Source organism: Pipistrellus kuhlii, unplaced genomic scaffold (genome assembly GCF_014108245.1).
Source record: "Pipistrellus kuhlii isolate mPipKuh1 unplaced genomic scaffold, mPipKuh1.p scaffold_m20_p_7, whole genome shotgun sequence".
In the NCBI taxonomy this organism is placed as follows: Eukaryota; Metazoa; Chordata; class Mammalia; order Chiroptera; family Vespertilionidae; genus Pipistrellus; species Pipistrellus kuhlii.
This window is the reverse complement of record NW_023425573.1, coordinates 7626564-7770742: the sequence shown is the minus strand read 5'-3', so window position 1 is coordinate 7770742 and position 144179 is coordinate 7626564. Positions and strand designations below refer to the sequence as shown.

The 144179-nt window shown below is 41.4% G+C and overlaps 3 protein-coding genes, 1 long non-coding RNA gene, 2 other non-coding genes and 1 pseudogene across 8 annotated transcripts; 5 read left to right on the top strand and 2 right to left on the bottom strand.

The window, feature by feature from the left end:
- Positions 1 to 33511: 33511 nt before the first annotated feature.
- Positions 33512 to 88262, bottom strand: INO80D (INO80 complex subunit D). Of its 3 annotated transcripts, none has more exons than XM_036420836.2 (11): positions 88178 to 88262; positions 73786 to 73878; positions 73423 to 73669; positions 68268 to 69013; positions 60348 to 60456; positions 54348 to 54572; positions 52083 to 52192; positions 50275 to 50408; positions 47034 to 47251; positions 46180 to 46337; positions 33512 to 44527 (listed from the first exon to the last, which is right to left on the bottom strand). In XM_036420836.2, the coding sequence occupies exons 3-11, from the start codon at positions 73638 to 73640 to the stop codon at positions 43362 to 43364; spliced, it is 3084 nt and encodes a 1027-aa protein (XP_036276729.1). In that variant the 5' UTR covers positions 73641 to 73669; positions 73786 to 73878; positions 88178 to 88262; the 3' UTR covers positions 33512 to 43361. The 3 variants fall into 3 exon arrangements, with proteins under 3 accessions (XP_036276729.1, XP_036276728.1, XP_036276730.1); XM_036420835.2 differs by lacking the exon at positions 88178 to 88262 and adding an exon at positions 75183 to 75398; XM_036420837.2 differs by lacking the exon at positions 88178 to 88262 and adding an exon at positions 75183 to 75398 and having other exon boundaries at positions 73423 to 73578.
- LOC118709063 lies at positions 64431 to 64885 on the top strand (annotated as a pseudogene).
- Positions 88263 to 88899: 637 nt separating the features above from the next.
- On the top strand, positions 88900 to 97759 carry LOC123651670. The gene is made up of 4 exons (XR_006740546.1): positions 88900 to 89032; positions 89348 to 89558; positions 89642 to 89791; positions 97710 to 97759. It is a non-coding gene; the product is annotated as an uncharacterized LOC123651670 (long non-coding RNA).
- Positions 97760 to 113864: 16105 nt separating this feature from the next.
- On the bottom strand, positions 113865 to 138424 carry NDUFS1 (NADH:ubiquinone oxidoreductase core subunit S1). The gene is made up of 19 exons (XM_036420890.2): positions 138242 to 138424; positions 134692 to 134756; positions 134098 to 134189; positions 131853 to 131960; positions 131068 to 131144; positions 130596 to 130677; positions 130374 to 130504; positions 129517 to 129702; positions 127699 to 127833; positions 126998 to 127112; positions 126105 to 126250; positions 125650 to 125778; positions 123689 to 123818; positions 121475 to 121635; positions 119195 to 119349; positions 117269 to 117444; positions 116098 to 116232; positions 115925 to 115997; positions 113865 to 114247 (listed from the first exon to the last, which is right to left on the bottom strand). Exons 2-19 carry the CDS (start codon positions 134750 to 134752, stop codon positions 114156 to 114158), a joined length of 2184 nt encoding a protein of 727 aa, XP_036276783.1. The 5' UTR covers positions 134753 to 134756; positions 138242 to 138424; the 3' UTR covers positions 113865 to 114155.
- A 335-nt stretch (positions 138425 to 138759) lies between these two features.
- Positions 138760 to 142271, top strand: EEF1B2 (eukaryotic translation elongation factor 1 beta 2). The gene is made up of 6 exons (XM_036420892.2): positions 138760 to 139001; positions 139443 to 139565; positions 140797 to 140926; positions 141184 to 141250; positions 141843 to 141968; positions 142072 to 142271. Exons 1-6 carry the CDS (start codon positions 138922 to 138924, stop codon positions 142224 to 142226), a joined length of 681 nt encoding a protein of 226 aa, XP_036276785.1. The 5' UTR covers positions 138760 to 138921; the 3' UTR covers positions 142227 to 142271.
- LOC118710028 lies at positions 141024 to 141108 on the top strand. Its single transcript, XR_004985255.1, has one exon. It is a non-coding gene; the product is annotated as a small nucleolar RNA SNORD51 (small nucleolar RNA).
- On the top strand, positions 141376 to 141508 carry LOC118710033. The gene has a single exon (XR_004985260.1). It is a non-coding gene; the product is annotated as a small nucleolar RNA SNORA41 (small nucleolar RNA).
- Positions 142272 to 144179: the final 1908 nt, after the last annotated feature.

Genomic DNA, 144179 nt, shown 5'->3' with positions numbered 1-144179 from the left:
CTAAAAAGAAAGAAATTGCAACCAAAATTTATAGAAGATGCAAGAAAGACAAGCACACCAACTGATGATCAAAGAAAATTGCTCATGCATCAAACGATTGAAGAACAAATTTATACTTACTATATTTCATCAATCTAAGGTACCATTGACTTTAGGATGTGCATTATGTTATGCATACCACTTAGAAAGAAAAAAATACAGCCAAAACTATAATCAGAGCTTTTTTACAACATAGAATTTTTATTTTATTCCTCTTGAACAAATTATGTTAGACATGGAAGGTTTTGATTGTTGCCTACCAGTCTTGTGCATGCATTAAGTATACCTGTATATGCAAAATGCATTGGTTAGCCCTAACTGGTTTGGCTCAGTAGATAGAGCGTCGGCCTGCGGACTGAAAGGTCCCAGGTTCGATTCTGGTTGAGGGCACATACTTTGGTTGCAGTAACATCCCCAGTAGGGGGTGTGCCAGAGGCAGCTGGTCGATGTTTCTCTCTCATTGATGTTTCTAATTCTCTATCTCTTCCCCTTCCTCTCTGTAAAAAATCAATAAAATATATTTTAAAAAATACATTGGTTAACATATTCTTAAAACTTCTGGATATTCAGAGTCCAACTCACATCACTTGCCTTGTAGAGTCATGGAAGTCTGTATCTTTCAGCTCAATATCTTTTCCCATGCCATGGGAGTGACGGTGATGCGATTTTCTTAAAAGAATGTTCCACCGTGTTTCCAGAAATTCTCCCCAGCTCCTGACACACACTCAGCAAGTTTCAATGCCCTCACTTTTTTTTTCTTTTTTTTCTTTTTTATCTTACTAGAAGATGTCAGAGGAATATTTGTCAATGATAGCCAAGACCTGCTTTTTTTCCTCAAAGTCTGTTTTGTGGCTTACCACACTGGGGACTGTGGCTGTCCAGCCATGCCACCAGGAAAGCAAACACACATGGTCCTGCTGGCCATGGCAACTACGTCTCGAATTCTGCCAGGAGGACAGTGTGATTATAAAGCAGTCTCGATGTCAGAAGTGTTCAGATGGGCGGGGGGGAGGTGCATTTTAGCACCCCTGAAGGAGGGTACATGTTTTCCATTACAACACATGCTTATGGCATGTATGTAACTTTTTTGGGATTCCCCCACTTCAACAGCTTTTTGATCAATGACCAGTCATTATTATCTGAAAAGTAACAAGAGCGCCCCCGCTGCCCAGGCCCACGGGAACTGGACAAGATCCGTCTCCACAGGAGGCGGGATTTGCGGTGTAAGGGCCTGTCTTCACATGAATTGGGCACTCTCAGTTAGACTGTCTCGCTGGCCCTACCTTTGGCAATTAGAAAAAAGGAAGTGGTTGTTTTTTCCGCCCCCCAAACTCCTCCCAACAGACTTGAACAATTCTTACCCCCTCACCCCCTTAGCTTGAAAAGACTCAGCCATGGTGGCAGAGTGAGCAGTAAGGCTCTTAGGCCAAATGCTTCCAGATTATACCTCAACTAGTGAGGTCTTGCAGGACCCACCGGGTACGAAAGGGAAGAGCCAAGTTTCACAGAACGGCCCCTGACCCTGAGAGCAGGCACGTCCTGCTGGACTCAGCCTGCGAGGGAAGCACTCAGGGGCAGCTCCGCCCCTCAGGCGAGTTCAGCTATTGGTTACAGAGGCAATGCCGCTTCCATCAGAGCTAGAAGGGGCCTCAGAGTGCCAAACCCCTGGAAAGACTGCAGGAAGGTGGAGAGAAGTGGATATGCCTGTGGGACGAGAGAGAGAGAGAGAGAGATAGAGAGAGAGAGAGAGAGAGAGAGAGAGAGAGAGAGAGAGAGAGAGAGAGAGAGATCAGTTACCTCCATCACAGGCCCCCACCCTGGATCCAACCACCACCCTTCTTTGGTGTATGGCACGACGCTCCAACCACTGAGCCCCCTGCCCGGGCCAGCGTGCCCAGATTCTTTATCCTCCATCTCTCCCCACACCTGAGGACCGTGGTAGCAATATCCTAAATCCTTCAGACAGATGCTGCCCCATAAGACAACTCTTGTAGTTATTAAAATAAAATGCCACCCACCTCAAACTCTAGAATGGGAAATCATCTTTAATTCCTTTTGAAATGGGAGTGAGCTTGGTGCTGCCAAAAATTTGGTAAAAACCTCTTCTTTTTAAGCTGAAAATGGAATTCTTTTTTTTTTTTAAGCATAAAAAAAAAAAAAAAAGCTACTGTTTGATTTTCTTTGTCTCTAATATCAGCTGCTGCGGTTTTGGAAGGAACAGCGGCCTAGGTGGGGAATGAGACCAGGATGAAGCAACAGAGCTTCGGCTCCTAGCCCTCGGCTCCTGATGACACCGAGCAGTTAACGGTGAGCCCCGCTCCCTTCGGCAGGCGCCTATGGAATCCTGGGCTGAGGGCTGTGGGGAGCCCTGAGACTTGCTTGTAGGTGTAAGGGGCGGGGGGGGGAGGGGCAGAGGGAAGAGGAAAGCAGAGGGGGGAGGTTGCTCTGTCTTACTTCAGCTGTAAATTTTCCAGGCTCTACGACCGTGAGAATTGATTTACTTTTCATTTAATACAGATTTATTCTGTGAAGCTTTGAACACTCACTGACTCAGAATGGCGGGCTTCCCGTTTAGCAAAGCCAACGCTCAATAACTGTGATTGGATATGAAATTTGTTAATCCGCACTTCCCGTGTTTGGAGATAATCATATTTTCTGCTGCCCCATTTGACAGATCTCCAACCTCTAGCATTTCACTGTTCATCTGAAATGATAAGTGATCAAGGCTCATAACCTATTTTCTTTCCAGACAAGATGACATTTTTTTAAAAATCACATTCTTAATATCACCCAAAGAATCCTAAATCACATTCTTAATATCGCCCTAAGAATCCTGAGGGATCTAATCGGATCTCTTATGCTAACTGGGGAGACTCTCCTGCCCCCAAGCCCTCCAGAAAAGATCTTAAGGAAGCGGAAATCAAATTGCCACGTCTAATGGATTCCCTGCGTGACTAAACCATTGTATTATTTCTCCTGTTGGAGGAGATACACCAATTTCACGGGCAGGGCACTCCGGCCAAACACTCCTGCTTTAACAGCTGTTGCCTCGCCCCCCGGGTCTAAGGTCAGGTTCCCCAATGGTGGAACCCAGCAGTTCTTAATCTAGTGGGCTGAATGCATAAAGGTTTTTCTGTTGACATTCCTCTGATGCTTCCAGGAGGGTCTCCCCGCCCTGTCCCAGGGAACTCTGCCTCCTTTCCCGGATGGGAGGTGGGGGCCATTAAAAGGGGGCAGATGAAAAGGGTTTCACCTGAGAGTCTGAAGAGCACAAGAGGGTCCGGGTCAGCCAGCTGCACCAGACAGACCTGCCCCTCATGGCTCCCAACCTTCACTTTTTTTTTTTTTTTTTTTTTTTTTTTTTTTTTTTTTTAGCATTTTATTGATTTTTTACAGAGAGGAAGGGAGAGGGACAGAGAGCTAGAAACATCAATGAGAGAGAAACATCAACCAGCTGCCTCCTGCACACCCCACACCAAGGCACATGCCCTTGACCGGAATCGAACCTGGGACCCTTCAGTCCACAGGCCAACGCTCTATCCACTGAGCCAAACTGGTTTAGGCCAGTCCTCACCTTTATTCTCAACTATTCGCTGCTCTTTGTCCCCTTTTCTTATGTAAACTCCACGGAGAAAACTAAATTAACCATCTTCAATCTTTTTTGGGAAAGAGTGGCATAACCACATTCAACAAAGAATAATAATAAACTTCAGACCATCCCTTTTTCTTTGTGGTTTTCTCACCTTGATCATCTGAAACCTTGTGAGCAAAATCTAAACTAGCCCTCAAGTCTGTGGCACATGCATAGTTCTTTATCTTCATTTCCACTTACCACACTTTATATGGTTTAAATTGCATGTATATAAAATTTACATTAGATATATAATTATATCTACTGAAAATTAACATATTATAATTTAATATGTAATATGTTAAAATATATAGTTTATATCGTATATATTAAATGTATGTTTCTAAACAATAATGTATACATCTTCTTGTTTAGAACTTATCATTTAAAATCTATACTGATAAAAGGGTAATATGCTCACTAGACTGGATGTCTTCCGGACATCCTTCCGGACAAAGCCAGGGTGGTAGGGACCAAGGCAGAGGTGGTTAGGAGCAATCAGGCCAGCAGGGAGAGCAGTTAGGGGCATCAGGTGGGCAGGTGAGTGGTTAAGAGCAATCAGGCAGGCAGGCAGGCAGAGGGGTTAGGGGTGATTAGGCAGGTAGGCAAGTGAGCAGTTAGGAGCCAGTGGTCCAGATTCCAAGAGGGATGTCCACCTGCCAATTTAGGTGCAGGGATTGGACCTAAACCAGCAGTCAGACATCCTCTGAAGGATCCCACATTGGAGAGGGTGCAGGCCGGGCTGAGGGACCTCCCCTCCCCTGTGCACAAATTTCATGCACTGGGCCTCTAGCATAATGCATGAAACAAATAAAATTATTGTACAATTCCATAATAGTACACATTCATATACCTAATCTGAATAGTACAATGTGGAAATTTATTTTTTAATCTGGATTATAAATAGGATTCATATATTTTTTAGTTCTATAGTGAACCTCTTTACCTGAACTCAGACTGGGACCTTATCTTTCTATGAATCCTATACTTAGTGAACACTGAAAACAATATGAAGCCTGGAGTTTAAAGTTAGCTTTCCAGGAAGTCCTTTGCTCCAATATTAATTTTTACTTTTGTTTAAATAGAAGCTTCAGCCCTAACGGGTTTGGCTCAGTGAATAGAGCATCTGCCTGCAAACTCAAAGAGTCCCAGGTTTGATTCCAATCAAGGGCATGTACCTTGATTGCAAGCACATCCCCAATAGGGAGTGTGCAGGAGGCAACTGATCAATGTTTCTCTCTCATCTCATCGATGTTTCTAACTCTCTATCCTTCTCCCTTCCTCTCTGTAAAAATCAATAAAATATTTTAAAAATTAAAAATAAATAAATAGAAGCTTCACCGCCCCCGCCCCCCAAAAAACAAAAACAAAAACACGTGTATCTATTTATTGGATAAAGAAACCAGAAAACACGGAGACTATGTCTCCCTCACCCTTTTTCTATCAGGTTGCCATTTGATATGGGGAAAAGAAAAGAAAAGGATAAGATAGTTCAGAGTTGCAGCAGCTTAGGAGGCTCAATCCACTTGGCAGTGAGTGGGATCGTGGGAAGGCAGGAGCCCATCCTCGGAGCAGGGGCCCTGGCCCACATGCACCCTCGGCCCCTCGCCCACGCACAAGGAGAAGCAGCTGGAAGAAGGGAAGCGAGAATGTCCAAACCTCCTTAAACGCACCAATAAAAAGGAGTGGAGTTGGCGCAGCAGGAAATTCGGAAAGAGCTCTGGACTCAGTGAAATTGCCTTGAACCTAAATGCCACTGTCCCATGGCACGGGTATCCTACTGCTTCCTGTCCTCATCGGCCCGGGGTGCTGTAACAAAATACCTCTAGGTAATGTAGACAGGAGACTTGTATTTTCTCCCGTTCTGGAGGCTGGGAGTCCAGGATCAGGGTGCCAGTGTGATTGGAGACCTCTCTTTCTAGGTTGTAGGTGGCTGAATTCTCCGTGTCCTCATGTGGCCTCTCCATGGTGTGTGAAAGGGGAGGGAGAACAGGAAAGAGGGAGAGGGAAGAGGGAGAGAAGGGCTTTGGGGCTTTTTCTTATAAGGACAGGAATGCCAGTAGAGCAGGGCCCCACCCTGATGACCTCATCTAACCTTAATTACCTCCCAAATGCTCAGTCTCCATCCTTCATCACATTAGGGATTAGGGCCTCAGCGTATGAGTTTGACACCAACGTCCAGTTCCTTACACGACTGTGCACCGTAAGACAGACAACCACACAGCCTCAGCACCACTCAACGACTAGTGTTTCTTTCTCAGGCATCTGTGAGATTCGCTGGACTTCCTTATGTATCTGGGGTCCTGCTGGGATTGACTGGTCTAGACTGGATCTCTGATCACACTCTGTGGCCCACGTCTCTCTTCCAGCAGCTGGCCTGGCCATGTGCTCGTGGTGGCTGCTGAGGAGCAAGAGAGAGAACAAGCCTTTTCCATCACCTTGTTGTGTCACACATTTGCCAAAGCCAGATGGCATGGCTGAGCCCAGAGGCAGCTTGGAAAGCACTGTTATGTTACACTCCTTGTGGGGTGAAAAGAGGAAGGAAGACCTGGGGCCACCTTTCAATCCCCCACAGCCCATCGATAGATGTTCAGATTCTCTTACTTCTACTTTTTAACTGAATTTATTAGGGTAACACTGGTTGATAAAATTATATAGGTTCCCGGTATACAATTCTAGGATCCATCATCTGTATAGTACAGCAGAGGCCTAGTGCTCTAAATTTGTGCATGGAGGGAGTCTTTCAGCCCGACCTGTACCCTCTCCAATCAGAGACCCCTCAGGGGTTGTCCTAAACTGGCAATCAGATATCCCTCTTGAAATCTGAGATCACTGGCTCCTAACCACTTGCCTGCCCCCTAACTGCCCCCCTGCCCACCTGGTTGCCCCCTAACTGTCTGGAAGGAAGTCAGATGTCCGGAAAATGTCCGGTTACCTGGTCTAATTAGCATGTTACCCTTTTATTAGTATAAATTGTATTGTGTGTTCACCACCCCAAGTACCTTACTTCTCTGCAGGGGTTTCCATTTCCCCTTCTGAGGGGACCAGAACATGTATGTAGGACCCTTTTTTGTTTTATTATTCCATGATGTTTGTCCCAATGTAATATTTCAGGTGTAATTTCATCCTACTGAAAATGAGAGTGTGAAACAGTAGCTTAAGCAATATTTTGACATATCGTGTGGTGAGGGGATGATGAGTTTAGGTTCACAGTGCTCAAATCAAAACTCATTGAAAGAGTTGGCCAGAAAGCTCTACTTCATGGGCGGTGTCTGTCTCCTTGGCCACCCCTTGTAGAGCCTTGTTCCCCCAGGAGAACTTGGACGGGGGGGGGGGGGGGGGGGGGGGGGGGGGGCACTGCCTTAGGCAAAGGCAGTATCCAGTGGGCCTCCTGAGAAGTTACAAGGTGCAGGGAAAGAAAAAGACAAAAGAGCTATTGTACAGACATCCCTACGAATTAAAAAAAAATTTTTAAATTTTTTTAAAAAATTAGATGGAGGCTGAACCAGAAAATCCTAGGCCTGTGAGCTTGCTTGCGACTGTCAGGATAATTGAGAACAGGCAATTTCCTAAGTGATAATGAACTAATGTCACAGCAATGTCTCTTTTCAGCTCTGGAAACAGGTTGTACCAAAACACCCAATTTAGGGAGGTCCCAGAGAGAGGGTTCGCCCTGTGTGTTCTGGGAGTGAGAACTGCACAGACTGCAGACTGCGGAGCGAGCACACGAAGGCATCCCGTGTCTGCAGTCCCCGCCCTGAGGGAGGCGGGAGCCTACAGCCTGTCCATCCCCCCCTCTGTGGGGGAGGCTGGAGTCAGCCCAGAAGGGACCGCGGGGCCTAGAGAAGGCCAGCCCTCATCCAGGAGCCGCTGAAGGTGTCAGTGCTGCACCTCCCTGCTCCTTGCCGGGTCTCATGAGGTGTGGCTCCCTGAGGCCGCCATCAGAGGACCTATGACCTCATCGCTCCATCTGCAAACAGAGCCATTCAGGCAGCCCAGCTGTTTGGACCAGACACCCTGGTCAGGTGCTGTGAGCAGCCGCTCCCCCAACTCAGACCAACCTTCAACCCTCACAGGGCAGAGGCCCAGCCAAAGGGAAGGGGGTGGAGGGTAAGAAGCATGGAATGTGACCAGTGGGCAGAGTTTGGGGCCGAGTCCTGGTCCCCCAGGCAAGGTGGAGCGATCCTTGCCCGTTCTCGCCAGCTGTCAGGAGGGGCACAGGACCCTGCGTGGACGGGGCACTCTGCCCTCAGCCCAGGGAGTGATGGAGACGCCCTGAGCAGAGCTGTCACCCGTCACTAACACTGAGTGACCGGCGAGCTCCGCCGGCCTCGTACCCGTGGCCGTGACCGCGGTGCACAGGGCTTGGAAGGAGCCAGTGAGAGACTCCAGGAGGTGCAGGGCTAGGAGGAAAGCGGCCGCTGGGAAACCCTTTCCCACTGGCCCAGGACCCGAAAGGAAGCTTCAAGTAACTGGTCAGCGGACACGCAGTTGGCCCCACACCTGGGTTTCTGAGTACAACGATGAGGAAGTGGGGGTTTCGTCCAAATAGGAGGAAAAAAAGCTGCTTGATGTTTTGTCCAATCTGTGCCATTTTTCAGCATCCATTTGCAAACACAGGAGATTTTTTGGTCATCTATTAGTAAACACATTTTTTTTAAGGTGGAATTTACGGGGGGAACAAAAAAGGAATTTTAAGACCAACCTTCAACCGAATCATAAAATCGCCCTAGCCTATGGAAAAACACAAACACAGAAAGGAAACAAAACAGGACGTGCAGCCCTGGTTCAGTTGGTTAGCACACCTCATCCAAGGTTGCGGGTTCCATCTTCAGTCAGGGCACATACAAGAAGCAACCAATGGCCTTAACAGGTTTGGCTCAGTGGATAGAGCATTGGCCTGCAGACTGAAGGGTCCCAGGTTCGATTCTGGTCAAGGGCATGTACCTTGGTTGCGGGCACATTTCCAGTAGGAGGTGTGCAGGATTGATGTTTCTAATTCTCTATTCCTCTTTGTAAAAAAAAAAAAAAAAAATCAATAAAATATATATCGTTTTTAAAAAAAGAAGCAACCAATGAATATATAAATAAGTGGAACAACAAATCAATGCCCCCCCCCTCTCTCTCTCTCAATCAATCAATATTTTTTAAGATAGAACATGAGAGATGCAGGGGCAGCCCTAGCCCAGAATGTCATGTCCGCCCCTCCTCCCATTCTGTGTCTTCTCCCCCTTCTGCCTCTGCCTCTCGGCTCTCACCCAAGGTTTTCTATCTGTAGACGGACATTGAACAGAATGCTACCAAATAGGCTACTTTTCTACTAAAAGGAATTCAATAGAAGTGAGATACATAAAAGCCAGCGCTTATAGATTTTTATTATGATTCTTTCCAGCCAGGCTTTAAGAAATTCTCTGAAGCTGGGAGAAGTCTAACCAATGTTTTCTGCAGGAGGAGACACGATGTCAAAAGCAGAGCCAGCGTGCCTGTCTACACACGTCCTAGCCGAAAACAACACCCTGCCTGCCACAGGTGCCAAGTTCACGGTCATCCCCCTTCATCCCTTTGGGACAACATCTTTTGCGCTGATCTTCTTGGTGATCTCAGGTACCAAGGAGGTGGCCTTCACAAATTGCATTTTTCTATGAATCTTTCATGAAAGCAGCTCCCCTCCCCCACCCCCACCCTCATCACAGCGGTGAGATGATGTCCTAGAGATGGGTGAGTGCCCTGGGTCTGACAGATGGCAATTACGACAATAAATAATTGTAATGCTTTTCCCCTCCCTTGACCTCAACAATCCCAGGGTCTCAAAACACAGCAGGCACGTAGAGTTATTGAGAAGGAAGAAGCCTTGGAGAAGGGTGTCTCATTCATTCTTCCGTCCTCAGCCCGGAGCTCAGACTAGCAGGACTCTGTCCTCGGCCAGGGCGCCCCTGACCGCAGTGGGTGCTGCTGGGGCAGCAAGCGCAGCCCGGCGTTAGGGGAACCGAGGCCTCCAGGCTCAAGGGCAGCAATCACAGAAGGCCCAGGCCCTCCCACGTGAGACGGAGCCGCTGAAGAGCAGCTGGCAGCCAACGGCTGGGCAGGTGGCACCGTAGGCAGCCATGGGCCCTCAAAGGAGCGGATGCCAGGGACTTGGCCACGACACACACCTACGGCCACAGACCTGCCATGCGATGGACAGCCTGGCCTCCCTGGCAGTTCCTGATACACACACATTCACAATGACACGCTCCTTGGAACCCAGGCCAGGGCTGCCCCCGTGTGGGTCCCTCTCCACAGGCTGTTGATCAAGTGCTAAGAAGAGACAGGACATGGGAGGGCAGGTGCCACCCACCTCGCCTTGCCCTCCAGCTGCCAGAACAGAGCACGCAAGGACGGGCTGCAGCTGCTATTTGCATCTGCAGGCGGAGACACTCTCATTCCCAATCTCTTTGACGGGCCCAGGACTGAGCAGGCGAAGATGATGAAGTTTGCTCTCAGTTGCTCTCATCCTTTCATCCCCACCCCCAAGACCAGTCCGAGAGGAAAGCCTGGCACACCGGTTGGGAACATGCTAATGTTCCATGTTTCCGCACTGCCCAGGGTTCAAGGCCACCTTCCTCGCCGTGGGTTCTGTGATCTAAGCCGCCCAGCCCCACTGCTCAGAGGTCCCCCCTGTTTCTGTCCTGGGATCTCTCCCTTCCCTCCGAGGCCGCATCCCTCCTGAATCTTAGGTGTATCTTAATCCTCATTCCCTTTGAAAAAGACAACATTGTCTTTGCCTAGAAAAGCAGAAATACTCTGCACCCACGAAATCTAGAATAATGTCCTTGTGCCTGAGATCCAGATTACAATGTCCGTGGCTGTTTACAATGTCCAACATGAGCCGCCTGGAGGGAAGGCCTTTTAAAATTGGACAAATATACTCATTTACTTTCCCCTAACCTTACAAACTGTGGTGGTTGGGCTATCAGAAACTTGTCCTTGACACAGCAAATGCCCACAAGTAAACAGTGACAGCTGACATCATTAAGAAAACATGAAGCACTTTTTATGAGGGTCCTGTTTATGGCTCAGTTATCTGGTCCTAAGTATCAACATCATCAGCAATAAACCCGAGCATCGTTAAGACGGGATGGAGTCTGATGCCCAAAGGAATCCGACAAGACCAGTCCTCACAGGCACAGTCCACAGGCACCCATCCGCAGCCACTCGCAGCGGCATAAACCATCCTCGGAGAACATCAAGGCTCATAGCACAAGAGCGCTCTGCCATCTGGTGGCCAAAAGGGAAATGACGCCGAGTGTCCTACCAAAGACAGAAAATAGTTGTCTCCCACTTTACAGTCATCGGAGAGCAAAGCGGTTTTTCTCAAGTCCACCACCAAAAAACAGCGAAAGTTGGGATCCTAAAAAAATAATAGTACTGCCCTAACCGGTTTGGCTCAGTGGATAGAGCATCGGCCTGCGGACTGAAGGGTCCCAGGTTCGATTCCAGTCAAGGGCATGTACCTTGGTTTGCGGGCACATCCCCAGTGGGGGGTGTGCAGGAGGCAGCTGATCAATGTTTCTCTCTCGTGGGCGTTTCTAGTTCTGTATCCCTCTCCCTTCCTCTCTGTAAAAGAAATAAAATAAAATAAAATAAAATAAAATAAAATGTATTTTTAAAAATAATAATAATAGTACTGTTATTCAAAGAGTCTCTTTCTGGGAGCCTCACAAGTATGAAGGCAAGCCTCTTAAGTTGCTTGCTTAGATGCGCCTGGTTACAAAAACCCATGTCTGGAAAAGCAGCCATTATTAAGTCAGCAACCCCCTTTGGCCGTATGTATCCACTGGCCATCCACCTGGCCAGGAACGTCTATCAGTGGTCCGGTGAAAACACGCAGCTCATTTTGGTGATACAATGACAGAAGGGCAAGTGGGCCTGGGACACGCTGAGCCTCTGTGACTGTATTTAGATGGTTTGGGTCGGCATCATCACTTCCCACAGGCTGGCCTGTGGAACACCAGTCCCAGAAGCAACTAGAAAACCAGTCACAGACCTGGGAGGACTGACACCACCCTCCCCTCCCTTTCTCCAGCACCTTCATCGCTCCTCCTTGGAGAGCCAGAAGGTCTTACAGCGTATAGATGCTCAGAGCTGACCTGCAGCCAAGTCCTTAAGCACTGGTTAACTCAGAAGCTCCTAAGCTTTTTTGACTTCTGAATAGGGGTTTGTTTTTTAGTTAGGGTTTGGTCCTTGGGTCTTTTTTATAAATTCACTAGAGGTCCGGTGCACGAATTCCTGTATGGGTGGGGTCCCTCGGCCTGGTGGGCGATCTGGGCCAATAGGGCCAAGGGAGGTTGGCTGTGAGAACACACTGACCACCAGAGGTCAGCTCCTGCATTGAGCGTCTGCCCCCTGGTGGTCAGTGCACATCCTAGTGACTGGACATAATGGTCACTTAGCCTTTTATATACAGTATATAGGTGTTATCTTCACTATGACCCAGAGAATTTGAGGAACACAAGTCTAAATGCAGGCTCAGCTCTGCCGCTAACAGCCATGACATGGAAAGTCACCTGTGCTCTGTGTCCCTTGTTTTCCTCAGATGGGGGAGAGAAAAAATACATTATTTCAGCCATCGCTTAGCGCTGCCATGTTTTCCCACATGCAATCAACTTTCAACAGTCTACAGTATGGATTATCCAAGGCCAGGCATCCGTGACACCCTCAAAATATCCAGCTGACAACACACATTCATTTCCTTCCCCTCACCACACCCAAGTAAGCTGGGAAGAAATAGTAAAGGTGTATTCATGTATAAGAAAAAAGAATAAAAGAGGGAATGGCCAGAGATTCACAATTTCAAAAAATGAGAAAATCGTTGGGGAATAGCAACTGGCTTAACAAAATGAACAATGTCATAACATGCAGTAGGTTGTACTTTCCAAAGATGGCCACTACCTCCCATCCTATATGGGTTTTTTTTTAATTTTATTTCATTAAATTTATTGGGGCAACATTGGTTAATAAAATTATATAGGTTTCAGGTGAACAATTCTATAATATATCATCTATATATTGCATTGTGTGTTCACCACCCAAAGTCAAGTCTCCTTCTGTCACTATATATGGTAACCACAATTTCTACAAGTGGAATCACTGGTTTTAGTTTTTGAGGAAACTCCGTACTGTTCTCTAGTCCAGCGTTTTTCAACCGCTGTTCCGCGGCACACATGTTGCCTGGTGTGCCGTAGGTGCAGACAAGACAAGAATTTTATAATTTTTCACTATTTTGTTTACTTAATATTTCATAATAAAGTAATTATAAAATACTTTCTTTGTGTTTATTTGATTCCTATTCAAGAGAATTACTTTATATATAGTCAATATAGGCACAGAGTTAAATTTTTTAACATTTTCTAATGGTGGTATGCCTCGTGATTTTTTTCATGAAACAAGTGTGCCTTTGCCCAAAAAAGGTTGAAAAACACTGCTCTAGTCTGTATTCCCAAGAGCAGTGCACGAGAGTTCCGTTTTCTTCACATCCTGGCCAGTACTTGTCATTTGTTGATTTGTTGAGTCACTAATATGCTCAGTCACTAATCATCCGAGAGATGCAAATCAAAACGACAATGAGGTATTGTCATCTCACACCTGTCAGAATGGCTATCATCAACAAATCAACAAATGACAAGTGCTGGCCATACTGCTGTCTGTTATCTATGAGTTTTTGTTTGTCTGTTTCTCATTTGTTGCTTTCAGTTTATATCCCACATGTGAGTGAAATCTTATGGTTCTTATTCTTCTTACCACCCTTCTATCAAGAGTTCCCCTTCTCTTTAATTTGGGCTGGCCTTGATAACTTCCCTGAAATAAATACCAGTCTTGAAGCTCTGCCTTGGTCTCTTTGAAAGCTCATTCTCAGTACATTCCTGCTTGGTCCGCAGCCGCCATGCTGTGAGGGAGCCCAAGCCACAGGAGGTGTTTGTGTGCAGGAACTCTGCTCCACCAGCCCAGCTGAGCCCAGCCTTTGAGGCAGGCCAGCCTAGGGAGCAGACAGGGGGGGAAAGAAGTCTTAAACAGAGAAGGTTTCCATGGCAAGTCTATCTAAACCGACACTTTCATCCTGCTTTGTTTTATTCATTGCCATACGTAATTCATTTGTCTATTCTAATCTTCATAAGGTCAGGGGACTTTATCTTATTAATGACTATATCCCCAAGATGTAGAACAATACCTGGCATACAAAAGGCACTCAATAAATATTTCATGAATAAGTAAATTAATAGGACAGTCAGGAAAAAAGAAAAGAGGAAAAATGCAATCAATGCAATTAACAGAATAAAACTTCAAGGAAGTAAAATTAATATTTGCAGAGAGGTGTATAGCATCCACATAAAAAGAACTGGAAACAGCTTCTGCACAGATAAAGAAACCGTCAGCAAAACAACAAGAAAGTGCCGGGGTTCTTTTTCCCAGACTTACAAAGGGTTCAGCATTCTGGAGAAAGGGCTGCAAGTAGATGATTAAGGAGTCCATGGATGAAGGACATTTTTGAAAGGCACTGGGGGTCGGAGGAGCTTCCAGCTGAAGGAGCTAGAAGACTCTCCTCCTGGACCAAGCACCCGTGCTTTTATTAAACACGATTTGTCCCGAGGCAAGGTGAAAATATACACTTTCAAGGGTAAGGTATCCAAGGGTTTACAGAAACATTGTCAGTTTGGGGAAGAGCCTCCAGCTGTTAAGGTGTTTGCCCAGCAGGAGGCAATAAAATGCCCTGAGCTGTCTGGCAGCTAACAATCATCCTATTCAGGTTTGAGGGAAGTGCCCTTTAGCCGTTTCCAACAGGTAAACTACCCGTGACTCTACCCTGTTGAGCTCCCCAAGCTACACCAACCTTTTGGTAAAACTCTTGTAATTATTACATGCTGGAATTGGTTCTCAGCAAGAAAGTCCACTGCATGGGAGAACATATTTACCAATTAAACAAGGGTTTAATCTTCAAAATTTACAAGGAACTCATACAACTTAACAAAAGGAAGATAAACAACCCAATCAAAAAATGGATAATGGATCTAAATAGATACTTTTCTAAAGAAGACATACAGAAGGCCAAAAGACATAGGAGAATATGCTCAGTCACTAATCATCCGAGAGATGTAAATCAAAACGACAATGAGGTATCATCTCACACCTGTCAGAATGGCTATCATCAACAAATCAACAAATGACAAGTGCTGGCCAGGATGTGAAGAAAACGGAACCCTCATGCACTGCTCTTGGGAATACAGACTAGAGCAGCCACTGTGGAGAACAGTACGGAGTTTCCTCAAAAACTAAAAATGGAACTCCCATTTGATCCAGTGATTCCACTTGTAGAAATATATCCCAAAAAACTAGAAACAGCAGCACAATGTGCAATAGTTAAGATTTGGGAACAGCCTAAATGCCCATCAGCAAATGAATGAATTAAAAAGCTGTGGTACATCTACATAATGAATACTACACTGCTGTAAAAAGGAAGGAACTCCCTCCATTTGCAACAGCATGGATGGAACTAGAGAGCACTACGCTAAGTGAAATAAGTCAGTCAGAGAAAGATAAATATCCCATGATCTCACTCATTTGTGGGATATAATGATCAACATAAACTGATGAACAAAAACAAATCCAAAGACAGAGAAGCACCAATCAGACCTTCAAACCTCAGAGGGAAGGTAGGGGAGGGTGGAGGTTAGGGGTAGAAATCAACCAAAGGACTTATTTGCATGCATATAAGCATAACCGATGCACACAGACACCAGGGGCTGAGGACATGAGTGGGGAGTGTGAGGGAGGACAAGGGGGGCATAAGGACACATATGTAATACCTTAATCAATAAAGTAAAAGAAAGAATTAGAAGCTATTGGGGGGGGGGGGCGGGGAGACAGAAAATAATAGAGAGAAAAAGAGAGAGCTTTCACAAAGTAAAAATATGGTAGTCGAAATAAAAAATTCAATAGAAGGCTTATTTGATAAAGCTAACAAGCTTTCCAGAAAGCTGAACCAAAATAAAATGAGATGAAAATTGAAATTGGGGGAAGGGGGGGATGAGGGGCACAGCCGAGGATGAATCACATCTAATACACGTTCCAGAAAATAAGAACAGAGAAAATGGAACATGGCTGAGCAGCAAAGGGAAAGCACAGGAAGCCGTGCATGCGCAAAGCAAAACAGACCAGCCCCCCAACTGGAGCCCGTCACAGAGGGTGGGGACTCCCGTGTCACATGGGACTGATGGGTTGTGGGATTTGTTTGAGCATTTGGAAAAACCTTCTTAAAGATTGGTGGAAAATTTTTGTTGGGAAGGTCTGCTGTATTTAGGGGGGAGGGGGGAGGGGCCGAGGGAACCACATATTTTGTATAGTGGTAGATTCATAGAAAACTACAAAAATAAAAAATTAGGATATTAGCTCCAGAAAAAGCAAAATGGGGTAGGACTTCACCTGGCAGTAAAGAGACATGACCATTGCCAAACCGGTTTGGCTCAGTGGATAGAGCATCGGTCTGCGGACTGAAAGGTCCCAGGTTCAATTCCAGTCAAGGGCATGTACCTTGGTTGCGGGCACATCCCCAGTGGGGAGTGTGCAAGAGGCAGCTGATTGATGATTCTCTCTCATCAATGTTTCTAACTCTCTGTCCCTCTCTCTTCCTCTGTAAAAAATCAATAAAATATATATATTTTTTAAATCAATAAAATATATTAGAGAAAGAGAGAGAGAGAGAGAGAGAGAGAGAGAGAGAGAGAGAGAGAGAAAGAGAGAGAGAGAGAGAGAGAGAGAGAGAGAGAGAGAGAGAGAGAGAGAGAGAGAGAGAGATATGACCATTATTTAAAGCCCATTGGTGATATCACTGTGGTGGGACGATGGGGAAGAGAAAGGCAGGTGGGAGCTGAGTAAGGGAACGAAATGTGCAACAACAGAATGCCAAGCGATCCTGTCCAAATTGATCATGAATAGCTAACGACATAAGCGGACTTCTTACAAATGAGGAGCAGATGCAGAAGACAACAATCGTAGAATTCTAAATGGGGCCTCCAGGAAGCAGAGCGGAGAGCAGAGGGAAGCAGGGTAGGAAGGTAATGTTTGCCTGTAGAAGCTCTTTGCCATTCATTGTTTTTTCCATGAGGGACACACATATCTTGGGTTTTTAAAAATAATAATAAATTTAAGAAGAAAAGGAAATGGGCCTGAATGAGAAGGTGTGGTGGCAGTCTTCGATGGTGAGATCCTGGGCAAAGTTTTGCCTTCCTTCTCCTTTTTCATATTTTCCAAATTTTCTGGAATAAGAATGTGACATGTTTGTCATGGAAAAGCTTCAAGAAACCTTTTTGTAAAAAAACATACTTACATAAGGTGACCAGACATCCCACTTTTGGCGGGACAGTCCTGATTTTTAACAATTTGTCCTGCATCCCGTGATGTTTTAAAAAATCCCAATTTTTGGAAAGAATGCACAACAAGCTAGGGAACGGCGGGAAAACAGAAAGGGAATACATGGTTTTCGGCAGCCATGTGGCTATTTAGCCAGGATATGAGTTTTACATTATTTTTGTTAATTTTATGTTAAACTTTAATAATAACAAATAATTGTCGAGAACTGATTATCAAAAACTGCTTATCAAAGTTCGCATTGTTGATCAGTTGTTAGAATTCGACCACCATTGTTTGGACTTAATGAACAATGGCATTTTTTGGGATTGGCAACAACGAAACATTTTGGAACTGTCTCTCAGAAGACACACATCATACTGCATGCTACTAAGCTAGCTAAACAAGTGATGTCATTACAAATCAGCTGTTCAGATAATTTAGGTAAGTAATTTATTTATTTATTTCATAAAAAAAAATTTTTGTTGCTCCATATAGACCAAATTTTTAATCAAGAACTACCCCCCTCCTTCCCCCCTCCCCCCCCCCCCCTTCGCCCCAGTCAATGGTATCCCGCTTTACCAATGTTAAAATCTGGTCACCTTATACTTACAACTATTTATGTCAAAGTGATGGTCTCAAGTTGTTGAAATGAATAAAAATGACTCCAGGGTGCCCTGGCCAGTGTTGCTCAACGTTAGAGTGGTGGCCTGGATGCCGGAGTGTCACGGATTCTATTCCTGGTCAAGGGCCCGTACTTGGGCGGTGGGTTTCTCTCTCTCCCTCCAGGGGGAAGGCCAAAGAGGGCTTCCCATGGCCCGAAATGGCTGGGCCTTCAGATTCTTCCTAACGCTACAGGGGTGGTTGCCTATAGCAACTTTGTCCTCCTCCACACCCACCTTCACTTTGTCCTCCTCCACACCCACCTACACCCACCGCCACTCATCCCACCCCCAGCGGCATTTAACAATGTTTAGAGACATTTCTGTTTGTTAGAGCTGGGCACTAGGGAGTGTTATGCCCCTGGCACCTAGTGGGTAGAAACCAGGGATGATGCTAAAAATCCTACAACACACAGGACAGCTTTGCCCCCATACACACACCCCCAAAAAAAGTATTACCTCACCCAAAATGTTAAAGGCGCCCACACCTACAAACTACACTCCAGAACCTGTGATCCAATCACTGGCTGAGATCAGATTAGCTGTCCTCTTCTTTTCCCACAATGAGGTGCTATTATCTCTAAATGCTCAGCTTGATTGAACGTGTTCCAGGCCTTTGGGACCGGCCATTTATAGACGGGTGCATCAGCAAGAACACCAGTCACCCCTTCCCCAATAAGATCACAACACACGCTGTTGCCACCTCTCTTTAGCAGGCACAGATGTCATGTCATAAAAGATGCTTTGCATGATATGCTTTTTTAAAAAAGTCTTTCCCTTAGGGAAGCTGGAGATGGTAAAAATAAATAAATAAATAAATAAATAAATAAATAAATAATAAATAAAACCTGGATACAAAGCTAGTAAGGAAAACAATTTAATGAGCGATGCCCAATGCTAAAAATAAAGGAAGGGGTGCTAGTTTCCTGGTGGGGAAGAGAGTATAAGATGCTGTGTGAGGCTAGTTCAAAGTATCAGCCTGGCATTATTGGAATGAATAATGGATGTTGTGTACAATGGTGATGTCACACCAGAAAGGAAAGATCCGGCGATGTGCTGGGGAAGGTGTCCTGTTAGGTTTTATTCCTGGGCAGGGATGGTTGAGGCCAACAGATGAGGAGACGACAGCCATTGGGAAGAGAGTTTGTTACTCACTGTTCTCAGGAGGAAGGGGTACGCCATGCCACACTGGCCACATGGGGAAGTGCCAGGGTCACCTAGGATGCAGAAGGGGGCGTGGGCAAGGGCCATTATTTCATTTTTCATGGGCAGGAATGTGAGGCAAGGTAAGTGGGCTAAGCAGGTGTGGAATCGGCTAGCTTGCCGAGTTTGGGCAGACTCTGGAGATAGGGGGTGTCCCTCGTTGGCCGTGCCTGGCCCCAGGGGTGGTTAGGGCAAGTGGATAGTGGTCCAGAGTGTGAGAGCCCAACATAGGAGGTGGTGTGGTTGGGGATCTGGATTGGCTGGTTTGCATTTGAAAAACACTCTATCTATCTATCTATCTATCTATCTATCTATCTATCTATCTATCTATCTATCTATATAAAAGGCTTATATACTAAGTGTCCCTTCAGGAGTTCAATTGGGAGACCAGGAGTTCAATAGCTCGCTATGATGTGTGCTGACCACCAGGGGGCGGCAGGGAACATGGAGGGTGACCAGCAGCAGCAGTGGCTGGGCGCTGAGGGAGAGAGGGAAGGAGAAGGCGGGGAGGCAGGGAATCTAATCGGCCCTGATCACTGGCCAGGCCTAGGGACCCTACTGGTGCGCGAATGTTGTACACGGGGCCTCTAGTTAATTAATAAAAAGGAATGAAGGGCTGCTCCAGGCTACACCACGGAGGCACCTTTTAAAACAGCACATTACATGAAAGAGGCCAGACACAAAGGTCACATAGCTGCACCATTCCATTAACAGAAAATGTCTAGAATAGGCAAATCTATAGAGACAGGAAGTAAATTGGTAGTTGCCAGGGCTGAAGGGAAGGGGAAAGGGGGCGTGAGGGCTGATGGGTACAAAGTTTCTTTGGGGAGCAATGAAATGTTCTACAACTAGGTAGTGGTGGCGGTTGGACAAGTCTATAGAATGTACCAAAAAAAATTGAGTTACATACTATATATATATAAAATTATTATTATTATTATTGAAAGAAAGCAGAGGAACCTCCTCCTTTGATCCCTGCCAGAGAAAGACATTCTCCTTGTAGACTCAGTGGGGCAGCATGAATTCAGAGAGCCAGGCTGGAGACTGAGGCATAAACAGCACCACCACCTCCTCTTTTGTGAGCAGCCGTTTTCTGACAGGTCTGGAGAAACAGCTGCTCGAAGGGGAGAAGGAAGGCCGTCCAGAGAAGCTGCCGTTAGGAGAAACAGGAAAGCCCTCCTGCATCCGCAGCTCTGGGCCTTGAGCGAGCCCAGAATCCCCTGTGGCAGACCGCTGGGCCCCTTCCCCAGTGCCTCTGCTTCAGTGAGTCTGGAGTGGAGGCTAAGCTTCGGCATTTCTAACAGGTCCCCAGAGACACTGACGCAGGTGCTGCCAAGCCCACAGCCAGATGTTTTAAGAGCCACCGTCCTAGATAAACCATCTCACCTGTTTTCCCAGCTCACCTGAGCTGACGGCTGATATGAAGATACACCCAGCTGGCTGGGGACAAGCCTGGGCAGGGATTCCATTGAAAAACACAACTAGTAGAATAATAGCAGCAGCTGACGTTGGTTTATTGTGCACTCGCTATGCGCTGCGCATACTCCAAGTGCTTTATGATTATCTCACCTAAACCGCACAACAACCCTTTCGAGGTGTTCCTATTTGTACCCCCCATGTGCATGGAAGATAAGTAACCAGCTAATGCCAAGGTTCAAATCCAGCTCAAGTGCCCACACCCTTAAGCGCTGTGCCCGCTGCTGGCAAAGGAAGCCAAAGCAGCTGCAGAAACAGAATCTTCTTTCCCTCCTGGATCTTCCTGCCAGACCTTCAGGAGAGCATCTCAACTTCGCAAGCTAGTCTTCTAAGGAGAGAAGGAGAGAAGAAGGAAATTCTATTCCTTTGCTGGGGCTACCAACACAAAGCACCGCAAACGGGGTGGCTTACACAACAGGAACGTATTGTTTCCGAGTTCTGGAGGCGACAAGTCCAAGGTCAGGGTGTTGGCAGGGCTTGTTTCTTCCGTTGGCCTTTAGAAAGACCGTTCCACGCAGCTAGCCTGGCTTCTGCTGGTGGATGGCATGTCACCGACCGCTGCCTTCTTGTCCACATGATGTTCTTGTGGTGTGTGTGTGTGTGTGTGTCTGTCTAGACACTTCCCCTTTGTACAAGGAAACGGTCATAATGGATTAGGGGTCTCATCTCAACTAATTCTATCTGCTGTGACCCTCATTCCTCCTAGTTACAGAGGGTTAGGACTTCAACTTTTGAATTTGATGGGGGACCCGATTCAACCCAGAAGAGGACACAAAAATCTTCCAGGAAATAAACCCAAGTTCCTAGAACCTAAAGACATCAAAATAGCCCTAACCGGTTTGGCTCAGTGGATAGAGCATCTGCCTGTGGACTCAAGGGTCCCAGGTTCGATTCTGGTCAAGGGCATGTACCTTGGTTGCGGGCACATCCCCCGTAGGAAGTGTGCAGGAGGCAGCTGATCGATGTTTCTCTCTCATCGATGTTTCTAACTCTCTATCCTTTTCCCTTCCTCTCTGTAAAAATCAATAAAATATATATATATTTTAAATGCTTCCCTTGGCTGGCCAACCTGCCAGACTGTATGCACAAAATAAAAAGCTCCACTTTTCTTTCTCTCTCTTGTTTTTATTGATTTTTAGAGAGAGAGGAGGGGAAAGGGAAAGAGAAATATGGATGTGAGAGAGAAGCACTGATCGGTTGCCTCCTATAAGTGCCCGTACTGGGGATCAAACCCACAATCTGGGAATGTACCCTCACCAGCATTTGAACGGGTGACCTTTCGTTGCTCACCCAACTGAGCCACACCGGCTGAAACAGGAAGCTTCACTTTTATCCAGGACTTTAAAAAGTGGCACCAATGATGAAAAAAGTAGGAGTATGTTAAGAGAATGTTATAATGAGAATTCATTTTTTCCTAACACTTCAACTTCAGTGTTTCTCTTTCAGACGCATCTACCATCCAAGTATAAGGTAGAAATGCAGCCAGTCGGGTGAAAATGATCTTTTGGCACTTGCCAGTGTGTGAGCCTCTTTGCTTTGAAGAGCATTTGAACAAAAGCTGCACTCATTTTTGGACAGCAAGGTAGAATTAGAGATGGGTGTGAAGATTTCTCTGAACAAAGGTCTAAGAAGTAAAGCAAAGAGAGCTGATGTTCTGTATCAAACTGCCTGGGAAAGACATAGTAATCTACTGATTTCATTATTAGAGACTAGAGGCCCAGGGCACAAAATTTGTGCATGGGGTCTCCTCAGCCCAGCCTGCACCCTCTCACAATCCAGGACTGCTGACTCTTAACTGCTCGCCTGCCTGCCTGCCTGCCTACCTGATCGCCCCTAACTCCTCTGCCTGCCTGCCTGATCATCCTTAACCACTCGCCTGCCTGCTCATCCTTAACAGCTTGCCTGCCTGCTTGATTACCCCTAACTGCCTCCACCTGCCTCCCTGATCACCCCTAACTGCCTCCACCTGCCTCCCTTATTGCCCCTAACCACTCTGTCTGCCTGCCTGATTACCACTAACCACCTCTGCCTCAGCCCCTGCAACCATGGCTTCATCCAGAAGGACGTCCAGATGATATCTGGAAGGTTGTTTGGCTGTCCAGTCTAATTAGCATATTATGCTTTTATTATTATAGATTTTTCTACTTCCTTCCACCACTCAGTGTGCACAGCCTCAAACCTAGAAAAACACGGTATCTGGATCCTATGAGAAGGTCCCATGACCAGGGGTGGGAAGGACAGCCTTGCGTTGGGTATGGAATGCAACGTCTCAGCGAACTGCAGAAAACAGCAAGGACGTTCTTGAGAATGCCACTTCACATCCAACACAGAATGCAATTTGGTTTACTGACCGTCATCCTCGTTTAAAGAAGGGAAGAGAAAAGGACTTGGGTTCCAGCCTTTACTATGGACACCTCATCTATTCTTTCCCCTATTCTCCATTTATTGGACCCCTATGGTGTGCCTGGCATTGTGAAAGCAATGAGTTAGAAAGTCACCTTTCACCAGCACCTCCTCTCCTGGAGCTCAGCGATCTTCAACAAGCACTTTTCTTCGTGCATAGTGTCTCGGGTAGTAAGATAAAAATAGAAAATCGAATTTCCTAAGGAATTCAATTCAACAAACCTCTACCCAGACCTTTGTGTGCTGCCAGACAGTGTGGTCAGGGACAGAGGTCTAGAGCCCGAGAAGGGGGAGGGGCCTACGATGAGCTAGATGGGACCCCTGCCTTGGAGGAATGGAAATGAGCCGGGAATGCCCCAGCCCAGCACTCCACAGAGGCACGGACAGCAAGCGAAGAAGGGACGTGGTCTGAGTGCTGAGGGAGAGCAGGAAACGTCCTCAAGAACATGACAGGCACCCTGTATGCTGGGCCTGGCCGGAAGGATGCCTTCTCTGGTAAAGAGCTGAGGAAGGCCCTGGTCAGTGTTGCTAAGTGGTTAGAGCGCCGGCCCAGGCACCGAAGGGTCAAGGGCAGGTACCTGGGTTGTAGGTTCGATCCTAGGCAGGAGGCAACCAATTGTTGTGTCTCTCTCACATTGATGTTTTCCTCTCTCTCCTCCCCCCCTTCCTTCCACTCTCCCTAAAAATCAATGGGGGAAAAAATATATCCTTGAGTGAGAATTAACAAAATAAATAAAAATGCATTTAAAACAATAAAAAGAAATGAGGAAGGACATCCTTACCCACAGCTGGTGAGGAAGGCCCACACGAAGGCAGTGCTCCCCAGTAACACGGCTCCGGGCTCCTGGCTTCCCGTCCTGGGCCAGGAACACGGAAACACAGTTCAGAAGGGAGTCCGAAACAGCTGGCTCTACTAGCCAGCGGAGAAATTCAGGTAAGTCCATACTTACGTGGAAATTAAAATATTGACACGGGACAGGGGAGGTGACAAAGAACATGCCGTCTACAGGGACAGCCTCTGTCCCGCTCAGCCCAACTGTGGCCCCTCAGGAAAGCTGGGGTGGCTGGATTTGGGGATTTTTCAGAGAAGCTACACATACACATATTAGAGGGGTGCTGGACAGGCCGCCCCAAAAAGTGCCCCTCCGGCATGGGAATTATTTTGAGCTGAATGCAGTCAAGACCCAGCAGACTCAAGGAAAACTTTTACCGCTCCCTTACTTGCCTAAAAGAACTTTGAAGGAAGTAACTTTTTATCTGAAAAACGTGCGTGCCTGGCAGGGCAAACATCTCATTTCCCAACCTCTGCTCTCCCATGCTCGCCCTGTCCTTGAATTACTCCGCCCGCCTTGAGGGCCAGGCCCCTGTCCCATTCCTTAGCCCAGGATGGCATCCACACCTCAATTGTCTGACTGCCCTTGGTATCATAGCTCTGGGGCTCCCATATGTAAGACATCAAATTTGTTTTTCTTTTTTTCTTTTTAAAATATATTTTATTGACTTTTTACAGAGAGGAAGAGAATTAGAAACATGGATGAAAGAGAAACATCGACAGCAGCTGCCTCCTGCACACCCCCAACTGGGGATGTGCCCGCAACCAAGGTACATGCCCTTGACCAGAATCAAACCTGGGACCCTTGAGTCTGCAGGCTGACACTCTATCCACTGAACCAAACCAGTTTTGGCCAAATTTGTTTTTCTTCTGTTAATCTAGCCTATATCAAATTTAATTATTAGACCAGCCAAGAAGAGAACATTTTCTACCTCTATAAATATATATATACATACATTAGATAGATAGATAGATAGATATAAAATAATGTGAGAGAGACACATTGATTATGTATTTTTCCTTAATGTTAAATATCTTTAACACATTATGTAGGATGAATAAAACGCATCTGTGTCTGCAGGCCAAAGGCCACCTTGGGATACGTCCTGGGGAAGCTGAGATTCTGAGAGGATGTGCACCTTGCAGAGGCCACAGCTAGTAAGTGCAGAGACTGGGGTTCAAATCGTGGGCTGCTGGACCCCAGAGTGGAGCTTCTGGAAGGGTGGGGTGAGGAAGGGGAAGTCACCGCAGGTGTGGAGCTGGGCGTTATGGAGGGAAGAGGAAAGAAGCTGTGAAGGCACCACAAGGAAAGGAGTTGGTAATCTTGGGGCCTGACAGTCTAGCAGAGGAATATTCTATTTAGATGGCTATTTTTTCAGATGCACTCACATGGGAAGGGTGCCCAGAGGAAGTGGCAAGGTTGAAAGCACTACATCTTCGCTATCGGAAGAGACCAGTGACAGGGAAAAGGAATACTTGGAATCATCACTGTGGGTACTAAACTGCAGGGGGTCAGGATTCAAGAGTGGCTTCACATACTGAAATGAAAATGTCCTACCAAGGAAAGAAAAACACCAATCTGACCAAAATAAACCTAAAAAAAAACCACCAAAAAACTGAATCCTGGACCTCCACTCTCAGCCCTTCCTTCAAGCCACAGTTTCTTTCCATTAATAATTAAAACAACATCCCCCGAGCATGTTAATGGACCCAGAAGTCCAGCTCTGCCCTGCGGGGTTCCACAGTGAACATCTGCACGTGTCAGAGTCACAGCATGTCCCTCGGCCTCTCTTCTCCAGAGAGAGCCCGGGCCTTGCAAAGGTGAGACCACAAACACCTGCACACCTTCCACTGGTGTGTGTGTGTGTGTGTGTGTGTGTGAACTGTTGGGTTTACAATGCTGGCTGTGAAGCAAGGTTGGGGAGGAGAGAAAAGTATTGAGAAGAAAATAAAACAGATACTTAGACCTAACGTTCTCTTCCAATGACTTTCCTTTTGCTAAAGCCATTGCCATTCGAGGGCACAATGAAGAGCTGGGCGTGCTCTCCCTGGCTCACTGCCCTAGCTGGGAGACCTGGGTGTGAAAGGCCCAATCCATCCCCAGGGTTTTCAGCTTTCCAAGGTGGGAAGATAATTGAACCAAGGCCACAGAAGTTTGCAGAAAATGAGCCAGAAACTAAAGTCCACCGTCTCCAGGCTTCTTTCCCCGTGGAAAGTTAACCATTAGCCGGAGGCCAAACAAGGACTTTGTTTTTTTTCTCTGATGCTTCCCTCTTCTACTGAGACACAGCAGCTCCTCCCACCCCACGGCCTAGCCCACCCCGCTAACAATCAGACAACAGCCCCACCCCACCCCACACCTTCCCCCCCCTCGCCCCCCACCCTGCCCCATGGCCATCCACGCAATCCAAACAGACCCCACTGGGATAAAAACTGTAAACCAGCACTGAGAGCCTTCTACTCCCGGCCACCACGGCAGCAGGCAGCGGCCTGCAGGATGATTCCTGGAAGCAGATGGCCCACCAAGCCCGCTGGAAACCCCCTAGACCAGGCTTCTCAGACTTGAACTCTCACCCAAATCCTTGGGAGTTTGACAGAATGCAGATTCGGATCTTTCGGTCTGGGTGGACTAGGGCAGGAACCACGCTGGAAGCAGCAAGGTTTTAGAGCGGAACTCGCTGTTCCATAGATAGGGAAGGCGAGGCAGAAAGGAGAGAGAGATACACACACTTGTAAGTTTGCTGGTGGCTACATTAAAAAAGTCAAAAGGAACTTTCATAAAGAATGCGAATAATGCATTCTTATTTAACCCACTAGTTCAAACTATCATTTGTGCTCTGGCCAGTGTGGCCCAGTGAGTTGGAGCACCATCCTGTACACCAGAAGGTTGCTGGTTCCATTCCAGGTCAGGGCACACACCCAGATTGCAGGCTCGATCCCTGGTCATGGCATGTATGGGAGGCAACTGATTGATGTTTCTCTCTCTCTCTCTCTCTCATCAATAAAAACATGTCCTAGGGCATGCCACACCCATCACCCCTGACGCCTGAATACATGCATCCCCTAGCCAGTGCTGCGAGGGTCCCTGCCCCACATCCTTAGCCACAGTCAAACCCACCACTGCTATGGCTTGAATTTAGAATAAAAAACGAAGTTAAAGATGGAAAGAAATAAATTAAAGAAAAAAAAAAGAAGAAAGTAAGACAAGTGGGACATAAGAACAACCCCAAAAGAGAAAACTCTTAAATACTTAACCTGTTTCCTTCCTCACTTCCTCACTCTGAGTTCCCAGACTACACAAGCGAAGATACATTCTGGAGACAGTTTTTCCGACTGTGCTGAAGTCAGGAGGAGACTGGGCGCCACAGCGCGAAGCTGGCATGACTGGGTCACTCCTGGCTCTCCCACACGGAGGCCAGAGAACTTAGGGCTGTGACTTCAAACGCCCTTCAAGGCGGGACTCCTTTCAGAAACAAAGACAGCGGATCTTTCCTTGAAATCTTCCAGAGCGTTCGCTACTTCAGTAAGACACCCTTTTCCCTGCATCACAAAGCTGAACGGATCTCTGTGAAGCTGAAGTTTACCTCCGTTTAGAGTCCATCCACTCATCCAAGCCCCCTTCTCCAGAAGGACATGAAATACAGGCCATCCCCAGTCTTCACATAATTGAAGAGAGTTGCCAGGCATGTCTGTCCCAGAACTCTTCCCGTTTAAATCTGCCAACACCCCTACATCCATTAGAGACTAACATAGAGGGTATTATAATTGTCCAGAAAGAGAAGTGCTTACATGAATTATAGCACATCCATGCAATAGATTATCATGCAGCCATTGAAAAAAATGATGGAGATGGAGATTTATTGACATTGGAAGATTTTTACCATATGTTAAATGAATAAAATGCAGACAAGAAAAAACACACACATATATGTATAGAATGGGATCCCATTTTTCAAAAATATGTAAATATATATAATGAAAAAAGTCTCCAATGTACACTAAAATGTCACAGAGGTCATTTATGGATGAAAGCATTAATAATATTTTAGTCTTTTTGCTTAATTGCATTTTCTAATGCTTTTGTAAGGACATGTTGTTAGAAACATCGATGAGAGAGAAACATCGATCAGCTGCCTCCTGCACACTCCCACCAGGGATGTGCCTTTGCCAAAATCAGTGATTCTGTTTCCTAATCAGTAATTCAGCTTCCTGATGAGAGCCTTTCTGGCTGTTTTTACTCATTTCTGCATGTCATTCCTCTCTCTCTTTCATAATCTTTCCCAAGAGGCTCTTGACGCCCACCATATGTAAGGGAATGGCTCTATCTTGGCGCCCTGGCAATCTGGGCACGCCTCTGCTTGGGCCCTGTGATCGTCCCCGAACATGAGATGCCATTGCCTACTCACCATCGCACCCCAGCACCTAGGACAGGGCTTGGCATATAACAGGCACTCACTCACTCATTGGATGAATGATCCGTTGGACTTTATCTGCTATGAAAACTGACCCATAATGGCCAGGATTCCTAAGCATTTCTTTAAAGCACAGGACTGCTTCTAGTAAACTACTATTTTAAACCGCTACACATTTTGGTTTACAAAAAATAAAAAATAAAAATAAAAATAAAAAATCTCACTACTAAGAAATTGTTCAAAGCAAAACTGAGACTTTCAGAATTCTGAAAATTATGCTTTTAAAAATCACTTATTTTTTTCTCCCTACTGGATTAGTTCCATGGCATCAAAAGAATAGTTTACATTCTTAGTAATTTAAGCATTATTTTATCAGAACTTTAAGAATATGTGATTTTAATGTTCACTGCATTTTCTGGTAAGGTTTTTATTTAGTCTTAGGTCCTAAATATTTCCCAAAGGAGAGCATCTCCAACTTAATAATGTATGTCAACAAGAAAATATGGCTAATTAATATAAATCAGATTTACTGTCAACTTTTCATGAATACATTTATTTTGTCAAGTAGCCTGTTAATTACACAGGACTATGATAAGAGAAACAGATGATAATAATACAAATAAATTAGATTCCCCAAGTTTCTCATTATTTTCAGAGAGTAATGTTGTAACCACGAACAGAAAAACACGTTATGCTTTCAATACCAAAATTCAAATACAATTTTGGCACTGCTATTCCATCAGTACGTAGGATGTAATTAAAATTTAAAAAAAAAAGGCACTGGATACACATTCTTAATAATTACTATTCTGCACATATGTTGAGTGAGACAAGACATGGATAAATGAAATGCTGACAAGCCAGCATATGCTGTGACAAATGAGTGTTGTTGACAAGATTACCAATTTTGGATATCAAGATATAGTTGAAGGTTCCTTGTCTTCCCCCTACCCCAAAAACCAGATGTATTATTTGGCTTCTCCTGGCATCATAAGGGGCAATAACTTATTAAGATTCTGCTATATGCATTGGGCCATCCTCTCAAGCAAGGATTTTAAAAAGACAGATCCTTATTCCAAATGTGGCTTGGTCTTCTTGAGGAGGTACAGGACACAGGAAGATAAATCAAAGTCAGGGAAGAATATTCTGCGTCCAAGTAGTGTTACAGGCAATGAGTGCTGCCAAGGACAAGTGACTAAGGATTTCTCGGGAGAAGGAGTCTTCTTGAGGGTAGGCTGGCTGGATGGAAGGCTTGAAAGAAGATATGGTGACAGATTTGACCTTGAGTGTTGGGCACGCAATGCAATAGACCGATCTTGTAACATAGAAACCCATACCTGAAATGTGTATGCTCATGTTGACTAATGTCACACCAATAAATTTAACAAGTAAATAAATGTAAAGAGAAAAGAAAGAAAAGAAAAGAAAAGAAAAGAAAAGAAAAGAAAAGAAAGAAAGAAAGAAAGAAAGAAAGAAAGAAGAAAGGGAGGGAGGGAGGGAGGGAGGGAGGGAGGGAGGAAGGAAGGAAGGAAGGAAGGAAGGAAGGAAGGAAGGAAGGAAGGAAGGAAGGAAGGAAGGAAGAAAGTTAGTTCTTGGATAAGCAAAAGGTCTTCACAGTATGCACCATCACAGGTCCCGACAGGACTATGCGTGTCTGCACAGAAGCATGTACAGGGCAGGAAAATTTGGCTGGAAGAGAAGGACTATGAAGGAAAGAACATGTGCTGTTGATCATGATCAGACAATGATATTTAGTTCAAAAAGGTTGTAGGAGACACTATAAGGAATCTTGAAAACCAAACTGTGTTGGGACCTTCCAACGGGGGAATGGAAGAAAATTAGAGATTCAGATTCAAAATCGTAAATGACTCTTGGCCAGTTTGGGAATATTTTGGGAAGATTTGTGGAGCATGAGAGAAAGTACAGAATTGATCTGAGGGAGGAGAGATTAGAAGCAGGGACACTTGTCATGAAAAGCTGGGAGACCGGGAGAAGTCAAGATGACTGAAGATTCCAGTGGGTGAGTGAACGTGTGAACAAATAAACAAGGATAGCCCTAACCAGTTTGGCTCAGTGGATAGAGCATTGGCCTGTCGACTCAAGGGTCCCAGGTTCGATTCTGGTCAGGGGCATGTACCTTGGTTGCAGGCACATCCCCAGTAGGGAGTGTGCAGGAAGCAGATGATCGATGTTTCTCTCTCATCGATGTTTTTAACTCTATCCCTCTCCCTTCCTCTCGGTAAAAAAATCAATAAAATATATTTTAAAATAAATAAAAAAATAAACAAGGACAAAAATTCCAAGAATTGGTTTAAAATGAAGATGAGAAGTATGGGCTTCGGTAAACTGAATGTACAGTCTCGGTTAAAGATGACAGGAGCGGAAGCAGCAGCCATGGAGACCCAGGTCTGAGAGCTATCAGAGCTGCAGACATAAGCATGGAGTTTCCCTCCTGGGAGGCCCGTGGTTGAGCCCTGGCAGTGTAAGGGAGCTTCTATACAGAGTAAGAATAACAGAGGAAGCTGAAGAATTAGCCTGAGACAGGTTCAAATTCAGAGAAGAAAGTCGAGTTGGAACAAAGAATGAGGAAAAGGCATGACCAAAGAATTAAGTGGAGAAAGAGGATGATGCAATGTCTTCAATGCTGACGGACTCAGATGTTAAAGAGAATGGGCAGCAAAGGTCACCACTGGCCCTGGGAAGAATAGCTTCAGGAAAATAACAAGGTGAGAGCTAAATTGCAATGGCTTAAACAGGAAGAGTGGAAAGAGCAAGTACAATGGTTAGCAGTAAAAAACAACAACAAACAAACAAACAAACAAAAGACAACCCAGCAATTGAGAGGAATCATCTCTGGTACAGATGGTAAGTACTATGGGACCCCATATTTGGCCTCTATGGACTGTGGAGATAATACATGGTCTGGGCAAGGATGCGGAGGATGGGCTGAGGCCTGCCCCTGTGCCCAGTGCAGCCTCACAGTCTACAACAGCGTTTTTCAACCGCTGTTCCGCGGCACACTTGTGTGCCGCGAGATGTTGCCTGGTGTGCCGTAGGTGCAGACAAGAATTTTATAATTTTTCACTATTTTGTTTACTTAATATTTCATAATAAAGTAATTATAAAATACTTTCTTTGTGTTTATTTGATTCCTATTCAAGAGAATTACTTTATATAGTCAATATAGGCACAGAGTTAAATTTTTTAACATTTTCTAATGGTGGTGTGCCTCGTGATTTTTTTCATGAAACAAGTGTGCCTTTGCCCAAAAAAGGTTGAAAAACACTGGTCTACAATTCCTTTCAAGGTGCACAAATTTGTGCTCTGGGCCCCTAGTTCTATTTAATAAAGAGCTAATATGCAAATGGTCATCATGCCCTCATGCTGTGGCTCAGATACTTAATACTGGGGAGAGAGGAATGGGACCAGCCAGCTTGTGGCCTGGGACAGGGACAAGCCGCCCACCCCACGGTCCTGGGCGCCAGCAGCTGCACCTGTGGCCCAAGAGAGGAATAAGACGCCTGCCCTGCAGTCCCAGTGGCTGGGGTGTGGCCTGGAAAAGGGCCTAGCCACCTGCCCCACAGTCCTGCTTGCCTATAGCTGTGGCCCTGGCAAAGCTGCCCAGGTCCTCCTTGCCTGCCGCCGGCTAGAGGGAGGGAAGCCTGGGTTCCAGGTGCAGGGGTGGTTAGGAGCAGTCAGGCCAGCTGGGGAGCAGTTAGTGGCGATCAGGCAGGCATGCAGAGGTGGTTAGGGGCAATCAAGCAGGCAAGCAGCCGAGTGGTTAGGAGCCAGCGGTTCCAGATTGCAGAAGGCAGATGGACATCCCCCAAGGGGTGCCGGATTGGAGAGGGTGCAGGCGAGGCTAAGGGATCCCTCTCGTGTACGAATTTCATGCACTGGGCCTCTAGTCTTTTAATAAAAGACCCTCACACCGTGGCTGTTGGTTAGAGCATCATCCCACACACCCAAGGGTCCTAGGTTCAATTCCCTGTGTGGTGTATGCAGGAGCAGAAACTAATTGATGTTTCTCTTTCTCTCCCTCGCAAATCAATAAATAAAGTACAATAAAAGTAAGCATGCCTGGATTAAAGACCAAGGAAAACAAATCCAAATGCCCCATAAGAATAAAAGGAGTGAATCTTTACAAATGTATTGTGTGATTAGATTACCAATTTTCTTTGCAAATTGTATCCTAGCCTTACCACTACATCACTCAGCAAAATTGCACAGGAAATGAGAAGTTTAATCTACATATATTTTTTAAAATAACAATTCAATTCTAAGGAGACACAAGGCGGTTACTTGGCACTGCCTTTAAGCAGGGGTGGGGAACTTTCTCTCTGCCAAGGGCCATTTGGATATTTATAACATGATTTGGGGGACATCCAAAATTATCAACTTGAAATCAGCCTGCTATATTTGGTCAAACATTTAACTAATTCACCCCTAACGCCTTGGCAGGGCCAGACCAAATGATTGCGCCAGGCAGATGTTCCCTGCCTCTGCCTTAAAGGGAAAGGGTTCTGTTGTTGTTGTTTTTGAGTTTGGTTCTACAGCATGAGATTATTCTTAGATACTTGTGAAGCTATGAAAACGGAGAGAGGGTTTCTCATTAAATGAAATAGTAATTGCTTTGTAAAACCTCCATTGTAACATTTAACCATTTCAAATGCAACTTCTGGTTGGATTTCAAGGTTGGATGCATATCAAAGTCACCTTAGATAGCGTTTAATTGATCCACAGATGTTACATATATTAATCATTGTCAGTCTAACCATAGAGAACCATAAATATATGTCTCTAGAGTTCTTGATAAAAATATAAGATATAAAAAAAAAATTTATCCTAAATAACAAAGTGGGAGGAAATACCGACCCTGGATTAGAACATTCCATCAATATTCAGGCAAAGGAAATTAAACCAAATACAAGGATACTTCACAGCAAGATTTATTAATACATCCAAAAGAAAGAAAGAAAAATCATTTTGTCACACTATATACAGATAATACATACAATGTTTTATACACATATTACATCAGTTTTTACACAAGAAAAATATACATAAAAATGTAAACTTTTGTATACAAAAACCCTTAAACAAATTAAACAAGGACCAGATAACAAAAGGAGACCAATTCATTATTATTTCATCAAATTTTTAAAACAGTAATACAGTACATTCATTGAGAGATATATGGAAAATGTGAGCCGTCTCTTCGTATTTAAAGGGAAATTACAAACCAGAAGCCTGTCCCCTCCCAGAGTGTGGTCTCCCCCAGAAACACCACACCCGATGCTTCTCCTTCAGAATCGGAGGGCTTGCACCAAGCCTGCCAATCTCGTCTCCCTCCAGTCTGTGCAGAACCCCGTGGCTCCTAGCGTTTGTGCATATAACCGAGCTTCCAGCCACCAGTCACAAACGCAGAGAAGACTCTTAGTTTGTAAGTTCCCTTTAAGCAACTTTCCTCCTGGTAAATATTTTTAATGTATGGACATTAGACATACTTGTGTGCCAAGGTGGATGAGAACACTGAGAGAGATGGGCTTTGAGGATCGCTAGTCCTTGCTACCGTGCAGTTACTTGAAGAGATTTGAAAACTGTGCAACCTGACTGTCATTTTAGCGGTTCCAAACAAGCCACCTCACCTTTGATTTCCCACTGCAACTTGGTTTCAACTTACACTTCAGCACTCTGGTTAGTGCCGTGCGATTGCCAAGAGGCTTTTTGTTAAAGGCTGCTTCTGATATCAGGTTCCAGCTGAGCTGCTCTGCAGTCACTCGCCCCAACCTCTCTATTTTAGTTCTCAGGGGTACTCTTACTCCACTGTTTTTCCTCACATCTTACATTTAGATTGTCCACCTACTTTCCTCTAGAACACCTTCAAACCTAATCAGCTGCCAACTAATCACAAAATAAAATATTTAAGAGTTCTTTCTTAATATCATTTCATTAGGTGTGTCAAATTGATATGCTAGTGAAAAATGCTTGAAGCTGTGGGGAATAAGAATTAAATCTATGTCAAGTGCATGCAGACTTGTTCTTCTTTTTTTAAAGGGAAGACCTTTAACTAAATAAATGCAAAACATGCTAAGACAGCTTCATGGGAGTGCTGCCTTCCCTCAGATTGGCTTCCGAACAAGGCAGAAGCACGATTAGGTGACATAGGTCCCTGCAGCAAGAGTAGTTAGCTTCCCCCAGGCAGAATGATCTGGACGACCATTATTCATTAATGAAAGAAAGAGGCAAATTGGTGAGTTAAGTTGATCTAGGAGCTGGTGGATGACATGCACTAATGGAAATATTAGGACTGCTTTATAACTGAAATAAATAGTCTGGCTTGTGGTGCATCAGAGAGAGGAACACCACTAGGTCCCTCGGTGAATTTCCAGCTCTCCGTCTCCCATAAGACAGATGGCATTTTAAAAATGACAGCCTCCCTTTCAATAAAAAAAAAAAAAAAGGAAGATAAATAAATAATGTGTGGATATCTTTAGATGAGAATTTTAAATGTTCTTTAAATAATTTTTGATAATGTATTTTAAATCATTACAAACAACTGCCATTGCAGTGACAATATTCCAGTAGGGGCAGCATTTTGCTAAATGTAAAAGATTGCCATTTAAAACTCATACATATACATGTGTATATACAGCATATCAACACTATTTATATACATATATATCTAGAGAGCAACATTTCATTGCCTTGGAATATCTATATATCCACTCCCACAATATACACTAAAGACATACTGTGTGAGCATTTAGGAAAGTATATGTACACATGCTCCCACATGTATAAATATACTTTTGTCTGTGTGTGCATAAGAGCTTGAAAGGCACAATATATAGGGATGCGAGTTTCCTAGAGAGCTGCAGCGAAGTCAGAACAATGCCACCGATGTGAGAAAGTCAAAAGGAAATAGAGCAAGAATTCATCAAAGCAGTTTCATCAGGAGTAAAATGAGTTGATAGAATTCAAGAGGCTAACATGTGAGTCTGTGCTCTTTCCATTAAAATGAAAATAGTAAGTTTTTTACCAAAATCAAATAAAATTTAAAATGACAATAAAGGAGGAAATGAACCTTGCACTAATATCAATCATAAAATCAAATTCTTTTTCAATTTAAGTAAAATGTTCCAAAATTATCTAGGTAAAATTTTTCAGATCAGTTTTGTTCGAATGCTGATTTTTGTGTGTTTCTGAAACAAAGATGAAAACCTGATTCTAAAAATTACTATAGAAAATATTACCAAAACTTGTACCTTCTGGGAAATTTCAGAGATAAAAATCTTTAAAAGGAACTATCTTTAAGTTAATGAAATACACTTAGACAATGCTTCTGAAAGGACACAAGAGGAAAAACACGATGAGGTGTGGTAAATGTTGAAAGATGGACTTAGAAGGTCGAGAAGATGAAGAACAGTGGAAGTGGTAAGAATGGTTCTACCAGAAGTTCAGTTATAATCACCGAAAACAAGACTATAACCCAAAGGGCTTCTTCCGTCTTAGCTGCTCTGATGGTGGACTGACTATCACCTCCTCCTGCTTACAGCAGAATCCAGAATTCTCCATAGATGTATAATCTTGCTTAACAAAGGCTGTTTCTCTATTATACACACACATTTTTAGGGAAACATGTATATAGCTTTATCTATACACACACATATACATACGTGTATATATAGATTTATACAAATGTATAAATAAACATAATACTTCTCAATCTTTCCATTGACAAGGCAAGTTCACATTCAGCAAAGTGCCGCCACATTCCATATACACATCTCTATACAGATATACACAGAGGGTCGATTTTCACCCTTCAATTAGGGGGACTTTAGTCAAGCGAATCCCATGAATCAGTAACTGAAGGAAGAAATGGCACCAATACAAACCCCCTTCTTTCATTTGCATGCATATGTACAAGAAATATGCAGGTTTCTTTAAATCCATAAAGCAAGAGTGAATGGAACTGGGAGATGCTGCAAAAATACCACTGTAAAAAGAACATATAAAGCTTTCGGTCTTGACTATATATAAGATGAGTGAGGCTGCAAAGAGAACTACAAACTCAGGGTGTACTATCAGAAGCTGTTCTGACATATGTCCAAATACATGATTTTTTAATAATAAAAATAAATATGACTGGAGCATTTAATAACAACTCTAGTTTGGACTACTTTAGACCACCAGATAATCCAGTAATGAATGTAAAACAGCAAAATGGCAAACCTCAAAAATATAGGAATGTTTAATTCCATATGAATCAAGCCAAGGGTAGTATTATTTTTTTCTATAGCCAAAATATAGGGGGAGGAAGGCAGGCTAACTTCATAAATAATAGCACAAGTAAGTAATTTTTTTCTTCATTTTTGAAAATAACTGAAATCATCTGTTTTGAATTATGCACAGTGAAATGACCCCACCAATTCATTAATCAAAGCAGTCCCTTCAAAAATTGGCATTTTTTAATCAAAGGCCTAATAATTTTCTTAACTTCACCAAGAAAAGATGATCAACAATATTTTCCAACTCAGAATATGAAGAAAACATTAAAAAAAAAAAAAGAAAAAAAAAAAGAAAAAAAAAAAGAAGGCTCAACTGATCTCTGGTCCCAGCACCCCAACAGATAAACACAGCCCTGCCTCTCTCTTATCTTTATGCTCAAAAGCCAGAGGCTGGTCTTAGAACCTGCTGTTTCTCATGTCACTTTAAAAACGTGGCATAATATAAGTTAAAACATTAGAATAAAAAGCACATGATATCAGAGTTAGCCTTTTAACATGATGAACAATTTGGTGTATTTATACAACAGAGACACTGAGAAAGTAATTCCAATACCCTCAACTAAGTGAATCATATTTCTATAATACATTATTACCTTCCTCTATTTTTACTGAAGTTTACACTCATCTCTCTCACGTGCCCTGATATTTTTGCATGTGTGTAAAAACAGACATATACATGCACACAAGTAATTTTAATTCTATTTTTAAGTCACAGTGGGAATTCCTTAGTGAGGAGGGATAAAAAGGTTCCTGAATAAGACACTGAGAACTTCTAGATTTATTTTCTCTATTTTACTTCCCAACTTACAAAATCAACTGTAAATTAAAGAATAAATCCATAGGAGATAGAGGAGGTCTTAAAAAACTTAGTTTACAAATTCCAGCTACAGTAGTTGGGAATTCTGCTTGATCTATGTATTTCTATTTACCCTGTAACGAAGCTTCTAGCCATCTTCAGTGTGAACCGCGGATGACTGGGTACAGAAACGAGATTCTCACAGCTCTGTGAGCGCAGTTAACAGTCTAAAGGTGTTCTACATTGTGAGGCCCCAGGGTATCCTTTTACTTTTTATATCTGCAAGGTAGCAAAGGACAGCTATACACCTTGACACAACGGAGATCCAGTGTAAAAAGGTGCTTCACTAGTTTGTTTTGTTAAAAAAAAAAAAAAAAAAAAAAAAAAAAAAAAAGCTCTTATATAATTTTTAGCTATTAAACACATAGGCAACATAACTCATTACACTCAATACAGCTTTAGTATAAAACTTATAATTTATGAGGTGATGTTAATAGCATAAATTAATATACCTTTTTTCTCTTAAAATCTACAATAAGTATTCTGAAAGCTCATTGGGGAAGGAGATTTTTAAATAAAAGTTTTAAAGCTGTGCATGATGGGAAAGGATCTGTATGCTGAAGCTGAGATGAGAGGCTGAAGGAGAAAGGAAAAGTCCTATGCAAGACACTGTGGGCTACGAAACCAAATGTTTTCTCTTTCTTGCACTCTCTTCAATGATGAGTCACCTTTAGGTTTTGTTGTTGTTTTTTTTTAAAACTATTTTGTATTTTAAAATCTGCCCTAATTTCCACAAGGAATCCCTGAGACATACTCAACACTATACAGTGAAAAAGAACGATCACTGTGGGGAGAGGAGCTGATTCAACCCTTGCGTGCAGTGAAGACAACGCCTATCATGTCCACACTCATCTGGGGAGCCCGCAGGACATTAGCGAGGTGAAGCCATTTCAGGGGCGATCAGTCATCCCCAGCTAAAAGCAATGGTGTGGCACTCCGCTGCGCTGGAGCCTTCTGCACTGCATGTTGAAGAATTTTCCAAGGGGAACTTTGGGTGCATATAGAGCTTACGTCAGTGGTCCCCAGCTTAAAAAAACAAATGAACAGAAACAAAACAAGTGAAAGAAGAGGGTCCTGTTACTCTTAGGCCAGGATCAGGATCAGTACAGACTCTGTGTGTGTGTGTGTGTGTGTGTGTGTGTGTGTGTGTGTGTGTGTACACACACTTCAGGGCTGGGATGAACTGAGCAAGCAGGCAGAAGGGGAAAGGAAGGAAGGCTGTGCTGTGCTGCCCTACAGAGCTTACTAAGGGATAGATAGACAGGTTTTCTCCTACAAGACTGTTTAGCAAACTAAACGCCAGATAACCAAAAACTCTGCCAGTGAAAGGAACCAAACATCCCCAGATCCAGGGATGTACCAGTAGGTAAGAAAGTCAGAGCGAAGAGGTGCCCCGCTCTGAGGCCACACTTCCTTTGATCAGCTCTGTGCCCCGGTGCAGAGAGGAAAGCTAACAAACAGTAAGACTGGAGGGAAGAGAGAACTTTTGCTTTTTGAGAATAAGGCTCTCTAAATCTGACCCACAACCTTAGCTTTGATGATACTGGTTATTAGGAGAGATGTAGTCATTCTTTGATATTTTATGTTTTCTTTCCCAACTTGCTAGTCAGGGGAAAATGAGAATGTCCTTCACTGGTATTTTATTTTGAATGATAGTGTTTAAAGTGTCAATCTACTAAATGTGGATTCAGGATCCCTCTAGAATATATGGGAAAGCTTATAAAGTTCAAGATATTCGGAAGTCATAAGTTGCTTTACCTTTCTGTAGAATGCCAGTGAAGAGTCAATTATTTTCAATGTATTGGGGGGGGGGAATATCTATGTTCTATCATACATATGTTCCCACCCCCACCCTCAAGAAATACATTTTTCTTGTCAGGAAAAAAATCCTTGGCACGATGTAGGCGTTAGTGATGAAAGGGATACAAGTGAAGACTGTTTGGAGGACTTACATTTTCTTTCTGAAATCCTCAATAAACTAGAGAGTTCTATTGACCATTTAGAAGACCACTAAACATTAAATTACTCTATATATACCAGGCTAAAAATAGAATTTAATTGAATGTTAAAAGAAGTTTAAAAAGAAAGAGGATGAAGAAAATGCAAACTAGACACCTAAAATTTTTTGAATGAATTTCAAACTTATTAAATAGTGTAGTGTTATCAATAGCATCATCTTTTTACAATACTAATCCACAACCTTTTGAACTAGCCTGGAGAAAGAGTGACGCCTCACACAGATGTTGCTATTAACCATCACCATCCAAGATGCACCGCACAGGAGGGCGAACTGACAGCATGGGACCCCCTGCATGTGCGTAAGTTCTAGTGCCAACTGGTGAAAACTGACAGGAACAGGTCAACAGAAATATAAATTCTTTACAAATATAAATGGGTAAAGAGAATTATACCAATAGGGTATCAGTGTGTACCACAGATAACCTTGCTTTCCAAATCCAAGAACTACCTTTGCTTCTCTGGGTTGTGATCACGGAGTGAGAACGCTAAGAAAACACTTTAGTGTTAGTCGCATAAAAACAGGATTTCTAACTTGCTGTTGAGAGATTGGGCTTATTTAAGAAATGATTCTTAGAAATAATTATGTGGCAAAGATCAAACATTAGCTTTCTTTAGCCTGAAGCCACTCAAGGTGGAGCTGCAATTTGAAGGGGGGACTTCCAGCTTTACTTCCACACTTCCTCTGCTTCTCATTACATCACAGTCTTTTCGTGGAAGGACACGGGACTCACCACCTCCCACCAGCACATTGCTCAGGAAGTCACTTGCAAAAAGAGCCATCTCTCTCATGGCAGGTTACCAGAGAACATAATCTTCCACAGTATAAGCTATGTGACGAGAATTAGAAAATTTTTTCATTGCATAGTCCGTCACTTGGTGGATCAAGTGTAATTGCTATTAACTATTAGGAATTGTTTACTACAATAGTTATGTAACCTACCCAGCTGTGCAAATTGCTAAGTATTTTTAATAGAGAAAAAAGCAACGTCTTAAGCACTTTAATTAAAATAATATTAACAATTTTGTAGAGAGAGTAAAGGAGAGAAAACACATCTTTTCTCTGGACACTAGATCACAGCCAATGAGTATCACACATTAGAGTGGAATCCTGGTTTTCAGAACACAGAATGTATCCATTAACCGCAGCAACTCTGTAAGTAAGATCACATGAACACAATCTAACTGGCCTTTGCAAATGGTCCCAAAGAGCTGCAGAAGCAGAGTGAACTGAACCTTCTTTACCACTCCTTGAGTGTACCACCAGAATAAAAGCTAGCTTCCACCGAAGAAGGACCTTATATAAAATCTGTTTTTGATTCCAGTATTGCCTTATTGTATATAGCATGAGTGCTATTTTAAAACTCATTTTCATATTTCTGGAATAAAAGACACTTCATTCCTTTTTTTACATATTAATAGCAAGCCTACTACTAATAGACCAGAATTGCTCCATTAGCTACAAGAAACACAGAACGGATATCTCTGGGGTCACAGATGTTCTTCTCTCTTCCAAAACGGGACTCAAGAAACAGCAAGAGCAAAGCAAACCACAAGCTCGGGTATTGGTTCTGAAGTAGGTGAAATGAGAGAAAACATTTTGTTCTGTTTTGCTTTTTTACTAATTCCTCACGCCTACACTGGGTACTTTCTACGTGCCCTCTCTTCAGCTATCACCGTGGGCATCTACACAAAAATGAATTTTCTCCAAGTTTTTGGTGTGAAGCTGTAACTGGCAACATTCCTGATCATTTCCCGCCTCCTTACTAGAAAGCAGAAAAGGGCTTTTAAATGCACATAAAACAGAAAATTGCAAACAATAAAATGTGCAACTTACTGCAAACTCAGTTTTGATAACTGAAGAATTTTAAGCAGCTCCCACGAGGGACAAATAGCCAGAAAAGTTCCCATCGACTCCCCTCCCCGTGACTTTGCCGCTGCTGTCAGAGAAGGGCTGCTAAAAACCCAAGCTGCTCCCACAACCTTTCATTAGCAACAGTGCAGACTGCGCCCAATCCTGGGAAGTACAGTTCCTGTAATGGGGTGTGACAAAAGTTCAGCAAACTACGTGACACTTCTGAGCAGAGGTAACTACTCAATCATTTCAGTATAGTACATTAAAATAAAAAAGCTTACTCACATAGGCCCACAGGCGAGACATAGTCAAAGGATCTGTTCTCACCATTCAGAATAGAAATTTATGGTGGTACTGAATATCACTTTGCTTTGTGACATAATTTATAATTTAGAAATTTCTCAACCTGCAAAAAAGGCAAAGCTATTAAAAATAAATCTTCCAATCAATTATCATGATTTTAAAAAGAAACTAAATATATTACAAATGTATTTTTGGCCCATAAAAAGAAACTTCAATAAATACAAAATAGGGCATATAATGATTTCTTACAGTCATGTGACTTCCCCTCCGTAATCTCAGTCACATGGCACCTGCATAATGCCTGCTGATCACCATCATTCCTTTAAAAGGCAGAGAAAGAAAAGCTTTCAAAAGAAGGGACTGGTTACAAGTAGCATGGCATAAAGAGAATACATATTGGAAGTAGGAAAATACATCCCAATCTTTACCTATGGAAAAGAACTCAAGATCAAATATTCCCTGACAAACGAAGCATTATATCACATCATTAATAGATATGCTCTCTCTACTCATCTTTTAAAATATATATATGTTAAATTAGACTAGACTCATGTATAAATAGCCAATGGTACCTCGGGGGACAATAAAACGTCTCAGCAAAAGCAGAGGACAGACGCCTTTAAAACCTAGTTCCACCCTTCTGAGGGAGGGGCGAGGGCAGGGGAGAAGGCAGGTGAAAAGAGAACTCACATATTCATTTCATAGTCACCAATTTACTAACCTACCCAAGATGATTTTTAAGTCTAAAATCCTGGTACTTCCAGACAATTTCTCAAAACTTAAACCCAAGCCCTTAAATCATTTTAAAAGTACCAAAGAGTGGGTAAAATTGATGTCTCATTTCCATAATCTGCTTTGAAAGAAACTTTAAAATGTGTATCCTTCAGATATTACATATCACTTCACAACTGGCACACTGATTCTACAAGAGTCTTCAACATTTTACAAACCTTACCAAAGAGTCACTACTGTAAACATGAAAAATTCAAAAGCAAAAGACGGACCAAGAAGTTCACAGATGCCATCCACCCCAATCTACCTGACCTACCCGGCTTTCCACATGGAAATGTGTCCTTTTATTACACCGTGCGATGCGCCGGGACAGGGGGACCCAGGGACCAGCAGACAGGCTCTCGGCAGCCCTGCGGCACTGGGAGCCACTCCCCACTTCCCGCAGCTCTGCCGGGAATCCAGCTTTGGGACTCGGGCTGACCTGGCAGAAAAGGGCTGTGCCATTCGCGTGACCAGACCACCACCCTCTCTATTTAGGAAGCTTCCCTCACTCAGTGAGAGAGAATGACCAACATGATTAGGGGTGTGAGGTGTGGGAAAGAAGGGAGAGTCTTATATGCTCATTAGGAAAAAAAAGAGGACGATGACAGGACAGCCGCTCCCGGCCCTGCACAAAAACACACGTGTGGGCGCACAAATACACACGGGCAGTCCGAAGACTACTCTTTTCCTTTTTAACTAGACATGATTACGGTTAGGAATGGAATCCTGGCCTCCCTGGTCTCTGGCAGTTGCTGCCAAGTCAGAGCCTTGATCGGCCTCCACACACCACTTGCTCCGTCTTACACACGGGGACTCGATGAATGGGACCGTTCTATCCAGAACCGCCTATGTAAAGGCCTGGTAACAGAATGGAGAGCATGGATCTGAATACTAGGAAATAGTAAAGGGCACTGGTAATCTGAGGTATCTTCCGCTTCTGGGACTTGCTGCTGAGTCAGCTCTATCCAGTCACTGTGCTGAGCCGCTAAGGGGACCACGGGGGAGTGGACCTGCCGGGAGGGGATGAGCACCAGTGCGAAGGAGCACGCGTGAACACTGCAGCACGGTCCACCGCAGGGGGACTTGTCTGACCGGAAAAGGGAGTTCCCCCAGCCCCCGTCTGTTATTTTTAAAATCTTCTTTAGGAAAAGGGGACGGGGCGGTCAAAGAGGAAACAAAGATAGAAAACACCAGGCTCCCCACCTGCCTGCGGACACAGACGCGCTCAGTTAGGGGAGGTAAAAGGAGAAGATGCATTATTGGTACTTGTAGCTGTGGCACCTGTTACTGTGAAGCCTGTAGGAGGCGCTATAGAGCTGTGGCTGGGCTGCAGGTCCTTGGGAATGCCACTGTGAGAACTCAGCTGGTGGCCGAAGGCTGCGCTGAACTGAGGGAGCTGCTGCTTGGGGGAGGTGGGGGCCAGGAGCTCGGCGGAGGGCCCCATGCCACTGAAGCTGGTCTGCGGCAACCCCGGGAGCACGCTGGAGCTGCTGGGGGTCGCGGTGGCGAAGGCAGGCTGTGTGGTCTCTGAGTTCGAAGTGGTGGGCGGCGTGGACAGGGACGTGGAAAGAAGATGTCCATCTGCGTCGAGGAGGTTGCTAAATGGAGAGTGATCCCCAAGGTTGGCGGGGAGATTGCCCCAGTGAGTTCTGGGGTTCACGACGCCTCCGAGTGGCACCTCGAGTTGGGTTGGGATCAAGTGCTGGGCCATGATGGGCATCTCTGCTGAGAAGGTAGCTGCCATGTTGTCACCGGAGAAAGATGCTGCGTGGGGAGAGGTGATGTGGTCACTGTAGGGGGACGGCACGTGCTCACTGTCGTAATGGCTTCCGTGGGGCGAGGAGTGCGAATGGTCACTGCTGTATTGCTGTCGTGAGGTGATTAGGTCGTCTGCCTTGCTCAGCAGCTGGGCAGGGAGTGGCCTCTGGGAGGCATGGCTGCCGTCGTGAAGTCCGTGGAACTGTCCTGGGAAGGCTCTCTCCCCGAGGGCACTCTGGCTGATCAGAGTGGCAGAAGTAAGGCCGACGCTGGCGGGGGCAGAGAACTGCCCCTGGATCTGCCCTGCCAGGGGTGTGGGTGGGTCGGACAAGGTAGCAGAGCGGAGCAGGTTCTCGTCCAGCTCCAGGCTAGAGAAATTATCGGGGACGATGCGCCCGTTCAACAGCTCCCCCAGGTCCGTGTTCACCTCGCGGCTCAGGGATGGAATTCCCGGCTCTCCGGCACCTGCAGCGAACACTCCCATTCCTCTCTCCGACAGCTCCTGGCCTGGCACGCCGTCTGACTGGGTGAGCACCCCGATGGTGCTCAGGCACTCGAGAGAAGTCACAGCCTGCAAGGCCCGCTCAAGCTCCTCGGCCTCTTCGGTCGTTGGGAGGAGGTCTCCGTTCTTTCCTAAGAAAGAGAAGTCAGGGCGCATGAGCAGAGCTTTCGCAGGTCCCACCTACCATACCACCCACCTGAGCATCCCTGCCAGCGGCTGCCCAAGAGGCCCTGCTGAGGAGAGAGGTTTGCCAGGACTGGGCTAGCAGGAAAAGGAAACATTGACCTGCAGGACAGGTCTGCAATGACACACTGTCCAACTTCAGATTATTTATAAATAAACCCTCTTAGCTAAGTGTCAGGAAGGAGCTCTACTGTAGACCTCCCTGCCGGAGGGGCAGCTGGGGAAGACAGGACACAGGAGACCCTGCGTGGCTGAGCACGGCACTGGGCCCTCGGCACGCCTCACCAGCTCACCTTCATGAGGCTTCTGCGCTGCTTCCCAATACTTCCCCCTCATTCTTCCTTCTCTCCATTTCTAACTAATGTTTGCAATGTGGAAGCTGATGGGCCTACATGATTTTATTATCAATATACTTTTAAAAAATCTATGGTTAGAAGCTTGATTAATTCACCACCAAAATATCCAGCTTTTAATAGTTGAAGAAACAGTCTAAGAGTTAAAAGATTTCCCATGGAAGCACCAGGTAATTGGTGGGATTAAGCAAACTGCTTTGGAAAAGTACATCTCAACTAAAGTACAGGGTAGAGTATTAATTACAATCAGCACAAGTTCTAAATGCTTCAATAAACTCAAGTTTGAAACGTCTTTGCTCAAAAATAAACTCAAGCCTGGTCAGTGTGGCTCAGTGGTTGAATGTTGACCCATTAACCAGATCACAGTTCGATTCCCGGCCAGGGCACATACTCAGGTTGCGGGTCGATCCCCAGTGGGGGAAGGCGGCAAGTGGCATCCGATCAATGATTTTCTCTCATCATTGATGTTTCTATCTCTCCCTCTCCCTGCAGTCAAAAAAAACATATTTAAAAATAAATAAATGCAAGTAAAATTACTCATTTTAAAGGAGTGAAGTTATTTTTTCTATAGATTTTTAAAAAATATATATTTTATTGATTTTTTTTTACAAAGAGGAAGGGAGAGGGATAGAGTTATTAACATCAAAGAGAGAGAAGCATCGATCAGCTGCCTCCTGTACACCACCTACTGGGGACGTGCCCGCAACCAAGGTACATGCAGTTGACCAAAATCGAACGTAGGACCTTTCAGTCGGCAGGCCGATGCTCTATCCACTGAGCCAAACCAGTTTTGGCAGGAGTGAAGTCTTAAGATGGCTACTGAACTATCCACCTACTAAGGCTATATGGGGTTGAACAAATCACACAGTCCTTACTTGCTGAAAAGGAGAAACTAGCTATGCAGCTTTGTATTCTCTATGGGAGACATTGTGTGTGAGAAGGAATATTTCAAACACATCTCAAAAAACTATTTCCCCTTGTAAGAATTCATTTTAAAACTCACTTTTCTTTCTTTTTTAAAATACATTTTTATTGATTTTAGAGAAGGGAGAGGGGGAGATAGAAACATCAATGAAGAGAGAGAATCATTGATCGGCTGCCTCCTACACATCCCTTTGTGGGGATCGAGCCTGCAACCCAGGCATGTGGTCATGGGACCCTTCAGTCTGCAGGCTGACCCTCTATCCACTGAGCCAAACCAGCGAGGGCTAAAACTCACTTTTCTTGACGAACAATATTGACCATACCTTCAAAAAAATCAAAATCCTGTAAGTCATCAGGCAGCCGTGGAAGGACGTCTGAAAAGTCCTCGTGGTTCAATTCCAAGTCGTGCGGAATGTCGGTGATCTCATTGGCAATGTCGTCCGGCAACTCATCAGCACTCAGCTCTGGCGTGGACGGGCTCCTGGAGAAGAGGACACGGTTGCCCCACCACTCCCCTTTACCTTCACACAGGCCCCCAAGCAAGAAACCGGGAAATCCTAGCTCAAAATGTCTCCTTCCCAGTTTAAGAGAAGGAAATTTGAAAGCAAACAGACCTTACCATACATACTAGTCGTCACATACTTCTACACCCTTTACATGTATTCAGACAACCATTTCAAAATAATATTTTTTACTTCAAATTAGTAGAATTAATTTCAGTTTGGTATATCAAGTGTGTCAATACTTTTTTATAGGATTTCAAATCTGGTCAACATAATATTAAAAAAAAAAATGAAATAAACAGGTAAAACTCAAATGCTTAGCTGAAATAGAAGCTTCATTCATCTGGTCAAATGCTTACTCCTGCCAAAACTAATAATGCATCAAATTTTTGATGGGATACTTCTGCTGGGACATATATGGAATTCCTATAGAATAGAAGAGTCTAGAGTAGACAATTAAATCCTCAATTTCAACATCTGCTCTCTTTGCTTTAAACAAAAGCTTTATTTCAGATACAACCCCATCAGATATTTGGTCAAAATTGTGCTGAAAACTAAAAAGTTGAGGCTGACGCCCCAAACGGTGTGTTTGCATTCTAGCTGCAGCACTGGCGAAGTAAGAACTGAGGCGTCCTGCGAGCCATGGGAACCGCGACCTCGGGCCCGCCACTGACCGGATCTGCGAGGCCTCCACTGGCAGTGAGACGCTGGTGGGCATGCTGAGGTTCCCTTGGGGGACCGCTGGGGGAATGGGCTTCTGGGGTCGACGAGGTCCACGCCTTCGCTTCTTCTTGTGTTTTTTGGTAAGTGCAGGAGGCTTGGTTTTTTTCCTGGGTTTCCTCTGCTGCTGGTGCTGAACTTTCCGGGAGCTATCTCCTCTCAAGAAATTATCCTTGAAAATGAATAAAGGGGTATTTTTTAAACAGATTATTTGGGGAAAAATCTAACAGCTACCTAAAAAAACACTTACTTACATCTTTTAATATTTTATATAATGCCCAAAATACACTCTAAACCTAAGATTATGTATAAAACACAGATGAATTAAAAACCTCATTTTTAATATAATGCAAATCAATTCAACATGTACATATCATTCTTCCAAATTTAAAGACATTGTGATGGGTGCTGTAGCATAATATTTTAAAACCTAATTTGCAGTTTTAAAGGACTTTCTCTGCCATGATAAAAACACGCATACATAAATACAGTAGAGAAAATTGGGCAATAGTGACATAAACACCTTCTCTGGGAAAATGAAAGAAAAATCAATTACTTTCAGTTTTGTGGGAATAAAAGACAAAAATTTTAAGTCCTTGGGGTTGAGGGGAAGACCTTCTGAGAGTAAAGAAAACAGCAGAAACCAATCACAAAAGAACAGTAAATAATTGTGTTTGGCTGGTACGTGGGGCATAATGGAGGATGAAGCACAGAATAAGCTATAAAGAATTTTGGTACCAGATTGTGTATGACTTTGAATAACCTACTAAAGATTTCAAACTTGTTTCATAGGCAAAGCGGAGTGATTTTTGATGAGAGAAGTAGCCTGACTTGACAAATGGTTTAAAAGAATTAATACCCTGGTAGCAGTGTGAGGGGACAGCAGAGTTCCAATCAGGGGGCTATCTCACCAGTCAACACAGCACAGATGGCTACGGGCAGAGTGAGAGGGATGGAACAGCCAGGGCCCCAGCGATAGACGTCTCATGATTTGACAGCTCCTTAGATGTGGTGAGGATGGAGGGATTATAAAACTCTAAAATGCCTCTAGGGTTTCCAGTCTGGATAATGATATCATCAGCTGGGACAGAGAACACAGCAGAATAAACAGATTCGGAAGAAAAGTTAAGGAATTCCGTTTGGTGCGTGCATGGTTTGAGGAATGAGATGTGCAGGAGGTGGCATTACTGTAAAAAAATCAAAATCCTGTAAGGAGGTGGGAGAAGGAGAAAGCTGTCTCTGGGGCACAGAAATAAAGAGATGGCTACGTAGACCTGGAAATCGTGACAGTAAAAGTCCTTCAGGTAGCCGCCATGGGCCTGGAGACCAGGTAAGAGGGGAAATGGGGACACAGCTTTATAAAACTGCAGCGCCTGGGTGAGTAGGCAAAGGAAGAAGAACTGAAACTGATGACATACTAGCTGCTCTCAGCTGGCACCCTTAAATGTGAATACCTTAGTTCATCCACTTCAAGATGTACATTTTAATGTCTCTGTAATTGGGGAGCATTTTACAGTAATGCCATCTTATAACTGCTGTCAGCCAGGTGACGGCCATCACAGTCGGCATTGCCTACAACCTGTGCAAAGTTGGTCACAGCTCTTTGTACCGCCATTGTCTGAATTAACGTAAATGCATTGCTGGTTTCACATGTAGAGGAAAAACTATTGTGTTTACAGAAAAACACAAAAGAGCAGCAGGGTATAAAATTGTTATTACTAATAGTAAAGCAAAAACATTCAGTATTGAAGAACTGACCACAATTCCTTTTTCTTTTTTTTTTGCAAAGCAAAATCCCAATGAGAAAGGAAAATAACCACAAAGGAAGGAAGCTGGGTTATAGTTGATGTAAGTAGAGAGCACTTCCTTTCACAGGCCGAATAATTCAGCTGAAAGCAAGAATGGTATACAACATATGTCTAACAAACCTGTAAGTGATAAAAAATGCACTGTGTAGCATTTTTTCTTCCTTGATGGTACACACAAAAAGTGGTTTTTACAACCAATGTCACCTTTGATTTGATGAGTTCAGCAATAACACAACTAAATAAACAAAGAGTACACAATAGTATCTAAATAATAGTAACTGTCTTGGCCAGTGTGGCTCAGTTGGTCGAGCATCATTGGTTGAGCACCAAAAGATCACTGGCTCTATTCTCAATCAGGGCACCCTGAAAACTGCAGCATGCTTACAGAGGGCAAAACTGTTTCCTCAGCATTGCAGCACCTATGCTTTACACAATACCGTGCAAATAGCAGAAGAACTCAAAAAGTGTCTGATGGGTGAGAACAATAAAAATGCATTTATTTGAAAATGATTGCATAATCAGGTAGTCCACTAATTCAGACTCGTCTTTCCTCTAAACTATTCTGAATTAAGACTTATAACACTAACATTAACAAAAATAATGACTGTTCAATACAAACATAGCAAGGTTTGGCTTTTGGTCAAAATTTTATCAAATATCCAAAACATTCAGAGAACTGTATCTAAAACAACAAAAACCTAGAGAAATAGGGCAAAAAGGAACTTGGGAAATCTGCTAGGTATAAGAAAATATAACTCAGGAAGACAGGTATACAATAAGGATAGTGAACAAAATACCCATATTTCAGAAACTACTAAAACAGTGTCGTTGTTTATAAAGGAGGGCATGAAATTAACTCAATGAGTCATGACCAGCAATGTTTTTTTAAGTAAAATAGAATAGATTAGCAAATATCAGGTACTGGAAGTATTGTTTCATAAAACTCATTTCAGTGAATCATATACATAGTTTGTACTAAGTCACAAAATACTTCCTTTTTAAAAAATTTGTTTAAAAAATATATTTTATTTGGGGGGATGAGGACAAATATGTGATACCTTAATCAATAAAGAAATTAAAAATATTTTTATTAAACTACTTTAAATATTTTTTATTGATTTTTTTACAGAGAGAAAGGGAGAAGGATAGTGAGTTAGAAACATCGATGAGAGAGAAACATGGATCAGTTGCCTCCTGCACACCTACTGGGGATGTGCCCGCAACCAAGGTACATGCCCTCAATTGGAATCGAACCTGGGACTTTTCAGTCCGCAGGCCGATGCTCTATCCACTGAGTCAAACCAGTTAGGGCACAAAATACTTCCTTTTATGGAAAACTATCAAAAGTTTGCAAGCCTCTGCTGCAGAAGATAAGATCTGGACTTACCATTTTTTTGGCATGTTCTTCACACAGAGGTGTCTGGTGTGTGATGTCAAAAACAGGCACAGAGCACTGCTGTCCATCTGCAAACTTGGCCGTGCAACTTGAGAAGAGCTGCTGAGAGCGGTTCAAGAGGATGTCTGGGGTTTTCTAAGTTAGGAATCAAACACTGCAACTCTACTTAACTTTTCCATTTTTATGTAAAACTTTCTTCTCTCCTTTACTTGTGCAAAGTATAAATTTTATTATTTATAAAAGGTAAAGAACCAACCCAACTACTGAGATGGAAAAACAATGATAGTTTTCTCATTCCTTATCAGGAGATATATCTGAATGAGGCTATTTTGCTTTGGGCACCTGACTACTAGTCTCCTTTATAGTCATTGTGATTTCTGCTATTGGAGAAGCAGGGTCATTTTCTTCTTAGCACACTAACTCCTGAAAGTTCCACTCTGATGGTTAAAAATAAAAATACTTCCTTATAAGGAAAACTTCCTCATATAGGATACACACCACCAGAATAAAAACACCTGAAACTAACACAAAATATTTAATATAACTGTTGTTGAAAAAAATAAAGAATATAACATAATTAGTGTCTATAGATATAATTCTAAAAAACCTCATCTACCCAAACTTGGATTTTTCATTTCACATTTTCAACACTAAACTCAAACTTACAACTTAAGAAAAGTTCCTTTTAAATCTTCACTGCACTACCAAAACTGGAACATCAGCTCTACAAAACCAACATTTTTAAGCATCCATACTTTTAGCCTCTAACTACATTTCCCCGAAATTTATATCTATTGCATCTTATTTCTCTTATGCTTTTATAGTTAAGACTCTTCATAAGACTTTATTGCACAGAAACTGCTGCTAAAAAAAGTTGTGAAAATACAAACCCAAAAATAAAAAAAAGGGCAAAAGTCAGACAGTACATTAAGTAACTGTTACCATATAAATTTTTTAAATGCTTCTCAATTTTAAATGTTTAATAAAAGTGAGAGCAGTAAGATTTCATAACCAGCCCGAAGCCCTTACTATAAGTTTTCCTCAAGTATTTTCTGTCTGAAGATATTTTCTTTCTTAGGGATGTTTATATTTTATTCATTTCAAATCAGCGCTGTAGTCAATACAAGTAGCAAATTAAAACCACAGCAAAAGGCTCACTGTAAAACTGTGTAAATTTCTTAAGAGATTAAAAAGTTTTTTTAATAATACGATTTGATTTTTCCATCAATCAGTGTTACAGCTACTTGTTACAAATTATTCTGTTATCAAAATTTAATCAAGTGACAGCCACTGGAAGAACCCGCTAGTTGCTGTCAATTTTGCTTATTGCAATGTGATTCTAGAATAAACAACTGCAATTATATAAGCAGAAAAAATTACCCAGAAGGCATCATGAAAATTAGAAGTTATATAAAAATTACTTTAAATATTAAATAGTGATGATTGCAAGAGTCGTTCACTTGAATTAAGAATGAAACACTAAGCACTAGCCGGTTTGGCTCAGTGCATAGAGTGTCAGCCTGCGGACTGAAGGTTCCCAGGTTTGATTCTAGTCAAGGGCACACGCCTGGATTGTGGGCTCAGTCCCCAGTAGGGGCTGTGTAGGAGGAGCTGATCAATTCCTTCTCGTCATTGATGTTTTTCTTTCTCTCTTTCCCTCTCCCTTCCTCTCTGAAATCAATAATATATATATATATATATATATATATATATATATATATATATATAAAAAAGAATGAAACGCTCAGCCCCGAATGAGTCAAGACTTGAATGCACACTCAATTCCGTTAGAAGGATACGTTGGAAACAATGTCTGGTGAATGGAAGGGCTTTGTTGGTGCACTGTTCACCCTTTACCATGCCACTGCATGCTGCTGGTTCCACCTCCCTCAACTTGGTCCGGCTTATGCTAAGAAAGAAAAAGAAATTAATTTTTAAGGAATGCAGGACAATTTGTCAACACTATGTTACTATAAAGTAATACCAACATTTTACCTGTCTACATTCACTAAATAAGTGTAATTATGGGTTACAATGACTAGTTCCACGGTTTCCCTAATCTACTAACAAAAGAAAAAAAAATCAGTTTTTACTTGGCCTGTTTTCTTCTTATTAAAGCAATATTTTGATTCTTTTTACTTCACAAAGAAGACAATAAAGAAAAGTGATGAAGAACATGAGACTAGCTGAGTCAGACCTGGTACTGAAAATCAGCTCTCCCTCTAAGAGCTGTGTGACCCTGGCAAGTTACTTAGCCTTACTAAGTCTCCCCTGTGAAGTAGAGATAAGAAAAGATAACACATCTAAAACATCATCAAATACAGTATGATACATAATAAATAGTCAACCCCACTATCTGGAGACAACTGCTAATATTTAAATATAAATTCTTAAAATGTTATATACTATATATTTTCAAGAATATCTGAAAATATAATAACTAAAAGTGTGAAAAAATAAACTCAATACAGAACTAAGCCTTCCAAATGTGAAAATTTTTTCACTAGTTAAATAAGATGTTTTCATCAATAAAGTATTATGTAAACATTAGAAATCATATTTTCAAAACAATCTAAGAACATTGGGGATATATTTTTAAGGGGGAAAATGGAGACATACTCTTAATACATATCTAATTTTGCTTAATTACAAACATAAAAATGAAAAAAATGTAAAGACTGATATTCATATTATAAAATCATTAAAAGTTATGCTTTAAAGTAAAAAGAAGGTCACAATTTAGTGTGAAGTGGGAAAAAAGAAAAAAAAATACATACAGCATGATCTCAATTTTGCTTTTTAATACAAATACATGGCTCCCTGGAGATTCACACACACAGAGAAAGAAAGAGAGAGAAAGACTAGAAGGAAATAGAATAAAAATGTTTATAGTGCTCGTTCTGAATAATATTATTATTTATGGAGATTCCCCTCCTTTAAAAAAATATTTATTTATTTATTTAAAAATATTTTTATTGAATTCAGAGAGTAAGGGAGAGGGAGAGAGAGAGAGAAACATCAATGAGGAGAGAGAATCATTGATTGGTTGCCTCCAGTATGGCCCTTGCTGGAGATTGAGCTCACAACCCAAATATGTGCCAGGACGTGGCATCTAACCGGTGACCCCTTGGTTCATGGGTCAACATTCAACCAACCGAGTCACACTGGCCAGCTGCCCTTTTTATGTTTTTTCATTTTTCACAATAAGACAAGTATCTGCACTATAAGCAGTGGCATTCCCCCCAAAGACATTCAGTGTAATAAAATATTTAAACATATAATGTAGATATTAACAGAAATACATTTCAAATAAAAAATTTAAATAAACAAAAAATGTAAAATGCCACTTTTATAGTAAAAACTATGAATAATACTTTAAAAAAAATATATACTTAATTGATTTTTTACAGAGAGGAAGGGAGAGGGAGAGAGAGTTAGAAACATCAATGATAGAGAAACATCAATCAGCTGCCTCCTGCACATCCTCTACGAGGGATGTGTCCGCAACCAAGGCACATGCCCTTGACAGGAATCGAACCGAGGACCTTTCATTACGTAGACTGACACTCTATCCACTGAGCCAAACTGGTTTCGGCTGAATAATACAAAATTTCAAGGCATTGTATTTTTTTTTAAGATAGGTAACATTCTCTTATCCTTTACTGAATAAATTCTAATCAAACTCTAGAAAAATACAGTAATGCTTTAATTTTTTTATTTTATTTTTTTAAATTCTCACAGGAGAGCATGCTTAGAGAAAGGAGGGGGAGACAGAGGGAGAGACAGAAAGAGACAGATAGGCATCAAAGTGAGAGAGAAACAACAATCAGCTACCTTCTGGTCTGTGCCCTGACAGGGGATTGAACCCAGAACCCCCAGCTGGGCAGTAATGCTTTAATTTTAATGTCAGCTCATGCAGTATTATTTGAGCAACAAAACAAAAATACAACTCGTAAATATTTCAGACTTAAGTGCCCATTGGCCATCGTGTCTCAGCTATCCTCTAAAAGAACAGAAGAGAGAGGACGGCTTCCTTGGGAGTGGACGGCGGGCCCGGCTCTGACCTGGTCCGGTGGCAAGCAGCTCTCCGCAGCTCCTGGATTAGCTGACCAGTGCACTCTGGCTCTCGACTGGCCGCCTGCAGCAAGGCTTTCCTAAACGTGTGCCGGCACTTCTTTTGCCGGGATTCTGCCCGCTCCAGGCGGCAGAGGTGCTTGTATTTCTGCTGAAAGTAAGTGCAAAGTTGGGTCACCCTGGAGCTCCTGCTCTCCGTGTCATCGTCATCTGACCTGGAAGGTGCAAGGAGAGAAGTGAAGACCTGGTTACCTGTTAGGCTCCTTTTAGGGAGGGGGAACGCAGGGGAGGAAAGGGGTTAAAATCTGTGCCATGTGAGCATATACTGAACACAATTAGTGGGAGAGAATTCCAGCAGAGCTGAAAATAAGCACAGTATTTCAACAATAAGGCAGGCAAGGGATAACCCACTGCTTTAAGCTAACTGTCTCAGCATATCAGAAGTAGGCAATGCTCCGTCTTCTAAATTCTTGGGAAGAATATGTGTGTATATATTATTTACCTTTACTTACTAAAAGGTCTCAGAAAGTGACATGGCAGCTATGAGGAAATAGCATAATTTCATAAAAGATAGGATTCTAACAGCACATTATCAAAGAGCTGGCCCTTTAGACACACTGGTTTTTCTTGGTAAATACACAATATTCTTGGGATTGCTGGAAAACAGATCCCTGTCTCACTAATAGGAAGAAGTGGAAGGCTGGTCAACCTTTAAACTCTGAAAGGTCAGAGCCAACCACTCCCTATCTATTTAAGACAATGGTAACTGAGGCAACTTCCCCACCAAATAATCATGTCAATCTTTACTGAAAAAGATAATCTGCCTGCTACTGGAATTACCGAAGGCCAATGGATGTATCCCAAACCTGAATAAAAAGGATGGCAAGGCCATCGCAAGGCGGTGGTCCTCTCCTGGGCTCCTGCCTGGCCCCCAATATTCCCAAATTAATACTTTTCTAGGCTCTTTCATTTGTGTGCGGCCTTCTCCAGAACCGAGCCGCGAACTGGAACCCTGAACCACACGGGACGTGAAAGGGGCTCCACAGGGGATTACAATCATTCCACAGATTTTTTTTTTTAACTACAGGAGATAGCCTACACAACATTCCATATACCAGGTTTTCCTGTCTTCATGCTAATGGCACTGATTGGGAACACAAGGGCTCATCCCCCAGTGGCTGCCAGTCTGCAGTCCCACTAACAGTGTTCGAGGACTCCCTTTTCCCACATCCTTGGCGGTACTTGTTATTTGTTGATTTATTAAATATTGAGATAATCATTAAAAAAAAAAAAAAAAGAGTTGAACCTTTTATTGCAAGGCCATGAGAAAAAGTGGTCAGTCAGCAACGTCCACTACCTGCCAGCTTAGAAAGGGCACCTTTCTCTGTTCACTAGAAGGATTGCTGGATGAAAGGAAAGCTTTGCACAGGAGAGGACAACAGAACCGAAGCTTAAAGAAAAGGAAGAATTTGAAGACAAGACACAAAAGGTACCTCACAAGGATAAAACAATATAAGCCAAGATACAGAGATGGACAGGATGGAGAGCAGCAAGTAGCTTGGTTGGGCTAAAGTGTGGGCCATGTAGGGGAGTGATGGTAGGTAAGGTAAACTTTCTAAACCTGATCGCCGGATTAAAGAGTTAACCCCCACCCCCTTGTTTTTTTATTCCTTTAGCAACCAACCTCTCTTGTTTTCCCTCTCCTCCAGTCCCTAGTGATGGCAACCACTATTCTACTCTGTTTCTATGAATTTATTTATTTATTTATTTTTAGTTTTTACATACCATGAAGTATTTGCCTTCACTGTCTTATTTATTTCACTTGCCATGGTGCCCTCCAGTTTCATCCATGTTGTTGCAAAGGGCAGAATTTCTTTCTTTCTTTTTCTTTAAGGCTACACAATATTTTATTGTATGTGTACTTACATATTTATGTTTATATATACTGTATATATACATATATGTGTGTCATATCTTCATCCATTCATCTGCCAGTGGACATCTGGGTTGCTTCTGTACCTTTGGCTATTACTAGTAATACTGCAGTGAACACAGAGATGCATGGATCTTTTCAGATTGGTGTTTTGTTTTCTTTGAATAATAACCAGAGGTGGAATTGCTGAATCATATGGCAGCTCTATTTTTAATTTTTTGAGGGATCTCCATGCTCTTTCCCCAGTGGCTGTACCAGTCTGCAGTCCCACTAACAGTGTTCGAGGACTCCCTTTTCCCATATCCGTGGCAGCACTTGTTATTTGTTGATGTATTAAATACTGAGATAATCATAAAAAAAGAGTTGAACCTTTTATTGCAAAGCAATGAAGAACCATTTAGATTTTTAAGAAAAAAAGGTAACAATAATAAGAGCTGTGTATGAGAAAGATTATACTATCAGCAGATGTGAATGGAGGAATAGACAGAAGAAAAGAGTGAGGAAATTGTTATAAAATTCCAGGTAAGAGATAATATGGATCCACACCATCGTGGCAACACCAGAATGGAGAGGATGAAGGTAACCTGCATGTCTAGAAGACAGACTTCTTTGCTGATTGGGCAAGGGAAATGGAAGGGACAATAATCTCTCAGCAGTTCCCCAGCAAAGACCAGGGCAGGAGCAAGAGCAGATTTGGGGCAAAAAATAAATAAACTCCATTTTAGACCTAGCAAATTTCATGAGGAGATGAGGTATAAGAGGAAGCGGTGGCAAAACCGTTGGAAATGATAAACGGGAGCACACTTAGGGACGAGATACAGATTTCAGAGTCAACAACTAACAACCGAAAGACACGGGAGTGACTAAAGTAAAAAGCCCGCGAGATAACAGAAAGAAAGAGACATATAAGGGCCATTATCATAAAAGAATTAACTCAACTTGGTAACTGGATGTGAAGGATAAGAAAGTCACTAAGGACTCAGTGACTTTGAATCTGTATAACGAGGAGGATGAACGTGCCATTAATAGAAAGAGAAAAGAGAGGAGAACCAGCAAGTCGTAGAGAAAGTAAAGCAGGTGGGTAAGCACTTGCCCAAACTGTTCTTTGAAAAGGCTGTTCCTACATCAGTGGTTCTCAAGGCGATGACTGAAAGATGCCCCTGGCTGCCACCTCTTTACAGAAGTGTTCAGAGCTTACTCATAATTTCCACACTGCCCTCACTGTGGACCAGTAACAAGCTTGCAGACCGGAGCAGGTCCACAGACCAACCCTGGCATGGCCCAAAACTAGAAAATCTCCAACATGCTTCCCACTTCTAAGATGCTGTGACATACGTGGGTTTGCTACCGAATAATAGCTAACTGGGAAGAGAAGGGCCAGTTCCCATCATCTGCCAGCAGTGGAAAGGCCTGGCACCTACTGCATTCTCAAGGTGTGCTACTTTCCTTCCTTCAAGGTAATGAGATCTATAGCTGCCAGGCCTGCCTATCCCTGAGGTTAAGAGAATGAAAAGAAATGACATATTTAAGATCACAATGTAAGGACATGCATTACAATTATTTAAATGCTAATAATTCTAAATACAGAGCAGTAAATTCCAAACCTGATTTCCTAAGACTTCAGACTTGTCTGTAATCTCAAGGCATGACATGAAATTCCCCAAATAAAATTCTTTTTAACTTTACTTTTTAAAAACAACAGAAGAGCAAAAAGAGAACATCTGATAAGAATAGGGGAGTCAGCCAAAGCCGGTTTGGCTCAGTGGTAGAGAGTCGGTCTGCAGACTGAAGGGTCCCAGGTTCGATTCCGGTCAAGGGCATGTACATTGGTTGCGGGCACATCCCCAGTAAGGGGTGTGCAAGAGGCAGCTGGTCGATCTTTCTCTCTCATTGACGTTTCTAGCTCTCTATCTCTCTCCCTTCCTCTCTGTAAAAAAAAATCAATAAAATATATTTAAAAAAAAATAGGAGAGTCAGAAAAAAACACATATATTGAGGAAAATAATGAGTTTAATTTTAGAAATACTGAATTTAGGGTATGGCAGAATATTTAATAAGAAATATATGAGCAGCAGTTCTAACTCAAAATAAAAAAGACCTGAGAGTTGTTCACATACAGGTAACAGTTGAAACAAAAAAGAGTAAAAGACTTAAGGCAATACTAGAGACGCAGGGCATAAAATTTGTGCACGGGTAGGGTCTGTAGGCCTGGCCACTGTGATCAGGGCTGATCAGACTCCCCACCTCCCTGCCTCCTCTTTCCCTCACTGCCCACATGCTGCCAGCGTATGGTTACCCCCTGGCTCCTCCTTCCCCCTTGCCACCCACATCCCACCACTGCCGCTGGTCACCAGCCATGTTCTGCGCCACTCTCTTGTGGTCAGCACATGTCATAGCGAGCAGTTGAACTCCCATTCTCCCAGTCGAACTCCCAAGGGGACACTTTGCATATTAGCCTTTTATATATATATATATATAGATGGCAACTGAGATATTTCAAGGGACCCAATGCAACAACATACAGGATAAGATAGGCTTATGGATGCATTTTTGGTCTCAAAGGAAATAGAGGAAATCTCTTTCTGAACTGCTTGGTCAAAAAAACAAACCTGAAGACAGCAATAGAAACTTTCTAAAATGAAACAGAGAGAGGAAAAATACTGGGGAGAACGAATAGGACATCAGTTAAGTTAAGGGATAATTTCCAGGAGCCTAAAATCTTTGTAACTAAAGTTTCTCAAATAGAAGGGGGAAGAAAAATAATTGAAGAAAACTTGGCCAACATTTTCCCAAATCTGATAGGACTTCTAAACCTATGAATCCAAAAGCTCAATTGTACTTCTGTCTGAAAGAAATAGTATGTTAATGGTAAGGAAACAATTTTGAAGACATCTAAAATGGATCTTCAAGAGAGGGAGAAAAAAATATAGCATTCTCCAATAGTGTGTGGGAGACAGGGAAGGCAAGGACAAATAAATGGGAAATAAACCCCAGAACTGCAAAGGGATGCATCTAAGGACACAGGCCATCAGAAAATCTAACTAACTCTCTTTGCTCTAATTCAATGCACAAGTAAGCTTCAGATTGTATTTTGCTTCTCATGTTGTTCTGCTTAGAAAACATTTTTACTAAAGATTACATGTCTCACTGTACACTGCTTATTTTGGCTTAGACATCAGTGTCTAGTGAATCACTTCCCTAAGCTTCATCACCTCTGAATGTACTAACAAATCACATTTTTAAGACTATATGTATGTCCACTCAATGATACTCAAAGTTCTGCCAGTTGGCCTGAGGCACATAAAACAACACTGGCTTCCTCACTGTCACTGGAGGAGCTGTGCACTAATCTGCAGCCTTCCACCAAGAACCTTTCACGAGATTATCATGAAAAACGTGTTGGCACATTAGAAATATTCAGTGCATTAAAATATTAAAGAATAGATAAATCTTGCAGAAGACGGAGGTGAAGTCAAAAACACTATTTCCAGCAGTGCCAGTGATGCTCAGTAGTTTAGCATCGACTCAGAACCAAGAAATTACTGGTTAGATCCCCAGTAAAGGCGCATGCCTGGGTTGCAGGCTTGATTCCCTAGAAAGGGGTTTCTCTCTCAATGTTTCTATCTCTCCCTCAAAAAACCCCCCAAAAAACCCTTTTTTTTTTTTTAATGTACTATTTCCAGCTACTATGTGGATAAGGTCAACAAAGATAAGAAGTCGTCAAAGAATGGGACTTAAGTTCCTCAACCTAGTTGGGCCCTGATTTCCTCTTCTGTAAAATGAGGAAACGGGCTCGGAAATAACTAAGGTCCCTTTCTACTGTAATTCTATTACAATTATGTCCCTCGGTGATGCCTGGGAAAGGTACAGAAACAAATTAAGAACACTTAAGAGTAACTTTACTTAAACAATCTGGTACATTTCTTCCCGAGTAGAATCTATTTTCTCTCTCTTACAATAAAACTAGAGTCAATAAATTTTTTGAAAATTGCCACCCAGGGAAGAGTTGATCAGCTACAGTGGTTACTGAAGAATAAAAACAAAAAGGAAGACTCACGTGTGTCTTTCGTATCTGAGGGTTTCTCGGATGGACCATGCGACCTGGTATGGCGAGGCCTGCTCCGAGTCCTCCAGCTCCTCTCCGCTCTCTTCAGACCAGTCCAACCCTGGACAGGAAAGGTTATTGCAAGTGAGAAAAAAATGTGCTTTTATTTAAAATGTAGATAAAAAAAACAACCCTGAGATACATGACCTAACACCAATAGCAAGTGCTACCACAGTATGAATAAATGCCTCCTGATGGGTGTCACCGCTGTCTAACAAAGGCATTAACAATGAACGTATGACATACACTCAACATTTTTCGTTGTGTTTTTTTTTCCCCCAATTTGTTTACATTCAATATTATTTTGTATTAGTTTCAGGTGTATAGCATAGTGGTTAGATAATCAAATACTTTACAAAGTGTTTCCCTTGATATTTCCTGTACCCACCTGGCACCATACATAGTTATGAATTACATTATTGGCTGTATTCCCTATACTGTAGTAAGTGTACTTATATTCCTGTGACTATTCTGTAACTACCAATTTGTATTTTTTAATCCCTTCACCCAGTCCCCCAATCACCCTCCCCTCTGCCTACCATCAGTCTCTGGTCTGTGTTTATATGAGTTTGTTTCAATTTTGTTCTTTAGATTCCACCTGTAAGTGAAAGCATATGGTATTTGTCTTTCTCTGGCTGACTTACTTCACTTACCAGAATAATCTCTAGGTTTACCCATACTGTCAGATTTCATTATTTTTTATGGAAGAATGAACTTCTTTTATCAGACATTTCACAAATGGAGTAGAAACAACTCAAGCAAAGAAAGTTCAAGTTAAAAAAAAAGGTAGACTTTCATAAGTATCAAAACATTATACACCTAAAATGTCAGAAAAACAAAACATATTCAAAACAGTGAGAAAGAAGTTCAGGCAAGACGAAAGTCAAAAGGTGCCAGTAAAGTCACTGTAACTTCAACAGAGGAGGACCCTGAAAGAAGACATCCCGTCCCCTTCCCAGCACGTGTGTGTGTGTGTGTGTGTGTGTGTGTGTGTGTGCGCGCGCGCCTTCCACAGGAAGAGGAAAAAGCAGGGTGGCCTGGGTACCTTTTAATTCTTTAAACAATAGCTAACCCAGTTAGTGTTCTATTCTGAAAAACAAATTTATAGGGAAAAGTATAGAAATATAGTAGGAACAATGCTCACTTATTTTGTTAAATGCTATTGCTTTTAATGATTAAATAATTATTAGCTTTCAACAGAAAGGTTTTGATTGTTTAAAAATTGTGTATATTGAAGAGATCTGGATAAATACAATAATGAGCCTAAAACATGACAGCATGTGAGACTATATTACTTTAATATACTAATTCTGCTATTAAACTTTAATTAGATTGCTAGTATTCTACATCTTCCTTCTTGAGACCATAAAAAAACATCTACACTAGTAAAAGAGAAATATGCAAATTGACCATACCTCCACTCCAATCAGGAGTATGCAAATTATACCAACAAAGATGGCGGGTTAATTTGCATGCACAGGCATGGAGCGAAGACTGAAGGTCCCAGCCTGAGCAAAGACTGAAGACTGAAGAGGCTTGGCTTCTCTACTGCAGTCAGAGTGAAGGCCTGGGTACCGGAGGAAAACCGGTGCTGGCAGCCAGGGGAAGGAAGGCCTATTGCACAAATCTTCATGCAACAGGCCTCTAACCCTATCTAATAAAGAGGCAATATGCAAATTGACCACCACGCCATCACAGAAGACAGTGCCCACAGCGGAGGCGGGGGATTTCTGTAACACAAGATGGCTTCACCCACATAGGAGGCCAAATTCCCATAAAGAGTCTTAACAAGCAATTAGCAGGGACCTGAGGCTGTGCCCCCCTCCTGGTGGGGCTTAACAGGGGACCTCAGGTTGCACCCCAACCCCAGCACCAGGCCGGGAGATCTCAAGGCATGCCCACTCACCAGGCACTGGGCCAGGAGACCTGAGGCTACATCCCCCAACCGGCTGGGCTTGACAAGGGTGGGGCCAGCAGGGTTTGGATCTTGCCCAATGGGGGTGGGGCTGGATCTCACTCGATCTGGAGGTGCCCAGGATGGGCAGGGACTTGACTCTGGATCCCGTAGCACACCCCAGACTCTGACAGGAGGAAGATTTTCATATACATTTTACTAATTTTCTTTCATCTCTGATACTTACTATATATAGAGAAAAATCAAATAGCAGTTTTGAAATATTTCCTCTAAATAATCCCCTTTTAATGTGCATGAATTTTGTGCATCAGGCCACTAAAGATATATTTAAAAGGACTTCATAGATTTCTTCCATAATTTAAATCTTATGGAAGATTTAAATTTGACTTGAGAGAGAGAGAGATGAAGGGAGGAGAGAGAAAGAAACATAAATCAACTGCCTTCTGCATGCCCCCCCATTGGGGAATGTGCCTTAACCAGGAATTGAATCAGCGATCCTTAGGTGCATCAGACCACACTCAGTCAACTTAGCCACACCAGCCAGGGCTTCTCAGATAATTTAGATAAGTTTACATGTGATAAGTAGAGAAATTAAGATAAAGTTAATGGAAGTACAAAGTTTAAATGCTTAAAATTAAAGAACACATTGCCAGAGGCATTAGAAACCTCAAATCTAGTTTCAAGATTTCAGGTCATTTTCAAAAGTAAGTTACTTTTTCTCAACTAAAATAATTAGTAATTTGCTTTTTTTAAAAAATATATATATTTTATTGATTTTTCACAGAGAGGGAGAGAGACAGAGAGCTAGAAACGTCGATAAGAGAGAAACATCGACCAGCTGCCTCTTGCATACCCCCTACTGGAGATGTGCCCGCAACCAAGGTACACACCCCTGACCGGAATCAAACCTGGGACCCTTCAGTCCTCAGACCAACGCTCTACCACTGAGCCAAACCAGTTTCGGCTGCTTTGTTGTTGTTTTTTAAGTAAAAGACAAGTGATCACAACAGCATCAGCTTCAGGATGTTGAATGGTGCATTTTTTCTTTCAAACACAAAGTGGCATTTAGGCATCTTTGAAAAATTAGAATAGGAGTTATCTGCAGAAGGTATAATTTCTACTAAGACATCTATACTATCGAAGAACATAAAGTGTGTTTCTCCTATTATAAAATAACTGTCCAATAAAGCAAACCTTTGGATCTTGGCTTCATTATCACTAGTTTTAATGTAAGTTACTAAGATAACCAGCTCAGACAGGAGTGCTAAAGCCAATCACAAGACCGCATTTTTAAAAAGTATTCTTTGCTGGCATTAGTGCAGACAATGTTTGGTCATAACAGTGCATTACAATTTCTGGTTTCTCCAAAATAATCTTTGTTTTGAAAACTTGGGCTCCTAATATGTTCAAGTTAAAAAAGAAAAAGACAATGCTTTTCGGCAAGTTTCATTCCGTCCAACATGATAGAAATCATCCCTCAACACAACATTCAAAATCAAAAGCTAAAAAATTATCAGCATCCAGAAGTAAGAGTAAAAATTCTAGTAGATGATATAGGTAAGTGATAGAATAAGAGGCAAAAATTAGGGGAGGAAAAATTAGATCTCTGTCTCAAAAATAACACCTCATGAGATCCAAATTGATGACTAAAATCCTATACAATAAACACGAATATGCAAATTGGCCGACCAGCGGAACGATGCAGAATGACTGGTCACTATGATGCACACAGACCACCAGGGGGCAGATGCTCTCTGCCGGGAGGGAGAAGACAGGAAGTGGCAAACATGTTATGTACTACTTTTTATAATCAGGGCAAAAAAAATGTAGATGCCCATACAGCAGCAAGATGCCTTTTACCTGTATGAAAAGTATGGTCACTGGTGCATGCAGGGTCCAGATTGCGAGAGATCACAGGTCAGCTGAGGAATGGCCAACTCCTCCCTTCCCCACCTGTGCACCAGGCCTCTAGTGTAAATAATAAAAGGACTAAAAGAATATATAGGTGAAATACTGATGGGATGAAGAGAGCTCAAAGATGGGGGGGGGGGGGGGGGGCAGAGCTGACTAAAATGGAAGAAATCTTAAAAATGAGACTATCCTAAAATTTTTAACTTCCCCTTTATTCTGACTCCGTGGCCGCCATGGCTCCCGTGGAAAAGCTCGTGGCGGACGGGGGCAAAAGAAAAGAAGCAGGTTCTGAAGTTACCCTTGACTGCACCCACCCCGTAGAAGATGGGATCATGGATGCTGCCAACGTGGAGCCATTTGTTCAGGAGAGATCAAAGTGAATGGAAAAGCTGGGAATCTCAGCAGAGGGTTGTAACCATTGAAAGAAGCACTGTAACATCGGCGGTGCCTTTCTCCAAAAGGTATCTGAAACATCTCACCAAATAATATTTGGAGAAGAAGAATCTACGTGACTGGTTGTGCGTAGCTGCTAACAGCAAAGAGTTACAAATTGCGTTACTTCCAAATAAGCCAGGATGAAGAGTAGGAGGAAGATGAGGATTAAAGCTTATTAATCTGGCACATTTTGTATGAGTTTTTGAATAAAACTTGGGAACCAAAAAAATAAAATAACTTTTCAATGCCAAAATCATAACAGATATTTAAAAGCAAATAACAAATGGGAAGGAGGAGAGGTATTATAACAAACACAAAGTATGCATAAAAAGCTCTTACTAATAAAAAACCACCTAGAAACATGTCATTAAAAATGAATGAAAAATTGAAAAGGTAAAATACAAATGTCAAAAAAAAAAAGAACAACAAAAAAACCCCACATTAACAAACATTCACAATTATATTAATGATCTAAAATAACAATTCTCATCCAAATGTGGTCCAAAGATTTCCAGGGGTCCCTGAAACTCTCTCAAGGGAGTTCCTTAGGTCGATGCTGTCTTTGAAACACAACTAAGAAATTACAAGTGTTGACAGTTACACTCATGATACAACAACCACTATGATGGGTAAACTGCTGGCATGAGTCAAGGCAGTGGCTACAAACTGTACTAGAAGTCAGTATACATTTCACACCAGGACTTGCAGTTAAATAAAAGCAATAAAGTTTAAAGGACGTTCCTGATACAGCACTTGTTTATTAAAGATGGCTTATTTCATTAAATCTTGATTCTTTAGTATATCTATAATAATAAAAGGGTGATATGCTAATTAGACTGCACGTCCTTCCAGACGAAGCAGGGGCTGATGCTTCTGAGTGCTTCCCGGGTGCCAGAGGGAAGCCAGTGCCAGCAGCCGGGGGAAGGAAGGCCTACTCTTGCACAAATTTTGAGCATTGGGCCTCTAGTTTTTATATAATGAGCTGGGTAGCTCAGTTGTTTAGAGCGTGGTACCCATATGCCAAGGTTTTGGGTTCAATCCCTAGTCAGGGCACAACAAGAATCAACCAATGGGTGCATTGATGAGTAGAGCAACAAATAAATGTATTTCTCTCTCCCTCTTCCTCTCTTTAAAAATCAATTAATAAAAATATATATATATATTTTTTAGAAAATTACCCATTCAAGTACAAGGTAAATCAATGGATTTTAATGTAACAGTATGTAAAATTCCTTCATCTGAGAGCAGATTCCACATTATAACTACTTTTAAAGAAATTAACTCTTAACAAAATTTTGGTATAGAATCAAATAAGAATATCCACAATTATCTGAAAAAAAATTTAAAGTATTCCTCCCTTTTCCAATTACAAATGTGTAAGGCCACATTTTCATCTACGAACCAAAACTGCATATAATGACAGACTAGATACAGAAGGAAATATGAGAACCTAACTGTCTTCTAATAAATCAGATAGTCGGATTTGTAAAACAATGCTGCTCTTCACATGATATTTGTCTTGGAAAGCATAGTTATTTTTCATAAAAAGAACATGTTAACATGTGGTGAATTTTATTTTTAAATGAACTATTTTTAAACTTCTGTATCAACTTCTAACTCAGTAAATACCAATAGATATAACTCACATATACAAAGCTCAATGTTATCCTCAATAATTTTTAAGAGTCTAAAGGGATTCTAAAGCCTAAAATTTGAGAAACGATGATCTAAGTTATGCAAATTAAAGCAAAATTTCTATAAAATTTGCAAACAAATTATAATAGCATTAATAATAATAATATCTAATACTCATGCCTATAAAGATGTAGAAAAGCTGTCATTCTCATTCACTGCCAAAAGGGTAAACTGACAAAATAATTCTGAAGGAAAATTTGGCAGCACATACCAAAAACCTTTTTAAAAATGCAAAAGTTTGGAATCAGCAATTCTGCTTCTAGGAATCTATTTGAAGGAAAAGTTAAAGATATGACAGTAATTGTTTTACTGCAAGGCTATGCAGCTACAACACTTTATGATGGAAATTACTTAAATTAGAAAAGGTATTCAGCTGTGACAAATTATGTTGTGTATGAAAAATTACTAATTGATAATACATTACCAAAATTTTTAAAACAGTTACAAAACTGTATGTATAGCAGGAACTCAATTTAATAAGAGGTGGGGTATTTTATTATTTTTGTTTATATATTTTAAGTTTTGTTTGTTTTTTTAATAAACAAAATCCATACGTGGTTTAGTAATAGGAGAAAAATATAAAACTATATAAGAGGAGTTACCACTCCCAGCTACTTAAAAACACCCCCTGTCCACTCCATCTGCTTGTGGCAGCCAATGGTGAACAGCTCGGCAGTGTATATCCACTCACACTTGACCTATACTCACATCTAACAGGCAACATCTATCCATATACTCAAGCAACAAGTATATGATGTCCCTTGTTCAGTTACTTTTACAAAAATAAGATACTACAATGCCTCTTAAATTTTTTCTACTTGTTAATACGTATTATGGACACAGCCAGGTAAAAATATAGATTTCATTCATTCTTTTTATGAGCTGCATAATATGTCAAAAATGTAGATGTATCATAATTTACTCAAGCTTTCCTATTGGTTTAAGATTGTTTGTAGATTTTTTAATATTACAAGCAATGCTGTAATAAATATCTTGGAACACAGTTCCTTATATTCTGATTATTGTTATCCATAAGGCAGAATCCCTAAAGTGAGTTTGTTGGCTACACACACACACACACTTTGATGTGATTTAGCAAATACTGTAATATTATTCACCAGCAATGTTTGAGATCCCATATCCTCATCAACACTGGATATAATTTTTGCCAATCGGATGATAATTCGTTATTATTTAATAATTTGCATTTCCCACCTACTTTGGGGCTTGAAATTTATTTGTTTATTGACAACTTATATTTCTTCTTCCTCTATTCCCATCCTTTCCCCATTTTTCTATCGCTGTCATCTCGTGCAAATAATTTTTCCTCGGATCAGAATCACAGTTCATACCACATTCAAAAATAAATTCCAAATGGGTTAAAGATCAAAAACAATCAAACTATTAATATAAAATTTAGAATATCTTCATAAACTTGGGATCAAAGAGATTTTCTTAAGCATGAACACTTATTGCTTTGGGAATTTTTTCAAGTTTTCACTTTTAAACTGTTGGCAGATATTAACAATGCTCTCATTATTCCGAAGTCCTATGATAAGACCCGTAGAGAACTTCACTGGACACACAGGTACTGACACCCCAGAGGCATACCATCAAATGCAGCTGCCTCTTACTATTGCTGCTGCTGCTGGTGCCACTACTATTGAAGGTACAAGCTATGACTGGGATTCTAAACGCCCAGCTCCCTTTTCCGTATCCTATTCACCAAGTATTACCCTCTTCCAGCAGCATATTCACTTTAAGATGGCCTACCTAAACACAGACTCTTCCACGGGACACTGTATCCAAGGATTCTACCCCATCCCACATGGGGTAGTTACCAAAATAAAGCCTCGTGCAAAGGGCACATTTTGCCGTCTCACACATGGGTGTGTACGGCGGAACAGATAACTCACCTAAGTGGGGGAACAGATCAGTGTCCAACTGATGCTTCTGAGTGCACAGTTTCACCAGTCTCTGCAGGCGACTTATACAAGAGAAGTGAGGAGAGAAGGCGGTGGCTTTCATAAGGACCCGGTCAGTCCCGGGCGGGTCCACGACAGGAGCCCTGCTGGACGGCAGGAGGGGCGGAGGCCTCTTGACGGGCAGCGGCCTCGCTTGTGCTATAGAGTGTGTGGTGGGGGCCACTCCCTGCAGTGGTAGGCTGGTGTTCGGAGGCTGAGGGGACTTGCAGACTAAGCCCTGCGGTGGCGCTGGAGGTTTGACGGACGTGGACAGAGGGGACAGGCTGGAGTGCTGCTGCGGAGGCTGCTGCTGGGAAGGGGCAGGAGGGGGACTAAAGTGCTCTTGCCGAACTTTTAAAATCTCTGTCTCTCTCTGGCGCTGGCGATTCTGGGCCAGCTTGCTCTGCAGCTTCTTCCTCACGGTTGCCCCTTTCTTTAGGTCATCATCTTCCTCGTTGAAAGCAAACGGGTCTTCCAACTCGGTATCCAGGTAGTGGAGAGGGACCCTGGCCCCCGGTGGCGAGAGGGACATTCCATCCAGCCCATTGGGCATCTTCAAGGCCAACGTGGGCACCGCCAGGCTGAAGGCCACGGTATCCATCTGGTGCCTGACCTTCACCTCTTCTATAGGATCGCTCTTTTTCTTCCTCTCTTTTTTCGGGATAAAGCCAAGTACCTGCAAGTGGCTGTTGCAGTACCTTTAAAAACACACACATGCATGGGAAAATGTTCATGATATATATTAAGAAAAGCAAAATATAAGACTACATTTTCTAAAATATGAATCCTAGTATGTTAAAAATGCATGATTAGAGTGACTCTTGACATGAATTTCATATATGCAACTTCCACTCCTCTGAAGCAATCCTCGAACTCTGGCAATGTTGCTGAAGCAAATATGCGACTGTACACATGCAGAGGCCGCCAGACAGAAGTCACTCAAATACTGAGTGGCCCAGCTCTGTTATCCTGTATTCATAGCAAACAGAGTAACTCATAAGAGTCACTTAAAATTCTCTTATGGAGAAAAAAATATGTGTTCTAAAGCCAGTCAAGTGTTTAGAAATTCATAAAGACCTTATGGGCTCTGGCCCATAAGTTGGATAGAGAGTCCTCCTGATACTCCAAGGTTTTGGGTTTGATCCCTGTTGAGGGCACATACATAAATCAACCAATGGATGTATAAATAAGTGGAACAACAAGTTTTTTCCTCTCTCAAATAAATAAATCATTTTTCAACAAATCTCTCTCTCTTAAATTAATAAATTTATTTAAAAAGATCTTATGACATAACTCTTAAGAATGCCAAGTATCCACTGTATGATCTACACACACAGAGAACAGTTTCATAAAGCTGTGGCCAACAAGAGGAAGGGTTTCAGGGATAACTGTAGTAAGTGTAGAAGCTTTCAATCTATATATATAAAAGCCTAATATGCAAATTGTCCCCTCAGGAGTTCGACCGAGGGACGGGGAGTTCGCTTGCTTGATATGACATGCACTGACCACCAGGAGGCAGTGTAGAACAAAGGAAGGCCCCAATCAGCCCTGATCACTGGCCAGGCCTAGGGAACCTACCTGCGCACAAATTTCATGCACTGGGCCTTTAATATAGAATAAATGGTTTTGTTGTTTTCAACTTGACAAATGGATTAGTTTTTTTTGTTTTTTGTTTTTTAATAGACACATACTTTTTTTTTTAAAAAATATATTTTTATTGATTTTGTACAGAGAGGAAGGAAGAGAGATAGAGAGCTAGAAACATCGATGAGAGAAAGTCATCGATCAGCTGCCTCTTGCACACCCCCCACCGGGGATATGCCCGCAACCAAGGTACATGCCCTTGACCGGAATCGAACCCGGGACCTCTCAGTCCCCAAGCCGACGCTCTATCCGTTGAGCCAAACCGGTTTCGGCTGGATTAGTTTTTTTAGTGAAGAAAAATAAGGTGGGGTTGTTTTTTTAATTTACTTTCTTGGTCATTGACATGTGGGCAGCCTGAACTGGTAAATGAGGCCACTCAGTGCTTCATCATGTAACACAGCAGAGGCTGATGCATGGAACAGAGCTCCCTCAGCCTCACTCTGCACGCACTGCGGTCTCACCGGTGGCACTATCATAACAGTCAAACTCCTAAACCTCCGCCTCTTCACACCCAGAACAGCTTACTAGCATTTAAAATAAGTGCAATCGTGAATTTCTAGTCTAAAAGAATTAGTAACTGCTGATGGGTTCTGAGGTAAAGAAAATGTTGTAAAATTAGACCGTGGTGACAGTTGCACAACCCAGTGAATATATTAAAAAATACTGAGTTATATACTTTAAATGGGTAAACATATGGGATGTGAATTTTATCTTAGACAGTTTTAAAAAGTAAACATACAGATGATGAGTTTTCCTGGCAAATCTATACATGTTAGTAAAATATATATATAATTATAGCAAACTTAATTTTAAAATATTATATAAAATAACCACCTTAATATAACCATTGATCTCTGAAACCAAGACTATAATAATGAGTCCTAGCTTAGAAAATGATTTTTACACCCTAACCGGTTTGGTTCAGTGGATAGAGCGTTGGCCTGCGAATGGAAGGTCCCAGGTTCAATTCCCGTCGGGGGCGTGTACCTTGGCTGTGGCACATCCCCAGTGGGAGGTGTGCAGGAGGCAGCTGGTCGATGTTTCTCTCTCATCAATGTTTCTAACTCTCTATCCCTCTCCCTTCCTCTCTGTAAAAAAATCAATAAAATATATTTTAAAAAATAAAATTATTTTTACTTTTTAATTATACCAGTACTTCCACTGAGCATAACACTACTCTATTACAAACAGCTAGAACCATAAGTTAGGATTTATAATACACACCAGATAAGCTAGACACCGAATATCAAGAAGCTTCCTCTAACTGACCACCAACCAGATAATTTTATCCATTAAAAATCCTTGATCCCTGGCTGGGTTGGTTCAGTGAACAGAGCATCAGCCTGCTGACTGAAAGGTTCTGGGTTCGATTCCAGTCAAGGGCACATACCTCAATTGCAGGCTCAATCCCCAGCCCTGGTTGGGGTATGTGTGGGAGACAACCAATCGATATGTCTCTCTCACATCAATATTTCTATCCTCTGTCTCTCCTCCCTTGCACTCTCTCAAAAAAAAAAAAAAAAAAAAAAAAATCAATGGGAAAAAAATCCTTAAAAATTTTTTTTCTAAAACAATATATAAACCATCTCAAATACCTAGGTGTCCAAGAAGTAACTGCATCAATAATAATGAATGTATATTTTCAAAATATTAATCTTTTCTATAGTATGTCATGTAGTATAGTTACAAAACTATCAAAATTTATACACTTATCAAGATATTATTACATAAATTCAACTTGGAATTCTTGAGGTAACATAAGAATATTACCTGTGCTAAAGTCTACTTTAATTCTATTTTCAAAAAACCCTACAAACAAAAATATCAATACCCAAAAAGTTATATCCCTGGCCATTTTTTCTCAGTGGCTAGAGCATTGGCCCTCAGATCAAAGGGTCATTGGTTTGATTCCCGGCCCTGGTAGAGGCAAGTACAAGTGCGGAAGGCAACCAATCAATGTGTCTCTCACTCTCCCCCTTTCCCTCCACTCTCTAAAAAAATCAATGGAAAAATATCCTTGGGTAAGGAGATATATATATGTATGTTCTTGGACCAACTTTGAAAAAATAAAACCAAGTAGCTTCTCTTTACATAGCAACATAAAAATCTTTTCCCTTATCTTGTTCTAAAAAGAGGAAATTACTTAGAATATAAAGGTGAAGGCATATGCTTCACAGAATATTTTGGACAAATTCAAAGTGACTCACTTTACTGCTTGCTGTAAGCTATGATACTTGCTTCAGCTGAATTTTTTTAAAAATCCAAGGTTAACAATCACAACTGTGAAAAATGGAATTTATGACAAAATTATAGAAATGTGTTTATAATGAAGCTTGAAGTAAAAAATTAATCCAAGTTATTCCATTCTTTAAGTTTAAAAAGGGCAGGAGTAAGAAATTATCATTTCAGTCTGCTAAAATCAAATGGACAGATATGTTTACCCTAATACAGTGGTCCCTTTCTCACCTGAGATTAAACTTTTATTCCTTGCCTCACTAAGCAGCTGTTTCTAACTTTCGGGTATTGTAATTTGACGCCTTAAGGGCTCATTAGGAATTCTAACAGAGTATTTCCAAATCACCACATTATACTATAGGTACTCATTTTGGTGGGATCTCTATCAACACAAATTACTTATTTTACCCTAAAAGGGTAAAAATTGCTCACTCTGAATATAAAATACACATTCCTTTTCAGGCCTTTTATGCAGGTGACATTTGGTTATGTATGGGAACAAGGATGAGCTTTTTATCTCTAAGAGAAAAGTAAAAAGTTCATAGTTTCTACCTAAAGATAACAAATATTTGAAACTGTCTTATAGAATAAGCATGAAACCCTCTGTAATAAACTACATTGATCAATAGTGATTCTGTAGAACTGAAGAAAAAGAGATCAAATGTGAAATCTAGTGTGAATTTTCCTACAAATATAAAAGATGAACAACCAGCATAAGTCTTCTTTAAAACACCTTCCTGTATTATTATTTTTAATTCAGCAAGGCATAATTCATAATTCTAGTGCTAAAAACCACCCATACTATGAAAACAGTTTCTAATTTATTGCAAACATACTCTATATGGAATTCTTTTTAACAAAAAATAAAGTCTGATAAAAAGTAAATGACTCAAGTAATCATTCTTCTAACTTTTTCAATAAATACATACCCTTTTCTACCTTTCAAGCACAGATTTTAAAGTTCCAAAATTATTATCATTACTTACAATACCTAAGTAGTTCCTAGAATTTTTCTCATTTAGGCAGATGACAAGTCAGAAACACTTTATAAGGCTGCAAACTAAATACATCAGTACTAAGGCTTCAAGCAACAGTTTTAAGGGGAAATTTCAGGAAAATACTCCAGGAAAGAGCCTTAGCATTCGTTGTATGTAAAAGAAAAAAGGACAGGAAAAAGAAAAACCCCAGCTTAATGAATCAAAGGCGGAGTCCCATGAGCAGCTCTTACCTGCGATCCTCGGATTTGGGGATGGGGTTGGTGCAGCGCTGGCTGTTATACTTGGCCACATATTCACATTGCTTGAAGGGGGCAGTCTTGTCCTCCAGAACGTGTCTGATACAGAAGGCGTAGCCGTTGAGTCGCCGCTGCTTGCACAGTTTGGGGCTATATGAGCACAAGGGCTTATTGTCAACCTCAGAGAAGTGTATGTGTTTCCCTTCATACATCACGTGACTCTGTTCCTTGTGAACATCAGCTAAACGACCACCACAAAGACAAACAAACAAACAAAAACCCAAACGGTAAATCAGAGAGTATAAGGCAGATTAAGTTGAGAATTTTACTGAGTGACTTCTGGCCCCATAGCCATACCTGATTTTAAATCTTCTGCACCATAGCAATGTTAAGAGAACCCCGAGGATACCACACTTTGGAATGCTGCAGAATCAAGATGAAGCCGATTGTCTATAAAAATATCAGAAGGCCTAGTTAACAAAGTGAAATAAGCAAAGTTTGCTCACCTCAAAAGTAAACTACTAGGATATCACCCTTCTAATGGGATGGATTCTTTATTGTAATCCAATGTCCCAATTCCGAATTAAAATAATAAGAGGCGTAAAATATTAAGTTACCTTACCCCTCCAAACGGAACTAAAAACTTCTCCTCTGGTTAAGTTTTGGAAATATCTCAAAACAGGTAGGGGTTTTCCACTAAACAAATGCCATCAGGTCTTTTCATCTCATTACTGGTGCTTATAGATTATACCTATTTTCAGGACCTGAATCTCTTTACAATGACAATGGACCTCAAACTTCCCTCAGAAAGTCTACATTTTCTGATAAGTTGACAAGTGTTTGGCAATTTGTAACAAATGTTTTTATGAAATTTTAAAAAGAGCAAATTCCTGTTTGTAAAAAAGTAATTTTCCCTCCAATCTTCCCCCTCACTTAGCCCACTTGTTGAGCCCAAAGACTAGTCACCCAACCACACTTCCACCACTCAGTTCAGTGCTTGGTACTACATGGCACTCCCAATTAAAATAAATAGAATAACAATCATGGTTTATGAGTCTTTGGAGATTTAGTTAGAAATGGAAGAAAGGACACAATTCGCATACCTCTCTAAACACAAAGTTCCAGCAATAGCATTTATACATTTATTACTGGAGGCCTGGTGCTTGAATTCGCGCACTGGGGGGAGAGGGGTCCCTTAGCCCGGCCTGTGCCCTCTCCCAGTTTGGGAGCCCTTGCTGACCCCTGGGGAGCAGGCCTAAGCCATTAGTTAGACATGGAGGTAGGCGAGGCTCCTGCCACCACCTCTGCACTCGGCAGCTGTGAGCCTGGCTTCTTTCTGGCTGAGCAGCACTCCCCTGCGGGAGTGCACTGACCACCAAGGGGCAGCTCCTGCGTTGAGCGTCTGCCCCCTGGTGGTCAGTGTGTGTCACAGCAACCGGCAGTTCCACAGTTTGATTTGCATATGTGTCTTTTATCACATAGGATAAGACCACATGGTTCTATGAAATTGAATCAACTAATCTGTCAAGTTAGGATTGCAGTGGGTTGATGTGGTCTAACACCCTTTCTCTACAGTCTGAAAGCCACCCGCATGGCTGTTAGAGCAGCTTAGATTCCAGCTACAGAAAGCCTCAAAAAACACTCCCTCCTTTACTAAACTCGGTATGAAATTCCTTATACAAGTGAACGGCAAGACACATAAATACTTGAGGAGTTGGAAGATATATTTGCACAAGTTCAGAATCTGGACTTACTTTGTTATCCTAAACAAGTCATTTAGCCTCAGCTTTCTCGTCTGTAAAATAGGGATAATAATAGTAGCTATGTTATCATCAAGCTCCTCCAAGGATGATAGAGCATGCAACACACCAAGTACTGTGCCTTGGACATGTTAAATAACGAACAAACAAAAATTATAGATTGTGGGAGAGGGAAGGGAGAGAAAAAGATAAGGAGCAAAACATCATCACACACCCTATCAGGGATCTAGCCCACAGCCTGAGCATGTGCCACAATGGGGTATTGACCTGGCAACCTTACGGTGCACTGCACGACCCCCGAACAACTGAGCCACGCCACCAAGGTAATAACGCTGACTTTTACATGATTTCCCTGTTATGTTAAGAAAGTATCAAGTAATTCCTATTTTAGTAAGTTGTCCTATTTAAAAAACAAACAAACACAGAATTAATGATTAATGTTACCAAATTCTCTTTCGGCTTCTGGGGAAGATGATCATTTTTCTCTTTCATACTTTCAAAAATATGGTGTTTATTATTTTCTGATACTGAACTCTTCTTATAGTCCTGGGTGAAAGCAACTTGGTCATTATGTATTATCATCTTACTGTGTGGCTGAATTATACTTGCTAACATCTAAGATTTCTGTAGAAGAAAGGTCCAAATTTTCTGTTTGTGTGCTTTGCCAGAATTTGATATATTTCAAAAAATAATTTAGAAAATCTTTCTTTTTCTATATTCTTGAGCAAGTTAAAAAGCACTCCAGGTATAATGTTTAGACGGGTGCCTAGGCTCAGTACTGGTTTTTCATAGTGAATCAGTTTTAACATTATCCCCATACAGTTTAGCAATATGACTTCTTACATTTAATTTCCTAAATATATGTGATTTTTTCCTCATATTCAGTGTATTCATTCATACACATATGTGATATCTGTGCTTTGTCCCTTTGTTCATGTCAGGTTTAATAGGAGTTATTTCATGTTTTTCCCCCCAGTATCTTCTAAAATAAAAACACAATGAACCCCAAATCTCTTGGAGTTATTAGTATCTCCATGTATGTTTTCTAATTCATCAACTGCTGGTTTTAACTTTGATAATCCTTTCTCTTATTTTTTAGAAAGAGAAGAAGGAAGGAGAGAGAAACATCAAGGTATGAGTGAACTATCCATCAGTTGCCTCCTGCACAACCCCTACCAGGGATCAAGCAGCAACCTGGGCATGGAATCAATCTGGCAACTTCTGGTGTGTGGGGAGGACACCCAACCGAGCCACACTGGCCAGAGCTGACGCTTTCTGATTGCTTTTCTTTTTTATTTTTTGTAACTTCTTTGGGACGAATTATTCTATTTTCATTTTTTCTTGCTTAGTATTTTTGAATCTTCCATATCTGCATATATTTCTGTGGGGTTTTTTTTGGGTTTGACTGAGATGGTCTTTGGGGCCTAATAAGGATTCTTGAAAAAGTGCATTCATTGTACCCAGGGTATGTTGTTACACCATATTAACATCCACTATATTATTACATATTTTGTCTGCTTGCTCTATCAAGATTGAAAGAGATCGGTCAAAATCCCCTATTATGATATGATTTGTCTATTTCTCCATATATTTTTTGTTTTATAAGTTTTAAAGTTGTATTATTTGATATATAAGATTCATAACCACTCGATTATCATTCTTTATCATTAGGAAGCACAACTCAAGTGATGAATTTTGTCTTAAATTCAACCTTGTCTGACAAAAATATTTGAACTCTCACTTTTGTTGTTTCAATTTGCCAGTTACGTATTTACCCACTGTTTTTAAATCACGGGTCAGAACACTGGCTTACAAAACAAATCTGTTAATTCACTTACATGTTGTCTATGGCTGCTTTCATGCTATAACAGGAGAGCTGAACAGTTGCAACAGCGATTGTATTTCTGAAAAGTCTAAATTATGTACTAAAATAGTATCTGCTGGTCCATTTAGATGACATCTCTTAATTGGTTTGTCTTTTCTGCTCTAATCTGTGTGTCATTTTCCTTTAATAAATGGGTTTATTCAATTTATAATTTTATATTTATTTACTTGGAAAATATTTCATCTTAATTTTATTATTTTACTAGTGGCCCAGTGCACAAATTTTGTGCAGGGGGATAGGGTGGGAAAGGTGTCCCTCAGCCCAGCCTGTACCTCTTCAATATGGAACCCCTCAGGGGATATTCCTCTCAATCCAGGACCCCTGGCTCCTAACTACTCACCCGCCTGTCTGCCTGGTCGCCCCTAACCACTCTGCCTGCAGGACTGCTCGCCCCCAACTGCCTCCCCCTGTTGGCCTGATTGCCCCTAACTGCCTCTGCCTTGGTCCTGCCACTATGGCTTTGTCCAGGTCTCCCCGTCTAATTAGCAAATTACCCTTTTATTAGTATAGATTAGAGGCCCAGTGCATGAAATTCATGCATGGGTAGGGTCCTTAGGTTTGGCCAGTGATCAAGGCCAATCCAGGCCTTCCTTCCTCCGGTTGCCAGCCAGGGTCTTCATTCCACACTGCCCCCTAGTGGTCAGCACACATAATAGCGAGCAGTGGAACTCCTGGTCAGTCAAACTCCCAAGGGGACAATTTGCATATTAGCCTTTTATCATATAAGGATTTTTTACATTGCTTTTAGCTTTTGATTCTTTTTATTGCATGTTTCATTATACAGCCTATTTTCTTGGAAGATTCAGTCTGTGCCCTTTAGATAACATTTTTTACTACACACTAAGAAAATTAGTATACTTAGCCTTATCATGATTGACCTCATGTTATGAATGAAAAAAATTTCCTAAACTACACATCCCAAACGCATTATTTTTTCCTTGTATTATGATTTTTACATTACCATAGTATATAACTCCCCCCTCCCTTTTTTCAATATATCCTTTATTGATTTCAGAGAGGGACACAGAGAGATAAAAAGAAACCTCAATGGTGAAAGAGTATGTATCATTGATCAGCTGCCTCCTGCAGACCCCACACTGAGGATCAAGCTTGAAACCTGAGCCCATAACCTGGGCACGTGCCCTGACCAGGAACCAAACCATAACCTCCTGGCTCATAGACTGATGCTCAACCACTGAGCCACACCAGCCAGGCAGTTTATAACATTTTAATGCTGGTTCTAGATTTAAATTTATTCTGTGCTATTCACTAATCCATTGTGTTTTTAATTTATCTCTGATTCAATGGTTTATAACATAGTCACCTCTCTTCTCTATCTCCCCTTCCTCTCCACTCCCCATCCAAGGCTGACTTATGGATTATCAGCCATGGTTTTTCTGTTTGGAAATATATGTCAATTAAATAATATACTTAATCTATAGCTTATCTAGATATGAAATTCTGAGGTCAGGTACTTTTCTTATCTACGAAATTTGTATATTTTCCCCCATATCTTCTAGAATGAAAATGCCAGAGGTCTGCCTCTTTATTTTATTTAGGGCTTTATTTATTTATTTTTTTCCCATTTTGACCTAATAGTGCCTTTATATTTAAGGACTAGAAACTATTTTAGAGGCCGGCTGGCATGTTTCAGTGGTTGAGCGTTGACCTATGAACCAGAAGGTCACAGTTAAATTCCAGTTAGGGCCATGCCTGGGTTGCGGACTTGATCTCCAGCAAGGGGTGTGCAGGAGGCAACTAATTGATAATTCTCTTATCATTGATGTTTCTAGCTCCCTCTCCCTTCCTCTAAAATCAAAAACATATTTTAAAAATGTATTAAATATATTTTTAAAACAAAAAATGTATAAGAATGTATTAAAATCTTCCTAGTCAACGTCCTTCTAATGCTGAGAATTCAGTAATCTATCCAATTGCCCTCTTTCAGCATTTGCCATTAGGTGGGAAAGAAAGCTCTCGCTAATCATCTCTATGCCATTACACAAAGGTGTTTAATTTCAACCTCTTATAAACAACTTCTCTGCCATCTTAATATTTTTACACCTGTGATTAATTTTTTCTCCCCATTTGATTCTTAATGCTTTTAATTTCTTTTTGTTTTTCTCTGATTTTTAATGTTTTAAAGTCGTACTAAAAGCCAACTTTATATCATTCTTTGCATTTTACTTTTGAATAATCAGCTGGTTTCTCCATTTTCAAATCCCTCTTTTAAAAGCTCAACTTAATCTTTATACTTAAACTTTCAATTCCCTGATGAATTCACTCACTATAAATACCATAAAAGGAAAGAATGTTTGGAGAAAATGGCCCTCTGCTTGGAAATCTAACTTCTTTCTAAGTGAGTATTATTTAATATCAAAATCACTTTGTCTATAAACTGGAAACAACTATTCCTCTAATGGGTTTTTCCTTTTTTTTTTTTTTATTAAAGAAGACATCATGACAAAATCAATAAGGCAACTCTCAGGGAAAAGACCTTACATTTTTTTCATTTTTTATATCCAGCCTCCCACCACTCAAGCTCTTTACCCATACTCCACCAAAGGCGAAGTTCACATGGCCTTCACTCTCTGACACTCCTTGCAAAATATAAAGAGAGGAGAAACAGAATTATAAAGCTCACATGATCGTAATCAAATGTCTTATGACCCTAATATTTAAATACTATCATATCTCTAATCCATAAAGAAATGCTATGCCTAAACTCTACCTTTTAACACATGTCAACTATCACTTACAAGAGGAAGGAAAAAATCCTAATGAGACAAGTAGATATTTTCTTCAACCATGGAAATAATTTGCTTAGACTATAACAGATCTATGCTCCCTTACGGAGGGGAATGCAGATAATTAAGCACTTTAGAGTGGCAGCAAAATAGAAACTCTTATTACCAAAAGCAAAAACAACTATATTGAGAATAGTCTCACAGAAAGAATATCTCCATGGTAAACATACCATATACCAAAATTCAAAAGTAAAAAATATGGTTAGGTGTTAAACATTAACAACAACACAAACCCACCATCCTCCTTGATATTATATGCTGAGTTTACCTGGAAAAATGAAACCATTTTTATAGTTTCTTTCATCCTGCAAATAACAGAGACATTAGCAGGGGACAAAAGAAAGAAATGTAAGCTTATAACAAAAGCACCTACAGCCCTTTCAGTCTTCCAACAGCAACCATAATCCAATTTGACAAGAAGTATGAACATCACTCTCTCTGGGACTGCCGCCGCACCACCTCCATGTGGGACTCTCTATACGTCATGACTGTTCTTTTGAGTCTCGGGTTTCAGAAGCATGTTCACTTCACTGCCACAGCATTTTTCCCTAATTGCCATCTGTAATTTTATATTCTACCCCCTTTTAACAGCCTAGCCCAGTGGTCGGCAAACTCATTAGTCAACAGAGCCAAATATCAACAGTACAACGACTGAAATTTCTTTTGAGAGCCAAATATTCTAAATACCTTACAATTTTAAAAATCCAGCTTGGACCTAAATTCCCAGAATATTAGTATATATATTTAATAGAAATGAAAAGAATAGTTACCCCAGAGTCACTTTCAAGTCTTTAAAAAAGCTTCTCTACCTTTTTATGAAGACGTTTATTTATTTTATTTTAAAAAATATATTTTATTGATTTTTTTACAGAGAGGAAGAGAGAGGTATAGAGAGTTATAGAAACATTGATGAGAGAGAAACATCCATCACCTGCCTCCTGCACACGCCCCACTGGGGATGTGCCCGCAACCAAGGTACATGCCCTTGACAGGAATCGAACCTGGGACCTTTCAGTCCGCAGGGCAATGCTCTGTCCACAGAGCCAAACCGGTTTTGGCAGCTTTTTATGAAGACTTTTAATTCAACTTTGTAGAGCAAGAAAAATGTAAGGAAATACTAAACAGATAAGTATATTAATTTAAAAAAACACATACACTAACATCCCACATACCAATGTGGAAAGCAGTAAAATTAGAAAAAATGAAAATCAACTGATGGAAAGAAAAACTTCCTATCACTCAAAAATATGAACAATATTCAGTGTAAAGTTCAAACTAAGTATTTTAAAATAAATCAAATAAATGCTTATTGAATGTCTATTATATGCCAAGCTGCACTTGACAAATAAATCTGCTTATGAATTCAAATTTAAATGGCCATTACAGTAGGCGAGTTCCTCACCTGATTTATCAGACAGGTAAAGGGGAGTTCTGCAGAAGCTGAGAGCATTTACTGGCTCTAGTGGGTATCAGAGATGGCACTCAATCCTGGTTCTCCTAATTACTAGGACTATGACTTTGGGCAAGTAATTTAGGTTTCAGTTTTCTCATATGTAAGGTGAGATTAGAATAGTCATGGAGTTGTTTAGAATCAAATTAGGCATTTCATGAACCATGCCTAGCATGGTATCAAGCACACAGTAATCACTTAATGTTAACTATTAGAAGCTGTAAGTAGTAGTTTATTAGTATTATCATTTTAATCTACAATCTGCAGAACTAAAATGCATTCTCCAGCTGCTAGTGGTTTTCTGAATGGTACAGTGTAAGTCTCCATTAAGTCGGGCCTCCCACCCTTTTGGGGCTGTGCTAACAGAAGCCACAGAATTCTTCCCGATAACCCATATTAAAAATCTAATGTTAAAAATAATGTCTACCTTCTATACAGCATCTATATACTGTTCTTGTGATGGAAATCACTAAGCAGAGCAGTGCCTGACTTGGTTACAGCATTATTAGCTCCAGTAAATAAATCATCAGAGTTCCTGTCCAAGCCACAGTCACTCTCAATTGTTATGGAAACCCTATATTGCAGCACAGGAAGAAAAAGTTGTAGCTATAATCCTCAAAGTTCTTTTGTTCTCCGAATCTGAAACTAATGTCCTCTTTGTTGCTAAACTCCACGTAACACTATTTCAACTCTTGGCCTCTCTGTAGCATTCGACTCTGCTGACCACTTTCCCTTTCTTAAAAATCTTCCTGGCTGCCCAGTGACTTAGTGTCTCTTGCCCCCACACTCAAGCGTCAATGTCCCCCAAGTTTCCCTCGTTTTAGGGATGCGAGATGAAATACCCACATGGGCCAGCAGGGTGGGCCAGGGCGGACTATGGCAAACTTTGCTCCTCTCAAGGGGTCGGACTCAAACCAGTTCCAGTAAACTGTTGCAATTAATAAAAAAACAAATAAATAAAAAGCAGACCCAGAGTTTTCAATTTTTCAAAAGAAGATAAATGTTGGGTGGACTCGCCCTCAGGGTGGCCTTCCTCCCCTAGCAAATGGCTGGTCATGCGGTTTGGACCCCCTGACCTTCCCTCCCTGGAGATAACATCAAGGCCTCAGTTGTAGTTCAGCTCCAGGCCCAGAAAAGCAACAGAACCAGCCACAGCTGATATGGGACCAGTGGCACTGAATGACCCCGGCCCTGGTAGGACTCACGTGGAAAGCCGCGGAACATTCTATTGGGATCTCCCCCTGGGACTTCCCCTAAAATCTCCACTCTTCAGTTCCAAGGGCGCTTCCTTTACCTCTAGAATTTGTTTCCTAAGCCCAGTCTTCAAGGAATCACTTGGTCTACATCTATGATGTCTTGGCTTTTTGTTGCTAAGAACTCAAATACCAAGGCTGCTGAACCCAGGTCCAGTCTGACCCCACAGGTCAACACCCTGTGCCACCTACACCAGTATTACCTTGAGAAATTTATTTTATAAATCCTTGAACTGGCAGTGATCAAGTCACACACAAACACACAAAAAGAGTGAGTCAAACAAGACACTTCTACAAGCTTCCATTTTCATTCCTACTCTACATCTACCCCAAGATTAGGTTATTACCGGTATCCCAAATTTTAAACCAATTGTACAAAGCTGTTAATGTGAATAAATGCATTTTTCTGGACAAGAGTCTGTAAAGTTCGTCAGATATCAGATTCTCAAAAAACAAACAAACTAAGAACCACTGACTAAGCCAAAATTTTCTCCTTCTACCACTCCAGCTGTTATCTATACAAGAATGATTCCCAAATCTACATCCGGTCAACGGGGCGGCCACTTTACCTGGGTAACCTCTCCACTTCTCTCCATCTTTGGTGCCATGGCCACCAAACCTTCAATCTTCTCAGCAGCGCTGGGTCTGGTTCCAGCCTGGCCCTCCTTTATACATCCCCAGTTCTCAAAAATGGGAACTTACTTAGCCAAAGGCTTCCAGGCGGGCTTGTAATTGTAAAAGGAATCCAAACATCAGTTCCTTAGGATCTGGCCAGGCGGTCCCACTATTTATTGCTCTTCCTACAACTCCTGTAATTTGCAACATTGAATACTTTTGTGTCCTCCGGCATTTATTCATACTTTCAGGTCCCGCCCTCAGAAGTGCCTGCCTAAAACTTCCCGAGGGCTTCACACAGAAACACCCCAGGAAAGTCCTTACTTTAAGGGTTGCCCCAGGGCAGCCAGAATAAATAGCTTTCCAGCCTCCAGGCCTCAAGGAGAACCTCTCTCTTATCACCCAAGGTTGTAAAAGTCAGCGCTTCCCCCCACCCCCCCTTCTCCACTAGACTAAAAACTCCTCAAGGGCAGAGAATGTGTCTTTGTATCACAGGGCCCACAGTTACAGCTAAATGAATGAAACAGCAAGGCTCCGCCGACCCCTCCCATCCCCTTCCACACCCCGCCCTCCCAAGGAGGGGCCACACACACCCAGGCAGCAGGCAGATAACTTCCGGAGTTTTAGAGGAAGAGCTGGAAGTAAAGGAAAACCCACCTTGTTGCAACTCACAGAACTCAAAAGCAGAGACTACACTAATAGCAAGCTGCTGAAAGTTTCTATGAATATACTGCTAATTTCCTACTGGCACAAAAATACTAATTTGTGCCGAGACCGGTTTGGCTCAGTGGATAGAGCATCGGCCTGCAGACTCAAGGGTCTCAGGTTCGATTCTGGTGAAGGGCATGTACCTTGGTTGTGGGTGTGCAGGAGGCAGCTGATTGATGTTTCTCATTTAATTCTCTATCCCTCTCCCTTCCGCTCTGTAAAAAAAAAAAAAAAAAAATCAATAAAATATTTTTTAAAATACTTATTTGCCCCATGAAGGTAATTATAACTTTCTATCGGCACTCGATACTCACTAGAATTATTAGTTTAGTATACATAATGAATCAAGAACTCATTCAGATTTTTTTTTTAAATCACATGGAAAGTATTGAAACTCTTTGGAGGAAAACACTATCCAAAGGCCCTGCCCGGCACCCTTCTAAGGGCTTTACGAGCAATTCCTCATTTCATCGTCACAGCAACCCTACGAAGGAGGTATTATCAGCACTTTCTCTCACAGATGAAAAAACTGAGAATGAGGTTAAGTAAGTAGTCCAAATCACAAAGGTAGGATTCAAGGCCAGGTTAACTCCGGAGCCCAAGCTTTAACCAACAAAAAACTATACAACATTGTCAAATGGAAAAAACCCTAAGATTGTGTTTATGTGGTATGTACACACAATCACACAAAACAAAACACAACATGTTAACAATGGTTACCTCCTGGGATAAATCTGAGTGGAATGAACATGAGGATCTATTACTTTTAGTCAGAATAAGGGCAAACAAATAAGAGAAATGCTTTTTAGATGGCGCGAACAGAAAGGTAAGGTGGGAATTAATATTTAAGGAGCACCAATAAGAGCCAAGCACATGGGTGTCCCAATTAATTAATTGTCTGCCTAACATTTCATACAAGAATCATTTCACACAATAGAGGGGTTTCCTAATGGCCATAACGTTATAACAATGGGCCTTACCTCAAAAGGGGGTATTTCTATTTTACAGATAAACTCGCCAAAGAGGAAGTAACCCATCTCCTGGGAGAGCTGGATGAGAACTCAAAATCCAGTCCAAATCTGTGTCTGACTGTAGGATGTTACGCTACAAATAAAATCGAACTGAAACAAATTTCTTGAACTGAAGAGCTGTCTTAGAAACCATCGGAACCTGGGAGCCTGGCATCTTCAATGCCAGGAGGGAAAAGAGAGGCTCCAGATTTTAACTTGAAGTTTTAGTGCAGGGTATCTTTACACGTGTCTCAAAATAGCCAGAAGTATTGTCTAAAATCAGCATTACAGTCTGAGCTCTGGGACAAACAGAGTTACATTAGCATAAATTAAATGGGCTTGGTTCTGACTCCATTGTATATGCAGCGGAGTGTCTGCTTTTGGGGACAATTTGCTGCTTCCAACCCATTCTCACCTATCTACCTATTGCTTACAAGTTACCACGTGTGTGTGGGGAAGGACTGGGTTACCGGACCAGGGGACTGTTAACTGTATTCAGAAATAAATGGCCTCTCAATATCCATAACTATTGTTCCAAACCTGGATAGTGAAAGCGGCTAACCCTGGGGGAACATCTTAAATAAGAATGAATGGGTCAGCATTTTTTTTTTTTAATGACTTAATTCTGGGTGCTCTGACTTAGAAATTTTAAAACCCATCAAAATCAAAATTTCATTTCTCTAAGAATAGCATTGACATGATTTGCTGAGAAAAATAGTTGGGGTGGGATATTCAAAATTCCTTCTTTCAGACTTATAAATCAAAATAAATATTTATTTTTGGAACTAAACATTTAAGAGTAAAAAGTATCTCACCTTAGCAATTAAAGATTAATTCCGTATTTGCCCTGAAGCCTCTTATTCGTTTAAAATAAAATGTAACTTTTGAAAATAAACCACACCATTTCTTCAGGAATAAAGTAGACTTTGAGGCAATTAAGAAATTAACATTTTGTAACAGGGTGGGAAAAGTATAAAACTTTTGAGATTTGTACATATAGTTGTTTTATTGTTTTTTGAGATTTGTACATATAGTTTTTTAAAGCTTAGGAATGTGAAGTTAAACCTGTATCTTTAAAATATTGAATTATGAGGCAAAGGGATTTTTTTTAAAACCTTAAAATATTGTGCAAAAGAGACTCACTGAGTGATTTCTTCCAACCCATATGCTCTAAAAATGCCAAACTCCAATAGAAGTAACCATTTTGGGTACACAAGTCCATAAAAAGCGTCCAAGTCAATAAGCAATTTCAATTAATCAATAAAGTTAAACAACCATTAAATGCAATCTGCATATTTTGTAAGCAACCCATATCATCTCACATATCACGCCTCCCTTAAGAACAATGCTAAATGGCTGGATCTATCTATCTATCTATCTACAATATCTATCGCTGGGGAAAAACAGAAGTAGTTTTATTTTAGGCAGACAAAAGGAAAAGACTCAGTAGGACTCACAGGAGGAGTCTCCCACTTCCATGCCTGACAGAAGTCAGCACTGACCGAGTCCTGGGCAATCCATCCATCCGCGGCTCCGCCAGGGACCCTGTCCGCGGGTGGCCGTGCTCTGGGGGTGGGCAGGTGGGACACCAGGCCGGCCAGCAGGCAGGACGCTCAAGCACACACACCTAGCATCCGGCCCCAGGCCCAGCACAGAGGGCAGGGCGGGGGGGGGGGGGGGGGGGGACGACAAAAAAGAGGAAAAAGCACCTCCAAACCTGCCCATCCCGGGGCCAGGCCGCGGGGGGCAGGGCGCATTAGCATCCCAACTTCCATACCAAAGGAGCCCCGGAGGAGGCCAAGTGCAGCCCCAGGAAGCATCCCGTCCCAGAAAACCAGGACACCTAGGTTTGGGAATTTAACTTTTCAACTGGAACAAAACAAAACACACACACAAACAAGCAAACAAAACCCTCTCAAAGCCCAAGGCACCAAAACGCAGCTACCACTGAGCCCGTTTAAACCCCGAAAGGAGCGGAGACGGGGTGCCAGGCAGGCTCGGCTCCCGCAGACCCCTCTGCGTGGCAGCAATCACCCATTTCCTTTAAATCCCCATTCCCCCCGCGGCTGGGTCCAGGACACCCGACCACAGAAATGCACAGTTATCAGGAGAAACCAACTACGGACCCCGGAGCCGTGCTCCGGGAGGTGCCCTGCCCACCTCCTCTGCCTCCCCGTCTTCCACGCTCCCACGCGTCCTGACAACCGGGGTGCCCCCCTCCTCCCCCCCTTTGGGCTGTTCACGTGTCCGGCTCCCGGGCAGGACAGTGACCACACACACCGGACGGGCAGCTCCCACCTCCGGGGGCGGCTGCGGACACCCAGCCCCGCGCCCACGCCCTCCCGCGGGGCCGGGGACCCCGCGGAACCCGGGGTGCAAGGGGGTGTGGAGCGGGGCGGGGGGGCCAGATCGGGAAGTGTGACCGGCCAGGGGTCCGGGGCCCGGGCTAAGAAAAGCCGCCTGCACCCCCAGAAAGCCCACCTGGACCCACCGCCCCCCTTCCACCCCCGCCGCCCAAACCCCGGCAAATCCTCGGGAAACTTTTCCGCGCGGGACGGGCGCAGGCCCGGGGCCGGGCTCGGGGCTCCGGGCAGGGCCGGGCGGCCGGGCGGCCGGCGGGGCGCGGGGCGCGGGTGGGGCGGGCAGGGGCGCGGGGTGCAGGGTCCGGGCGGAGTACCTTCACGGACAGGAACCGGCCGAGAGGGCCCCCCAGGCCGGGCGCGCTCCCCGGGGCTCCCCGAGAGGAGGGCGGCCCCCCATTCGGGCCTGAAAGGAAACTTTCCGGGCCGCGGCTGCACCTGACTCCTCGCCGCCGCCACCCCACCCCGCGCCCGCCAGGCCGCCCGCCCCGCCCCGCAGGCCCGGAGGAGGGGGCGGCCCAGCGCTCTCCCCGCGGGCGGGGGCGGGGGCCCGGGAGGGGGCCGCTCCCCGCGCCCCGGCCCCGCGCCCCGGCAGCCCCGGGCCTAGCGTCCGCGGGGGCAGGGGGGGGCTCCGGGCGGCGCGGGTCCCGGCCCCACAGCGCCCCGTCCCGCCCGGAGGCCGCGGGGGGCGCGGGGCAGGGCGCGGTCGCCACGGGGCCCGCCGGCCCGAGGCCTAGTAGCCGGCACCCCCGCCCCGCACCCCACCCGGCCCGGCCCGCAGGCCGCCCGCCCCGCTCCGGCCCCGCACGACCGGGCCCGTCCGCCCGCCCTCCGTCCCCTGTCCCCCGGGCCCTGCCCGCGGGCATCCCGGCCCCCGGCCCCGCCGCCCCCGGCCCCTCACCCTCCATGCTCCGTCCGGGCCCGGCGCGCCGGCCAAGCCGCGGCCTCACGTACGCGCGCTCGCCGCCCGCCCGCCCGCGCGGCCCAGCCCGCCGCGCTACGGGAGCCCGGGGATGTGGGCCGGGCCTGGGGCCGCCTCCGCTTACCTCTCCGCCGCGCTCCCTCCTCCCTCCGCCTCCCCGGCGCCGCGGCCCGGCCTCACACACACACACACCCCGCGGCTCCGGGCGGGCGGCGGACGCGGAAGCTCGGCGGCGCCGCGGCCGCTCCCCGCCGCGCTCCGGCCACAGCCCGTCCCCGGCGGCCGGAGGGCGAGGGTCCTGCGTCCGGGTTCGGGGAGCTCAGCGGCGCTCCGGGCCGGGATGGCGGCGGGGAACTCCCCGGACCTCCTCGCCAGCCCGGGAGGCAGGGCTGCCGGCGGCGCTGCGAGCGGCGGAGCCTCGCACAGCACCACTACCGGCCCCGCGGCGGCATAGCAGCGCGGCCGCTCCCCGGCCTCCGAAACGACAACTTTCCGACCATCTTGGCGGCGGCGAGGGAAGGGGGGCCGGGGGGCCGGGTGCCCCCGCGCCCGGGGGAGCTCGGGCTTCTCCTCCTCGTCATCCCGGGGGGCGAGAGGGCACCCGGCCGTGCGCTCCGGCGCCGGGGGCCGGGGGGCCGGGGGGCCGGGGGCCGAGGGGCCGGGGGGCCGGGGGCTGAGGGGCCGGGGGCCGGGGGGCCGGAGCGGGGGGAGCCGCTGGGGGAGCGGCCCGTGGGCGCCCGGGGGGCACTGTCTCCGCATCTCCTTTCTGGTGGGAAGAACTCTTGACCAGGACCCAGGGTTGCCGGTGGTGGTGGTGATTTTCTAGTTTCCCATGTAAGTGACTATTTAAAAAAAAAAAATTTTTTTTTTTAGGCTCATGATTTTTGTCCCCCCCCCCCCCCCCGTGACAGATGAAGTTCAGTGTCTGGTGGTCAGTGTGTATATGCTTCCAGAGACTTCAGAGCCACCTGGTCTTCAGTTGCCTGTTGATGTGTGTGTGTGTGTGTGTGTGTGTGTGTGTGTGTGTGTGTGTGTGTGTGTTCGTATAGGAAGGTATCTGTGTAAGATGTCTGTCTGAGGATCTCCCTCCAAACCGAGGTTGCTGGAAAGGCGGTTGTAAAGGGGTGTCTGTCTGTCTCCCATCCTCAGAGCCAGGGTGAGTGAGACCTCACCGTCCGCCCAGGAAGGCATGGTGCCCGCAGATGGGCCTTTTCCCCGGTGCAGTGCTGGCCGGGCAGGAGGGCAGCCAGGGCCAAGGCAGCCGGAGTGGGACTGACCACGTTCCGGGGAGTCTCATCTCAGGCCGAAAGGGCCCTGCAGAACTGGAACTGGGCTTTGATGACCGCTTTGGATTTTTTAGGTAAAAGGACTTATTACGAATTCATTCTGTCCAGGCATTTAAGATTTTTTAATTTATTTAGACTGTTTTGTTTTGTTGTTAAGGCAAGCATCTTGGGTGCATTGCACGTGTTGCTGTCCACTCTGTTGTGCCACGGGATCCAGAGGCGCCTTGTGAGAGTTAAAATGTCTGTTCCAGAACTTCCAGGGCGCTGCCAGGCTGTGTAAATTACTTCGAATACGTGGCGGTGGATGGTGGGTGTCATCAATCTTTTTTTTTTTTTTTTCCTTTTCTTTTTTTAATTAGCAAAGCTCAGTAGATACATGGAAACAAAGTTTCAATCCCGGGAGTTGAGGGCGCTGGCGCAGTGTGGGACAGAGAGGTGCTGCCCCTTGCAGCACTGCCCATGGAGCCCTGCCGAGGAGGGGCAGGGGAGAGAGGCTTTGCTATCTTTGTGAGAAGGAGAAGAATATTAGAAAATAATCAGAGGATCATTCTGTTTGTCCTACAGGTCACGGTGAGTCTTATACTTAGTTATGTGTCTGACACATGTTGGCTAACCTAATAGGAATTGATTGGTAATATGACTGCCTTGAGTCTCTTTCATTTATAATTTATTGCATTGCATTAAGAAATAACTGATGACTCCACTTCTAAATGTTTTATTTTTTTTTTGAGCTTACAAATTTAGAAATTTAAAATAAGTTCAGATAGTGCATGTATCATGTTATTTTCATGCTGACCCCCATCTTTATCATCTAAGTATCTCCCCCCCCAAAATGCCAGTGTACCTGAATAGTCCAAGTGTTCTTTTATGGAGATTTTTTTCTTTCTCTGGTAGAAAAATCTAAAGTAATTAAAATTAACTGATTTTTATCATCTTGGAAACTTGGGTTGTGAAGTTTCCTTCAGTTTACAAATTTTTTAAACATTTGGAGATCAAACACATTTGTTATAACAAGGAAATTACTTCTCTAATGGACTTGAAAAACGTGTTTTTGAACAACCTGTTCCTTGACTATGATGTGACTTTATAGATAATGCTTTGAATTTTTTAAGAAATTAAGGTGTGTTTGTGCTGACTGCACCCACTTATGCAACCTGTCTAGTGACCAATACTTGTCTGGAGATTGGGGTATGGTGCATAATCTTAGCGTTTCAAAGCTTGACTTGTACATAGTTGTAGTCCTTAATGTTTACCCACCAGCTGAGCAGCGTAGCCCTGACTGGAGGAATTATAACCCACCCGGGAAAGAAATCCCGCTTTATTTGCAATGCTAGAGGCTCGATCCACAAAATTCAGGCGAGGCAGCCCCACCCACTGGTCATCCGGGAAGGTCAGAAGGTCGTTCCACCGTCCAGTCTAATTAGCATATTAGTTCTTTATTATATAGGATTGGTGAATTAGATTGGTCAGTGAATATTTCATTTAGTAATTGAACTTATTGCAGGTGCAAAGTCTTTATAATTCCTAGAAGCTGCAGGTGCTAACAAAACTACTGACATAATTGAGCTTAAATAATCCTGTTTGCCCAATAAAATTCCCAGTACTCAAATTTGGCTAACATTATTGAGGAGCTAATGCATCTTGGTAACCTCGCTGGGCACTTTTATGCATGTGCTCTCATTTGATTCCCCCAAGAGTATTATTTTTTCTTTCTTTCCTCCTCCTTTCTCTTTCTCCTTTTAAATTCAGTTGAGATAAACTGTCTTCACTTTCAAGTACTGTAGACCTACTTGGCTCTAAAGCTTTCCAGTAAGATTTCAAAACTTCCTCCTGCTCTAGACTTTCCAAGGTGCCTGGAAATGCTAAATTCCTGCTATACGTTCTTTGCCAAACAAACTTTGAGCACCCAGCAGCTGGAGCCCTCTTAGTCCCAATCAGTGGCTTATTTCATCTTTGTGAAGTCTAATATCTAAGCCTATCCATTGTTTGAAGGATGCCAAAAAAAAAAAAAAGTATTTTTCAATTGAAATGCACTGCCTTTATGGCAAATGTGACAGCAGACATGGTTATACAAATTTAGTGGGGGTTTTGCTTGTCTTTTGGAGGACTAGGGTTGAAAATATAAACCTTCCCTAGTTATACAAATGCTTTTTCTGACATTTCTAAAGGCAAACTCAAAAGTCATACAAAGAGTCCCTAGCTAGTGTAAAAAATTCCCAACGAGGTAAAAAGGTAGAAGTGAAATATATGTAGAAGCTAAAGTTTTTAAAAACCACACTGTTATGATGGTGGCCGTAGACACACATTTTTTTTCACTTGAAGTATTTCTGTTTTGGAAACATTTGCTGGTAATGTTTGTATCTAAAACAAAGATTTTGGTTTTATTGTGATTAATGTGCCCTGCAAAGAAATGCTTTTGAGAAAAGCCTTATATTTGCCAGATATCCACATCATAGCTTTAGATTGTTTATGTGTGAATTTTCTGTAATACTAGTGGCCTAGTGCACGAAATTTGTGCACATTAAAAGGGGATTAATTAGGGGAAATATTTTAATATTGCTATTTGCTCTTTCTCTATAATAGAAGTGTCAGAGATGAAAGAAAATTAGTAAAATGTACATGAAAATCTCCCTCCTGTCAGAGTCTGGGGCACACCGCAGGACCTAAAGTCAAGTCTTCGCCCCCCTACCTGCATGCACTTCTAAAATGCAGGAGACCCAGCCCCAGCCAGCCCCACCCCCCTCAAGCCTCTCCAGGTGTGGGGGTGCAGCCTCAGGTCCCCCATCCTGGCACCTGGTGGGGGTCGCATTCTCGAGTTCCGAGACAAGTCCTGCTGTGCGGAGAGCACAGCCTGAGGTCCCTCGCCCCCGCCAGGTGCCATGCAGCCTCAGGTCCCTGCTGTTAGGTTGTGACATTACGGCATCCCAGTTAACTTGCATATTCCTATTGTTACCATAGTAGATTCAACTATAGTCAAAACACACACGATTGGGTAATCTCCCAAATCCTAACATGAGGCAGGCACTGGAACGTGGGGACTATTACCTGATGCCAAGTTAGAAACCAAGAAAATCTTTTATTTTTAAATCCCCACATGGGCCAAAAGATATCCCCTGGGAACCAGATGGTCACGGGCAGCAGCAGGGGCAAGCCATCTCACTGCCTTCCCGTCCTGCTGCCGGCAGAAAAGGTGATGTCTCAGCCTAGGCTCTGAGCATTCTTGGGCCACTTTTCTGACTCCTGACCGGAGGCTAAGGGAAACCGCTTTCCACCCGAAGTCATGTTTTAAGTAATGATTAGTGAAAAGAAACACCCTGAAGCAGTATTAAAGATTGGATCTGGGTAGAATTATAAGTGAGAGCTCTTTCCATAATTTATAATGAAAAAATCTGTGTCCCAAGAGGTGGTTAGCTAACACATTGAAGTAAGAAGAGAAATCCACAGAGCTCCAGAATAATAGGCAGAGTTCAACACAACGGTGACAGCGTTCATTTCTGTCACGTTCCTGGTTAAGCAAGCTTTTATAGGTCCCCTGGGCACGTAACCACTATTTCCATGGGAAAATAAATTCCAGTTTCCAAACAACTAATTTACTGGAACACAGCCCATTAATAAGTTTGGACTTCCTGTATATAATATATCTGCCATATATTCATTACAGACTTCCAGAATTCAATAGTGAGGTTGGGAAAAGGAGGAGAAAATCTTCTCATTCAATCAAAATAAGGAGTAACTATTAATACAATTCAAACAGTTTGATTTAAATTCAGATAAGGAAAATTATCAGATATAAAATGGGGAAGCCAGTTACAGTACACCAAGCAGGAGAAAAAGGTCACAGTAACTAAAAATTGTATTATTTACCTTAATTGAATACATTGGTGTTTCTATTTTATGCATATCTGGTTGCTATAGTATGTTACAGTTGGTATTTGCATTTTGTTAATTTAAAAAAAAAATTTTTTTATTGATTTCAGGGAAGAGGGAGAGAGATAGAAACATCAATGATGAGAGAGAATCATTGATCAGCTGCCTCCTACTGGGGATGGAGTCCACAACCTGGGCATGTGCCCTGACTGGGAATTGAACTGTCACCTCCTGGTTCGTAGGTCAATCACTGAGCCACACTGGCCAGGCTGTTTTATTCTTAAGGAAATCCAGAAAGAAATGAGGAGACTGAAGAAGATAAGAATGGATTAAAAATTGTCCAACCTTGTCCATTAGGCTGATGCTGTTTCTTACCAACTCAATAGGCCCTGGCCATTCCTATCTATCATGATGCCCCAGCTTTCAGCTCTGCCAATTACCGTATTTTTCGGACCATAAGACGCTCCGGACCATAAGACACACCAATTTTTAGAGAAGGGAAATGAAGAAAAAAAGATTCTGAAACAAATAGTGTCCTAAAATATTTTATGTGCATTAAAACCAACATCACAGTCATAAACACATGTAATCAACCCTGTAAAGTAAACAGCAGCATTTAGAACCATTTTAGAGCCGGGCAAGCACACAGACCACACAGAGCCGGGCAAGTAAAAAAACTTTTTTTTTAAAGTATATGTGTAGGCTATATTTGGACCATAAGACGCAGGGACTTTTTCCCCCACTTCTGGGGGGAAAAAAGTGCGTATTATGGTCCAAAAAATACGGTAATTCCCACTCTACTTTGATGCCTTGCTCAAAATCTTGTCCCTGAAGCGTTCTGGTGCCAACCTGATTCTAGTGACCTTATTCTTACTGTAATACCCTGAGTTGTTTTCTAGGTTTTGTGGGGTGGGGCATTGCTTACCTGTGTTCTTTGGCAAGAGAGGCGCAGTGGTTAAGACCCCAATCTCTGGTCAAGGCCATCTGGCTTAGAAATTTGGCTCCACCATTTTTCTTGGTGCCATGACCTGAGCCAGCTACTTACCTTCTTAGTTTCCTCATTTTCTCATTTGTAAAAACAGGAATATTAATAGCGCCGATCTCACTGTGTTATGGTGAGGATGAAACAGCGTAGAGCATTGAAGGCACAGGCAGGGTCTCCAGCTGCTCTCCTTGGTTGGTTGCCAATAAATACCTTTCAGGCAGTACGGCTAAAGGTCAGCAAGTATTGTTTTGTTTTGTTTTTAAACAGTACCATGACAGTGGACTAAGTATTAGTCACAAGTTGAATTCAACATAGAAAAAGGTGAAAGAAGACTATGATTATGGCATATCAAATATTTTCATTAAAACAGAAAACAGACCACTGATTTCCCCCCAGATATTTGTTAATATCAGATAATTGAAAATCTGCAACAAAGAATTATAAGTTTAACTGAGCTTTTGATAGCCTGATTCAGACTCAATCACAGTCTTTAAAAATACAAAGTGGAGGTACAGGAAGAGTATAGATAGAACACACAACAGGAGAATATTGGGACCAGTGAAGGCCTCTTTCATTGGCCATTCTAAAGAAGGAAATGCATTTACATTTCAATATGAGGTATTGAAGAAGAAAGACTTGACAATGAGGCATATAAAGAATTATGAAAAATCTCCAAAAAGAGTCCTCCCACAAAGGGAATGCTAATACTTCCAGCTAACATTATTGGACAGGTACTAGTTTATTGTTTTAAAATGCACAGTGTCAGGTAGTAGACAAAGTGGGGTTTAGATCAGGAACCCACGTGTGAATCTCAGAGCTAATATTTATTCACTAGCTGTACAAACGGGCAAGTTCCCTAGCCTTTTCAAACCTCATTGCCCCCATTCTTAATACAATTGCTTGAATAAGATGATTTATAGCACCATATGTAGTATAATATCTGATATGTAACAGTCACTCCATAACTGTCAATTTCTATTTCTTTCTTCACTGAATTCAAAGTAAGTGCTTGGAATCAAAGTAGGACTTTAATTAGAAAACTGAAAAGAGCCCTGCTATAGGATCAATTACTAAAGTATTGGAGAACAAATATCAAATTAATTAGAACCTTACTTACATATTTACTATTTTCTTGCATGATTTATGTGAGATTTCTTGATTAAAGTTATTGGTGCTCTTGAGTACATGAAAATGTAATTTTTAAAAATACAATTGAACTATACATTTTCACAGTAAGAACTGTGAGGTATTTAAAAAGCCACAAGCATTTATTCACTGAGCTGTGTACCAGACTGCTAGGCATTTCCTAGCACTTGGCTCCAACAAAATGGTTACAGGTGTCTTCTTATCCAGGTTACTAAGTGGTACAATAGCAAAAGACCTCACCTGAACTCTGTGGCACAGTGTGTTTGAAACAGGGAACTTAAGAAATCAATTTAGCAGCTTATGACCTAGCCAAAAGAATAGTGTTCTGGCCAGATAGTTCAGCTGGTTGGAGCTTCATCCCAACAGCCAAGGTTGCAGGTTTGATCCCTGGCCAGGGCATATACAAGAATCAACCATTGAAAGATAAATAAGTGGAACAACAAATCAGTGTCTCTCTCAAATCAATTAATAAAAAAGATTTAAAAGAATAGAATGAGTAGAAAATAGCAGAGTAGAAAATCTCCAAAGTTGTCGTCAAAGTATTATTTCATGAAACAAAGTATTATTTCTTTCCAGTTCTGTATGTGTATATGTATATTTTGGTGGGTTGGGACAAAAAATGTGAAGGCTTCACTATATGTTACAAGGCTGAAATTTGTAGCATCATGCAGTGTTAAGTAGTCAGTAAGACGTTCCCTGTCCTCATTGGCTTTCCAATTGAGGCATAAGGTAAAGATCTGAATTGGCCTGGCTGATGACCATCAAAATGATGAGGGCAGAGAGGAACTTGAGAGCATTGGGCTTAAAAATATTGTTTCCTTTTTTTTTTTTTTTTTTTTTTTTTAACTGCTGGCCAAACAAAACATGTCTGTAGCATATTTCTTGGCTGATGAGAACATGTGACACTGGGTAGGTTATCTCATCAAAATGCAGCTTGCCAAATCTCAGAGACACGAAGGAGCCATTGTGTGGTCAAAAGAATGAAGGAAAACATAGGACTTCTGTGCTTGGAAAAATAAAATCAACAGGATTGTGATTAAAGTCAACTAAGGAAGTAGGTCAGCTGAACATTAATTAAATTGACCTGTAAATCAAAGATAACTTGACTCTCAAGTGAGGTATTTAAAACTAAAAGGAAGTATTTTTTCACACAGCAAGTTCTGACCATATAGAACTTAATTCAAAGAATTATGTTGCAAAGTTGAAAATAGGAGAGTCAGCCCAAAGAGGTTAGCCTTCTCTCAGTTGGTGAAGAATTTCCTGAGTGCTCCCTGGGCACCGGGCTGAGTTAGGCTCTGTGGGAAAGGAAAGTAAAATATACTAGGTGTACCGGTTAATAGCGGATTTTGTAATAAAAGATAACACGATAATTTCAAGAGAAACATCAAAAGTGTTTTATTCAAAGTAATGTCCATCGCTAGCTACACATTTCCCCATCTTTCAGGTAATTTGTGGATACCGTCCCAATAGAACTTTTGTTTTGAGGAAAACCATTCAGAGACCCAATTTTCAATTTCTTCGTATGTTTTGAAGTACTGCTCACAAAGTGTGTGTACCATCGATCAGAACAAGTGGTGATCTGAAGGAGCAAGGTCTGGTGAATACGGTGGGTGGGTTAATACTTCCCAGGCAAGTATTAACCACTTTCACCGTGTTCTTAACTGGTTTTGAAGTGTGTGATGGTGCATCATCATGAAGCAAAATTACTTTGCCATGTCTTCTGGAACATTCTGTTCCTTTCATGATCAAAGAAGCGTGGTTCAAATGGATTATTTGTTGTCGGTACCAATCGGTATTAATGGTTTCACCTGGTTTTAGAAGCTCATGATATATTATACCACACCTTCCTGATCCAAACAAGCACAGAGCATTGTCTTCTTTTTGAAGCGATTTGACCTTGTAATTGATGGTTGACCTGGATCCATCCATGATTTTGTGCTTTGGGATTCTCAAAACAAATCCATTTTTATGGCCAGTTACAGTTCGATGCCAAAAAGACTTTCTTTCATGCCTTTGAAGCAACATGTTACTGAGGACTTTTCAGTTTTCCATTTGTCTTTTGTCCAGCTGATATGGCATCCATTTTCCTTTAAAATCTTTTCCATTGCTTATAAATGATCGGAAATTGTTTGCTGAGCAACATTTAATCTTTCTGCAAGTTGTTTTTGAGTTTGACATGCATCTCCATCCAATAATGCTTCTGATTGTTGGTCTTCAAACTTTTTAGGTTGATCTGAACGTTCTGTCTTTCACATCAAAATCATCACTTTTAAAGCGTTTAAACCAGCGTTCACAAGTATCTTGAAATGGAGCATGTTCACCATAAGTATACGATAACTTTTTCTTCAAAATAAAATAATGAATTAAGACTTCCCTCAAATGCTCTTTTTTTTGGTGTGAAATTCATCATTTTTAAGTGTAAAAATATGTATGATGTTAATGCCTTCAGCAAATTGGACATGTAAGTTTGTTGTTTTTTTAAATATATTTTTATTGATTTTTTACAGAGAGAAAGAGAGAGGGACAGAGAGTTAGAAACAACAATGAGAGAGAAACATTGATTAGCTGCCTCTTGCACACCCCGCACTGGGGATGTGCCCACAACCAAGGTACATGCCCTTGACCGGAATCGAACCTGAGACCTTTAGTCCGCAGGCTGACGCTCTATCCACTGAGCCAAATCCGTTTAGGCCAGGGGTCGGCAACCTTTTAAGACATAAAGAGCCACTTGGACCTGTTTTCGAAGGAAAAAAACAACAACCTGGGAGCCCCAAAACCATTGCAACATTTAAAACAAATATAACACTGCATATATTGTTTCTTACCTTAATGCTATATACCGGATCGTGCAGAAAAAGGATTTTTTCACTTAACAAAAAGAGCCGCAGGTTGCCGACACCTGGTTTAGGTGAACATGAAGTTTTGAAGCTTGTCAGTATAACAAAATAGCATACATATCAAATCACATATATATCAACATATGTATAACTCCATCTATTGAAAAAAAAATCCACATTATAGTATACGGTACACCTCATATACTATAGTATATATAACACACAGTTGTGCATAGGGGCGTACCATCTAGTTGCAGAGATAAATAACATCAGGAAGCCCTTAAAGAAGAAGAAAGGGATCATAGGGAAAAGAAGGGCAGAGAGAGGAGAGAAGGTTGCTGTGGGTTGGAGGAAACCAAGGCTCCAACTTGTTAACCAAGTGACTACAGGTTGCTCTCAGAGCTCTGAGTTTCTTTGCTCCTAAAAACCAGTGAGAATGCTTGTGTAGATTCAAGAAAACGCATGAAAATCTCTAGCATAGTCTTGGCACATAGGAGATACTATGTCGGTATTCGCTGAATCTAAATGGGGAGGATTTTTATCTGGGTAGAGGATATACCATAAGGTACAGCAGGAGTGAGCATGCCTTCTCTACAGTACAGCAGGGGTTGTTTGTTGAGAAATGGTAGGAACTAAGTCCCCAATTAAGAGGACTTTGAAAGCCAAGCCAAAAGTTCAAACAGATATAACAGCAATAAAGAACCGTTATTTGTACTTAAGCAAAAAGGATCTTCTGCTATTTAATTATTCAAAAAGCATCCTCTCCTATTTAATTATTTCCCCCATTTTGTTGGACATGATCGATTGTACCATCTGTTCTTCAAGGTAACTTGGCAGCTGTTAATTGACTAACATTGTTCTTTGAGTTTTGCTGTCATTGTAGATGGTTCTAGAACATAAGAACAAAAGATGTGCAGGAATAGCTTTCATAGAACAAATTTCTTTCAATTATAGAGGTGTGGGTAGGGAGAATCAATATTGACCAACTGGAAAGAACTAAAGTATTTATATAGTTATCATTTTTGTTTTCTCAGAGATTTCTACAATGATGTTTTTATATTTAAATGTATAAAGCAAGAGCAATTAAGTAATTTAATACCAACAGAATTTATACTTTAAATGGGGAAAGAATGGGCCATCTCGGTTTGTGGTAAGCTACACAGATGCTTCCTGTTGCTCTGTCCAGAACGATGTTAACATTAACCTCAAAGGAGTCCGTTAGGCCAGCTTTGAGCTGGATGGCAAGTACTGTGTTTCTCTATGGTGGAAGGAGAGAAGAATTGTTACCCAAATGTACGAGCAGCAAAGTCAGAGTATTTCATACAATGAACACTGATGATGTGATGTATGGTTATTCAGTCCTTATAGTATGTGTCTATTTCTCTGAAATGAAGCTAAGAAAAAAATTATAGTGAAAGAGACGATACCACTAGAGGCCTGGTGAACGAATTTGTGCACAGGTAGGATCACTTGGGGTGGTCTGCAGGGATTGGGCCCCAGCTCATGGCCCAGCCTCACAGCCCCACAGCCCTCCCTGGCACTCTCCTGTGGCCTGGTGCTGCCCCCTCACCTGCTCCACCATCCCACTGTGGTCCCACTCTCGTCGGGGCCCATCAGGGCCAACAGTGCCTCTACTGCCGCCCACTGCCAGCGCCATGTTGCGGATGCCCACCATGTTCCACACCATCCCCTGGTGGTCAGTGCACATCATAGTGAGCAGTCGAACTCCTGGTCAAATGACCGCCCAAGGGGTCAATTTGCATATTAGGCTTTTATTATATACGATTCTTAGCTCATGCAAACACAGGCAGGCCCTTTCTACCTATTGGAAGGGAGTTTGTCTTGTCTGAATCAGTCTGTTCAAATAGTGTGTTACTGAGTTCATTTTTGCTTCTATCTTGATTTCAGTTCAGAAAACTTCTGAAATGTTTATTCTTTCAAGCTGTTGAAAGATTTTGTATATTTATAGTTTCACATGCTAACTCCTTAATCCAATATAATAAAAAGCCTAACATGCAAATTGTCCCCTCAATCAAGAGTTTAACCAGGAGTTTAATGAGGAGTTCGACCAGGGGAGGGGCTGGCCAGCCAACTACCCGCAGGCTCCCAACCTCCCCCCCTCCCCCTTCTGGCCTGGCCCGATTGGCCCCTATTGAGGTGGGCTGGTGGGACCCAAGCTGTGCAGGAATTCACACACTGGGCCTCTAATTTTAAATAAAAATAAAAAGCAAACATCTGCACTGACTGGGTGGCTCAGTTGAAGCATCATCCTGTACACCAAAAAAGTTTCAGGTTTTATTCCCAGTCAGGGTACGTACTGGGTTTCGAATTCCTTCTGCAATCAGGGTGCATACCAGAGGCAAACAATCCATGTTTCTCTCTTACACTGATCTTTCTCTTTCCCTTGCCCTCTCTCTAAAAAAACCCATAAAAACACATCCTGGAATGAGGATTTAAAAAGGAAAAGCAAACATCAACAACCACAAAAAGTCCCTCCAATGTAGTAAATTGTCCAAATTTTCATTTTTGTATTGCATCCATCAATAGTACTTATTTTCATTAATTTATACTATTGCATCAAAATGATTACAATTGTGAAGCAACCAAGTCTTCTAAAATACTCCATCTCTTCCAAAATTAAACTATTTTAAAGGAAAAGAAAATTGGAATTAAAAGACAAACAGCAGCATAACTTACTATTTCAGCAAAGAATCTTAAAACACATCACATACTTTTCGTGTTACCTAACAATTGGAAAAAACAAGTCCTAGCAAGTGAATTGCTCAAGACTACATTGACGAGCCCAATTTTAGAGAGAAGTAACTTGAGGTGTGTTTTGCTGTAAGTTTTGTTCTTGTTAACGCCACTGCAGACTCAGGTTTCACCAGTTTACTACTAATGTCCTTTTCCTGCTCCAGGCACTGCCTTTCCTGTCTTTCTGACCTCCATCTCTTTGAAGAGTTCTGGCCAGTTATTTTATAGACTGTCTCTCAGTTCAGGTTTGGCTGATGTCTTCTCATGATTAGAGGAAGCTCTCTGTTTTTGGCAAGGAAATATCAGATGTGATGTGTCCTTTTCAGAGCATCCTATCAGGGAGGACGTGATGTAGATGTGTTACGATGAGTTGAGTAGTTTTCTACTTCTACCGTAACAAACCACCATAAATACCCAGGCAAAGTATGGCTGGGCTATCTGTTCAGGGTCTCGTCTCACAAAATCAAGGCGTGAGCCAGGGTGCACCTTACCTGGGCCTCATCTCCCCAGCTCGTTCAGGTTGTTGGCAAAAAGTTTCTTGGTTTATCAGACCAAACAGTTTTCCTGGTTGGCAGCTGGAGATCACTCTCAGTTCCTAGAGCCGCTATCCAGGTCTTGCCCTGTGGTTCCTTCATCTCCAAGGGCAGCAGGAGAATTGCCCTCCTGTATAATCCCTCTCACATTTTTAATCTCTGACTTCTAGACCCAGATTTTAACAGGCTTGTACGATTAGGTCAGGCCCAAAGCAATTACCTTCCTCAAAGTCAGCTGGGTCACTAATGTACATAATCACGGGCTTGGAATCTATCACGCTCACTGGTTATGAAAGGCACATATAGCAAAGGTGGGGGGCACAGGGGAGGGAGCAGTCGTTATAGAGCTCTGCCTTCCACACCAGTGACACTCACTCGATTGATTAAGCTGGTGTCTTCTGGGTTTACCACAGTAAAGTTGTGGTTTTCCATTCATAATTTTAAAACATATTGGGGGACAGCCCTAGCCGGTGTGTCTTGGTTGGTTAGAGCATCATCCTGTGCACTGAAAGGTGGCAGGTTCGATTACCAGTCAGGGCACATACCCAGGTTTTGGGTTTGATCCCTAGTTAGGGTCCCGCGGCAACCAGTTAATGTTTCTCACATATTTCTCTTTCCTTCCCTCCTTCCTTTCACTAAAAAACAATATATATATTATCTCCATATATATATATTATCTCCATATATATATATATATAAAATATTTGAACTCTGCAAATGTTCTATTTCTCCTCAAACTTTCCTATACTAACTTTAACTTTCACCAAAGGAACTGTGCATTCTCCACTTATTTATTGTTTAATTCGTTGCAGACTCATAGGTATATATCTTATTTGGGAGTTATAATTCAATACTGTCATTAGCTCTGGCCAGTGGGAGTTCTTTCAGGTTCGCTTCTGTGCCCTTTTGACATGCCCCATCCTTTTTGAGCACTACGCTTTCTGACATCATAAGATGCTCTAGATTCGTTTGTGTGTTGTCTGTTTTCAGAGATATGAGGTTCATGCTTTCTGTTCCTTAGATTAAATTGTACTTGTCCAGTTAAGCTCATGCTGCTTTTTACTTTGTGTGTTTATGTGATTTACAAACCCAGTCTTCCCATTTCTTTCTATTCCTATTCCTCAAATCCTTTACTTCCCATTGGTTTCCATTATTGCTGCGGCTCCTGAGCTCTCTTTAATTTGCCTCTGAGTAGAGCTCCTCCCCAGAATCCCTTTCCCCCCGTTTTTGCTCTTGTGTGCATTCTTTGACCATCTCAGCAGTTCCAGCATGTGGAACCTCTGTCACTCTTGTGCTCCAGGCGCCATCCTGGTGCCCGCACATTAATGACCTGTGAGCACACTACATGCTTGTTCTCAAACTGAACTGTTGTAGGTGATGGGACAGCATTGGGTGATAGAATTAGGACAAATGGTCCGGGTGGAAGGAAAAAGTTTTAGTTCTTAAACATTCCAAGTCCAAGGATGGGAGAAAAATGAAACATTAGTTTGGAGATTTGTAGCCAGATATTTAAGAAAAGTATTTAAATTCAGGATCTAGTTCAATTTATAGGTGAAACATAAAACTTTGAAGACAATTAGTCTAATAATCACAATAGTGTATTATAAAGTCTATTGGAACACAATTACCCCCTTAAAATCTCCCTCAAGTTTTATTAAAGAGCCAAATTTAGGTCAATTTATTTGCTGTATTAAGTCCAATTTCAATTTGGCCTGGTTATTTGCCTTGCTCTAGATTCATTTGTATTTTTTCCTGACCCATACCCAAACTAAATCACTTTTCCAAGGATAACTACAGTTTTAATCCCAGAGAACTGGAAGTAAATTTTAGTTCATGTTGGCTACAAATTCGCATTTCTTTAGGTTAGGTACAGATTAATGAATGTATTTATTTCTACTTGCTGTCCTAACAAAGTACCACAAATTTATTATCTTATAGTTCTGCAGATAGGTCTGAAACGGGTTTTGCTGGACTAAAATTAAGGTATCAGTAGGTCTGCTTTCCTACTGGAGGCTCCAGGGCATAATCTCTTTCTAGTCTTTTCTAGTTTTTACCTGCCTTTTTGACTCATGATCCCTTCCAACTCTCTAAGCAAGCAGCTAATCTCCTCTTACTCTTGTCCTGACTTAGTCTTAATAGAATCTTTCTGATTACTACCTTGTGCCACACAGATAATCCAGAATAATCCCTTTATCTCAAGATCATTAACTTAACTGTGTCTACAAATCCTTTTGCCATGTGAAGTAATATATTCACAGGTTCAAGGGATTAGGACGTGGACATGTTCGGGGGCCATTATTCTACCTGCCATGTGAATATACAATATTTGGAAATATTCCTTTAATTATGGGTCTCTTTTTACTTTTTATTAGCCCAGTCTTTTGAAAAAATTGCAGTCCATTTGCACATTTGTCTAAATCCTTCATAAAAGTAAATGTCAGTAATCATGCATTTGTAGTACATTGATTTTGATTATCCTCCAGAAACAGTGAAGAACTTCTGTTGATCCATCTGTCTGTCCTTCATTTTGTTTGCCCCTAACAGCATATATTTTACAGGATCATGCCCAGTTGTAAAAGCAATGATTATAATTTCCCTGCTGTCCAAACAACTCAGTTTATATAACCTATATTCAATATATATAAAATGTTCTTTCTCTTGGCTATGATTGTACATGTACTTTTTATTCATTTATTTATTAAGCAAATGTTTATTGAATATCTGTGCAAGACATTGCAATAGGTAGTGGTAATGAGTAGTAAGATATATAATAAGTCATGATTCAAAATATGGGGATATTGATTTTAATAGCTTAACATCAGAAAGGAATTCAAGTATCTAATATTTAAATATTTATTTTCTGTCTGGGAGCTTGTTTCTAAAACCAAGGTCTCCCCATTCTTATTACTTTTAACTAAAAATAAAATTTTGATGTAAAGTATTAAAAGCTATTTAATGATTTCTAGTATTAACCTATAGATTGGTTGCATAGTAAATAATGGGCTTCTAAGTATGTATATATTCTCATTCTTTCTTTTTGAAGGGTGAAATAACACATATTAAGCAGTTACTACATGCCCAGTGCTTTACACAAATTATTTACTCTACTAGGGGCCCAGTGCACAAATTCGTGCACCTTGAAAGGAATGTGGGCCGAGAGGCTGTGGTGGGCACAGGGATGGGTCTCAGCCCATCCTCCATGCCCCTGCCCAGCCCTCCTTCTGTGGCGGCCCACTTACCTGCTCCACCATCCCACCACGCCTGATGCCTGCCATGTTCCACACATGCCCTCTGGTGGTCAGAGCACATCCTAATGATCGGTTGTTCGGGTTGTTCTGTGTTTGGTCTGTTTACATATTAGCCTTTTATTATATAGGACTAGAGGCCTGGTGCACAAAATTGTGCATGAGGTGGGTATCTCTCAGCCTGGCCTGCACCCTCTCCATTCTGGGACCTCTTGGGGGATGTCCGACTGCTGGCTTAGGGCTAATCCTACAGGCTCCTAACCACTCATCTGCTTGCCTGCCTAATGTCCCCAACTGCGTTCCCCTGCCGACCCCCAAAAAAAAACAGCTTTAGAGGAGCTAAATTTAAATTTAAATACACACACCTTTTTTGAGCACTGGAGCAACATGAACTGTGAGGAGAGAAAAGAGTAGCCAATATTTTTTATGTATGTTTGGTGGTGGGTTCAGGGGAGAAAAGAGGCCAGGGAAAGAATTATGGGCCCGATAAGAAATTGAGGTTTGGCATCTTTTTGGTCACTAACTGCATAGATATGCCTTACTACACCAGAAACTCTAGCAGAAACAATAATTTCTCCACCGTTTATTGTGTGCAATCATGCTGAGTCAGAGGGTGAGTCAGCCCTGCTCTCTGGGAGGGAGGTGCTCACTCGGGAAAAGGAATGACCTCTTCCTGGGCAGTCAGGCCAATTTAGGAAAATTCCTTGCCCAGTGACCTAATCAGTAGCTTGGTGCCTGAGAAAAATTAACTGTTATTCCCAGGGGTGAGCAGTTGGCTTGCTCTACTCAACCTTGAGAATCAGGCCTAATTTCAGTTAACATCAGAATGCTCAAATTTAAGAGCACGTTGGGCACTGCCTAGGGAGAATAGAAGAGGCACAGCCCTCAACGTGTAGCCTTAATTGTAAAGCATTAAGGAAAATACCAGGCCACTGTGTTAGAAGCAGAGAAGCTCCTAATAGTCTGTTTGGTGGCTCGCTTAGCATCAAGTTTTCCGCCCCCCTTTAGGGCGGTTTTTCATTTTCCTTCTGAAAATTGCTTTTCTTGCACAGGGACTTAATTAAACTACAAAAAATGAACAGAAGAAACAATTCCAACAAAAAAGATCACAGTGGAATAAGATATGGACTCTCAAGACTCAAATATATTATTAAAGATGATTAGGTATCTTTTCTGGCAATCAATAGATTTCTACAGGGTACCACACTTTCCTAAAATTACTCCCTTACAAGTTATTTGTCCCAATATTCTAGATTTGGATGAAAATCACTCCAGTTTTATCAAAGGGCACAATGAAGGAAAGGTGCCAGAATACATGAGATGACTGACAAACTTGAACCTGTTGAAAATATACCTTGTGTATACACTGGTGGTCCGGTGCACAAGATTCGTGCACATTAAAAGGGAATTAGAGGAAATATTTTAATATTGCTATTTTGTCCTTTCTCTATAATAGAAGTATCAGAGATTAAAGAAAATTAGTAAAATGTATATGAAAATCTCCCTCCTGTCAAAGTCTGGGGCATGCTGCAGGACCCAGAGTCAAGTCCCTGCCCACTAACATATACCTTGAAATAGCACCAAACCCAGACCTGGCAGGCCCCACCCCCGTCAAGTCCTGCATGGTGGGGGGTGCAGCCTCAGGTCCCCTGTCTAGTCCCACTAGGTGTGTATGTGTGTGAGGTGGGGGCGAGGGGAGTGCAGCCTCAGGTCCCCCGGATCTGGAGCAGGGAGCATGGCCTCAGAGAGTGTGACAACCATTTGCTTATTAGCTCTTTATTATATAGGATGGGAACGATGTGAAAGGAAAATGACAGAACATTAGAGGCAAACTATAGAAATATAGAGCAAAAGGAGTAAGGAACACATCCCATCAAAAGGTTTGAAGACAAACACACAGGTGGCTAGTAAAGTGTAGGATAAACAAGGAGAGGTCATAGGTCAGAGTATGGGTACACACAGGAGTTTTGCGAGTATTCTAATTTCCCAAGGGAATGCTGTGGCCCAAGGATACACCTCCTCACTCCAGGTTTGCAAGTACAAAACATGCCCCATCCCATGAAAGGGTGTGGCTGTTTTGTTCCTTCTAAGCAAACAGTAAACATTTCATGCTTTATGGGAATTGAAGTTTGTGTTTTGGGAACTACGGGGAAGCAAATATTCTATTATTAACTTTATACCTGCAACACTACACTTCAGATAAAAACCTGGTTGCACCCTAGCCAATTTGGCTCAGTGGATAGAGCATGGGCCTGCAGACCAAAGGGTCCCCAGTTCCTTTCCAGTCAAGGGCATGTATCTCAGTTGCAGGCTCTTGGTCAGGGCATATGCAGGAGGCAACCAATCAATGTGTTTCTCTCACACTGATATTTCTGTCTGTCCCTCTCCCACTCTCTGAAAATCAATGAAAAAATGGGTGAGGATTAAAAAATAATATATATATATTTTTAATCTGGTTGCTTCTAGTCTTAGAAGAAGAAAAAAAAAACAGGCAAAAAAAATTGGCCTTTATTCTTGGCAGGGGAAGTTGAAGTTAATGGAATTTAGTCATGCTTAACTGCTCCTTTTAGACTTCCAAAGTTATCCCAGGATTTCCCAGCAGCAAAGCAAATGCTTCTGTTCTAGAACAATGTACCAGGGTCACCTTACCCCTAGGAAAATGTGGAAAATCCAAGAGTCTTGGAAGAATGTAGACCTCAATAGGTTGTTTCCTGTTCTGTTTTGATCTTGTGACTTATTACATCCTTTTTTAAATTTAGAAATAATTTATATGAATAATGTATACTATCTGTCAGGGAGGTTACCTGTCCTGAAGAAGGTAAATCCTGTAAAGCACATGTGTCAAACAAGGCCCGCGGGCCAAATCCGTCCCGCCAGGCCTTGCAATGTGGCCCGCACCGCGCTGTCATCACTGCACTCCGCTGCGTTTCATCACAATGACAGTTTATGACTGTTCAGTAAACCATTCGGCCCGAGATTTAGGCTGGATTTTAGATTTTGGCCCCTTCTCTGATTGAGTTCGACACCCCTACTGTAAAGTGAAAGTGGAATAGAAGACATTAGGCTTGACTACTGTAATCAAATTGTGATACTAAATGTGTTACACGAAGACGACTACTTCATTTGGACCTAGTACCTACCCACCTATAGCAACCCACTATGGATAATCTACAAGCAACCTAAGACTAATTTCCTCCTATAAATAGCCTTAGTTCCACGAAGAGCATTTCAGTTCCTATGTGCCAAGTATTTGAGCTATATTTAGAAGCTTAAAGAATTTGAGACAAAGGGAAGGGCCTCAAAGCTTTCCCCCCCCCCCCCCCCCTAGGAGAGAGAAACATCAATTTGTTGTTCACTTATTTATGCATTCATTGGTTGATTTTTGTATTAGCCCTCACGGGGGATTGAATCCATAACCTTGGTGCATCAGACGATGGTCTAACTGAGCTACCTAGCCAGGGCCTAGCTCTGTCTATATGTGATAGGGGAGTTACCAACTCTATATTGGATATAAAAGCAAGAGAGTTGGGTTATGTGGTTAGTAATCAGAAAATAGTTATAGATTAACTATTAATTAAATTTTATAGTTATGGTCTATTTTATTTTCTCTGTATCTTCATCACTACAGTACATATCACACAAGGCCTCTGGCAGGAAGTAATTGTCCCCCAATATCTACTCTTGTGAAGGTTTAATTCTTTGACCCTCCTCCCATCAAAAGGTGGGAAGTGTTTCCTCCCCTTGAATATGGGTGGGCTCTGAGACTGGCTTGACCAATGAAGTATAGAGGAAGTGATAGTATTTATGTCACTTCTGAGGTTCAGTCATAAAAAACCTTTAGCATCCTCCTAGGTCTCTAGGAATCTTTTTTAAAAAAATATATATATTTTATTGATTTTTTACAGAGAAGAGGGGAGAGGGAAAGAGAGAGAAACATCGACGAGAGAGAAACATCCATCAGCTGCCTCCTGTACACCCACTACTGGGAATGTGCCGCAACCAAGGTACATGCCCTTGACCGGAATTGAACCTGAGACCCTTGAGTCCACAGGCCGATACTCTATCCACTGAGCCAAACTGGTTAGGGAATCTCTTGTTCCTGAAGCTCTAAACCACCCTGTCAATACAACTGTCCTGAGACTGTTATATTGAATGCTCTGGAAGATAATCCCATCTGAACCTGTCTTCCCAACGTTCCAGCCCAGGAGCCAAACTTGTGAAGATGCTATCTGGAAGACTGAGTCCTCCACCCATAGTTGCTCCAGTCCTCAGCTATTACTCATCCCCAAACATCTCTGCTTTCTGTATTTTGAACTCATGGAACCTCATGAATAAAACGGTTGTTGTTTTACACCACTAAGTTTTGGGGTTGTTTGTTATACAACAAAGGTAACTAAAACACCTTCTTTTAGAATCTGAGTGTTTAGGTAGATGGCTGGCTAGTTAGAGGCTGTATTTCCTAGCCTCCTCTCTTGGGGAATGTGGTTATAAGTCTTGCCTGTGGGATGGGAGTGGAAATGAGGCAATTCCCAAGTCAATAAAACAGTAAGTGGTATGCTTCCTCTCCCTCTCCCCCTTCTCTCGGCTGAGACAGTGACAACTGGAGCAGCTACCTAGGATCCACAGACATTGCATTTGGCTGTCACAGGTTAGGTTCCCCAGGCAGCAGACTCAGCAGAGTTTAGAGTTCAGAATATTTAAAAGGAGTTTCCCAGGGATCAACACCTAAAGGGAGGGGAAGAAAGCAGGAGCGGCAAAGGGAAAAGCTAGTTTGCAATTGCGAACCCAATAACAGCCTCAGCCAAGCCCAGAGAGAGCTCAGGAGCTAAAACAGCCCTTCAGAACTGTTCCCCTTTGGGCCTCAATGGTCTTTATACTCCCACCTGTATCAGTCATTGGATATGGGTCATCCTGTCCTATGCTTTTGTTGTTATAATTACAACATATTAGTTGTCTATTAGTGAATAACAACCCAAAGCTTAGTGGCTAAACCCCACGCTCATCATCACAGTTTGTGTGTAAAGGATTCAGAAATGTACAGGGTTGCATAAGCTTTTGTCTGAGGCTTCAGTCATCTCAAAACCCAAAGGATTCCATTCACTCACTCGGTTGCTGACAAGGCTCTTCCTTACCACTGGCCCCCCTCCTCAGGCTGCCTAAGTGTCCTCACAACATGGCAGTTGGTGATCTGAGAGGAGAGAATCAGAGTCCAAGACAGAAGCCACCGTCTTTTTAAAACCTCATCTCAGCAGGGACATCCCTAAATGAAATCGGTAAGACCAGCCCACACTCAAGAAGGGTTACATAAGGATGGAATCCCAGCCAGCAGGGACATGGGGGCAGGCTCAGAGGCTGACTACCACGGACAGCATGCACACAATTTTGAATCCCGCCTTTTTCAGTTTTGTTTTGCTAGCTACATGTTCTTCATTTTTAAAAGTTTTTAAAAATTATGGAAGCGGTATTTTTTAATCCCCCCCCCAACATGCCCTCATCCCCCTACTGTGTCCATGAGTTATGCTTATATGCATGCATACAAGTCCTTTGGTTGATTGCTCACCCCCCTTGAAAGCAATATTCTTATAAAAAATTTCAAATATGTAAATGACACATGTCTAATATTCTTTTTTTTATGCTTTCCTATTAGTTGAAGAACCTAATCTGCTGAAATACTTCACATCTACATAATATACAAACACACAGATATATAGTATTATATATTTAATGTTAATATATCGTGGAGCCCTTTTCATATCACCGTGTAAAGATCTGGGTCATTCTTCTAAACACTGGCATATTATTACACTAAAAATAAGTTAAGCAGTCTCCTATTGATTGACATTTAAATTTTTTATTTATCTAACAAAAGATGCAAATGTACATTCTTATCCATGTTTCTTTGCAAAGTCATGCTGGTGTACCTTTAGGATTAATTCCTGGGTCTAAGAAATGCACATTTAAAATTTTGGTGGATATTAGTGTATGACTGTATGTCTAAATAATGGCTAACATTGAGTATCAGTAAATTTAAAATTTTTGTCAGATCCAGCCATGGCCAACACTGAGTTATGTACATACCTGTATTAGACTGTTATGACATTAGTGTAATTACCTTTTATTACACCATTAGCTTCTTGAGGCACCAACTTAACAGCATTTCTTTTTGTAGTCCTAGTACTTAATGTCGTACTTGACACACAGTAGACACTCTGCAAATGTTTAATAAATGTCAGAGTTGAATTTAAGGCTTTGAGAAATCAGAGAAGCTGGTTCAAACCATATAAAACATGCCTCCAATTTGACCCTAATTCTCTCTGGCCTCCATTTTCTCAATTATAAAATACATGTGTAAGACCAGATTTTTTTCTGCACTCCTTTTCAGATCCAAAATTATATGCTTTTAAGAAGTAAATTAATGTTATCTTCTGATCTCTCTACATACCAATTTCAAATTAAACAAACTAATCATTAATCTTAGACCATACATTTACCATATTTTTTAATACCAAGGTATTCTTAGTTTAAGTTATTTAAAAAATATTATGTCACCGGAAACCGGTTTGGCTCAGTGGTAGAGCGTCGGTCTGCGGACTGAAAGGTCCCAGGTTCGATTCTGGTCAAGGGCATGCACATTGGTGGCTGGCACATCCCCAGTAGGGGGTGTGCAGGAGGCAGCACACCCCCCGTTTCTCTCTCATCGACATTTCTAGCTCTCTCTCCCCCTGCCTCTCTGTAAAAAATCAATAAAATATGTTAAAAAAATAAAATAAAAAATATTATGTCAAAATTTTTGAAAATCAAAAAATTTCAATGTTTGGTTCTGAGATCCTTGTTTTCTTAAAATATGGACCCTAAGTCTAGTCAGTTTTCTCATTAACATTTTTATCTCCTGGGTTAAATTAAATAAGCAAACTAACTAGAGTACTATGCAGTTGTTAAGATACTTTGAAATACTGGTTATTAAAAATTATTAGGGAATAATTATCAGCTATCTTCATATTTTTATAAAATGTCATTCTATATGTATATATAGACTATTTTTTGTTCCAACAGATCCTAATATTTTTTTTCGCATCTACTTGTTTCCAAAAGTTGAGTCAATCACAAACATAAAGTCTAACCATGCTAAGAGAGGATCAGCTTTATAAAGTATCCTAAAGAATAGTTTGTCATATTTATGTATAGCATAGATTTCTGCATGAATCATAATTTTTAGCCACATCACTGATAATGAGTCTGTAATGACTTTGCTAACGACATTTTAGCAGTAGTCAAGAATGACAATGTTAACATTTAAATGTTAACTTTAGTTTTTTCTTCGGAGCTTGAATAGTGGTGGGGTAATTTGTTTGGGCAGCAGAAGGCTGACAGTTTATATTAGCCAAAGCTTTATGTTGGCAAAAGAATCCACTCGTCATGCACATCAATAGCTCTAACTCTCTCTCCCTCACTACCTTTTCTATCATTAGCATATAGTTTTCTCTCTTCTGATAGCACCATTTTATGTTTTGCTCTTTTTTAATAAATCTTACAATGACTGGTAAAAATTCCATCAGAATAAGCAGGATTCTGTATAATTAATTTTCACAACTCTAGTGAGATATAGTAGTAGCAGTATTTCATTGACTGGGTTGACCTTGAACAACCTACTTAATTACTCTTGAGCTTTAGTAAAGAAATGCTTTTCCTGAAAAAGATACAACCTGGAGCTTACATTAGATATGACTTTCCCTTACAATCAATAGAACTGAGTTTATATCAGGAAAGCAGAAAGGAATAATGATTACAAAAGGATTCTGAAGATGAATTCTGAAAAAATTTAAGAAAGCTTTAGATTACCTCCAAGATTAGCTGTAAAATTTTTACTTTTTGTTTTGACAATTAAAAATTATGAAAGCTGCCGAGGTTTGGCTCAATGGATAGAGCATCGACTTGGGGACTGAAGGGTCCCGGGTTCGATTCCGGTCAAGGGCATGTACCTTGGTTGCAGGCATATCCCCAGTAGGGGGTGTGCAAGAGGCAGATGATTGATGACTCATCGATGTTTCTAACTATCTCTCTCCCTTCCTCTCTGTACAAAATCAATAAAATATATTTTAAAAAAACAAAAAAAATTATGAAAGCTATTAGTTTGTTTTCTATTACTGGAAGTTTATTTGACTTAATACTATACATGATACAATTATAGTGAATATGAAACATCAGTGAGGATCCACATTATAGATCTCAAGACCTCCTTCATTCCCAGTGGGTGTATGTACGTATAATCTATTATCCAAAGAAAAATGTCACATAACAGGTTTAAGAGAATACAGAAAAATGTGTTACCCATTAAGCTCCTCAATACCAATTCTTAGAATATGCATCAATGACAGGGAATTATGTGTAGCAGTTAAAAACAATACATTTTGGAGTCAGAGACTGAGTCTGACTTTTTTGCTGTGGCTTTGAGCAAGCTACCTAATATACCTAGGCTTCAATTTTTTCACCTGCAAAATGAGATCATACTTCCTCATAGAATCAGAGCAAGGACAAGATAATACATGCAAGCTTAGTGGTTACTTAACACATATAAAACGTTGAATAATCATTAGCTATCATTATTATAATTTTCCAGGATACATACAGTATATGATTATGTATTTTTTCTATGTACTTACTCTGACAGAAAGCTTAAAGCTTTATTTTAACAATAAAAATAAGGGTCCTGCCCAGGCCAGTGTAGCTCAGAGTGTCAGCCTACGCACTGACAGGTTACGGGCTTGATTCTCAGTCAAGGGCACAAACCTGGGTTGAAAGTTCTATTCTGGCCCCAGTTGGGGCTGGTGCAGAGGACATCAATGTGTCTCTCTTACATCAATATTTCTTCCTCTCTCCCTTCCTCCCTCACTCATTCTCTCTCTCTAAAAATAAATGGAAAAAATATCCTTAGGTGATTTAAACAAAACAAATTAAACAGGGATCCTTCTTTTACACATTACAAACATAAATGACCTAAAAAGATGAACAAAAATTCATATTTTAAGGATTTTCTTTGTATTCGTCAGAAAGTCTATCAATATCAATGCTTTTACATGAAAAAGAGTCTGCGTACATGTTTATTAAACTATTTTAATGTTTACACACAATACATAAACATTCTTGGAAGCTCAAAGTTCTCTGATGGTTGCAATATTGTTTTCAAATAAGCATGATAGAACCTTAAATATTACATCATTCAGATTATTTTTAAAGAGATAAACCTTTAAGAGATCACTCCAACATAACTGTCCATTAAGTATCTGTAGCAAAACTGGTAGATGTTTCAGCATATGGATGGTTCCTCTACTGCCTGGGCACCCTCTGTGACGGCTTTAACACATTTGGCCATTGTCTGTGAGGCTCTGCTAATTGAATCTGAAAGATATTAAGAGAAGTTGAATTTTGATAATACAACTTTTAAGAAAGCACATAGTAAAACTCTTTCACATTTTCAGGAACAAAAAAAAGGCTAGATAAAATTATGCAACTATGTGTAAATTTTGTGAGATCAATCAACAAATTCAGAGGATAAGCCTCTCTGAATAAATATTTTAATAAATATTCCTAGGTATAATTAAATAATTCTATACAACACATGTGTCAAACACAAGGCCCGCAGGCCAAATCCGTCCCGCCAGGCCTTGCAATGTGGCCCGCACCGCGCTGTCATCACTGCACTCCGCTGCGTTTCCATCACAATGACAGTTTATGACTGTTCAGTAAACCATTCGGCCCGCGATTTAGGCTGGATTTTAGATTTTGGCCCCTTCTCTGATTGAGTTCGACACCCCTACTACAACCAAACAATGTGCCAGTATGCAACCATTAAACATGTTAATAGAAAAGCATTAAAGACTTTGGAAAAATATGTAAAATAAATATATACTGTAATTGAAAAAAAGTTCACACAACAATGTATATTAAAATGCATTCAATTGTACACTTTATTGGTAAATTTCATGGCATATAAATTACATTTCAACAGCTAAAAAATGCAAACAGATTAGAATGGGGGGTTGAGGACAAATATGTGATACCTTAATCAATAAAGAAATTTTTTTTAAAAAAGCAAACAAACAAGAACCCATAGTAACCGAATAATGTTTTTGTTAAAATAAATAATATATGGCTCTAACTAGTTTGGCTCATGGATAAAGTATTGGCCTGTGGACTGAAAGGTCCCAGGTTCAATTCCAGTCAAGGGCACGTACCTTGGTTGGGGGCATATCTCCAGTAGGAGGTGGGCAGGAGGCAACTGGTTGATGTTTCTCTCTCATCAATATTTCTAACTTCTATCCCTCTCTCTTCCTCTCTGTAAAAAATCAATAAAACATATTTAAAAAAAATAAAAATAAGTAAATAATGTATGTATATATCCCTGAGGGATTGGCCAAAATGTTAAAAAATATAGTTATTTCTGAGTAGTGGGGTCATAGTGATTTTCTTGGTATTTTTAGCTTAGGCATATATTCTACAATGAATACAACTTTTATAACATAACTAAACATCCTATTAAAAATAATCTTAGACATAAATTGTATCAAAAAGATTAAAATATACTCATACCTGCTTTTAAATATAAAAATATATATAAATCATCTATGAAGTACCTCTTAACCTAATGTTACATTAAGTGTTGTAAGATGTGCAGTAAACAAGTTTCAATTATTCTGCATTCCTTAAAAACATTCCTAACCCCTTCCATTAGAAGCACCATTTAACACGTTTCACTTCTGAAGTATTTTGATTTTTCTACTGTAATTCTCAGGAAAACTTTCACAGAAAAATTCTCCCTAAATTGCTACACAATGGTTTTAAATACAACAGTAAAATTTTATATTTAAAATCTGTTAACTTTCCCTGCATTTTCAAACTCTCCTTATATTTCAGAAAAGAGAATTACAGTAAAATTAGAAAATATGAATTATACTAATTCTGATATTTTAAAATCTTTAAAAATTAAAAATATTAAATACTAACAGGTTATAATCACAATGTTGAATTATTCCTTACCACATTTGACACTTGCCAGTCATGTTGACAATTACATACCTGTCATATAGAAGTCTTTTATTGTTAGCTGAGGTGGAACAAGAGGATCAGCAAGTAGTTGCTGGTTCACTAGCTGCAAAAGAGGAGAAAGAGATCAATAATAGTATTAAAAAATAACCACTGTTACCTAAAGGATACACTGTTATGAGAACTGCATACAGGTAAGTTGTTACCTTGGAGAGCTCACTTGCTTGCTGGAAATAATTAGCTCCTTCAACATCATCATATCGAACAAGATTAGGAGAGACTTCTTCCAATCTGTTCCTTACTTGATCCAGAGTATCATATGGAAGAGTTATGCCTGCAATCTATAACATATCAGGACCCAAAATTTGACATAAAGCTTTAATACTTAAAATTTTCAAATAGTACAAGGATGAGCAAAAGTAGGGTCACAATTGTTTATATGGAAAATAACACAATCATCTCTATTATAAAAGGCCAGTGGCTGTAATGCTGAAACGCCAAAATGACCAGTCACCAGGAGATGCATAGAGCACCTCTTGGTCCCCCCCCCCCCCCCCCCCCCCTGGCCCACAAGCCACTTGGGGCGGCAGAGCGGGGTTTATGGTGAGCTACCGTACTCATGCATGGCAGGTCTGTGGTCCCACCGGCGTGGCAGGTCTGGGTCTTGCACGATTTTGGGTGCTGGGCCTCTAGTGAATAAATACATCTCTCTATATAAAAGGCTAATACGCAAAGTGTCCCCTTGGGAGTTCGAACATTTATCATGATGTGACCACCAGGGGTCAGCACAGAACGAAGGCAGGCCCTGGCCGGCCAAGTCCAGGGACCCTATCTGTGCATGAATTTTGTGCATCTGGCCTCTACTATAAGAATAACCGCTGTGTTGCACATACAGCTGTAAACCTGCTTTTGCTCATCCCTATCTGTAATTGCAACGATGGTGAAATAATATAGTACTACTGAAAAATCTACTGGTGTCCATTAGTGTGTATATTAAGCAAGGGGGTAAGAGGGGAACACAACTGTAAAAAATTCTGGTAATTCATAAATAGGTGTCAGTACATTAGTATTAATAATTTGTCTTTAGAAAATAGACTGATTATGAAATAAATGATTAAAGAGATAATGCTATGCAAAATGTGACTGCTTTTGTTATTGATCATATATAGCTTATAAACAATTGTACAATATTTTAAATCTCATGATTCTTTTTACTCATGATGATTAACTTTTTAAAAAGTTAAAATACCAATCTCAAATATCCATTGTTTAAACACATTTTCCCTATAGAGGTAATTCAAATCTTCTCTGTATTACAGACTTGACTCTGAAAACCATTCTGACAAGCTAACATGTCAAGCAACCGAGAATAAATACCTCCGAGAGGGCTCTTAAGATTTTCCAGTCTTCTCTCGCCAGGCCAGGAGGTGTCACTGCTACTTTAGTCTGCTGAGCTCGGCCCTCGGTATTCACATAAGTAGCAGACTTCTCTGTGTAAGCTGCTCCTGGGAGAATAACATCAGCTATTGGAGCTCCAACATCACCATGATGTCCTGTGAAAAGACAGAAAATGGCAAACAACATTTTAGTAAAAAACTGATTAGGTACTATTATGTGAACATAGTAAACATTTTAAAAATTATAAAAGTGTTTTAAAAATTAAAACAATACTGAAATACTGGAATAGCCGAAACTGGTTTGGCTCAGTAAATAGAGCATCAGCTTGCGGACTAAAAGGTCCTGGGTTCGATTCCGGTCAAGAGCATGTACTTTGGTTGCGGGTCCATCCCCAGTGGGGGGTGTGCAAGAGGCAGCTGATTGATGATTCTCTCTCATTGATGTTTCTAACTCTCTATCCCTCTCTTTTCCTCTCTGTAAAAAAATAAAATATATTTTTAAAAAATACTGGAATAAAGATTAAAACCAACCTTACCCACAATTTATCTCCCTTCCCAAAGAAAATTAGTGTTAAAGTATTTGATATGTATCTTCCCAGATTGTTTGCAAATACACAAATATGTACCTCATACACATATATAGTGGCAACTAGGTATATTATTTCTCTTGATGATTATAAAGTGAAAATACTCAGATAAGAATAAGATAGTGTCCTAGTCAGCTTGGCTGAGTGGATAGAGCCTTGGCCTGCGAACTGAAGGGTCACGGGTTTGATTCCAGTCAAGAACATATGCCTGGATTGCAGGCTTGATCCCCACCCAGTAGGGGGAGTGCAAGAGGCAGCCAATCAATAATTCATCATTGATGTTTCTATCTTTCCCTCTCCCTTTCTCTCTGAAATCAATAAAAATACATTAAACACACACACACAACAACATCCTTAAAAAAATAAGACAGTAATAGAAAATTATAGAAAATAGTATACTGAATCACTAATAGTTTAACAAAACTTTTTTTTTGGGAAAAATGAAATTTAATGAATAGTTATTACACAACATATAAACTTTGATCTCATTTGTATACATGCTTATATATGCATAGGAAAATGTACGAAGCATGCACATCAAAACCATCATCACCCTAGTTTGGTAGCTCAGCTGGTTAGAGCATCAATCCCTTATGCCAAGGTTGTGGGTTTAATCCTGAATGTATAAATAAGTAGAATAGCAAATCTCTTTCTCTCAAAATAATAAAAATTAAAAATAAATTACTTAATAAACAAAAACAAACCACCATCAATAATTATCTCTGGATAGGACTAGAATTTGAGTTTATGCATTTTGGTTTAACTTTATCAAACTAAAGATACAAACTAGCTCCATGAAAAGCCTATTGTAAATTTATGGTGTTTACGTGGAAAATTATGTAATACTTTTCCTGTAAAATATCCAGAAAACTCTAGACTTCCATTTATTCCAGGGAAACTTATTTCATTTAGAATGAGTGAGAGTTCAAGAAAATGAGTCAAATATAAAAAGCCCAAGGAGCACTATTAAATATGATGAATTAAACTCCTATAACCGAGAACTCATGATTTTTAACTTTTTTACAGTTTCTTTGAAAAGCTGATTTTTAATATTATACAGTATATTACTGTATAAATAAACCATAATTTAACCATTCCTGTTACTAGAAGCATTTAGGTTTAATTCTGTTATTAAATCACATCAAGTAATAAATCTTAATAGCAATATCAACTACATAACAAATAAAACCTATAACTTGGCTTTAAAAATATTGGGAGGGTGTGTGTGGGCAACTCCTGAATGGAAAATATTCAATCCACTGACTATATTGCCATACAGTTTCTAATGTACAGTTTCTGGTGTCACAGATGCTACTTACCTTGATAAATAATGAAACAATCCTTTGGCAAATCCTGCCGAGTGATACAGCCTCCATCTGCTCCCAGGAGAAACAACACTTTGGGAGGGTTCTTTCGAATTGCTTCCACCCCAGGCTTATAGCCCAGGTCTAAAGCAGCTACTTGGCTGGCAATCCTGTAGAATTAGGGAATTTTAGCATAAGTACCATGTTTCACTATAAAAAAATTAAATGACCATTAGCTGGTGTGGCTCAATTGGTAGGAGCACTGTTCCATACACCAAAAGGTCAAAGGTCAAGGGTTCTATTCCTAAGTTGCCCTTTCTATCCTTAGCTGGTCAGGGCATTAACAGAAGGCAACTGATCGATATTTCTTTCTCACACTGAAGCTTTGCACTCTCTCTCCCCCGTTCCTCTCTCTGAAAAATCAATGAAAATGTCCTCAGGATTAAAAAAATTTTCTTTTAATGTGATACCTAATTTATTTTCTATTCATGCTGTCAAAAACCACCCCTCATATTTTTTAGCCATTTAAAACAGATGTCAAAAGCAGAAATAATAGTCTTTTACTTTTGAGAATGGCAAAAAACAAACAAGATGTCTAGGGATACTGTGTTTCTTCATTGGCTAATATTTAATGAAATAATTTTGGAAGCTTTCTGCCAATTGCAATTATTTTAAGTTGATTCTTATTCCATACAGTTAAGTCACAAAACACATAAGCCAAACACAGCAAATTAAAGAAAAATAGGTGATTTTGAAAGCCAAAAGGGATAAATTTAAACACACTCATAAAACTGTAATTCAGAAAAAATTATAATGAACACAATGGTGTATGTCTGTATGGAATTTTTTCCTATGAACATATTATTCTTACTAGAAAATAATCTTTTAAAGATAGATGTCCCAAAACCAGTTTGGCTCCAGTGGATAGAGAGTCGGCCTACGGACTGAAGGGTCCCAGGTTGGATTCCAGTCAAGGGCATATACGTTGGTTGCGGGCACGTCCCCAGTGGGGTGTGTGCAGGAGGCAGCTGATCAATGTTTCTCTTTCATCGATGTTTCTAGCTCTCTATCCCTCTCCCTTCCTCTCTGTAAAGGATCAATAAAATACATATTTAAAAAAAAGAAAGAAAATAGATGTTTCTCTCTTACATTGATGTTTCTCTTTCTCCCTCTGCATTCTTCTCTCTCTCCAATCTATGGAAACACATCCTCTGGTGAAGATTAAAAAAAAAAAAAAAAAAAAAAAAAAAATCATAGTTGAGTCCTTTGCAGAAACTGAATAGCTGATCCTAAAATTCATATGGAATACAAAAGACCCAGAATAGCCAAACCTATCTTAAAAATGAAAGCGGTGCCCAGCCGGCATGGCTCAGTGGTTGTATGTTGACTTATGAACCAGGAGGTTACAGTTCAATTCCTGATCAGGACACATGCCCAGGCAAACCCCAGGGTAGAATGTGCAAGAGGCAGCCAATGATTCTCTCTAATCATTGATGTTTCTATCTCTCTCTCCCTCTCTTTCCCTCTCTGAAATCAATAAAGAAATATATACTTTTTAAAAAATTATTTTTAATACCAAGAAATTTTTATTTGGTAATAAAAATAGACCAAAGTCAGGACACAAAATTGTATGCACAGTATGATTTTGACTATACTATTTTACAGGGGAAATAAAAGACCAGATAAGAGTACATTAAATAGCAACAGTAATTATCTACAGATAATGGAATAAAGATAATTTTTATTTCATACACTTTCTTCTCTTTCAGACTTTCTTAAACTTGATTAATATAGTCACCAAAAAACTTCATATAACCCTGACTGGTTTGGCTCAGTGGATAGAGCATCGGCCTGTGGACAGAAGGGTCCAGGTTCGATTCTGGTCAAGGGCATGTACCTTGGTTGCAGGAGGCAGCTCAGCTGATTGATATAACTCTCTCCCTCTCCCTTCCTCTCTGTAAAAAATCAATAAAATATATATTTTTTAAAACTTCACATATATTCTCGTTAGCTTACATTTTCATCATTTAATCAAAGATGTTGCAATTTTTGAAACAAGTTATACTGACTCAGATTTTCAAGATTTTCTCAGCACTTACTGCAATTTTGGATATTTTTAAATATTTTTTATTATCTTGGGTTTTTCTCACAAAGAAAGTAAAGGTTTCTATTTCATACCAGCTAAGATAATGTTGTTAAATATTAATTTGTTTGTAAATGTAAATGTGACAATGTAATCCATTTATATACAAAATTACTTGAATTTTATAGTATGTAAAACAATACTCAACATACCTATGAAGGATATTCATAACTTTCCAATCACTGGCAACACCACTGCTCATCCGAATCTTTTGAGCAATGCTGGAAACAGCTGCAAGAATTGCTGCCCCATCATTTCTTTGGAGCGCAGAACTACCTAAAACCACCATAGGTTTTTTAGCTTCCTTTAGGACCTACGAAAAATTTTTTTTAACTTTTATTAAAAACACATGAAAACTAAACCACCAAATTTGAATCTATAATATGTTGTCCCCAAGTTTAGTTAGTCAACATATAGACATATATGTAGCCATAATTAATCACATTACCAATGCTATGTGAAATGATTAGACAAGTACCATGAGATAAAACTGATTTTCTAAAAGTAAGCATGAGGAATCAAAATCCAAGCCAAACCATCTTTGGTCAGGAAGACTATGAGTGAGAAAAACTGGGGAACGTTCTCTATCGAGAGTCAGATGGTACTGTGTAACAGGAGAAACCATGCTAAGTACCATGTCTACTGTCTTCTATCTACTCTCTAGGACCCAAACAGAGAGGAGGCGGTAGGGAAAGCAATGACTGATAGATCCCAATGCAGTTTGCTTTCAAACATAGCAACTTCCTGAATGCCAAAGACTAAGGGAAAACCCAAGAGGAAAGGAAACTACACATTTGGTAGAAGATGAAAAAATTAGAAGTAAAGCTGTGGACTAAATAGCTCACTCTCCTGCCCAACCTCTGTATCATTCTTCAACAGACAGCTAGCCCTAATCAAACCATCTGCATGAGAATTATGCCTAGGTACTACAAAGAGGAGGATATTCATTGCAAGAGAATTTTCCCAAGGAAATGTGAAGAGTTCAGATAAGGTTTCAATAGCCTCAAACCAAAAGAAAAACACACTTTTATCACACTTAAAAAAAAAAATTTTTCAGTGTGGCTCAGTGGTTGAGCATTAGTCGACACATGCACCAAGAGGTCACTGGTTCCATTCTCAGTCAGGGTACATGCCCTGGTTTCTGGATCAATTCTCAGCAGAGAGCATGCAGAAAGCAGCCAATCAATGTTGATGTTTCTCTTTCATCAATGTTTCTATCTTTTCCTCCCCCTTTTTCTACCCTCTTCCCCCCAAAATCACTCAAGACATAAAAATAAAAAAAAAAATAAAAAAAAGAGTTCAGATAAGTGACATAATAGAGGGTATAATACAATAAGAGATTTTCGTAATCAGAACTAAGGAGAGAACTGGAGGGGAAATTAGATATGAACAACAATCCAGAAACAATAAAGAACAAAATAAAACATGACTGTAAATACAGGAACAAGAAAGGCTATAAAAATTATATAAAACAAACTGAGAAAGAACAAAGGAAAAAAATGGCAGAAAAGATAGGAAAAAAGATCCAATATCTGCATGGTTAAGTGTTCTTGATAAAGAAGATAGAATTGCCCAGCCAGTGTGGCAGGCTTGATCTCCAGTAAGGGGCATGCAGAGGCAGCTCATCATTGATGTTTCTTTAAAAAAAAAAAAAAAAATTATACACCCACACACACACATTATTTCAAAGAAGAAGGGAGAGGGAGAAAGAGATAGAAACATCAATGACAAGAGAGAATAATTGATTGGCTGACTCCTGCACAACCACTACTGGGGGTCAAGCCCACAACCCCAGTATGTGCCCTTGACCAGACATGTGGATCATGGGTTTGATTCCCAGTCAAGGGCACATACTTCCAGTCAGGGAGCATGTGTGAGGCAACCAGTTAATGTACCTCTCTTACATGGATGTTTCTCTCTCTCCCCTCCCCCCTTTCCTTTCCATTTTCTCTCTCTAAAGATCAATTAAAGAGATCTTTGGGTAAAAATTAAAACAAAGAAAGAATAAGAACTTCAATGAAGGTTAAGGTTTAATCCTTTCAGTTTCACTTCAAAGTCTTTTCTGATAATTTCAAATAAAATTAAACTCTGGTAAATAAATGTATGATATCACTTCATTGTTGTCTGCCTATATATGATATGAACAGAGAGATGATTCATCTATCTTGCTCTATATATGAACAGAGAGATGATTATAATGTATTATCAATACTTGTTTGGGGCGGTAGGATTTTAAATGTTTTACTTCCCTGATCTTGTCTATACTGCTGTAATTTTTAACAGTAATCACATAACATTACAAAAGCAAGAAATTTTAACAATACTTAAAAATCAGTAAGTGTAGATAACATGTAACTTGAAAGTACCTGGCTGAATGGATGGGAACCCGAAGCAATGTTTTGAAGAATTTGGGGAGAATCTCCCAGATGGTCATATCTATAAGTGAGATCCACTTGGCTGCCTATAAGGGCCACTTTTAAGTCATTATGAAGCCAGCTGAAATAAAAACAGCAACGTTTTCAGAGCAAAATTACTGAGCTATTGGTCTCATTAATGCTAGTGTTACATGTTATTTATGTTACAAAATGTTAAAAGCACAAAAACATTAGCAGAATATTACTTAACAGATATAATTTACTGTATACCTTTCAAAATAAAGTGTTGCAAAAAAACACACTAAGGTATTCAATTAATTAATTTTCTGTGTAAAAATGCTAACTGTATAAACAAGCTATAAATAAAAACTAATTTTAGAATAAATGATCTGTATATTTGCCATATTTACACAACAGAATTATCTCCTAATTATCCACTAAAGCCATTTAAATATAGTTCATCAAAGCCCTGTTGGGTGGCATCATCTGGTACACCTAAAAGGTTATGTTCAATTCCCAGTCAGGGAATATAACTAGGTGGCAGGTTTGATCCCATTGGGACACTTACGGGAGGCAACCAATCAATGTTTCTCTCTCACACCACTATTTCTCTCTCTCTCTCTCTCTCTCTCTCTCCCCCCCCCCCCCACCTTTTTCTCTAAAAATCAATAAACATATCCTCGAGTGAGGAATATATACATCATATATGTATTTCATGAAAACAACTACCTCATTCACATTTACTCTCTCTGACATGAAAGTATGGATCCAGTTCCTCAAAAAGAGTTATAAATGCCGTGAGCACATGTTTTGATTTGTCTGAGACAGTGCTGGCTGTTACTTGTTATCCTGGAGTAATTAACACCTCCCTATTTCACTCTCAACAGTGTCCCGGTTTAGACAACAAATTATATGATTGACCTATCCATAGGTCTCTAAGATACAAAAAGATGGAGAGGCATTCTACAAAATAATTGCCCTGTGTTCTTAAAAAAAAAAAAAAAAAAAAAAAAAATGCCCCGAAAAAGGAACTGAGGAATCATAACACTAAATTACAATGTGTGACTCCAGACTAGATTCTGGCAGGAAAAAAATTACTCAAACAATTATGGGGAAATTGGTAAAATCTAGATATAAACTGTGGAATAAATAATATTGCATCAATACTAAATACTTGATTATTTAAAAGAATGTCCCTTGTTCTTAGGAGACCCATATAGAAGTATTTAGGAATAAAAGGACATCATGCTTAAAATTTACTTTCAAATAATTCAGAAAATTACATTCACACATATCTACATGGAATAAGAATAATAAAACAAATATGACAAAATGTTAACATTGGTTAATCTGGGTGAACAGTATTATAAAATAGAGTGCATACAAAGATCATTTCAAGCATCTTGAATTATCCTATTTAACAGAGGTAACATGCATATTAACCCTCACACCCTTGCAAGATGGCTGCCTACAATCAGGCCTGCGGGGGGGTGGTTAGTGAGGGACGACCAAATGACTGAAGTAGGCTGCATGGGGCAACCAGGCCAGCGGGGGGCGCGCGCGTGCCTGCACGGCTCAGTTGGGGGCGACCAGGCCAGCGGAGGGGATAGGTGAGTGATAAGGAGCCAGTGGTCCAGGATTTTGAGAGGGATGTCTGATTGCTGAGAGGGATGTCCGGCCATCGGACATCCCCTGAGGGGTACCAAATTGGAGAGGGTGCAGACTGGGCTGAGGGGACCCCCCCCCCCCCCCACCATTTACAAATTTCGTGCACTCTAGTTTAAAAATAAAAGATCATTAGGAGGAGACGGGGATAGACCTGTTAGAAACTGTCCTCCAATAGTATTTTAAAGTTTTACTCTAACACTTAGAAATCAGCTAACGTAATAAGTTTTCATATATAAAACAAATTATCACATAAATATATTTAAAACCTGAATACTATTACTAACCTCTTTCGAATTCTAGCATTAAATAGTGGTGCCTCAAAACGTGGATTTGTACCAACCAGAAGGACAACATCTGCCTCTTCCACACCAGCAATTGTAGTATTAAGAAGATAATTGGAACGCAAATCTGTGCTAGAAATACAAAATTAAAAATACAAGTTTACTTTAAAATTAATATACACTGACAATCTACAAATATCTTCATGTCAACATGGCAATCCCAGACAAAACATTTATATGAAGTATTACTAAATTACATCAAAGTTTCAGAAACTTATTTATAATTGGATTCTGCAATAGCTCCTGATTTAATGCTGATCTATATGTGAAAATCAATTAGTGGGCATGTTAGAGAACCCAAGTTGTCACATTTCAGCCATAGATACCAGTACTCTAGATGTGTTGGGTGAGGGGAGGCAGGAAGAAAGGAAACCTAAATCCTAGTTCATAATTCTCACCCAGCTCCTGCAGTGGGGAAGACCTCTTCAGTGCACAGGGTGTCAGAGTCCACTCTATTAAGCAAATCTTTGAGAGCTACCAGGGCTTCAGCATCCACCAAGCCACCTGCAATTGCTCCTACATCTTTGCCTTGAAAAGTCTGCAACTGGAAATGAATGCAAAAGGTATCACTAAGAAGTTTTCATTCAGCAAAGACCACAATGAACAGTTCAGAAAACAAAATAATCATTGCACACATACAATTTCCAATTGTAACTGAAAAATAAAATTAAAAAAATAATTTTCAAGTAGAAAAAAAAGCAACAAACTTCTAATAAAATTTCATACCAATGATTAATCTAACAGTGAGATGCAGAGGTATATGTGGGACCAATCCTAATAGCAGCAACCTGGAAGGAAGCTGTTTTAAATTAGGAACAAAAGGGCCTTAAAATGAGGTCTAGAAGATGAAGAGTAGGAGTTATGGTTAAAAACAACTTTTTCTCAAGTGCCTGTCATTTCCTCAACTCTTCATGTTGAAAGGCATCCCCTCTACTTTTGCTCTGGCAAACTAGTATTCATTATTCTTAAATTCTGCCTGAGGAGTCACCTTATCCAGGAAGGCATCCTTGATATGCTAGCCCTGGTTAAGCACCACTCACTTATCATTTATATTTTATATATGATTTCCTGCACAACTACCCATAGCAGCATATGATATGGCCTAATTAGGTATCCTTCCCTCCAAGACTGTGTTGGTTATTTTTATATCCCTGCATCTAGCATTACATCTGGCATACATTTCTCAATAAATGTTTGGTAAAGATAATCTTCGTAAAGGGCAAGAAGTGAAAAAATAAAGATGTCACTGAAAAATCACAAATACTACTTATTCTATATTTCAATGCTTTACCATTCCGGCTACACGAGAGAGTGCATCCTCCCAGGAGGTATAGGTTAAAAGCCCCCTTTCATTTCTGACCATCGGCTCGGTAAGTCTTTGACGTTTTAGCCCATCATAGGCAAATCTAGATAACAGAAATTACACCATTTGTGGAATCTTGATAAAGAGGCAACTATAATTTCCAAATTTAAAATCTAAAAAAAATGTTATTTAAATTCAGTATCAAGTAAGTTAATAAACACCTGACAAGCAATTGTTTGTTTGTTTTAGAGGTAAACTAATATTTTATGAACATCAGATAAAAACTAAAACACCATCTATAAAACTTGAATTATTATAACTTATTTTTAGCTACCTGAATAATCTTAAAATTGCACAAATATAACTGAAAAAGCTAAATCATTTTTATTTATAAAACTTGAGTGCCTCTAGATATTTCACCAAAACTATGCTGCATAAACTCTTATATTTTGCTTATTTTCTCCAATGAACAAACTGACATCTTCATCTACTTCAATTTCTCCATTTAGAAAGAAAAAAAAATATCTCAAAGTTAATATGAAAACCAGTGACATATCTAAAATTATTAGTTAGTTTTGTCCAATTCTCTATATTAATAGTATAGAATTCAATAGTCTTATAGTCATTAATTAATTTGCAACTATATAAAACATAGTTCTTTTAAAAAAGGAGAGCAGTGTAGCAAATACCTGGTTTTATCAGAGATCCACTCTTCATTAATGTCCTCATGCATTCTTGGCAAAATTCTCATCACCTCTCCAGTTCTTGTGCTTACCACAATATTACTTCCAACTGCATCCATTACATCAATAGATTCTGTCTTTCTGAGAAAATAAATACATATATTTGCCTCGTTGATTTTATGAATAAAAATAAAGTTTCTGCTATCTGGTTTACCCCAAACAAAAAACTGTGTAATTCCTTTATGAATTTCTAAAAATAATGGAACTCAGAAAATGCTTAAAAAAAATTTTTTAAAACCCTCATTTGAACACATCACATAAATTCCTAATGCAAAAATGAAGCCTTTAAAATTATTATCTGATATAGAAGCCAATTGGAAGGGTTCTAAATGGGCAAATCTGAAATAATCCGAGTATCAAAATAAACAAGAAGGGAGAGATTTCTGGCGTGGTTAAGGAGTTTGACAATTCCTGCCCCCCACCCCCCCCAAAAAAAACACAACAAAAATAACACTGAACAAAATTAACAAAAACAACCAATTCAACACTCTGGAAACCTACCAAAGGGAAGCTCATGAGAAACTCTTATGCCTGGAAAAACTGTTTAACTTTGAATAAGACAGTGGCAATCAGAGGTATTCTGGCTTAGGGCAGTTCTGAGCCCTTCTCCCACCACTGTGAACTGGAAGTTTTGCCAGGAGAAGACAGGCTATGAAGATGAGAGCTTCTTTCCTGCAGATAACAAATCACTCCATTTGGAGCAATGAGCAAAGTTGCCTGGGGAAGTGATATCATGGAGATCCTTGAGCTGAGGAGAGCCAAGGGTACTAGAGGCTGTAGTCACAGTTGGGGCAAGCACTCCTAGCAAACGCTGTGCATATATGTGCAGCTAAGGCCAGAGAGGGCCCCAAGCTATTCACACTCCTAGACAACACTGAGATTCAAAGCATCCAGTGGAAAACACAGTTGGGTCAACTTGAAAACCGCCTGAACTTTGAATATGCTCCTGTATTCATACACAGATCTACTGGCAGTGTATGGAAGCTTTATTGGCTGAGGAGAAGGGAGCAAATATCTAATTAAACATTTGTTTTGTACTGTTCTCCACCCCCCAATCTTTTGCATATTTAAATACAATGTTTGACATCAGGAATTTTAAGAAACCCATAAATTCTGGTGGAAGTTTAAAATTAGAGGGGAATTTGATTATATGTTTCTAATATCTTAAAAATATTCAAATTTGTTGCACTACCTACTACACCTCTTGGTTTAATCAGAAGAATCAGAGATATATAAGAAAATTTATGAATGTTTATCATAGATTTATAATTATAAAAATAGAAACAAAATGTCTAATCATAGGAAAGTACAATATATTCATATAGTTAAGAACTTAATATACCATAAAAACAGACCATAAATTTTAACCTTGCAGTTTCATTCTATCTTCCAATCTATAACTACTTATTTTTGAGCAAAAGAATTTTATCTACCCAGTTGTCATGGCTCAGTGGTTGAACATCAACCTATGAACCAGGAGGTCATGGTTCGATTCCCAGTCAGGGCATATGCATGGGTTGCGGGCTTGAGCCCCAATGTAGGGTGTGCTGGAGGCAATCAATCAATGATTCTCTCACATCACTGATATTTCTATCTCCCTCTCCCATTCTCTCTGAAATCAATATATATACACACTAGGATTTTACTTAATGCAAACAAATAATTTTGCAGACCAAAGCACTTAGGACTCAGAAAGAAAATTCTTTAAAAAAAATTTTAATAGTAGCAAAGGGCAAAAATTATTCAAAAAATACAGTTAAGTACCTTGTTTCCCAAGGCCGGGCAGTGAAGGCATAGGGCTTAGATGTCAGGGCACCTACAGGGCAGATATCAATGATATTCCCAGACAGCTCAGACATAAACATCTTTTCAATGTAAGTGCCAACTTGCATATCATTTCCTCTGCCTGTTGTTCCCAAATCATCTACTCCTGCAATCTCACTTGCAAACCTGCAAGATAAAAATATACCATAAAGTGGTCAGATCCAGCAAAATTAACCTCCTTTCTTACAATGATTTTCAAGCACTAAAAAAAGATGTGAGTATATTTTCAAAGGTGAGTATACTCCATAGATAAAAAATAATTCAATAGCCCCACTGATGTGGCTCAATGGTCAACTGTCAACCTGTAAACCAGGAGGTCACAGTTCGGTTCCTGGTCAGGGCACATGCTTGGGTTGCAAGCTTGATCCCCAGTTGGGGGTCATGCAGAAGGCAAGTGATCAATAATTCTCTCATCATTGAGGTTTCTACCTCTGACCTCTCCCTTCCTCTCAGAAATGAATAAAAAATATATATTTTTAAAAAATAAAAATTCAATGTTTGCATTTAATTGACGCATAGCACACATACATAAAATTGCATAAATTACATGTGTATAGCTCAGCAAATTATCACAGAGTTAATACTTATGGATTTTGATTTTTTAATTCAACTGACATTGATATTAACCAACAGTGACCAATTTATTCATTTTATTGGTTGATGCAAAAAAAAAACAAAAAAACATTAAAAACATTCCTCTTCTCCAACCAAATGAAAGTGATGTTATTTCACCAAATTTTATGAATATTAAATAAGTATACAAATGATATTCCAGAAAAGGGGGGGTGGGGAATTACCTAATGCAGCGAGTACACTGTATACATCTAGTCATAATGGTCTTTACCAACGGCCCAATATTCTTGTCCTCCACAGCACGTTTCCCCTCTAAAAACCGGCTCCTATCACTTCCAAACATCATGGACTGGTCCTTAAATAGATTATCAGAGAGTTAATCTAATGCTGGTAATAAAATTAAAACTTGAGACAACCAAAAAGATTTACAAGGTGAGCCCACATACCTGCAGATCACATTCGCCTCCCTGATCACAAATAGGGCAGTCCAATGGGTGATTTGCCAATAAGAACTCCATCACACCTTCCCTGTATGAAAAGTTAATATATAAAATGGTTTTTATATGCTATTTAAATAACCTTCACAGATGTATGCTATCGTATAGTATTAATTTTACAGTTATAATCAGAAATGTCAATGTAACCATTATCCAAGTAGTATTACACACAACCTAAAAAATGCTTATTGAAGCCTAGAATAAAGTATCATTAGAGAATCTAAAAAATTATGACTTATAACAATACAAAATTACCGAAAGTTGCTGAATGGTCCTCAAAAAATATTCATATTAATTGAAACAAACACACACACAAATACAAAGCAAACCAGGACCAGTACAGTAATATTTCACTGCAACAATCTCAGTTCAATCATTTTCTGCTCTAGGAAAAGTTACTAAGCCAAGCAACAATAAGTACCTGGCTTTCCTAGATTTTTCTGAGTTTGTCAAAATATTCCAACCTTTCATTACTGGCATGGCACAAGCAGCTACAACCTGAAATTTCAATAGAAACAACTGTAAGCATTTGTGTTTGTTTGTAATTATAAGTAACCCGACATATAAAAACATTAAATTATACTTTTGAAAAACAAGCAAAAAAGAGTATTTTTGAAGACTGAATTTTTTAACTTTCATATTCAGAATATGATAATCTGACACTTTATATTTCTCTTAGAAACAAATAAGACATTCTACATCTTAATTTTATTCTACCAATGCAATTTTCTATAAGAGGGTCTGAAACAGATAACCAAAAAACTGCTTTTTTTATTAGCAGGCATTACTGAATTAAAACTGCAGAAGCCTAAATGAAATTAAACTCAAAGTGAACCTCTTCACTGTTAGCCTTTTCTCTACTGAAAACGACACAACAGAAGCAATTCTGATGTACTGCTTAGCAACTCCACATCCTAGTTTCTAGTTGTGTGTCATATAGCCATTTGGAAATATTATCAGCTATAAAAAGTCACCTTTAATTTCTAAATTTGTTAGAATTTTATAGCCTTTGTGTTTATAAAGCACTTTCATCAATGTGTTTCCATTTTTGAAGAGAACTAATCACACAAAAAAGTAAATGTATAGACAGAAGAAAACAGGGCTGGCTTCTCCACTATAACAACAGTGATTCTAAATACAGTTTGCTCTAAGATTGAAAATTTTCTACCTTCTACAGCATGGAGTGGAATTTTAGGTAACAAGTACCTTAGGAGCTTTCTCAATTTCAACAAGGCACATCCTGCAGTTTCCAGCAATTGACAGCCTTTCATGATAACAGAATCGGGGGATCTGCATGCCAACCTTCTCACAAGCCTAGAAGACAAGTAAAAAAGTTTTGCATTAGAATAATCTGATCTCATTCTAGTTGTGCCTAAAACACGGGAGGGGTGGTGAGGCCATCCTCCTACCTATCTTATTAGTCCTATTTATAAATAAATATCTATGTTTTCATTAATTCTAACTTCATCCCTGAGATTTCCTTCCTTTGCTCTGATTCCAACCCATCTGCTCTGAAGCTGCCTCTTTAAGGATCCACAGCCATGTGTACACTTTACATGGAAGAAACTAGATTAAGCATCCTCAGACTCAAGGCTTGATTCCCCATTTCCACTCTGAACCACTGTTCACCCCTCCCATTGAAACTCTATCCCAGTGGTTTCGTACGCGGACATCTTCTTTACCTCCTCCTCTAGATTAGAAACTCCGTTTCACACAGCCTCGCTGCCTATGATCTGGTTCTAGCTTTGGCTCCAAATAGCCAACCCAGGACTCACACCCCTACTTTGACTGAAGCTCTTCCCAGTTCCTCTTTGCCTAGTAAGGGGGATTAGTTCTGTCTACCAATTAGCACTCCTTCTCTGAGCCTACAATAAGCATATTCAAATTTCCTCTAAAGTTAGTTCTTCCAGCTTAAGCCCTCACTTTAAAGCAATCTTATCAATGTCCAATGTATTAAGTACTTAGTCAGGAAAAATGCAGTCTTCCTACTTGCAGTAAAAGAGATATTATCACAGCCTTTGTACTATCTCACATTCTATTTGATGACATCTATAGTTCATCTGCAGCCCAGAGTTCTCTCTTCTCCACGCTTTAGACTTAAACAGGCATTTATGCAAGTGTCTGCTCCAAAGAATTAAAATTCAACCTATTTCTGTCCCCTACTAATTCACCCCAAATTAAGCCAACAAATAATCCACAAAAATTCCTCTGCTCTTCATCATCCCTGAAGGCCTATCTTACCTCTCACTCTCCTTTAATTCTAACATCTTGTTTTCATTCCCATCGCTCCATCTATTTTAGGCCTTTTCATTTCCTGCTCCATTAATGGAAGATACTCTTTCCTTCTCTCTCAGTCCAGTCTTGTTTTTCTCCCAAGCCATCATCCTACTGTCACTGACATATTGCTCAACAGCCACAAAAACTCTGGATGGGTGAAACCACAAGCTCTTTAACATGGCTTATATCTTATTTCATGACTGGACCTTCCCTACATAATTATTTGATTTCCTGTTATCTCATCTTCTACATATACCTTATGTTCCATCAATACCAAACTATGTGAATCTTCCTTGTCTATATCCTCTCAAATCTTCTCAGAAATCACTTAAGATGCTTCTAATATCTCTTTCTACACCCCCAATTCCTGCCAAAATACTCTGCACTGTACCTTGAACATATTTTTGTTATATATTTATTGTTTACATGTCTGTACCTGGCAGACAGTCCAGAAATGGTGGCTAAAATGAATACACAGACACAACAATGCATCACTTCTGCATGAACAATTTTCTTAGTTGCAGAGGATAATGGATTAACTCTGGATAAATTTGGAGAAACTAAATATTCAAGAATGTACTGCCTTCACTCACCTGTTTTGTAGGTTATACTCCTAGAAATATACTGAAAATAGAAAGGTTACATAAAAGTCAAAGCATCAAGCAGGCTCACAACAAACAAAGGTTACTTTCCCCCCAAACTTACCCATATTAACTAATAATTTGAAGTAACTTGAAATTTCTTAATGAGCATTTATTTAGAAGGCAGAAGTGAAACAAAAGAATTGCCATTGTTCACCAAGAAAGTGAGAAACAGCCCTGGCTGGGAAGCTCAGTTAATTAGTGTCGATCTGATATGCTAAGGTTTCAGGTTTGATCCCCAGTCAGGGCACATACAAGAGACAACCAATGAATGCATAAATAAATAGAGCAACCAATCTATGTTTATCTCTTTAATCAATAAAATAAAATTTAAATAAAAGGAAATCAGAAACATAAATGACAGCTCACTTCGGAAGATTTCAAATCAGTTATTTTCATGTACCTATAGTTCTTTTATGAGTATTTATTAAGAAATCTTGAAAAATTTAGAGATAAACAGTATAAAGAAATAAATTGGTATTTTTCTAAAAAGCAGAACATACACAAAAGTAGAGAATTAGAAATATGCCTACTTGGAGGACAGTAGTTCCTGGTTCCACCATGACAGGTTGGCCATCAACAAATACTTCAATTAAGTTGCTTGCGGCTGTGGCAGTTGTTCGAACTGACCATAAAAAATATTGAAGTGCAAAATAGATTAATACAGTGAATTCATTATAGCAGACGATAATGGGTTAATTACCTCTAAAGCCTAAAATTTCTCTAGATTCAAACTTTTAAAATACTGAATTAAAAAAAGCTTTTTAATCTTGAATACCAAACAGAATATAGTTGTCTACTTTTAATAGCAATTTAAGTTAAAACTTTTAATACTACTAAAAATATGTTCATGGAAAGACCACTTTTCAAAGTCAGAATGACTGTTTTTTTCATTTGCGGCACTGATGGGCAGTTCCAGATACTTTATATTCCATGATGACTTCTATAAACTATTTAAGGTAAGTTATAATTCCCAAATTATCCTACTTGACTTGGGTCATTTGTTTCTATTTTTATTTCAAACAAATTAAGAGTTTAGGGTCTTTCAATAAACATTCCATAGACCTATGGATGTATAAAAATAGAAAGTCGAGTACAAACAAATGCAAATTAAAAAAAATACTCACCATATTCTTTAGAAGACTTAGAAAGGCCTACTAAGGCCCTTCTCACAGGTATCCTTAACATGTTGCTAAGAATGAAACAAAGAAGAGTTATATTATTGTAGAAAGAATCCTAATTACAAACTTTTTGGTAATATTTTATGGTTTTAAAACATTCCACATATATTATTTCATTGAACATTGACAAATCCTGGTATTTTCCCTCAAATTCTATAGATGAGAATATTCAGTCTCAAAGAGATTACTGACTTATACCATGTCAAGGAGCCAAGAGCAGCAGCTGGTATATAAATGTGGGCCTTCTAATTCTATGTAAAGGGCAGTTTTGTTGTTTTTAACTGTTAACAAATTATCACACTTAAAATACTATTATACAATAAAATAAAGTTCAAAAATAACAGTGAGCTGCCGAAACCGGTTTGGCTCAGTGGAAAGAGCATCAGCCTGCGGACTGAAGGGTCCTGGGTTTGATTCCAGTCAAGGGCATGTACCTCGGTTGCGGGCACATCCCCAGTAGGAGGTGTGCAGGAGGCAGCTGATCCATGTTTCTCTCTCATTGATGTTTCTGGCCCTCTATCTCTCTCTCTTCCTCTCTGTAAAAAAATCAATAAAATATATATATACAAAAAAGAATAACAGTGAGCTTGTCATTAATGTCTATATAAAGTAAAGCCTACCTTTCTACGTTCATGTCCTAACAATATGCCTTCTAATATTCTTAGCAATTATATTGTAAATGCTCCTGACATATTCTGAGCTAGCTCACAAGCGCAATCCTTTGAAGTGTCTGGAGTGCCATTTGCGTGCTGAATAGTACATTTAACTTACAGATTTGCAATCATCTGTTCTTCTCCTACTGCATTATGAATTTATCTTGAATGTCTAACCCCAAGGCTGACACAGTAAGGTCTAAAACACTGGTTCTCAACCATGAAGAATTCTGCTTCCCAGAGAACATTTGGCAATGTCTGGACACGTGGTTGTCACAACTGGGGGAAAGGTACAGGCATCTAGGGGCAAGGCTAGGGTACTCTAAACATCCTACAATGCACAACACCGGACAGTCCCCCTGAGAGTCATCCAAAGTGTCCACAGTGCTGGACGTTGAAAAACCCTGCTCTGAAAGGTTTGCTGAATTACTGAAATACACAGAAGTGCATTACCTAAACAATTAAAGACATGTATGAGCAAACAGAAAAGTTAGCTGAACTTTTAGAGGTTTTTGTCCATTCACTTGAACAGATGGGCTAAGCATCCAAATTGTAGTTTTTCACTTGGAATTTTCAAAAATGCCAATTGTGCATTCAGAATATATCAACATAAAGAATTTCCAAGGTAAAGAGAGTGGAAAATAATGTACAGAGTGTCCCAAAAAATGTATACACACTTTGAATATAATTTTAAAGGCAGTTTATTAAGATACATTTCATTTAACAGCTATTTGCTGTTAAAGCGTGTACACATTTTTGGGGACACCCTGTATATATATATATATATATATCCCTACGTGTTAAAAATCAAGTTTCATATACTTGCTACAGATGATATACAATAGGGAATTTCATTAAATCAGTTTTCAAATAATTCATAAAACTCATCAACTCTGAATCTGTGATACTGAATTTGCAGGCAGCAGGTCTGTCACCTGCTAGTGAATGGTTTTTGGTAAATGAGTAACCCATACTTCCTAGGCTGTGCTATTCGCTGGAGCCGAATAAATGTCAGTTCAAGCTGAAGTGAGTTCAGGCAGTATTGGCCCCTGAAGGCTGGTTTTAAAGTGCCCTTTCGTGCCCCTTCTCACACTCTCAGCACACAAACCGTATGTACATCTTTATTCCACCTAGCCGACAGCAGGTGAGTAACCCAATTTCAGTACCTACTGCACTGTAAGCTCCTGGACAAGAAATAATGCCCTCCGGTCACTTCCTTTCTCTGGAGACTTACTACCAGGCCCCTGGGGTTAAAATAACCATCCAATAGGCCAGTGCTTCCCAAACTTCTCTCGTGATGAGAATCACCTGGTGGAGAAGTTAAAATACAGATTCCTGAATCCCAACTAAGAAGCGCTAAACTAGAATTTTTGGGAACATATAGGTAAAATTGTATACTTAACTAGTGCTCTAAAGCAGCGTTTTTCAACCGCTGTTCCGCGGCACACTAGTGTGCCTCGAGATATTGCCTGGTGTGCCGTAGGTGCAGACAAGACAAGAATTTTATAATTTTTCACTATTTTGTTTACTTAATATTTCATAATAAAGTAATTATAAAATACTTTCTTTGTGTTTATTTGATTCCTATTCAAGAGAATTACTTTATATATAGTCAATATAGGCACAGAGTTAAATTTTTTAACATTTTCTAATGGTGGTGTGCCTCGTGATTTTTTTCATGAAACAAGTGTGCCTTTGCCCAAAAAAGGTTGAAAAACACTGCTCTAAAGCACTAGTTAAGTATACAATTTTACCTATATGTTCCCAAAAATTCTAGTTTAGCGCTTCTTAGCTTAGAGCACTAGTTAAGTATACAATTTTACCTATTATGTTCCCAAAAATTCTAGTTTAGCGCTTCTTAGCTTAGAGCACTAGTTAAGTATACAATTTTACCTATATGATCCCAAAAATTCTAGTTTAGCACTTCTTAGTTGGGATTCAGGAATCTGTATTTTAACTACTCCACCAGGTGATTCTCATCACGAGAGAAGTTTGGGAGACACTGCAATAGGCTAATCACTAACTTCCAGAATGAGCAGCATCTGCCCTATGAAAACCTACTGATGTAGAGGTAAACCTCAACTTGCTGAATTCGAGTAATGACAGATTCAAAAATCACAAATCAACGATGCACACACCATTTGGTGGGAGGGAAAAGATCATTAAACAAAAACAGACTCTGACGTTTCGTCATCAGAAGCGGGTCCCGTTACATTGTCAGGAGCGGCGCTGGGTCTGACCCACCGCCTTGCAGAACAGGCATCGGAGCCCAGGGACTTGCTAACGGGGCGGCTGTGCTGCTCGCAGGCGACCTTGGGATAACTTTCTGAGTCTCCTCCGTCAGTTTCCCCACCAGCGAACGGACCGAAAAAGTGCTACCCAAACCCAAACAACGAACAAACTAAACACAAAGGGACAATCGGAGGCGTGGACGGTTGCTACGGCGATAGTGCACGCCGGGCACCGGCGAGGTGCAGATCTGGGAGGAAAGGCTCCGTCTTCGGGCTTCGGTCGCCGGACACCGGTCCTCTTCCAGGGAGCACGGCGCCCTGCTCCCCGGCCAGGGGCACGTCCTGCATCTCCGCTGCGGAGGAAGGTCACCCCAGCCGCCTGCGGGCCGGCGCTCCCACGGCCGCCGCCTGCTCGCCGGCTCCAGCAGCCCGGACCCCACGGCCAGCAGACCTCACCTGCCGGCCCGCGGGCTCCCGGGGAGGCGGGGTGGGACGCGGCGCCCAGTCAAGGACAAGGGGAAAGTGAGTCTCCCGGGCCAAAGGAACGTTTTGTCAAGAAACAAACTCCTGAGGCCCCGGCGCCTCCACCTTCTCACCCACACACGGCCTCACCTTCTCTCCGGAGCCGCCAAAGGGCACTCGGCTGGACTGTCTGCACCGGCACCGGACCCCCTTAGACAGCCCGGTAGCTTATTCAATATGGCGGCCTCGGCGAACTCCGACAGCCGGGCCCGGAGGACGGGAAGCCAGGAGGGACCAGAAACCTCGGGTTCGCCAGGCTCCCCCCGCTCAGGCCCGCTCCGGCAATTTCCGTCGGTTTGACAGAAAGCCGGGCGGAGGACGTGGCCTTCCGGGAGGAGGCGGGGATTGGAGGTTTGGCTGCGCACTTCCGCAGGAAGTGCCCGGCAGGCGGAGGCCGACCCTCTTCGGTCATCTCCGGTGCTTCAAGGGGCGGTTCCTGTGAGCTTCAGGAAGGGGAGGGGGGCGCGCCGCCGAGGTACTCCTTGAAGAAATGCCCTTTTTATCAATTTCTATCCCAACACCGAGAAAGACCCCCGGAGGATCTGCGGCCCATCTCACCCAGCGCCCCGGTGTGTACGCGGAGGAATGAGAAGGTTAACGTCCTTTGACCTTTAACCTTGGCGGCGGAGGGAAACGCCCCCGTGTCTATATAAGGAGTTTTCCGGCTTGGGGCGGCCCTTTTCCCCGTCTTAGCGCTCGCCGGCGATCGCCCGCGTCCCGCTTCCCTCCTCCGCCGCCGCCGCCGCCCAGCCCCTGGGTCCGCCAGCGCCATGGGCTTCGGAGACCTCAGGAGCGCGTCCGGCCTGCAGGTGCTCAACAGCTACCTGGCGGACAGGAGCTACATCGAGGGGTGAGCGCGGGCCGGGCGGCCGGGCTGCCGGGTGCCGGGGCCACGTGGCGCGGCCTCCCGGCCGCCGGGGCCTCCTCGGGGAGGGAGGGGCTCCGAGGGAAGAAGGGTCCCAAAGCTGCTTTTTTAAAGCACTCACTGGCTGTCCACCCGCTTTTCCCGCGTCTTTGCTCAGTAGATGGAAGCCTGTAGGTGGGTCTGCATTCAAGACGGTGCACCCCCCCCCCCACCTGAGGTCTAACAAGTGTCAGGCATGCCTCTGGCTCGAACAGAACAGGTGGTTCCTTACCTGAAAGAGCTCATTTGCCTAAAAGCTCAAAGCCTGCTTAGACGGCCCGGTGACACATGGGGCGATCCCACTAGTGAACTGGACAGACCTGGCGTCGGTCATTAACGTGGCTTTTCGTTGGGAGCTGTGTGTGTTAACCTCTGTGCCCTCGGCAGGTACGTGCCATCCCAAGCAGACGTGGCAGTGTTCGAGGCAGTCTCCGGCCCGCCGCCCGCCGACCTGTGCCATGCCCTTCGCTGGTACAACCACATCAAGTCCTACGAGAAGGAGAAGGCCAGGTAAAACCGCCTTGGTGTGCCTCTGAAGCCTGGCGTGCCCTCTTAAGTTTTTCACTTGGCAGGGCAGGACCCAGGCGTCTTTCATTGTGCTAACTGTGTGACTTTATTTATCACTACTATCTTTTAACATTTTAATTATTTATTTATTTGTTTTTTACAGAGAGGAAGGGAGAGGGATAGAGAATTAGAGAATTAGAAACATCTATGAGAGTGAAACATCAATCAGCTGCCTCCTGCACACCCCCTACTCGGGATGTGCCCACAACCAAGGTACATGCTCTTGACCAGAATCGGAATCTGGGACCCTTGAGTCCACAGGCCAATGCTCTATCCACTGAGCCAAACCAGTCAGGGCTTTATTAATTTTTTTTACAGAGAGGAAGGGAGACAGATAGTTAGAAACATCGTTGAGAGAGAAACATGGATTAGCTGCCTCCTGCACGTCCCCCACTGGGGATGTGCCTGCAACCAAGGCACATGCTCCTGACTAAGGCACATGAAACTGAACCCGGGACCCCCAGTCCAAAGGCTGATGCTCTATCCACTGAGCCACACTGGTTAGGGCTAACCTTGTGACTTCAGGAAGAGACTGAAGCCCAGGGAGCCCATGGACAGCAGCAGTTCAGCTTTCCCCCACGCTGCCCTGCCCTGGGGGCCGCCTCTGGGTTGAGAGGGTGGCTCCTGTGGTGGGTCCTGGGCCATTCTTCTGAAACTGCTAACAGCAGCGGAAGTTTGGGGAAATGGACTCCAGTTCACTCAGAATGGAATTGAGCATACTTAATGAAATCTCAAAACAGAAATACACATTGTGGCCCTGACCAGTTTGGCTCAGTGGATGGAGCCACTGCCTGCGGACTGAAGGGTTCTAGGTTGGATTCTGATCTTGGTTTTGGGCACATACCCAGTAGGGAGTGTGCAGAAGGCAGCTAATTGATGTTTCTCTCTCATCAATGTTTCTAACTCTCTCCCTCTTCTTCTCTAAAAAATCAATAAAATATATATATTTTTTAAAAAACTCATTGTGAAAGAGTAAAGCCTCGTGAGTATTGGATGTACTAGCTCACATGCTACCTATGTTTGTTGGGTGAGGAGTTAAGACATAGGAAAGCACTTAGCTGGGAGTGTTCAACAGGTTTTGGTAAATAATGATGAAAACAAGTCCTGGTGTGTTTTCCCGAGTAAATAAGTTGTATCCACCGGATAGTTACATTTAATTACTGTTTTTTTAAAGCCTGCCCGGAGTGAAGAAAGCTTTGGGCAAGTATGGCCCTGCTAACGTGGAAGACTCCACCGGAAGCGGGGCTGCCGACAGTAAAGACGATGATGACGACATTGACCTCTTCGGGTCTGACGACGAGGAGGTATGGCAGCAATTGGTGTAAGTGCATCCTTGCGCTTAAGCACAGGCTCTGCAGCCTGATTGCCTGGATTTGAATCCTGGCTTTTAAAGAATTCTCACTGGTTACATGATGAATTAAATCAAATCACCATCTTTCGGCTGAACTTGAGCTTGTGATGGATTTGCTTTTTTCTGATAAAGCTGGTATTGTGATGACCTCACTGTCGCTAGCCTGATGAAAACCGGCTTTGTGAAATATATTAAATTTTTTCTTTACAGGAAAGCGAAGAAGCAAAGAGGCTAAGAGAAGAACGCCTTGCACAGTATGAATCAAAGAAAGCCAAAAGTAGGTCATCTTATAATTGTTTGTCTTCATTTCATAATAGTGTGAATAACCTTTTTCGAAGATAATCCCCAAAGTAATTTCCTCATTTCCTGAGTAGGTGAGTATCTCAAAACTTTCTGTAGAACTTCCACAGCTACTGGTCTGCAGCTGTTCTCCTGGTGGCAGCTGTGGCATTCCTCTGTGGGAAAGAAATTGTTACACGATCAAACACCTCTTTCTTAGCAAAATGGAAAGTGGGCATATGTGTGACAAACATGAGATGTATTCCATTGTTTTGTGTGGCTAAGGAGATGATTTTGAAAATCAAGATTTATTGTGATCTAGCTGGCGTGGCTTCGTGGTTGAGCATTGACCTATGAATCAGGAGGTCACGGTTTGATTTCCATTTAGGGCACATGCCCGGGTTGCAGGCTCGATCCCCAGTATGGGACATGCAGGAGACAGCCAATCAGTGATTCTCATCATTGATGTTTCTTTCTCTCCCTCTCCCTTCCTCTCTGAAATCAATAAAATTATATTTAAAAAAGAGATTTGTGTCTGAACTAGGGGAAAAAAGACATTACTTAAATAATGCTGTTTCTTATTTTTTTAGAACCTGCACTTGTTGCGAAGTCTTCCATCTTATTAGATGTGAAGCCTTGGGATGATGAGACAGATATGGCAAAATTAGAGGAATGTGTCAGAAGCATTCAAGCAGATGGCTTGGTCTGGGGCTCTTGTGAGTTGAACCTTTCTTAATTGATATCAGCATCAGAAATTTTCATAATGTCAACCTTTGCCTATGAACAGAGCTTCTCTAAGATTTTTCTTATTCTTTTCAGCTAAACTGGTTCCGGTGGGGTATGGAATTAAAAAGCTTCAAATACAGTGTGTAGTGGAAGACGATAAAGTTGGAACAGACATGCTGGAGGAGCAGATCACTGCTTTTGAGGACTATGTGCAGTCCATGGACGTGGCTGCTTTCAACAAGATCTAAAATCCATCCCGAATCCGTGCCCTTAAATAAAAGCTTGAAAGATAACCCTTGGCTCTTGACTCTAATATAGGGGTGTCGAACTCAATCAGAGAAGGGGCCAAAATCGCGGGCCGAATGGTTTACTGAACAGTCATAAACTGTCATTGTGATGGAAACGCAGCGGAGTGCAGTGATGACAGCGCGGTGCGGGCCACATTGCAAGGCCTGGCGGGACGGATTTGGCCCGTGGGCCTTGTGTTTGACACGTGCTAATAGGAGGGTGTCGGTTGTCCCTTAAGAGGCTGGTGTGCTGAGCCCCCATTTAGCCGGAAGTTTGTGTTTAACTGTTCTTTTTTATTTTATTTATTTGTGTGTCTGGATTTTAGAGAGAGAGATGGGTCAGCTGCCCCTGCACTCCAATGGGATGAATCCCACAACCTAGGTATGTGCCCAGACCTGGAATCAACCAGCAATCAGCTTCTGACAGTAACTCACTGAGCCACACCGGCCTGGGCTAGCATTGTTCTTAATTTTCAGTTCCTAGGTGTCCCTAGGTGATTGGTTCCAGGGCTTCTTTATACAATAAAATGGTGTAAGAAGGCCTGCATCCACAAATGCAAAACCCAGATGTACAGAAGTCCTTTTTAGATTCTACACATAAGTGGGCCCACACAGTTCAAGCTCATGTTTTAGGGTCACTCCATTCCATTTTGAGGAATTCAGTGACTATGTAATTCATAATATAAATTTGGGTCAGCATTCTTAGTCCAAAAAGAGAAACTACCTATTACACTATATAGGTAGGTGTTGAATAAATTTTAGAAACATTAAATGGACTTAATCTCAGTATAACTTCTGTACCTATTAGTGATGGCTTAAGTTTTCATATTTGCTTTTTTTTATATATTTTATATATATATATATATATATATATATATATATATATATATATATATTTTTTTTTTTACGGAGAGGGATAGAGAGCTAGAAACATCAGTGAGAGAGAAAACATCAACCAGCTGCAACCAAGGTACATGCCCTTGACTGGAATCGAACCTGGGACCTTTCAGTCTGCAGGCCGACACTCTATCCATTGAGCCAAATCAGTTTTGGCTATTTGCTTTATTTTTAAAAGAAATTGGGAGCTTTCCCTAACCAGTTTGGCTCAGTGGATAGATAGAGCATCGGCCTGCGGACTCAAGGGTTTGATTCTGTTCAGGTATATACCTTGGTTGCGGGCACATATCTAGTGGGGACTGTGCACGAGGTGGTTAATGTTTCCTATGGATGTTTCTAGTTCTCTATCCCTCTCCCTTCCTCTAAAAAATCAATAAAATATGTTTTAAAAAATTGGGAGCTAAAAATTTCAGTTGTGGAAATTTTGGGTTAAGAAATTGGCCCCAGCCTGGTTGGTGTAGCTCAGTGGTTCAGCTATTACATGAACCAGGATGACCTGGTTTCATTATGGTCAGGGCATGTGCTGAGGTTTCAGGCTCATTCCCCAGATGGGCATGCAGGAGGCAACCAGTGAATGATTTTCTCTCATTGATCTCTCTAAATTCAATTAAATATATATATTTTATTGATTTTTTTACAGAGAGGAAGGGAAAGGTATAGTTAGAAACATTGATCAGCTGCTTCCTGCACACCCGGTACTGGAGATGTTCCTGCAACCAAGGTACATGCCCTTGATAGGAATCTATTATAGCCTGGGACCTTTCAGTCCCAAGGCCTATGATTGGCTAAATATTTTTTAAAAAAGAAAAAAAAATTAGTCCTAATGGGTTTGGCTCAGTGGATAGAGCATCAGCCTGCAGACTCAAGGATCCCAGGTTCTTTTCCCATCAAAGACATGTACCTTTCTTGAGGGCACATCTCCAGTAGGGGGTGTGCAGGAGGCAGCTGATCGATTTTTCTCTCTCTGATGTTTCTAACGCTATTCCTCTCCCTTCCTCTGTAAAAAAGAATATCTAT

What these genes read in the sequence shown, in the direction of transcription:
- NDUFS1 (XM_036420890.2), bottom strand. Translation starts at nt 134,752, where the DNA reads ATGTTAAGGATACCTGTGAGAAGGGCCTTAGTAGGCCTTTCTAAGTCT. An exon ending in GAGGCGAATGTGATCTGCAG is followed by an intron (nt 130,505 to 130,595) that starts GTATGTGGGCTC and finishes AATCTATTTAAG; the next exon opens with GACCAGTCCATGATGTTTGG. An exon ending in TCTTAAGAGCCCTCTCGGAG is followed by an intron (nt 116,233 to 117,268) that starts GTATTTATTCTC and finishes GATATGTTATAG; the next exon opens with ATTGCAGGCATAACTCTTCC.
- INO80D (XM_036420836.2), bottom strand. Translation starts at nt 73,640, where the DNA reads ATGTATGAAGGGAAACACATACACTTCTCTGAGGTTGACAATAAGCCC. An exon ending in CCCAAATCCGAGGATCGCAG is followed by an intron (nt 69,014 to 73,422) that starts GTAAGAGCTGCT and finishes GTGTTTTTAAAG; the next exon opens with GTACTGCAACAGCCACTTGC. An exon ending in TGATCTGTTCCCCCACTTAG is followed by an intron (nt 60,457 to 68,267) that starts GTGAGTTATCTG and finishes TTTCCTGTCCAG; the next exon opens with GGTTGGACTGGTCTGAAGAG.
- EEF1B2 (XM_036420892.2), top strand. Translation starts at nt 138,922, where the DNA reads ATGGGCTTCGGAGACCTCAGGAGCGCGTCCGGCCTGCAGGTGCTCAAC. An exon ending in GACAGGAGCTACATCGAGGG is followed by an intron (nt 139,002 to 139,442) that starts GTGAGCGCGGGC and finishes TGCCCTCGGCAG; the next exon opens with GTACGTGCCATCCCAAGCAG. An exon ending in TGAATCAAAGAAAGCCAAAA is followed by an intron (nt 141,251 to 141,842) that starts GTAGGTCATCTT and finishes TTATTTTTTTAG; the next exon opens with AACCTGCACTTGTTGCGAAG.